At 39.0% G+C, this 143,235-nt stretch overlaps 5 protein-coding genes, 2 long non-coding RNA genes, 1 other non-coding gene and 2 pseudogenes across 9 annotated transcripts in view; 3 read left to right on the top strand and 7 right to left on the bottom strand.

The window, feature by feature from the left end:
• Positions 1–16,170: 16,170 nt before the first annotated feature.
• On the bottom strand, positions 16,171–18,321 carry LOC122645118 (annotated as a pseudogene).
• Positions 18,322–21,716: 3,395 nt separating this feature from the next.
• Positions 21,717–63,695, top strand: LOC122646031 (annotated as a pseudogene).
• LOC122646032 lies at positions 46,064–49,635 on the bottom strand. The gene is made up of 3 exons (XR_006330553.1): positions 49,491–49,635; positions 47,745–47,747; positions 46,064–46,074 (listed from the first exon to the last, which is right to left on the bottom strand). It is a non-coding gene; the product is annotated as an uncharacterized LOC122646032 (long non-coding RNA).
• An 11,800-nt stretch (positions 63,696–75,495) lies between the features above and the next one.
• On the top strand, positions 75,496–77,557 carry LOC122646472 (BTB/POZ domain-containing protein At3g19850). Its single transcript, XM_043840034.1, has 3 exons — positions 75,496–75,601; positions 75,688–76,824; positions 77,019–77,557. The coding sequence occupies exons 1-3, from the start codon at positions 75,539–75,541 to the stop codon at positions 77,424–77,426; spliced, it is 1,608 nt and encodes a 535-aa protein (XP_043695969.1). The 5' UTR covers positions 75,496–75,538; the 3' UTR covers positions 77,427–77,557.
• A 3,738-nt stretch (positions 77,558–81,295) lies between these two features.
• Positions 81,296–82,396, bottom strand: LOC122645117 (UPF0496 protein 4-like). Its single transcript, XM_043838463.1, has one exon. The coding sequence runs from the start codon at positions 82,349–82,351 to the stop codon at positions 81,296–81,298; it is 1,056 nt and encodes a 351-aa protein (XP_043694398.1). The 5' UTR covers positions 82,352–82,396.
• Positions 82,397–88,453: 6,057 nt separating this feature from the next.
• On the bottom strand, positions 88,454–109,450 carry LOC122646139 (V-type proton ATPase subunit C-like). Of its 2 annotated transcripts, none has more exons than XM_043839631.1 (12): positions 109,397–109,450; positions 107,313–107,448; positions 107,081–107,149; positions 106,856–106,983; positions 106,658–106,757; positions 100,081–100,148; positions 99,758–99,899; positions 99,416–99,532; positions 99,085–99,210; positions 95,832–95,915; positions 95,667–95,746; positions 88,454–88,769 (listed from the first exon to the last, which is right to left on the bottom strand). In XM_043839631.1, the coding sequence occupies exons 2-12, from the start codon at positions 107,424–107,426 to the stop codon at positions 88,667–88,669; spliced, it is 1,131 nt and encodes a 376-aa protein (XP_043695566.1). In that variant the 5' UTR covers positions 107,427–107,448; positions 109,397–109,450; the 3' UTR covers positions 88,454–88,666. The 2 variants fall into 2 exon arrangements, with proteins under 2 accessions (XP_043695566.1, XP_043695565.1); XM_043839630.1 differs by having other exon boundaries at positions 95,667–95,752; positions 107,313–107,432; positions 109,396–109,447.
• A 5,767-nt stretch (positions 109,451–115,217) lies between these two features.
• LOC122644637 (protein FAR1-RELATED SEQUENCE 3-like) lies at positions 115,218–135,263 on the bottom strand. Its single transcript, XM_043838017.1, has 6 exons — positions 135,031–135,263; positions 131,608–131,778; positions 129,487–129,717; positions 126,435–126,524; positions 118,424–118,570; positions 115,218–115,383 (listed from the first exon to the last, which is right to left on the bottom strand). Exons 1-6 carry the CDS (start codon positions 135,202–135,204, stop codon positions 115,339–115,341), a joined length of 858 nt encoding a protein of 285 aa, XP_043693952.1. The 5' UTR covers positions 135,205–135,263; the 3' UTR covers positions 115,218–115,338.
• On the top strand, positions 129,936–130,766 carry LOC122644638. Its single transcript, XR_006330429.1, has 3 exons — positions 129,936–130,253; positions 130,443–130,450; positions 130,754–130,766. It is a non-coding gene; the product is annotated as an uncharacterized LOC122644638 (long non-coding RNA).
• Positions 135,264–137,054: 1,791 nt separating the features above from the next.
• TRNAN-GUU lies at positions 137,055–137,128 on the bottom strand. Its single transcript has one exon. It is a non-coding gene; the product is annotated as a tRNA-Asn (tRNA).
• A 3,342-nt stretch (positions 137,129–140,470) lies between these two features.
• Positions 140,471–143,235, bottom strand: part of LOC122645116 (uracil-DNA glycosylase, mitochondrial) — a 21,904-nt gene continuing 19,139 nt past the window's right edge. The window contains exon 9 of the mRNA XM_043838462.1: positions 140,471–140,688. Within this exon, the coding sequence (XP_043694397.1) occupies positions 140,622–140,688 (67 nt within the window). The 3' untranslated portion in view covers positions 140,471–140,621. The remainder of the gene's footprint in view (positions 140,689–143,235) is intronic.

Genomic DNA, 143,235 nt, shown 5'->3' with positions numbered 1-143,235 from the left:
CAGGCATCCCCAGACAAGGACAGATACAAAAAGCTAAGGCTCAAGGCCTACAGCCAAAAGAAAAGAGCCAAAACAACTAACGCTGAACACCCCAAGCCCCACAGGAAGCACTAATCAAATCTAAATCAGGACCTGCCTTTTGCATCATCAGATAAAATTCTCCAGACAGACGAAGCGAAATCTAAAACCCAAGGAGATGACACTCCACTCTTAGCCGCAAGCTTAGCGAGGAAATCCGCTGCCGGATTTGCTTCACGAAAACAATGGGATATCTTCCAAAGGATTGAACAAAGATAAGGCTGCAAGCCTAACCATTGTTGCCTAACGAACCAAGGGATCGAACTTGCATGGAGGGATCTCACGACTGACATGGAGTCACATTCCACCCATAACCGAGTCACCCCCATTTCCTTAGCTCTCAACAAACCATGCATCAAGGCCATGAACTCAGCCACATAGTTAGACTTTGTGCCAAGGAAGAAATTGTAAGCTGACACCAAAGTTGCTCGATCATCTCTAAGAATACCACCAGCCCCGGCCCTACCTGGGTTTCCAAACGAACAACCATCCGTGTTAAGCTTCACCCATCCTCTAGGGGGTTAAACCATCGCACTTCTGTAATGACTTGAGCAGGCTTTGAAATCACAGGAATGTCTAGACTTCTAGCACAAGATAGATCAAGTACAAACGAGACCGGGTAGGAAAATTCCCTTGAAATTTCCCTCAGAGACACAAGGAAAGTGGAGAAAATATCATCCAGACCTTTGGCCTTCCCCTCAAATTTTCTGCAGTTCCGTTCAGATCATAAGCAATACGGAATTAGAACCACACCGGACAACCAAGCATCTCTCATGGGAGCAGATCCGGCTTTCCTTTTCCACCACCCAAAGAACTCCAAAAGGGTCAAGGGACCCAACCATTGAACATGAAAGAGAAATAAAAACCTGTCCCAAAGACCATGAGCAAGTGGGCATACCAGAAAAATATGCACATCCGATTCCACTTGGGCCTTACAAAATTCACAACGAGTAGCCAGGGAAACCCCTTTGCTAGATAGCGCCATGTCCGTGGGCGTTTTACCCTGCAGCAACTGCCAAGCAAAGCATGAATGCCTTGGTAAAAGAAACTTATTCCACACCAAGCTGCACCAAGGGACTTGAGGCCCTTTCTTCGTAAGCATCTCCCAAGCAAATTTAACAGAGAACACCCCCGAGGGGGTAATACCCCAAGAACAGGAATCCGACAAACCCTAACTGGGCAGAATAATGCCATTTATCATGGCAAAGATATCATTCAGAAAAAATGATCGGATCTGAGGGAGGGACCATGAGCCATCAACAATGAAGTCCGAAACCTAGGCATTTTTGTCCAAAAAGAGATTCGCACCTAGACCAGAGGTAACGGCAATCGATTCACTTCCTAGCCAACAATCCTTCCAAAAGCTGACAGATTGCCATTACCAATAATCCACCTTTCCTGCTGAATTACAAAGTCCCATACTTTGCGGATACCAGGTAAAATCGAGGAGGACAGGGAGAGAGGCTTTAAGTAGCCATCGGAGGAGGGGAACCTTGATCGCATGAATTTACAAACCATGGAATCATCATGCCAAATCAACCAAGCTAACTTACAAAGCAAAGCCTTGTTAATGTACCGAAGACGACGGATGCCCAACCCTCCTTCCGCTTTAGGCATGCAAATAGCGTCCCACTTGACTGTCACAACTCTTCTAGCCTCGATGTCACCCGACCAAATAAAATTTTGGATCCACCCCTCCATAAGGGAAACAAGGGAGGAGGACCACCAATAAATGAAAAAGATGTGAACCGAAAGACTAAGCATCACAGACCTAACAAGCTCCACTCTACCTGCAAAAGATAGAAGCTTGCCTTTTCAACCTGATAGGCGCTGCTTAAACTTATCAACCAGCGGCATAATTTTCTCCCTAGTAACCCTTCCCTTAAAGATCTCTGCACCCAAGTATCTTGTAGGGAGGTTACACAAGGGGATCTTGAGCAAATCCGAGATCTGCCGTCTTCTAGAAGGGGTGATAGCACCACAGAAGAGTTTGCTTTTTTCAAGATTGAATTTTTGCCCTGAAAAATCTTGATATTTTTTCAGAAAGGAGTGTAGCTCCTTGATGTATCTGAGAGAATCATTCATAAAAATAAAAACATCGTCAGCAAATAATAGGTGCCCTGGAGTAGGGACACCCCTGGGGCCTCTCAAGGGGAGGACCTTGTTTTCCTCCACAAGCCGGTTCAACCCTAGCTCTGCAAAGGACTTCCTCCGCCAGAATGAATAATAAGGGGGAGAGTGGGTCACCTTGACGCAGCCCTTTTTCCACTCCAAAAAAAACAACTGGACCTCCATTTATAAGGACAGAGATCCTAGTAGACGACAACAAAGTGTGAAGCCACAGAATCCAGCGGTCACTGAAACCAAATTTACGCAAAACCAAGAAAAGGAACTTCCAAGCAAGAGAGTCATAGGCTTTCTATACATCCAACTTTAGACCAATACCACCACCCCTGACCGTCTTGTGCATGAGGTTACTTAGTTCAGATGCCAAGCAAATATTGGTGGAAATAACTTTGCCTGTCTGAAACGCACCCTGCTCCTCTGAAACCAGGCGAGGGAGAAACACCTCCAATCTGTTTGCCAAGATTTTAGTGATAATTTTGCAAAAAAAATTCCCCATGCAAATAGGACGAAATTTATCCAGGGATATAGCATTCTCCACCTTAGGAATAAGGGTAATAAAGCAATTATTGACCCCTTTAGGCATAACTCCCTCCCTGAAGAAATTAACCACCGCTTTCCCCACATCGCTACCCACCACATCCCAGCACCGTCTAAAGAAAGAGCCATGAAAACCATCCGGACCAAGCGAGCTGTCCGGGTCAAGGTCCCACACCGCTGTCTTCACTTCATCAAGGCCCGGAACTAGGTCCAAAACAGCCCTATCCTCCACACCCAACACCTGGGGGATGACATCTAAGATATCTAAGTGCTCAGTAAGAGGAACCTCCTTATGAAAATCTTCAAAGTACTTGCTCACAAAATCAGCCACAACTGAGGGATCTGACACAAGAGCACCATCTCTCATTTTAAGGCATTTAATCTGATTCTTAGCTCTCCTTATAATTGTCGAGAGGTGAAAGAATTTGGAGCTGCGATCACCCTCTTTAAGCCATTTATTTCTGGATTTTTCTTTCCAAATCCATAGTTATTCAAAGCTGACAGGTATCTAGTTTTGGCATCTGCTTCCCGCCCATATAAGAAATCATTTACACCATAGGTATCCATAGTATCTTGCACCTCCTCTAAATCAAATTTCGCTTCCTTCACAGCCAAAATGAGATTTGGGAAAGCTTCACGGGCCCATTCTCTCAAAACCGATTTGAGTCTCTTCAATTTCTGGCTTAAGATAAAAATAGGAGAACCTCTCACCGGCTGCCTCCAGGACTGTTTTACCACCTCTAGGAAATCAGGTTTATCCATCCAGAAAAACTCAAGAGACTTGAAAAACGATAAATTGCTTATAAAATCCTATCCAAATTCAGAAAACATCAACCCTCCACTCCAAGTCTTCCAATCACTGAAAAGCAAAGGTGAAGCACTTTAAAATTCTATCATAGTTAAAAGTTTGAGACAAAAGTTACATGTAAAATTCAGCACATTTATCGAACATTCCTTATAATAAAGGCATGTGTTATGACTAAGAATACCATAATGTTAACCAAGGCAAACCTTTTAACAAATAAGAAAAGTCTTCAGCAACTACAATTTTGGTTAACTACAGATAATTTAACACGAATATTTCTCTATCTTATTATTGGAGGGATTTCAATAGAGGAAACAGCTAAACCAAAAGTAAGTTAACCTATCTCAATGGCTTACACCTTCAACCCCATCATCATTTTACAATTAATTAATCCATTAGTCCAATCTCTCCATTTCTTTCTCACATTTGGGTCCCTAATCTTTGAATAAAACCCAACATAGAAAAAACAAGACCTAACAGAAGTGAAAGATATGCTCCTTGTCTCCCTTCTCTTCAGCTATTTTTCTTGATATTATGATTTTAAACGTATTCAAATTCTTTCATAGTTGGTATGATGACTCTAACATATGAAACAGACTTTTAGCCAATTCTATTTATGATCTACATCTTGAAAAAGATCAGAAATGTATCTAATTACTGTTCAAATAAATGATGTTGCTTTGATGTCCTCTTGAATTCTCAAATATTCTCATTTCTTAGTTTCCCAAATTAGTAATTAGGACTTTGTCTTACAATGATCTGCACCTCTTATTATTGATTTTGATTCATGAACCACCAAACAGAGAGTACATCTAAAAAGGATAACATTCATAGTTTTATTAAGACACCCACTGATGCATATGCTATTTGATCAACTATTCTCTAAAATACATTTAACAGAAAATGAATACAAGAAGTTCCACTTCAAAGGCTAGCAAGCAAAATAAACTTCTTGGTTTCAAAATCCAAATATGCAAAAAAAAACACTCATGAAATCATTCATTCTTTCACAATAGAGCACATCTGGGTATCTATCCAGGGGCAGATGCGTCATCTCATGGTGCCTTGTGAGAGGGTGTAGGAAACACCACCAAGTAGAGATCTTTTTCCCATATACCTATATCTATATATATTATCTTTTATCTTATAATGTATCGGTGGAATCGTTGTATTGTATCTTCTTGTTCTATTAATTAAGGTTTGATGTTTATCAATAATAATAATCATATGGCCACCTTGTAAAATATTTTTCTCATGTATTTATACTATTTAACGGTTTAATCCTATTTTTGTTCCTCTTTTAAGTTTTTAAATCAACTTTTGTTGGGTAATTGTATTACAATTCCTTACAAATAATTGAAACAACACGAATTGCAATACAATAGATTAAGCAGAAGAAATTAGGCTTGACCTTTGGCTGAAATGAGAAGATCAAAGTTTGGATTTGATGTAGAACCACACCCGCAATAACTTGAACAAGCTTGAGGTTGAATCACACTTGTGGTGCTACCTTTAAGGTAATTGATGCCTCCTACTGCCAAGGAGTGTTCTGCACCATTATCCCAAGATAAAACAACTTCCAACTAAAAGATGAAGCAGTCCTTCTAGTCCCTTGAAGGAGCCAAGAGCTTCAATACAGCAACCCTCTAACACACTTAGAAGAAAAGAGAGAGAGAAAATAATATTCTTAGTGATTGCTAAGTATGGGTATGAACATGTATACAAAGATATCTCTTACAAAGCAATTGGTTGGGTTTATATAGACCCAAGACCAATCCTTGCACTCCCTTGGAATTCCCAAAAATAATCATTCACTTATGACCAAATTGAAGAATAAGATTTATGGACATGAATATAGACATGAATTGGAGGTTAATTCCAAATTCATGGTCATTCCCCACTAAGGGTCATGAATGACCTTAAAATTCATTCATTCTCCACTAAGACCATAAAGGCCTTAAAACCCCATAAGGGGTCATTTTCCACTAAGGACCATAAAAGCCTTAATACCCCATAAAGGGAGAGACATAACCTATGGCCATGAATTGAGAAATCAATCTCATTCAATAACCTTGACCCACCTTCCCACTCATGATAGTGACCATAAATAGACTTTAGGGTACCCATAGAATGTTACAACCTTTGGAATTACTTCTTTGATCACATGGGTCCCACACCATAACAAAGCAATCAAAACATTTTGAAACTTAAAATAAAATAAAATATATATTAAATATATTTAAATCTAACAACTTTAACAATGATTTTGTTACAATGTAAATCTCTATATATATGTTTGATTACATTGATGGATATAAATACACAAGAGTGTCATCTAACATGACAATATCTAAACAAGGAAACTCAATACAAAGAGAAAGAAATAAAAAATTTGTTACATGCATGGGTTGGTGGATGACCGGTTTGGTTGGGATTAAGGAGTGTTTTATTTAACTTTGTAATAAGTTATTGTATGTGAGTAGGAGTTATGGTAACTAGGTATGTTATGTCATTGCATGTGAGTAGGAAACGTGGTACGAGTGGTAGAAGATAAGTGTAAGGAGTTATAACTGCCACTATGTAACTCTATTTAATAGTTATATTTGAATGAGAAAGCACCGATATTATCACCCAACAATTTTTCTATTGAGAAAGAGGATATACACCTCCCAATTACGACAGGACGTCATTGCTTCATCAGTAAAGCAAAAACCTATCATATTCTCTCTCTCTCTCTCTCTCTCTCTCTCGTTTTGTTTTTTTTTTTTTTAAATTATCTTGCACGTAACAAAAATTTACTGAAAATTTACACAATGTTACAGCTAACATCACTTTCAAACTCAAAATGGTGAAAACCATTTGAAGTTTCGATTTTAAGAATCGATGACGTAAAAAAGTATGAACCTTGATGAAAATATCCGCTAGTTGATATTTGGAGGAGACATATGGCAAGAGAAGTATTCTTTAAGAAAAATGATGATGAACAAAGTGATGAGTGACGACAGACTGACGACGGGTGATAAGTTGATGATTGACAAGGAATTCCAGATGTAATTCAATGGAGCAGGGGATTTTGACGGTTTAGGCGTTGGGCTCACGTTTACATACGTGAATGTACGAGAACAGCTCACAACTGTTCAGATGGAATCCACTCCATGTGGGTTCCACAGGGTAAATTCCATCTGAATGACTATGAGCCGTTCTCGTACGTTCATTTACGTGAACATGAACCTTACTCACGGTTCAAGGGATTCCAACCAGTCAAGGGTGGTTTCCAAGTGTGAGTTAGGTTCAAGTGGGGTAATAGAACTAAGAAAGAGACTTTAGGTGGGTTCAAGTGGGTTTAAATGGGTTTAAGTGGGTTCAAGAGGGTGGGTAAGGTTGGCCCACATAGACCCGAGGCCAAAGTGTATCTTTGGTTATATCAAGAATATTTGAATGTTGATTCACCTAAAAGAATATTTGAATGTTCGGTGCAAGACCTTAGTTAGTAAATACGTGTATTATATGCATATCCAAATTTTTAAACGTATAATACTCCCGTCCCCATATTTTCCCTTATTTTTATAAAAAAATGCGTTTTTTCATCGATCGAGTATTATATTCGTATAATACGCATATTATATGTATTATAAATTTTTTTTTAAATTAAAAAAAAATATACCTAAAAGATTAGAATTTAGGGAAATGATTTCACTTTCCCTTTCGTCCCTTTCGATTTGCGTTGAACATCCAACCGTAGCAGGCAACAGTAGCCGCCCTCCATCTCCAATCATCCTCCCCATCTCCGTTCAACAAAGCGGCACTTAAGTCTTGTACTCTCCTCTTGTTTCTCTGGTCTTTGAACTTTGTTGGTGGTAGTGAAACAAATGAATCTGGTGTGATATTAGCGAGAACAGCTCAATCTCTATTCTATTTTATTCTTGTTTTTCTGTCTCTTGTAGCTAATGTGTACAGTGGAGATCCATATCTGGAACTCTCCCTCTTGTCTTGTGTTGGTTAATTAGTGGGAAGTGGGAACTCATCCCCCTTCACAAGAACACATCTGATTAAAAATATATGATTATCTCATTGTAGATAATAAGAAATGTAATGTTGGAAGAATGATTTAATGATAAGGTAATCAACTTGCTCATCTCATTTTCAGACAATCTACATTCATTTCTTGTAGATTATTGATATTTTGGTATGTTAAATGATAATCTTAGAGATGTTATATAGTATATTATATTATTGTGTTTATTTTAGTTCATAAAATCATGATATTATTTTGTTTATTAGGTGATGAATGCATGTTATATAATGAATATATGTCCGTTTTTTTAAAAGTATTATTGTCATCTATGTCGTATTATACCCATATTAAACGCGTATCATATTATTACCATATGCATTTTATGAAGCCGAATTTTTGAAAAATATTACTATCGTCTAATCCATTTAATTGCCGTACGTATCCATTCCCGTTCAATTGTCGTTCCCGAACTTTCTAACTAAGTGCAAGACTGCTAGTCTGTGTTTGCATTTCTTTGATTTCTAATTTTTTACGCTTTTTGGGGGTTCTTACTTTTCTATTTCTAAACAGCCGTCTTTATAATAACAAGAATATTTCCTCTGCAACGACTTATAGCCACCAGAGTTGATCTCCTCCACACACCCATAAAAATCACGTGTGTCTCTACAGTTTGGGAGATATTAGGGAGGGAGGGCCCTACCCTATATTTATAGGACTCTATGGTGAAGAGAGAGGCAAAGAGAGGGTAGGTAGGATTTGACTACCTCTGTCTGCCTAATTTGAATTAGTCTTTATTAATATCGAATGTTTGAATGTTTAACATATTAAGTTGAAAACTTGATATCTCATTAACCTGTACACTTACCGGGCAATAGGGTTAAGTCTTGCATTTCTTTGACATCTAATCGTTTATGTGTTGTATTCCACGGGCTATGAACAATATTGCAGATGCCCTAACTACAAAGGTATTGTCCATCATATGTAGGATAGAGTGGCTGCATTTCATGCCGTAGTTCTCTAGACTTTGTGAATTTAAAGCCATAGGTTGTACACATGATTATCATCATCAGTAAATTCTTTTTCTACCAAACATAAAAGAAATTCTTTTATGTCTTTTGGGGTTCTTACACTTCTTTTTCTTTAGGGTAATTAACAATGGAAAGCGATGTAATAAGAATCACATGCGCGTGCGACAGTGTAGGTATCATCTATTGTCATGTTTGTTACGTCAATTAAGATCAGTAAATTTTTTTTTTGTTAAGATCACAAAAATTTCAATAAAGTTGCTCATAGTTTTAAATTTTGAATACAAAGTATAAACACTTTTGAAACTAAAAAAATATTTTTTCTGATATTTGATTGGCCGACCTAAAGATTTGGTGTCATGGGGAGCATGAGATTAGCATTTCAATAGCATTAAATAAATATGTGCCAGTGTGGATATATAAGATATCGTTGTCTGGCCGCATAGCACCTGGACCAGCACGAGGGCCAATAAGAGTGTATGCAGGGGTATTAGAGCATGCATGCGATCGTAATGTACATGTCCTCTCAAAGACACTCATAGGAGAACTAATGATGTACAAAAGTATGAACTTTGGTGAAAATATAAGCTAGTTGATATTTGGAGGAGACATGTGGCAAGAGAAGTGTTCCTTGACAAAAATAGTTACGAGTGATGAATGACTATTTGACGGGTGAGAGTTGATGACCAACGGGTTTTTTTTTTTTTTAATTCTTATGGAACATGGGATTTTGACGATTTAGGGGATTCCGGACGTTTAGAGGATTCCGAGGGATTTCAGCCAATCATGGGTGGTTTCCAAGTGTGAGCTAGGTTCGAGTGGACGAAATTTTCCTACGACACTTGTAGCAAGAATGTTCAGAGGTGGCAGGCAAGGAAATGGAATAATTTACTTCTCCTATGGGTTCATAAATACCCTCCTAGGTTTTTGTATTTTCTAAAATACCCTTAAGTGGGGTCTTGGAAACAACCTCTCTGAAAACAAGGGTAAAGCTATGTACATTAGACCCTCCCCAGACCTTGCTAAATGCGGGAGCTTTGTGCAGTGGGTACGACCCTTAAGTGGGGTAATAAAACTAACAAAGAGAATTTGGGTGGGTTCAAGTGGGTTTAAGTGGGTTCAAGAGGGTGGGTGAGGTTGGCCCACATAGAACCAAAGCTCAAGTGTATCTTTGGTTTTATCGAAGATTTGACTGTTGATTACCTAACAAAAATATTTGAATGTTGATTCATTAAGAGGGTCTTTTTTTTTTCTTTTCTTTTTTTCTTTTTCTTTTTTTTTTCATTAAGTTGATAATACACGGACTGTGCAAATGGGGCGAGGGCGAAGCCTTTCTAAAGTCATTTAACACACCGGTGCTAGACTGCTAGACTTTTTTTAGTTTGCATTTTTTTTTAACCTCTAATCTTGTACGACTTTTAGTAGGTTCTTAGGTTCCTATATAATAACGAGAATGGTTCTTCTGCAATGATGTTTAACCACCAGAATCGATCTCCACACCCCATTGGTCTGGAGTCTGGACTCATAATAACAATCACATGTGCATGTATCGTTCATTGTCATGTTAGGTTACATTCATTTCTTGAGTTATGTAATTCATAGTCATGAGCTTTTACGTTTCTTCAATAAATGATTTTCTTGTTCCAAAAAAAGAATGTTAGGTTACATTGATTGGAATTAGTATTTGATTTGTTTATGTTAAGGTCACCACAACTTCGATAATGCCATTTGATACATACAAGATTAAACCTTCAATGATAGAGCGACATGTGTAATAAACTCGGACGACCAAAGGTTATACACGAACAACATGCAAGTCTAAGGCCAGGAGAAAACCGTTAACCCTCAACTCTTCACGCCAAACTCTTGAGTAAGAAGCTTTGCACGTGACCAGCCAATTGGAGATCACCCATTATGCCAGCTGCAAGTATGGACAAGTTCTGTTAACCTTTCACACTCAAATCGCCCACTAGGAAACACGAAGAATATGTGACCTAGAGGACAGGGGGCTTACGCGAACATGGGACATTCCTTCAAGACCATATAAATAGGACTACGATGATTAAGGTAAGGGGTTGAATCAAATCCGATTCACTTAAACTCAATCGCTCTTGAGAACTGATACTCATCTTCCATCCCTAACTCCACAACTATTGTTTTTCTAGGATATGACTTAGGCTTTCGGAGATTCCCCCCCCCCCCCCGACCCCCGAGTCCACTCTGGCCAACTCTTCCGTTTGGTCTCTTGGCTCTTGTGTGTGCATGCACTTTTCCGACGGATCTCAACAACAACAGATTGGCGCCCATGCATCACCGCTCATAATTTGAATACAAAGTTTAAAGTTCAACACGATTTTGGTAAATAAAAAAAAGGGAAAAGTTTTCATACACGACCATGTAAGCATGCACGATCATGTCCCCTTTCACAAAGAATTGGAAAAGTCATAAACCCCCACCCATTAATAATTTTCATCATAATTGATTGGCCAACCTAACCTCTGTCGTCAAGTTATCATGAGATTAGCATTTCGATTACGTCAAAAAGTATGGACGGTGGACCTTGAAGGGATCATGTGATTCTCTTTAGATTTCTTAAACAATGATTAATTAACAGATCTCGATCATTTACCAAAAAAAGATTAATTAACAGATCTTCTTTATTAGGAAATCAGCACCCAAGTTTGAGAACTCTATTTAATTACATTAGTTTTTGTACTTACTCTTTGAGGTTTGAGTGTTTGACCAACCCTTTGATTCATATGGAATTGATCTTGGTAGGTTGCATGAGCCTGTTATCTTAATGGTTTTGTTCTCTTTAATTCGTATAATTGGGGTAGTCCATTTTATTAGATTCGTTATTAATTTGCCCATTGTCTTATATAGTCTACGTAGGATGATGATATCTCAATGTAATCATACTTATTTATATTAAGATTAATCTTTTAGAGCTAGCTTTCAATGAATAAGGTCTCGTATCTTTTGTAGGGGGAGTCCCATTACAAGAAAAGCTCTTACCGGCGGTGGTAATTTGTTTAAAAACAACCGGCAAAAGCATACAACGATAGTTTTTTGTCCATTGGAAATCTTCTACCAAATGGACCCCGTCATATTTGAGTTATGGCAGTTTAAGAGTCTGACCATGATTCTATTGTATAGTCATAGCTAGGGAAACCTATTAATTACAACGGTAATATTACCACCGTAGTATATTTTATTTAGTGATGGTCATAGTAGACTGTCGCCATAGAATAACCTCTACAGAATATCTTTTTATTAAATTTTGTTTGTTATTAATATAATTTATGGCAATAGTTTTCATGCACAACCTGCATTGAGTATAGTTGGATGACCAAAGAACCCCTTCCCCCCCCCCCCCTATAAGACAAGCTCAATGGGGAATCACCCATGCACGAGTCTTGTCCCCTAATTTTATTTTTATTAATACATACAACTCTGCGACAGTTTTCTTTCACCGTCACGAATAGTAAATGTTTTATTAAAATAAAAACCCTATGTAACCCCTACCCTCTCCGGTGACCCCCACCGCAACCACCACCCCACCCGCCTCTTCAACCTCGCCCACCCTAGCTCCCTTGCCCCTATCAGGCAGCCCAACCCATTCTACCTTGCCATGCCCCTGCCCAACCCCTCCCCTCCCCACCGCACCCCACCCCACCCCACCCCTCCCCCGCCCTTGCTTCCCCTTGTGGGATTTTTTTTTTTCATTAGAATTTCATATTTAGCGGTGGTATAAGTGTACCACCGCTAAATATATAGTAAAAGTAACTTGTGTTATTGAGGACCGCAACAAACATTCAGCAGCGGTATACTAACATCGTCTTCATATATATATATATATATATATATATATATATATATATAAAGTTTCAAGGCAGTTGTTTTGGTTTTTTTGAACCCTCTAGAGGTATATGTCTAGGTTGGCTCCTCAGTTTGTTTGTTTTTTTTTTATCTTAGCATTGGAGGGTCTTCACCAAAAAAACAAAAAAAGCGTTGGAAGGTATATCTAGGTTATTGCAGGCTCATCGTGACCTTAATATGTTTTAAGGAATAAAGTTTTCTTCGTTTTTTTTTGGATGGTAACTTTCAAACAATTAAGTAGCGAAGTAAGACGTTGCAACCTTTTTTTTTGTTTGCTCTTTGAAGATGACACAATGATAAAAATTCCCTTATTTCACATAAAATGCATTAAATATTATATTAAATAATTTTTAACTATTTGAAATCTTCTTTTTACCCTTAAATTAAATACTATATTAAATAACTTTGAAAACAAGACAAGGGATACTTGAAAGAAGATTCACAACTTAATTCACCACTTTTGGGTGACATGAAGTTGCACCCATAACTATACAATATTATTTAGCAATGTCCAATTGCCCATATGTAATTAATACTCGTTTTTCTATGAAGATATATAGGATCTAGATCGTCTATGGTGCGCTGCCCGTAGCAGCCTGAATGGTGCATAAATAGGGCACACTACAATAACCACCTTACCCCCATTTGGGCAAGGCGCTCGGGCAGGGGTAAGGCGATCATTGCAGCGTATCCTGTTTGTGCGCCGCTCAGGCCGCTACAAGTAACGCACCGTAGAGGATCAAAATTCAGATATATTCGAACCTACGCTTCACGTAACAGTTAACACGTTACAAGCTTTCTATTAAAAAACACCTTACAAGCTTGACATGCGCCACAGACAAGCACCTCCTAATTGATCAATCCTTGTAAGCTAATTAAGTTATGTTCCTCGTTAGTTGGGCCCGGACTTTCATCAAAAAAGTCTGATCCATTAACAGCCCAATAATAGTTAAGATGAAAGAAAAAAAAAAGATGTACGCAGTGCACGAGGCTTCCGCCACTGTGGGGTCTAGGGAGTATCATAATGTAGTCTTACATTTGCTTTCCTAGAGAGACTGTTTCTAGATTCAAACCCGTGACCACTTGATCACAATGGAACAACCTTTACCGTTTGCACCAAGGCCCACTCTTCCAATAATAATAGCTAAGATGTTTAGCCTCAAATTTCTTCAACACAGAATGGAGGAGGTGTTGTTAAGGGTGTCAATTTTGGGTCGATCCCATATACTAAACGGTCCCAACACTAGGATCTGGTCCATTTAAAAAATGAGACAGTTCATTTGATTCCAATTTCTTAAATGTGCTGACACTCAAAGTCTCGAACACTAAAATATAAGCGTTAACTTGTAATTTTTCTCTACAATTACGAAGTAAATCATTACATAAAGTATAACTATTATCTGGTCACGTAAGGTGGAAATCCTTGGGGTTGACACAAGGTCACACACCGCATACTACCAGGTAGCATTCTCCTTCCCTTATTAAATATTTCTTTGATAGATAAGCCCCAATGAGAGTTGAACTCATGACTTCTTAACTGTGAGGTGTTGGTCTTTAGAGGTAGCTATTAAATATTAACTAACTCTAAATATGCATCTTAAAATGGGCCCTAGTGGTTCCAATTTCAGTCAATTCCTTATTGGTCTTTCACATCTAGACTCGTTGGAAAACTCATCACATAACTGTTTCGCCCCATTTAATAATCAATCCCAAAATTAGATCCCAGAACAGCCTCATTTCATTTAATAATGATATGATTCTTTTGAGGTTTTAGTGGGTTGATTCTAAGACGATTCTAAACCTTAGGTGGATCTCATAATTTTTTGCATACAATTTCATGACATGTGTTTTTCATATAAAACAAAAAAGGAGAAAGAATGTCATCTAGTCGTGCAAAACATGCTACCCCTGCACCCTAACATTGGGGCATGCAAAATGATCTTTATACCCCTAATTATTTTCAGAGTTCTAAAGGGGTGCGACAGTTATTTCGCACACCCCTGTGTGCCAGGGTATAGCGACAGCATGCGTTGTGCAATCAAGTGGCATTCTTTTTCCAATTTATAAGAAAAAAAAAACCCTCAAATACGATATAAAAGAATTTTTCATATGAGGAGGTGATCCGGGATCGGTGGATCTGAATTATAACCCCACCAAATGCCAATGTCATTGGGAGCTGGGAGGGCGCAAAGATCAAATAAATGATCCCTTATTCTAAGTGGCGACCACGTATCCCCTTGCAATTTCATTTATTAAGATCAAATAATGATCCCCAAATCTAATTGGTGGCCACATATCTCCATGTATTTCATTATTAATGATAGATATTGTCTTTAAGATATTTTTTTCCATGTACTCAGTCTAGGAGCGTGGCTTCTACACTTAGACACAAGAAGGATCGAAATAATTGTCCAACCCCATGAAATGTGAAAATCTCATTCCTGTTGATGCTTCTACACACATTCACATTGGTCGGAAGAATTTCAAGAAAAAAATTCATAAAAATGTAGGAGAGAGATTTTGTGCACGGTACAAGATTATGCATAGACCGTTGGATAAAAATAAAGAGAGCTAGCAACACTTTGTTTCATGCTAAGGATATTGTGAGTTGTGACCATTATTGATCTGTAAGGGCATATCGAAAAAAACGATATTTTGCTATATTGTCTTCAGTCGAATCGTTATATCATCAAATTGTCACATGACATCATATTGTCAAATCGCTACCATGACACCAATCGTCTTCTCCATGGAACCCATTGCCCAAAGAAGGCCCAGGGGAGCATCTAACGGCTGGGCTGTACCGCACACATCTGGACAGCTGTTCAAATGCGCACCAGGATGTGTGCGGCCTAGCCCAGCCATTGGATGCCTCCCTGGCACTCCTTGGGCAATGGGCTCCCCGGAGAGAAGCCAGATCCTTTTAAAATGCTCAAATTACCTCTCTATTTCACTTTGGTAACTGGTTACTCCTTTTTAAAATTGTGTGGTTCAAATATAATGGTTACCTTCTTCATGTTATCATCGTACATGTAAGACAGCTTATCGTACCATGTCACTTTGCTCTTATTCTTGTTGGACAGTGGAACTCCTGGCATGGTTCCTCTTGCGCCGATATGGAATTGTGGTAATGGTAGTTAAGGGTGTAATTTAGGACCGAAATCGAAACCAAAATCAAAATGGACCGTTTAAAACCAAACCAAAATAAATCGATTCGATCTTGGTTTCTGTTAAACTGAACTGAATTATCTATTTTCAAACTGAATAAGGAATCGTATAAAATTATATTATTATTTTTTACTTTTTTAATCAAACGTGGATGATAAATTCTATTTCATTTTAATGTTTTGGAAAAAGTTTGGTGGACTATTATTGTAATAAATAAGGACTTTTTATCGGTAAAAATGTGAAAAAATTGGCACAAACATTTAAAATAAGACCTAAATTGAATATGAAACCAAATTAAAACCCACTAAGAAGCTAAATACAAAACCGAAACCAAACTGAATCAATCCAGTTTTAGTTTTGAAAATGTATTCCTATTCTCAGTTCGATTTAGTTTTGGTTCTACATTTTTTTAATCGAACCGATTGACACCCTTATGGTAGTATTGGATCCAAATTGTTGGATCTTTGTCTCCATCTTGTGCAACGATTTACTGATTACGTTCTCTGACATGTGCACCCTCATGAATTTTTCTCCTCTCAAGTTCCCTGCCCGATCAAGTGCGCATTCTTCGCCTGTATCACATACTTCTTGTCTCTAATTCCCATTTGAGACTCCCAGAACAACAACTTCTCGAAACCCCATTGCCTGAAAATGTGTAGACAAAAGGGAGAATAAACATAACCCCAGAGATAATTGTAGACATCCCAAATCCAAAACAACATCACTAACAAACAAATTATCAAACATTGAGCTTATGTAACTCCCATTTGAATCTTTGACATTCACATCAAAAGACAAATTGTACCACCATTTTGCTCTGTTTCTCGCCACTGAAGAAATAGAGAAGGAAAATCACGGGAATTATATTATCGGCCCTCTACTCTTAGTAAGTCTTTTTTTTTTTTTGGGTTGAATATACTCTTAGTAAGTCCTAGTGAAACTTTAGTTATAGTAGGATGGTTAATGAGATGGTTTATATTGATGAGTGGGAGATTCTACAAAGTAATTATTTTGAATATGTAGGTTCAATTGTAAATAAAGAAGGTGATATAGAAGATGATGTTGCTCAGAGAATTAAAATAGGATGGATGAGTGGAGAGGTGCGTTCGAGATGCTGTGTGATCAACGTATTCCTTTAAAACTTAAAGGAAAATTTTATAGGACTGCTATACAATTGACTATTGGGCAACTAAGAAGTCTCATATAGATAAACTAAGTGTAATTGAGATGATGATATTGAGATGGATGTGTAGCAAAAGTAAGAAAGATAAAGTAATTAAGGAAATGCCATATTAGAGCTGAGTTGGGAGTAGCTCTGATACATGATAAGTCATGAGAAACTCGCTTGAGGTGGCATTGTCATATTCAATGGAGGCCTTGGGATGTTCCAGCACAAAGGAGTGATTTGATCCGGATTGAAGAATCTAAAAGAACTAGGTGAAGGCCTAAAATAACCCTAGAAGTGGTGAGGAAAGACATGCATAGCTTAGGCATTGTATCATGTATGACTTCGAATATAGTTTATTAGAGAGCAAGGATACATGTATCCATCAAACTCTAATTCGCCTTGCTAGCTTGCCCCCACAGCTCCAACAGTGCTCTCATTTGCCTGCATAACTGCCCCGATGTTGTGAAACACGAAAGACAAGCTTGGCCCAAGATCCAAGTATGTAGGCCATCTATATATTCCCTAATCCTCGCAACGCTCAAGTTCTTATACAAGGATGATCCACAATAGAGATATTCATACTTACATTGGGGACAATACTTGGACTTGTTATAGGACCCTGGTTCTTACTCCAAGGTCTTCGTTCTCTCGTACCTTTTGGTGACTCGTTGTAGTAAACATAGAGATAGAGCTTTCCAACCGAGTTGTCATCGTTAGAATATACAAAGAAGGTATAGTTCACGACGACTACTGTATAAACACGACCGTAACCCTAGTTGGGTACCATTTTATAGGTCTTGGCTTCAACGGAGGGGGAGGAGCGGTTTGTTAGAGATCCACTTGCATTTGAACCAAAGACGGCTAAAGACATGAAGGGGCTTAGAGGCGATGCCTACCATGAGACCAAAAGGATCCTGTCCAGTACCCTGCCCAGGCTGCATGTGCAGCACCGGACACAATAGGTGTGAAAAGACCGCCTCACCCCTGCTCGGGCAGGGGTGAGGCGGTCTTTTCATGCCTCACTGTGTCCGACGTTGCATGTGCAGCCTGAGCAGGGTGCTGGACAGGAGCCGACTCCACCATGAGAAACGTTCTGGGACCCCCATGATAGGCACCCATTTGAACAGTAGAGAGGAATCACTATCATATGCGTAGAAGAGATTGTTTGTGTCGAGCTGTCTTCGGGCCCACACATTTGTTTCTCAGGTTCGATCAAAGCAGTTTGTTTGATTCAAACAATTATATTTTAAGTAGAGGGGTAATCTGAAAAAAAAAATTTGAAAAAGCAATAACCAGTTATCAGATGAAATAGAGGGGTAATTTGGGTAATTACTAATACCAAGGGAGAAGTAGAGGTGAAAGTTTACTTTTTTGGGGGATTAAAAAAAAAAACTACAAGTAGGAAATTTTAGTAAATATATGCTCAGTGTAGGGAGGGATCCACATCCTCTACTTCCAAAGCTTGTACTTCCATCATACTTCCATGAACTCCCAGTGCACCACCTGGCCTGACATGCATCTAACGGTTGAAATTAAAAAAATTCAAAATTTTTTGAAAACCGCATGACATCATGTTTGAACCACCTTAGACCCCAAACCAAACCCACCCGATTGGTTCGACTCATCAACCCAAACCCATTTCACTCAAACTCATACTCAGCTAGGGTTTCAAATCGATTTGGGGCCATCATCGTCTTCTTCCTCCCTTCGTTGGATGCTAAAGACGGGAGCCCTCTTGATCTAGCTTAACGCAGCTCTCCTCCACTGAAGACTCGATTCTCTCCTACTTCTGAACTCTAAGCTATCTTCCTCCCTAAACATTGAACCCTAACTATCATTGATGCCCTCTTCTTTGCTTGTATTGTGAAGCTCTGTTCGTCATTGGTCTGGGAACCCTAACTAAGGAAGCTCTGTTCGTCATTGGGAGGATAAAAATCCTTTCTCAAGCTATTCCGGTTACTCTTCTTCTCCTTCCTCCTCTTCCTCCAACTACTCCATAACGTTTCAGGAGTGGCTGTGAATAATGTTAGAGATGGGTTCTTGATTTATCTTTCTATCGATGAAAATTGAAACAAACTAAGTAAGGGCGGGTTTTTGTTCTTTTTTCACTCACTAAAAATAGAGGAGTTGCAGTGAGAAGTAATATTAGAGACTTTTTCAACCTTTTTCAAGGACTCGGGTTTTGTGGGACTTGATTAATGTGGAATTCTATTATTTTCCTCTTCCTCCTGCAAATGACGATGATGTTGGATGATTATCCTTAAAGAGAATTTAACAAATGGAGTGGGGGAGGTTCTTTTTGCATCCTGTGCTATAGATGATTCGAGCTGAACCTTGAAGGCGTGGGCTTCTCTAGTTGATGGATTTGTAAATTCTAGTTGCAAGAATTGGTCATATCCGTGATGAATTGTTTGGTTGAAATGTAGGAGAGATGCAGAAAAAAATATGTACATTGTGATAGCTGAATCAATTTGTAATGGAAGATGATGAATATATGTATTTTACAGAAACTGATTTTGATTTTGAGCAATGAAGTCATATAATTTTAAACAAAATTATAAAACAAAAATATAAGAGAATCAAGATTTAAATTTTAGGTTCCCGTGGATGATTGTCAAGAGAGTTTGAAAGCCAAAACTTTTCAGAGTTCTCCAATTTCGATTTAAGAAAATTTCCTGTAACATTTGTACAATCTCAAGGGATTCGTTCGGATAGAGAATACTACTCCGATTACTCTTCTTCTCCTTCCTCCTTTTCCTGCAACTTCTCCGTAACGTTTCAGGAGCGGGTGTGAACTATGGTACCCTGGTTCATTGACCGTATCAACCCCTTAGTCTGTGGGTAAAGTAACCAAGTTAATATTAAGGGAAATTAGAGAGGGAGGAAGAAGACGATGATGGCTCCAAATCGATTTGAAACCCCTAGCTGAGTGTGAGTTTGACTGAAATGAAATGGGGCAATGGAGAGGTTCTCCCGGATGTGGAGCGGTAGAGGAGCTGTGCAACTCAATTTTAGGGTTTCTCGTTCGAAGTGAAATGGAGATGGGTTTAGTTTGAGTGAAAATGGTTCGGTTAGAAGTGGGTTAGGTTTGAGTGAGACTAAACTGGTTCGGTTGGGTTGTTTTGGGGTTTATGGTGGTTCAGACAGGTCCCATCATTAATTAAAAAAAGTTTGAATTAATTTAAGTACAGCCGTTGGATGATCATAAAAACAGGTGGCACGCTGAGAACTCGTGGAAGTAGGATAGAAGTATAGCCGATGGAAATAGAGGATGTGGATCCTGTAGGGAGAGTGAAATAATTGCCCTTCTATCTGTTCGCACTGATATATTCATCTTGTTTTTTGCCTAGATATATTACTTCTTGCTATGAAAATAGATGAATAGATCACAACACTGTCAGAAGGTTGTGTGGCCATGGATCAAGTGAAGAGTTGGTGTCTGATATTAAGGAAAATTATCTCATGCAATTCTCTGTCCAATCCATTTTCTATAATTCCTCTAGTAGGGGTGGTGGACCCCACTCCAGGCAGTGTTTTCGAACAATGGTAAGGTGGTCATTTCTACCCCTAGAGAGGAATTGCAAGAAATGGACGGGCAGAGAATTATAGGGGATTACGATTCATGGTATGAATAGGTTTATTGGTAAAGGAAATGCTACTAAAACCTTGTTAGGTCTCTTCTACAACTTTTCTAATCCTTTGGAGCGTCAATACCTTATTAGCTACCACATACTCTTCTAAACCAACATTTAAAATACACAATAATTGGGTAAAAAGATCTCCACCTTAATGTTTGCCTTCTCATAGAATCTTTTTTTTTTTATTTTCTCTCTCCACTCTGACCATTGTGGGCTCTATTGACAATAGCTTTTGATGCTCTGCCATTGGTGTGGCGTGAGAAATTTCTCCTACATTGTGGATAACCCTCTTCAATTAATCTAATTGACATGTTTTCATTTCATGTTCTTCTGTTTAGAGGATATGGATTGCAAGTTCATTGAGATTAGCCGATCTCATTTAGTTGGGATAAGACTGAGTTATTGCTGTAGTTATTGTCTTACTATTCCTTCACTTTCTCATTCTGTTAAAAAAATATCCTCTCTGTTTTTTGTATTACAATTTATTTTATTTTTGGATAGCCCATAATTAGCCTATCGTTAAACAGTGTAGCTCATAATTATCCTATCATGAGAAGACGTGGGAAAACATCCCCACACTTCCGAATTCGGATCAGCTACCCACATGGGGACGGGTGGGGACAGATCTGACCCCTCCATGGGGCATGGGTCCCACACCCCCATGGAGGGTTTAGATCTTCCCCCACCCGTCCCCATGTGGGTAGCAGATCTAAACTCCACATTGCCTGCATGAGAATCTTTTTTCAAATATTAAAGATTTTCATGAAAAATTATCTCCTTAAGTTCCTTGTCCGGCCCAGTTCCCCAATTCCTCTAATAGGGGTGGTGGATCTCATCTGAATAAAATGTTCAGGCAAGGGTAGAGTGATCATTCCAACCCCTCTTTGTGAGATGAACTGGGGACTTGGGCCGGACAGGGAATTGGAGGAGATAAGGATCCGATTTTCGCTGTTGGTTTATTTTGTCTAAAATGCTTTTGGTTCTCCATTTGTCATGTAGACATGTACCCGACAAAGGATCAGACTAAGTATCCAACAAAGCTGAATACGCGGGTGTAGGGTATACGCGTGCACTAAGATAGAGGGTGAGGCTACACCGAGGGTGATGCAACTTAGCTACACGAACCCAAAAAATCCCCGGGAAAGAAATAAAAGCAAATATCTTATTAGGGGCCGTGAATTGAAAGCTGCAAGTAGACATTTCCGTCCGTTAGCTTTCAATAAGCTTCGCCTGAGTCTCCGGAAGCTCTGTGTGTGTGTGTGTGTGTGTGTGTGTGTTCTTGTGTTTGTGAGTTTCAGGATTGGTTCTTCAGAGATCTTTAATGGATGAACGGATCGAGGAAGAAGGTGACCTCACAGAGACAGTGACCAGCACCACCCCACACCGGAAGACTCAATCATACAGTCAACAACTGGGCATTCCCCCAATACAGAAACGAAATACTGTGAGAAAACACAGCCTCGATGAAGGTGGGATTACCAAGAACATCGATCGATTCTATGATTCCTCCGATGACGAAATGTACCCGTATGGGAATCTCGGAGGTTTTCCAGCCTCCCTCATTGGCTCATTGGGCAGCCCCGGGGAACGGCCCGACTACATGAACCAATTCTTGGAAGGGCAGTCGTCGGATTCTTCAGGGGAGCTCCGGCGAACCTCATTACCGGAGTTTATCGCCAGCGGCGGCGGAAATGGGATCTTTAGATTGCCGGTTCGTGCTGTAATTCATCCGGGCCGGCCGCCGAACTTGGAATTGAGGCCTCATCCATTGAGGGAGACACAGGTGGGTGGGTTTCTGAGGACAATTGCTTGTACTGAGACACAATTATGGGCTGGGCAAGAATCTGGGGTGAGGTTTTGGAATTTTTCGGATGTTTATGGGTCCGGTTATGGTGTTGGGGGTAGGGTAAGAAGAGGGGATGAAGAGGCAGCACCGTTCTTTGAATCGGCTTCAACAGTGCCCACGGTCTGTTTGGTTGTGGATGCTGGGAATAGGTTGATCTGGACAGGGCATAAGGATGGAAAGATTAGGTCATGGAAGATGGATCAGCCATTGGATGGGAATCCTTTCAAGGAAGTTCTCACTTGGCAGGCTCATCGGGGTCCTGTTCTATCAATGGTTATGTCTTCTTACGGTCAGTGGTTCTCCATGGACTCGTAGTCTATTGTATTTTATCAATCTTCTATTGAAATATTGTTGGACTTCTTTATTCAATTTGCAGTGGAAAGTCTGGAACCCAGACCATACAAACAAATTTGATACTGGGAAAAAAGTTTAACCGTGAAGAATGGCAAAAAATCTGTATATGATTGTCAATAGTCTGATTTCAGTATGGCAATTGAATTAATCAGTACAGAAGACCAAAAAAATTCCTATCAAATTGAAACATTTAGGGGTTTTTGTTAGTTTACTTCATGGTATGGTGGTTTACATTGGCAGTATGCAATGGGTTGGCTACCTACCTTCAAAATTTGCATATCTCTGAACTAGCTAATTATTTCCATGGAAATGTTTCCTTAATGGCATTAATATGGTATGGAATTCCCTCAAGTCATTAGTGCATGCATATATCAATTTGGATGCATGGTCCAAACTTGTCTCCTTTGAAGCTGTAGAAAAAATCTGAAGAATAAACATTATATAAATCTTTCAATTGACTGAAATATATTAAATTTCAAGTAATGTCTCTTATGAGTGCCAAACAAAACACTTGAAAAGTTCAATACAGGTTCTAGCTGGGGAGTGCCCTTCAAACCTTAGACATAAACCATGTGATTTCTATTCTTCCATAAGAAACAGACTTGATTTGCTAGTTAAATTGTTTGAGTAAGGAATTCTGCATTATCTTCGAAGTAATTTGATGCTCCATCCCTTGCTAAGGGATGAACCGACCAACAATGTAAAATTCAGATTCAACAAAAAATGATGGGTCTCTGAAACGTGTGAGAAGCTTACAGTTTCTTTTGAAGGGCATATAGTTCTTTTTTGTCATTTGCTTAAGGATCTAATTTTAGTTAGATATTTATAGCTATGACTCTATGAGGTTGGGAAAATTTGGCAATAACTGTTTACAGAAAATGAACTTGGGTGTTGATTATGTGTTTGAGAGAGTCCACTAGTCCAGGGCATGAATTCATTAACTTTAACTCTTTAGAAGCCAAATTAACCAAGCTGTTGTTGACCACTGGCCGACACGGGGAGGGTGGGGGTGGTTGAATCAGTGTTTGAAACCTTTTCCCTTTTTAGCTTGGCTGACTTAGTGATTCTGCCCTGGCACTCACTCAACCACAGATCATCCTGCAAACACACACAGTCGCATGACACACCTTGCCTCTCAACCACTGCACACACAACCCTATGGCAAGATCTACCCGGTGTGCACATCCATCCTGTAGAAAAAGCTCTCCATGTATCCACACAAACAAATCACAAGCAACCAGTCACAACACAGAATTTTTACGTGGCTCGGCACATGCCTACATCCACGGAGAAATGTCTCAATTGGGCTTCGTATATGCTCAATACACTACTTTTAGTCAGCTACAACTGACTAGAAGCACCTACCCCTGTTTTCCCAGCATACAACTAGGAAAGCGCTACAACGCTAAGATTTAGGTAGCTATAACTACCAGGGAGCTACAACCCCCGTGTCCAACACCTACTGAACACCCCAATACAAAAATCATAATGGGCTTATAACTTTGCCTTACAATGCAAGCACAAGCTAGTCTAGTTATTCAACAATATACAACCTAGGTCTAGCACATAATGAGTACTTCAATACATATGAAACAAGCCATAGGTAGAAACCCTTACAACCCTTGCTCTGTTTTGAATCCTGGTACTCTGGGAAGCTTTGAGTCATCGACTGTTACTTTGATGGTCACTAGAATCTTCAACTAACCCTTTGGTATGAGAAACTTGAATCGTCAAGTGGACATTTGCTTGTGGGACCCCTTTCTTCTTCTCTTCTTTTTTTGCAAAACCCTCTCTAGGTTCTCAACTTCTCATAAAAGCTCAACTGCCTTTCTCCAAGCATTCAATGTGACAACGAGCCACTCAAGAATGGTAGGTGGAGTGAGTTAATGCAATAACCCTTCTCTCTCCTATTTCTCTTCTTCCTTTTGTTCTTGAAGAGATGTGAATGAAGTCCTAAAAACTTCATTAAGTAAGCCAACAATAGCCCCAATCCCGTGAATGGTCCAACCATCTGGTTCAGACCGGTTGCTGTTTGGTAGACTGACCTTGGCTCAGTCCAGAAGGCATAACACCCTATGTATAGCTCCAATTGTGGTGATTCTTTTTTGCATCTGAAAGTAGACTAAAAAATCGACAACTTTCATAGAAATAGCATGCCCTCTAATTCTGCTTGGAAGATGCTCAAGACTCCATCCAAGTAACATGAGCCAAACCAATCATGAGTTGACAACACTAGCGTGGAACAGTAAATGCTCCCCGCACGGAAGTCCGTTCAATCTCCATGGAAGTCTGTGGAACAAGGACTCCAAAAACATCAGTCTCTGTTGTCACGAAAGATACCTCACGGACGTCCGTCACTGACTCACAGAAGTCGATCAATGTCTGTACTGGGCAGATTGCACACTTCTACGGAAATGACCATGTCTTTCTTGTCCGAACTCTGATGGACCGATTCTTTTTCTGACGTAACGCTGACTCAAGGCTGCATTTGTAATGAAGACACCTCCAACTAAGGAGCAATGCACGGACGCCACAGCCGCGCTTGAACCTGACTGATGTGTAGACACTGCTACCTTTAGCTTACACGCGCCATGCTAGAATATCATGCCATAACTTCCCACTCTGATATTGGATTGATGTGAATCAAATTTTCTTGGAAAGCTGACTTAAAGATCCTTATTTCTCATGTTATGAGTTCCTTCAAATTCCAACTCAAGGACAGCCCAAAAATTTGTGAAGCTGCTGATCCCAGTCATAACTCCCTAGCTGCCACATCTGCCACTGCACTGCACTTCAACAGACAGTGTTGATAACAATGACAACCATAGCTCAACAGCTGTAACTTGGTCAAGGAGTTGCTCAAGTCTTTTGAATGGTCCAAGCCAGGAAAATAATATTTTAATGAAACTTGAATGGTGCAAAAGTTCTGTTGCAGAGAAAACTCAGAAACAGTATTTGGATTTAATTCTGTAATTTCAGATTTGAAAGCTAGAAATCGATCGTAGATTTCCAGAGGTATCAGTTGAAATAATATCAAAGCCTGAACAACCAGAGACAGGTAAGGAGAAGAGAAGAAGAAGATGGAGAAGATTGAGAGAGAGAGAGAGAGAGAAGAAGGCTGAACATGATAGAATAGAATATCTATCATGAGCAGCACACTTATTTATATTAATGAAAATCGACTCTTAGTAGGCTGTCTACTAAGAGTCAAAGACCTATTACAATTTACAATTACAACTAAAGATGTATTACAATTACAGTAAATTAGAAATAAAACACTTAACTAAGCCTAACAAGTCTAATTATAATAGGAAAGATCATAGAACTAGCTAAGCTACTTAGACATGATCCCATGGTACAAGGTCCATGGACATCCATGGACCACCAAACCCAGACACACTTCAACACTCACCCTCAAGCTGGAGTATATATATCTCCCATACCCAGCTTGGAACAACCACTAAGAAACGCAGGTCGGAACCCCAATTCTTATAGGTGGGACTTCAACCACATCAACTACATTGTATTATGAGTCATATCTCTATCCTCAGCCTCTGCACGACCGAGCCACATTAGTCTTCTTCTTACTCCTCCAAGACACAAGATTACCACCAACAAATGTAAAATATCCGGTGGTCGATGTACGATTGTTGGCAGCACCAGGCCAATCAGCATCAAAGTAACTCACAATATCAATGTAACCATGACGATTATAATATCAAAGCCTGAACAATCAGAGATAGAGGTAAGGAGAAGAAGATGGAGAAGATCGAGAGAGAGAGAAGAAGGCTGAACACGATAGAATAGAATTTCTATTGTGAGCAGCACATTTATATTAATGAAAATCGACTCTTAATAGACTGTCTATTTAGAGTCAAAAACCTATTACAATTACAACTGAAGTAAAGACCTATTACAACTACAACTAAAGTAAACTAGAAACAAAACACTTAACTAACCTAACAAGTCTAATTACAATTGGAAAGATAAAACATAACCTAGCTAAGCTACCTAGACATGATCCCATAGTACAAGGTCCATGGACATCCAGGACCCCCAAACAGAGACACACTTCAACATCAGTAACAGAGTCTTAAGTATCAAATCTGGAAAGAAACAGAACTAGGATGAACAGATCAAGCAAACTGAAGCTTGACTGTAAACAGAGGATCCACCCAACTTTAGAAGCAAGGAAGAAACAATGGAAAAATGAGAGAATCAGAGGAGAGATATCAATTGAAGATCTGACCTGAGATGGATTATGATTAAGAAGAAATCAGAGGGATGTATAATCCAAACTTGAATAGATGATTTCCTACAAGAAGCAACCCGCAGTCAAAACTCAGAAATCTCTATTCATTCAACTCTAATTGGAGGGGGGGTACATTTATCTATTTGCGAAACAAAAATCAACTCGGACTTGAACTCCCTATTACAATTTAAAACTGAAACAAATGTTTTGAACTCAATTTGGACTTCTACCACCAGTTCTCAACAGTCCTATTCTAACTCAAAACCTTAAATACTTGTCGACCACAAAAAGCTCTAACTTAGCTATTATTACACTATTAGCATCCAAACTTTACTAAAATTACCTGTCTATCCCTACTAGAACTAAGGTATCAAGTATCGGTATCGGTCAGCGTATCGAAAATCTTGCCTTAAGAGACGTTTTGGAGAGGTATCAGAGAGACACTAAGAGATGCTAGATACACTTGATACTTTGATATGCTTATGATACATGGAAATCTGGTGTTATTAAGCATTGTACTCCATAGACAAGCAATACATAATGATAAGCAACCAATGTCAGGTTATTTCTATCTTTGCGGCTAGGTTCAAGTTTTCGGTTTTAAGCCTGGTTTTGACCAGGCTCGAAACTGAAATATTTCATGAAACCACAAAATTTTGGTCGACGGTTATTGGTTTCGTGACCCAAATGGTCAAATTAGTTCCCAAAGCTTCTAGGAAACCCTATTTTGGGCCCTTTAAACATAGTGGAACCCTTAGATTGTAAAAAAACACATGCAAAATGGTAGTTTGGCTTTGGATCTAGGTTGCTAGTGTACCTGGTATGTTGTACGATGCTGTATACACAAAATTTAGTACTAGAATACACATGATTCAATTAAAACAACTAAAATATGTTTTAGGATTGAATAAACATAAACTTAGAAACCGTTTCATAATTATTAAATGTTATTCATGGTTCATTACAAAGATACGGGAGTGTAATTTGGCCTAAAATCACAAAAACTGGGTTTTCTAGGAAGTTTCGTTCTTTGGAGTCAAAACTAGTGAAATGATACCGAAACTCAAAACATGGTCAAAATTTTGCCGAACTGCGAAATTTCGGTCAAAACATTTCAATTCTTCATATTGCAGGCTGTTTCATTTTGAGAGCCTACAAAACCGAGACATTTGGGTTGGTTTCGTGAAATTTTGTCGAAACCTTGTTCTATGCTTTGCGGAAACCTTGTGATTCAAACATTCATTGGAAAGTGCAATATCAAACTTACTAATAATTTATCAGTAATAAGAAGCAATTAAGCAAAAGGATTAGAAAAATCTATGTGATTCAAATCTTCATTGGCAAGTGCAAATTTTTTTCTTGTATAGTCACTCTTCCTATAATCCTAGGTTGTTTTTAGTTTAGATAGGATCCACTTAGGTTTTGGGGAAAAAAAAAAAATCAGAATAGGATGAATTTTACCTTTAAAAAACTGGGTTTTTTTTTGGGTTTGGCAGCCTGTGTATAGAGTGCATCGGTCTGATACTGTTCTGTACATGAAAAGTTTTATGTATCAACAGTTCTGTAGATGAAAAGTTTTATATATCGGTTCTATATTGTATAGACTTGGCCAATCTTGATATGTATTGGACTGGATTACTCTTTGCATATCAAGACTTTACACCATGATTGAAGAGACGGTCAACTTTTTCAGCTTAGTTCTTCTTGGCCTGGGCTCCCAAACTGGATCTTGTTTGTCCAGCCAGACTGGTGCATCTGCATCAATAAGTGGAACCACAACCTTGCTGAAAGCAAAGCTATATATAGAAATGTAAATGGAACCAAAAAACCCGAGTCTGATCTGATTTGGATTCTGTTTAATTGGATTTAGATTAATAATTTTATTTATTTACTGATCTATTTTCTTTTGGAAAAAGAGAGAGATATGAGATATAATTTGGATTTTAATGGATAATGGAATTTATTGAGAGCAAAACAAACTACATACGACAGTATAAAACCAACAACAAAAGATTCCATGTTTTTCCTATTTTAATTCATTTTAGACAAAACAATTGAAATCCAGCATTGAGTATTATTTTTTGTTGTTGTTGAGACGTTTATGCTTTTTTGTGGCTTCTAAAGCATGCTCTCCTTATAAAAAATCCTGGCTCCTTCCCTGTTTGTCTGTGGGTGTTTGGATGTTATGTGTATAAACACCAGTTTATTCATCTTTAAGCTGTGTAATATGTTTGTTACTGAAGATCGTTTGAATATTTAGTGTTAATGCTATGTATCAATTCATTTGTTACTGAAGATCATGTGAATATTCAATGTTAATGCTGTGCATCAATTCATTTGGTGCACATCAGAACAGATCAGGGTTTTTATTATTATTATTTTTATAAATTACCCACTACATTCCAGCTGTTTTGTAATTGGAGCCATGCTAGTTTGTACATCATAATTTGCATTGTTACACCTTGTTTTCTCAAGATATGATCTTGTTAAGAAAGAAAAAAATTGACCATGTCAAAGCAAAGGTTTAAATTATTGTTATCAGGTAGCATATCCAAAAGCTGATTTTAAGAGACATCCTGGTGACATATTGAAGAGATGCTGGATATGCTTATGGTACATGCAAAACTAGTATTTTTAAGCATAATGCATCATAAATAAGAACTAAATAATGAGATTCAATCGATGTCAGGTTCTCTCTATCTTAGCGACATCTTTTTTATTCAAATCTTCACTGGCAAGTGCAATATCAAACCTACTAATAAGTTGTAAGAAATACGAAGCAGTTAAGTAAGAAGGTTTGAAAAAAAAAAAAAATCTATTTATGTCTGAGGATACTAGCCTAAAGTAAACCTTAAAGGTCCAAACTATTCAAGCAATATGCAAAACTAGTGTTTTTAAGCATACTGCATCATAAATAAGAACTAAATAATGAGATTCAATCGATGTCAGGTTGTCTCTATCTTAGCGGCATCTTTTTTATTCAAATCTTCACTGGCAAGTGCAATTTCAAACCTACTAATAAGTTTTAAGAAATACGAAACAATTAAGTAAGAAGATTTGAAAAAAAAAAATTTATTTATGTCTGAGGATACTAGCATAAAGTAAACCTTAAGGTCCAAACTATTCAAGCAATATCTAAGTTTTTATATATTGGACATACTACTAAATATTAACTAGCATACATATTAACCATTCTACCACTCTACTAGTAACATATTAAACAAACCTGAAGTAATAATCACCGTTAACAAGAAGTACTTAGCAGTAAACATATTGATGCATTACTCATGAATGATAGGTACTCTCATGCGTAGGGTACCATTGTTGAGATGTAATTGACCAGCTTGACATCCATCCCTCAATGGCACGGTTGAGAAGTTGACCAAGTCTCTGGATATAGTGGTTAAATGTACGTTATCGGCTAATAAAATGCTTTGAGCGTCCCACTTCCTGGTGTATCGAAGTCGGTCTTCTCATTCACCCAGGAGGATAAGACGGTTGAGGCGCGTTTGCGTGCTTCCATCAAGTGAAGTACTCGGCTCTCACTTTGTTAACATAAGGAAATTCTTTCAAACGGCTTCGCACCTTTATAAATCACAAATAATTCAAGACGGTCCAAATCTCCCTAATTATGCAATTTTATCATTTTTTTATTATTTGTAGAGGGAAAAAAAAGAAGGAAAAAAATCCCTACTTATGCACTTTTTTAATTTGACCACAATCCCTAATTATGCACTTTTTTCTATTGTGTTTCATAAATAAATGCATAGATCTATGTACCAACAGCTGCCTAGTGCAGTTGGTGAGCTGTGGTGCGCTTCATGCCCATGCTCACCAGGAGGTCTCGAGTTTGAGTCTCCTGGCTGGTACCTTCCCCCCTCCCTATTCCCCCCCCCCCCCCCCCCAAAAAAAAAAAGAAGCCATAGATCTATGTTAGCTTTTTTATTATTTTTTATTGCTGTGATACTTAGGCAAAAACAAGCAAGAATAGCCAGGATTTGAGCCAAAAAAAATCAAAATTTTGTACATACTTCAACCTGTGGCGGATGTTTGATCTCCACTTTGATGAGTTTTAATGTAAAATTCTTCTTGTTTAATCACTCCCCTAAGGTTGTTTTTGATGTGAGATGAGATTCCCACTTATATTTTGGCAAAAAATCAGAGTAGGAAGATGTTTTCTTTCAAAAACTAGGATCTTTGGGTTTTGGCAGCCTATGTATTGAGTATATCAGTCCGTATCAAACTGTATTGGCCTATATTAGTTCGATACAGTTTTGTGCATAAATATTTTATATATCAGTTCTGTAATGTATCAATAAGGGCCAAAACAGATACGTATCGAAGGTCCGATATGGCTTGATTTATAACTATTTGTCCCATTGGCTTTTGCATCAATTATTATCCATGTCATTTCTTGTTCTCATGACTGAAGTATAACACAGAACTACTGTGAAAGTTATTGTTTGTATCGACTAATTTATATTCACCTCATGAACTTTCTTGACTTTTTTGTTCCTTTGGAATCAGGCGATCTATGGACAGGTGGAGAGGGTGGTGTTATCAAGATATGGCCTTGGGAATCCATAGAAAAATCTCTTTTCTTGTCAATGGAGGAAAGAACAATGGCTACTTTACAAGTAGAAAGGTCTTATAAGAGTCATGTCACTGCTACTTTACTAGTAGAAAGGTCTTTTATTGACTTAAAGAGTCAAGTCACTGTTAATGGTGTTTGCTCCATATCTAGTTCAGATGTGAAGTATCTGTTATCTGATAATGTTAAAGCAAAAGTTTGGAGTGCTGGGCACCTGTCCTTTGCATTGTGGTATGTCTTCACCTTAAAAATTTTCCAAGTTACATCTATTTTTGTGTTATAAAATAGACTCAAAAACTACTTCTCAGTTTTGTATGTTTTCATTTTTCTCTGGAACAATCTTGCAAAAATAAAAAATAAAAATCTTTAAGTTTCATATTTTCATCATATTATTTCTGGAACAGTTGTACATTCATTTTTGTAACATTTGTATCTTGGATGTGAAAGAAAATGAAGTTCTATGTTGTTTCTCAAGATTACATGATGCATCTTTTGATTCTGAGCTTTGTCAGTCTGACTTATTTGTGATAGTTTGCAGAAAAAAAAAAAGCAAAAGGTTAATACTGGATCAATTAATTTGTTACTGTCTTATCTATATCTCAGACATGATTAAAATGGAATCTTGATAAGCTACATAAAAAACCTCTGGCATTATTTATACATTCCATTTTTTTTTGGGGGTAAAGCATTATTCATACATTCACTACTACAAATATCATTAGGGTTCTACGGCCTGTGTTTCAGTGTTAAATTCTTGAGTAGATATGTAATTCTTGTATATATCTTGGCTGTATTGTAAATTTGCTCATCATATCTTCCTAATAAATGCACCCCCTAGACCTCATATCTTAAAAATACTCAGTATATGGGAGGGTTGATTTCATCTACATATTTGGTAGGTATTGAATTAAGTAGTACGACAATGACAACCTCGAAGTATAAGCAATTTCACCTGCATGGTGAAGGTTAGATAGTCCGTCATTGTTTTTACTACCCCTCCCCTCAAGCAAAGATTTAACTAACCTGTTATTTTTCTTTTGTTCTCCACTAACATCTTTCTGATTCTAAGTTATGCGGGAAAAAAATTGATGCATCATCTTTCTCACCAGGGATGCTCGTACAAGAGAACTGCTGAAAGTATTTAATGTAGATGGACAAATTGAGAACCGTGTTGACTTGTCGTCATCGCTGGATTCATCTGTTGAAGATGAGGTGAAGACAAAGTTTGTTACCACGTCCAAGAAAGAGAAATCACAAAGTACCTTTGGTTTCTTGCAACGCTCACGTAATGCTTTGATGGGAGCAGCTGATGCTGTTCGTCGAGTTGCAGCGAAAGGGGCATTTGGAGAAGAGAAAAAAACTGAAGCACTAATCCACACAATAGATGGAATGATCTGGACTGGATGTTCAAGTGGCTTAATTGTGCAGTGGGATGGAAATGGAAATAGGTTACATGATTTCCAACACCACTCTTCTTCTGTTCATTGCTTTTGTACTTTTGGGTCACGGGTATGGGTAGGCTATGCGAGTGGCACTATTCAACTGCTGGATCTCGAGGGCAAGCTACTTGGAGGATGGGTTGCTCACAATGGTCCTGTTATAAAAATAGCTGTTGGGATTGGTTATGCCTTTACATTAGCTAACCATGGTGGTATTCGTGGCTGGAGCATTAAATCTCCTAGTCCACTTGACAATATATTGCGATCAGAATTGGCAAGCAAAGAACTGCAATATAGAAAGCTAGAAAATGTGAAAATACTGACCGGTACTTGGAATGTTGGGCAAGGAAGAGCCTCTCCTGACTCACTTATATCTTGGTTAGGTTCTGCAGCAACATACATTGGCATTGTAGTTGTTGGGTTGCAGGAAGTTGAAATGGGCGCTGGTTTCCTTGCGATGTCTGCTGCAAAAGAAACTGTGAGGTTCCTTAGGCTTTCTTTAATAACTAATTTTCAGGGACCAGTTTTATGCTATTATTTTCAAGGACACCGATTACAGTTCTGTTGTTCAAGAGCAGAATTGTAGAAGTAGCCCAGCTGGCAATGTCATGCATTTGCATGTCTGATTGTTTTTACAGTGCTGTTAGCTGCTTGTCTCCAGAAACAAAGCTGCTGAAGCCACAGAGTTGCAAGTCTGATAGTTTGTAAAACTATGTTAAATGTTAGCTCAACATTAGACTCTGTTTGAATGATCTGTTTTGTTAACATCTGACCTTTATGTTGCATGCTTGCTCATCTTGGATTATGATGATGCTGTTATTGTTTTTGGTAGTTTTGTGTTGTCTATTGCTTTCTGATAGAAAAATTGGTTATTGCTAATAGTACCTCAACTGTATAAAAAAGAAAGAAAAGCCACTAAAATTTTCAAATTTTTTGTCAATGGCATTGTTGTTTGCATGATATCCCTTTACTGTTCTCTCTCTGATATGTAAAGATGACTTTATTGCTATTGTAACTTATAAGTCCTAAAACAAAAAAGATTGTACACAAAGAGTATGTAATGTTATAACTAATTGTACATACATTGTGTCATTGCTTTTGGAAAACATGCCAAAATACACTAGTAACCTAAAGGGAGAAGTGTCATGGCTGGTTACTGTTTTAGAATTGCCCCTGGAAAATGCTATCCTACTGAACAACTCTGAGCATAGTTATCAAGGCGGGAAAGTGACAATGGCGTTTTCGAGGGGCAAAATTCAAGGCGACACTGCCATGGTGGCAAGGCGCCCGCCATGGCGCCCAAGGCATCCAAGGCGACCAAGGAGCCTGGACGCCATGGTGACGCCTTGATAACTATGACTCTGAGAGCACTTGTATACATTAAGGGAGTATAAAAAACAATACAAATAAAAATGGCAAAAATAAATTTGGACAAATTTGGTGGCCAAAAGGCACTAAATATGGCTGGAACAGCACTCACAGAGTTTAGAGAGATGCAGAGAAAGTGGAAGAAATCTCTCAAATCGGAACTAATCAGGTCGAGACCTGAAAAAGTGATCAGAAGACCTTTCTGATCTTGCTCTCCATAAAATTGAAGTTGAATAGGCCTGGACCAGATTCTGATCAGTTTTGGGCATGCACAATAACTGTACCGACCAGAGGCTTAATCCAGCAAAACTCTATATTAAAGTGAGTGGATATCGGTTAGAATGCTTCTCACCTAATGGCAAATCCACTTATTTTTTTGGCCTTTTTTTTTTCCTTCCAAAAGAATAAAACCAAGAGATAATATTTTGTAACTTGTCCTTGGTTAACCCTTATGAAAACTAAGAAAACATATCCTAACCCAAATCCTGTCATCTAATCCGTTTCCTTCTTTTACTCTGTCCTCTCTTAAATATCTCATCCTGACTTATCCTTCTCATTCACTTGTACACGTGAAGCTATTTATTTCCTTAGGAGATTAACGGAAAGATTAGAGAATGTAAGAAGAAAATAGGTTGAGTAAATCTGTGGACATGATTAAAGATATGCATAATGATGTAGTGGCTAGTGTAAGAACTGTGGTAGGACAGGGTAGTGAATTTCCAATTACAATTGGTTTACATCAAGGACCAGCTCTAAGCCCGTATATATTTGTGCTAATCTGTGAAGCAGGGGTAACGCTGCGTACATTATGACCCTCCCCAGACCCCGCAGTGGTGGGAGTCTTGTGCATTGCGTACGCCCTTTTTTATGGATGAGCTGACTAGAGACATTCAAGATCAGATCCCTTGGTGCTTGCTTTTTGCTAATGATATTGTCTTGGTGGATGAAACAAAAGCAAGGATAAATGCGAAGTTGGAGTTATGGAGATCAACCCTGGAATTAAAAGGTTTTGAGGTAAAAGAACAAAAACAAAGATATGGTGTGTAATTTTAGTAACAATAAGACTGAAAATGAGGTGGTGAAAATTGATGATAACAAGATAGCGAAAAGTGAGAATTTTAGGTATTTAGGTTCGATCATTAATAAAGGAGAAATGGAAGATGGTCACACAGAATTATAATAGGGTAGATAAAGTGGAGGGGTGTGTCCGTGTGATCGACATATTCCTTTAGAAAGGAAAATTTTATGGGACAGTTATATGACCAGAAATGATGTATGGAGCTGAATGTTGGGCAATAAAGAAACAACATACAAATAAACTGTGTAGCTGAAAAGAGGATGTTGAGAGGGATTGGTGGTAAAACTAGAAACGATAAAATAAGGAATGAACAAATTAGATCTAATTTAGGAGTAGCTCCAATACATGATAAGTTGCGAGAAATTCATTTGAGGTGGCATGGACATGTACAACAGAGGCCTTTGAATGCTCCAGTAAAGAGGGTTGATTTGATTTGATTTGATTTAGATTGAAGGAGCTAAAAGAGCTAGGGGTAGGTCTAAAATGACTCTAGGAGAAGAAGTGAGGAAAGACAAGCATAGCTTAAGACAAGTAACAAATATGGCTTTGAATAGAGCTGATTGGATAAAAAGGATCCTATGTAGTCGACCCCATTTAGTTGGGATAAGGCTGAGTTGAGTAGTATTCACTCATACACGTCTCTCTCTCTCTCTCTAATAACGATGCATTGCATGGTGTATTCACTAGTTCACTGATGGTGATCCAAAGCCTAAAAAAAATGAGAAGAATAATAGCTGAACTAACTAGATGGGCATCCCTAACTAGATGGGCATCCCCGTAATTAGGGTTCTAGATAAAGGTATTATCTTATTTTTTGGGGCATACTATAATTAAGGATTATATATGAGGGGTATTATTGTAATTTCCACTTGGGAGAAGTGGGGCTTCAAATTCTAGCAAAAGAATTGAGAAGAATAAGAGCTGATCTAACTAGATGGCCATACCTGTAATTATGGTTTCTAGATAAGGATATTATTGTAATTTTGGGGGCATACTTGTAATTAAGGATTCTATGTAAGTGTATTATCGTAATTCACGCGGGGGGGAGTTTCTAGTCCCTCGTGGATAAGTATTAACAATGGATAAGTATCAACAAAGGATGATGTTGAGAATGAGAGAATGGCTTGTGACATTATGATCACAGCCCCACTTTATTTATAATGAGATTAGGAATATTCTAGAATAAGTACAAGGACTGAAATACCCCTTCGACAAAAATACACTTGAACCCATATTACAACACTCCCCCTCAAGTTGGTGCATAAATATCAACCATGCCCAACTTGCTAACTATGGAACAAAAACTTTTATTACTAATTCCCTTAGTGAGAATATCAGCTAACTACTCACTAGATTGGATAAACGGAACATAAATGACTCCTTGTTCTAGCTTCTCCTTGATGAAGTGACGATCAATCTCAACATGCTTGGTCTGATTATCTGCAATACTTGTTGCTGATTTACTATCACAATAAAGGCGCATAGGCAGATCAACCGCAACACATAAGTCTTGAAGAAGCCCTTGGAGCCAGAGGAGTTCACATATCCCATGGGCCATATCCCGAAACTCGGTTTCAACACTGGATCGAGTAATAACAGTTTGCTTCTTGCTTCGCCAAGTAACCAAGTTACCTCATACAAAAGGGCAATAACCTGATGTAGACCTTCTGTCATCCGAACACCTTGCGCAATCAGCATCAGTGAAGACCTCAACTTGAAGATGATTGTGAGGATAGAAAAGTATGCTCTTACCAAGAGAAGACTTTAAATGCCTCAAAATCCTATACCCTGCCTCCAGATGAGTAGAATAAGGATCATGCATATATTGGCTAGCTACACTCACTACAAAAGCTATATCTGGCCATGTATGGGATAGGTATATTAGACGCCCAACCAATCTTTGATAGATGCCCTTATCCATTGGCTCTCCATCCTTACTCTTTAAATGAGTATTTGGTTCCAATGGTGTATCAACAGGTTTACACCCCAACATGCCAGTGTTAGATAAAAGATCAAGTGTATACTTTCTCTGAGAGAGAGAGAGATACCTTCCACAGAATGAGCAAATTCTATTCCCAGAAAATATTAAAGCTTCCCTAGGTCTTTTACTTCAAATTTGGTCCCCAAAAGACCTTTAGTTCCCCTATTTCAACACTATCACTCCCAGTGATGACTATGTCATCCACATAAACAATCAAGACTGTAATGTGTTGGCCCGTCTTCTTGATAAACAGAGTATGGTTAGCATTGCTCTGTTTATATCCAATGGACACCATAGCTTTATGAAACTGACCGAACCATGCTCTAGGGGAGTATTTCAGACCATATAAGGCTTTCTTCAAACATCATACCTTTCCTTGTGTTTTTGGGGCAACAAAGCCAGGACGAATTTCCGTGTAGACTTCTTCTTCTAGCTCCCCATGAAGAAATGCATTCTTTACATCGAGTTGTTGAAGATACCATCCTTGGTTAATAGCATAGGAAATGATTACCTTGACAGTGTTCATCTTGGCAATTGGGGCAAACGTTTCCTGATAATCAATCCCATAGGTTTAGGTAAAGCCTCTAGCCACTAGTCGTGCCTTGTATCTTTCCACAGATCCATCAGCCTTTTGTTTTACAACAAAGACCCATTTGCAGCCAACGGGTTTCTTTCCTAGAGGAAGAGGCACTAAATCCCAGGTGTCATTCTTTTGTAGGGCACTCATCTCTTCATTCATTGCTTCTTTCCACCTTAAGTTAGCTAATGCCTCCTGCTAGGTGTTAGGAATAGAAACAGAGGACAAAGAGGAAACAAAGGCATGGAAAGAAAGAGAAAGAGAACTATATGAAACAAAGTTAGAAAAAGGATGTTTAGTATAGGTTCTTTGGGCTTATTAATAGCAATTGGTAAGTCGAGTAGGATTAGGATTAGACTTACTAGTAGGAGAACTTGGAACAGGTTGTGCCGATTGAGTGGGAGCAGTGGTGGTGGCTCTTTTATGCCATGTTTCTCGAGAAAAGGTCTTCAAGGTAGTAGGCTCCCCCTGAAGTAAAGGCTGCTCCTGCTCCCCTTGAATCTGTTCTGCTCCAGCCATACCATCTTCAAGTTCTATGGATGTGTCTTCAACTGTGGGCACAAAAACATCCACCAATCACTCAATGAGAGACACCTCTTCACTTATAGACTCCCCCTGAAGAGGTTCATGGGTGGAAAAATAGGCCTCAGATTCCCGAAAAACTACATCCATGGTTACTAGTAATTTTTGGGTAGGTGGATGATAGCACTTATACCCCTTCTGAGTAGCAGAATAACCCAAAAAAAATGCAGCAAAGTCACTTGGGAACTAATTTCCCACTAACATCATGATTTTTGGCAAAAACAACGCATCCAAACACCTTCGGTGGCACTACAAAGGAAGAAGATCCCAATAATACCTCAAGAGTAGCCCTGCAAGTACTCGAGAAGGCAGCCGGTTAATAAGGTAAGCAGCAGAAAGAACTGCATCACCCCAAAACCGAGGAGGAACTGCCATGGTGAACATAAGCGATCTGGCTACTTCCAAGAGATGCCGATTATTTCATTCCACAACACCATTCTAGGCTGGTATATCCATACAAGATGTCTGGTGTATTATCCCATGAGTGGACAGATAATTCTGAAATGATCCCCTTCCATGTGCTCTTTCCCATTATCTCTCCTCAATTGTCACTTTGGCATCAAACTGTGACTGAACCATTTTATGAAATAACTGAAAGCAGGATAAAACATCATTCTTCTGATGCATGAGATAAACCCACATAGTACAATTAAAGCAATCGATAAAAGTAACAAACCACCGGAAAGTAGGAAACCAGAAGTAGAAACACAACGGGCGGGGCCCCACACATCAGAATGAATCAAACCAAGTGGTATTAAACTTCTACTATCTGAAACCGGATAAATAGCTCGAGTCTACTTTATGCAAGCATCACACGTGAAATCATTTTGGTCACATGAACCGAGATGACCAAAACCACCGAGATCTCTGTGGTCTCGGTCAAGACAATGCAGTTCTCCTATCTCGCCTATCATCTCGTTTCAGTATTTCAAAATACCGAGATATTACCAAGATCTCGGCGAGTTCTTATTCCATGGTCCTACATCATTTGCTTAATAAAATTTAGAATTTGCATCAAACAGTGGAGCAATATCTTGTGCAATGAAAGATATTGTTACACTGACCAAAAAGTGAAATTGGAACACAAAATGAGACCAACTGAAAGGTCTATTTGAACTGTGGCCTTGTTGCAGGATATTACAACAGCAACTAAATTATGAAATTAAACTATGGAGTTGATCAAACCTGCAGCCATAGATGAAGTTCCAACAACAGACCTATCAGAAGCTTCAGCTGATGATAGAATGGAGAAGAGTAGGAGTAGCAATAAGGTACGCTAGTTAGAAAGAAAAACAGCATTACAGCATCACTGACTCACCTTGCTGTGACCCTGGGAGCTTCACAAGCACCCTCATACCTTTAGCAAGGGCCCTAATTATCCATTCCATAAACCATTACATTTTTATAATACTGCCACCAGCAATATATTTATAAGAACAAACTCTTACTTCTATAGAAATTCTGATAAAACTCAGAACTTTGTTAAGGCCCAAGCTATGACTCAAATATTTATCCTACCACATCTAGGACTTCTTTGAGAGTTTGAATGGCAAAGAGATTGATTCAGATAAAACACAGAATTGGGCTTATTTTAGTGGAAATAATCCTTGGGTTGGGTTATATATGTGTTGGGCTTTTAGTCCAATGAGTTTTCTTTGTAATAGGCCACTTTAATGGGCATAAATTGAGTAGGAGGTAGGAATACGGGATTTACTGAAATAGTTTAATTAATCTTTATTTCGGTCAGTTTCCTAATTAGTTTATATTACGTTATCAGTTCAGGATTGGTTTAGGCCTCTCCTTTTTTGAGTTTGAGTTTGTTTTGAGTCTTTTATATAAGTTGGAAAGTGCTACAGCCCTACCCACGAATTTGATGAATAGAGTATTGTATTTTGCCTCTTATTGCTGTGAGAATAAGAAACTGTTGTGAGATGCAACAAACTATTGGTGGGATGGCAATGATGGCTGGTGGGATTCTACCAGTGGGATGCGTAGTTCTTATCCTCCTCCTCTTCTCTAATTCTTCCATCGATTCCAAGTAACATCACTTTTCTCTCATTCATATACATAGTTGTCAAGGCATCCACTAGGCGTCCAGGCAGCTTTGTCTGGATTGGCTCCTTGGTCATGTAGGTGTCGCCTTAATTTTTTACCACCACTATGTTCATATATTTTAGTTTCTGAATCGACTTCTAGTTAATGGTCTGAAATTGCTATCCTCTTGTTTAAACTAACAATAATGTTTCGGTTCTGATCTATACATAAAACCCAGTTTTCCTTCAAGTTTCTTGAATTCCTATTCCAACAAGAAATTCGTTGAAACTCAACTTATAATCACTGGAATTCAAATCGGATTTCACATTAAGCTTTCGGTTTTTGTTCCAAAGTACCCTGCGGTTTCAATATCTCATATTTGGACTGAGTTCTTAGAATCCTATTTCAAGTCTGATTTCACTCTTCTATATTCTGTTTTCAAGCTCTGGTTTCTGTTTGCTGTTAGAGTTTCTAATCATTGTTCATATACCAAATCAGTTTGCTGTTATTGCTGCCTGAAATATCCTGAGGCCCCGTTCGATAACACTCTTGATTCTTGATTCTGCTGATTTCTATTCCGCGGGAATAAAAGGGAGTGTAATTATGTTTGGCAAATCCGGTCTGATTTCATGCTCCCAGAGAACAGATCGGCCCCAAATGCCCTCCAAAATCAAGAATTACAGAACGTCAACGTCGTTCCGGAACAAGCCAAAGCAAAATGGAAGCCCTATGAATAACAACTATTCCTGATATATTTTTGCAATCCCAACCATAATTGTCAAGGTGGCAAGGCAACCCAAGGTGGTGAAGGGGTGCCCAAGCGCTTAGGCGACAAGGTGCCTGCCTAGGTGTCGTCTAGGCTACCAAGGCGCCCAATTGTTATTTTTTTTTAATTTCCCCTCTTTTGTAGCATTATTATTATGCTCAAGGTTTAAAGTATCGGTATCGAGTGTCGTATCGGAAGGGTGATTTTAAGAGACGTATCGTATTGTATTGGAGATACGTATCATTCACTACAGATACACATAAAAATGGTCTAGATACACATGGAAATATACTTTTGGAGCAAAAAAAATATAAATAAGCAATATATAACATGTATCATGTATAAACGCTGAAATGGAGAACAACGTATAATGAGACAAGAGACTTTCATCGATTTGAGCACAAATCCTTGCAAATGATCAAGTTTGATGCATCAACTAACTTAGTTTTACCTAAATTTATTGATTTATAGCAAAAAAAAAAAAGGATTAAAAACCATGATATAAACACAAAGATCAAGTTTTTCTAAAACCTACATTTTCTGTGAAATCTATTTGTTTGAAAACAAAATCATAGTCTGATCACATGGGCCTTCAATGGCTGTATCGACATGTATTGGTTGGTATTTGACCGTATTGGTATGTATCGAGTTGTATCAGTCTGTATCGAGCCGTATCGGCCGATACATACCGATATGTAGCGATACTCTCATAGAACCCTTTAATGTGCGTATCAGAAGTATCGGTATGTATCGTATCAGGCTGTATCGGCCGATACAATACGATACCAATCGACACATACAATTTTCTATAAAAAAAAAAAAGATATGTATCGGTGTGTATTGTATCAGTACCTACTGATACCGATATGTATAGGTACCTACCGATACGTACCGTATCGGCCGATACTTTAAACCATGATTATGCTAGAATATATACCTTATATTATCTAAAATCAACATTAAGAGGAGAGCCACAATCTTCACTAAGCTTGTGGTTTCGATCAATTAGGGAGTTTGCTAGTTTACACCCCAACATTCATGTTTCTTTCAATAGATCCAATACAAACTTTCTCTAGCAAATGTTGATTCCCTTCTTTGATCTTGATACTTCAATGCCCAAGAAGTATTTCAAAAGTCCAAGATCTTTAATCTCAAACTGTTGGGCCAGGTAAGATTTCAATCTACTTATCACGGCATTGTCATTCCCAATCACTACAATGTCATCAACATAAACAATGACAGCTATGACTATACCTTTTCCTCGCCGGATAAACAAAGTGTGATCAACCTAACTTTGGGAATACCCATTTCCTAGAATGGCTTGTCTAAATCGCTCAAACCAAGCCTTAGGTGACTGCTTGAGACCATAAAGAGCCTTTTTGAGGAGGCAAACTTTCCCTTCTGCTGAGGGAATTTTAAAGCCAGGAGGAGGCTGAATATACACTTCTTCTTCTTGGTCATCATGGAGAAAGGCATTATTTACATCTAATTGATACAACGGCCAGTCTCTATTGGCTGCCACTGATAGGAGAACTCTGATTGAGTTGTGCTTGGCCACAGGAGCAAATGTTTCTTGATAGTCAATGTCATACACTTTTTCTTCTAGGTCACCATGGAGAAGGCAAACTTTCCCTTCTGCTGAGGAAAATTTAAAGCCAGGAGGAGGCTGCATATACACTTCTTCTTCTAGGTCACCATGGAGAAAAGCATTCTTTACATCTAATTGATACAACGGCCAATCTCTATTGGCTGCCACTGATAGGAGAACTCTGATTGAGTTGTACTTGGCCACAGGAGCAAATGTCTCTTGATAGTCAATGTCGTACACCTGACTGTACCCTTTGGCCGCCAACCGAGCCTTATACCTTTCCACAGTACCATTTGACTGATACTTAATTGTATAGACCCATCTGCAATCAACTGGAACTCTCTCCCTGGGAAGATCTACAAGAGTCCAAGTACCTCTCTTCTCAAGGGCCACCATTTCCTCAGACATAGCCCCCTTCTACTTTGGGTCAGCCATAGCGTCAGTGACAGTTTTGGGAATGGAAGAAGAAACAAGAGCAGTAGAAAAGGCAATACTTGTAGGAGAAATAGCATCATAGGAAACAAACTTGACTATGGGATTAGTACAAGTTCTGTTCCCCTTTCGAACAACAATGGGAAGATCTAACTCAAATGTAGGAGGAAAAGAGTTACTTGACTGAGGAAGGTGGAGCTCAGGATGTGGATCCAAAGAGGACTCTTGGCAGGTCTTCTTTCCCTTTCCCTTCAAGCATTCACCTCTTTTGTACACAACAAGCTCTGTTTCATTACTAGCATTGACACCTAAATGAGCATCCACTTCTTTGTATTTCCCAATGTCAAGCAAGAATGGGGAGGTGGAGGTAGGCAACGGAGACAGAAAAGGGACATCAGCAGCCTGTTCACTTCCATTAGTCTCCCCCTGAAGAGGATGTTGATGAGGAGAAAAGAAAGGAATGGTCTCAAAGAAGGTGACATCTTTGGAGAGAAGTCACCTTCGAGAGGAAGGGTGGTAGCATTTATACCCTTTAGTAGAGGAGGAATAGCCAAGGAAAAGACATTTGAGTCCTTTGGGCTCAAGCTTTGTCCAGGCTGATTTATTGACATGGACATAGCAAACACACCTAAACACTTTAGGAGGAAGGGAAAAAACAGAGGCCTAAGGTGAAAGGGTTTCCAGTAGAGATTTGGAGCCAAGGAGTTGAGTTGGCATCCAATTGATTAGAAAGGCAGCAACAAGAAATGCATCCAACCAAAAAGTCTTAGGAACATGCATGCCAAAGAGGAGACTCCTAGTGACCTCCAACAAATGGCGATTTCCTCTCAGCCAGCCCATTCTGTTGAGGGGTATCAACACAAGCAACTTGATGAATGATGTCACTGTCAATAAAAAAGTGTTGGAGCCCCCTATACATATACTCTCCCCCCTTATCAAAACGAACTGTTTGAATGCGAGTATCAAATTGAGTAAGAATCAATTGGTAGAATTTTTTGAAAGCATCATAGACATTACTCTTTTGTTTCATCAAAAAAGTCGGCAAATGGACCAGGAATAGTGATCAACAAAAGAAACAAAATAACGATATCTAGACAAGGAGGCAGTGGGAGCAGGTCCCCAAACATCATAATAAACAATATTAAGAGGAATAGTGGATCTATTACTGTTGTAATATGGGTTCAGGGGTAGAATAGTCATAAGGGAATTTCTGTCCTTGTACTCATTCCAGAGTGTTCTTCTCTTTATTATAAATAAAGATGGTTGTAATCTCTCTGACTCAAGCCAGTATTTACAGAATTCTACATGGCATCAGAGCCAAAAATATTCCGGGGATATGGGAATTGATTTTTTTCCTTTTTTTCTTTTTTTCTCTCTTTCTTCTCCATTGTGATTCTGCCCTAAGGACAGCCACCACCGCAAGCAGCAGACCCTCTTCCACCTTCTGCCACCCTCCTCCAGCTCTCAGGCCTCTGGCCTTCTCTTTTTCCTCTCGAGAGGTTTTTTCCCCCTTGCCGCGATTTATTCCCCCCCCCCCTTGGTGGTGAGTTGACTCCCACCGAAGGTTTTCCACCTTCTCTCCTTATGTTATAAATTTTTTAGGGGGATTTATTTCTGTTTTTTTTACCAGTCATCATGCCTAACAACTCTAAGATCACTTCTGCCTCATCTGGTTCTGATGGTTCGTCGCAACGTGACTTCATTCCGTTCTCAGTAATCCCATCAAGTTGAATGGTAGTAATTATTTGTTATGGTCTCGCTCCTGTTTATTTGCGATTGGATCCCGTGGTCTCTCTGGCTACATCACGAGCACTCAAGTCAGGCCTGAAGAGACTAGTTCTGCACAGGATCAATGGATGAACTTCAATTTCTTGGTTATGTCATATCTGGTTAATTCCATGGACCAAGATATTGTCGGGCACTATCTCCTCCTTGATTTGGCTACGAAGATTTGGAAAACAGCCATGGACACCTATTCTCAGGTTGGGAATGTTGCCCAATGTTATGAGCTTCGTCAGAAAATTCACTCTACCAAGCAGTTGGAGTTATCTTTGTCTCAGTATTACAATACCATGTGTAATATGTGGCAGCAGTTGGACTTTCTGGGCACATTCACAGCCACTTGGGATGTTGATGCCATGGCTTTCCGTAAGTGGGAGGATGGCTTACGTGTTTTTTATTTTTTGGCCGGCCTCAATATTGAGTTTGATCAGATCCGTGCCAATATTTTGAATCGCGACCCACTTCCATCTCTGGAGCAGGCCTATGCGATTCTCTCGGCTGAGGACAGTAGGCGTACAGCCATGGTTCATCCTGTTACTCAGGAATGATCGACTCTTATCTCTGGTTCACAGGCTTCCTGAGGAAATTCTTCCCAATCTGCTAGTATTGATCGGCCATCTGATGATCGCCCTGCCATTGAATGCGATCACTGTGGGAAGGAGTGGCATAACAAAGACCGTTGTTGGAAGCTTCTTGGTCGCCCTGCAGAGACTCGCGGGCGTGGGAAGGATGGTTCCAATCGGCCTAGTAACACCCGTGCTCATCAGGCAACTTCTGACGAACAGCCTGATCAATCTCTTTCCCAAGTTGTGGCTGAATTGCAAAATCTTCGGGATATGGTGAATCGATTGGGCGCATCTTCTTCGGCATCAGTATCTCCTTCCATAGCTGCCTCGGCTTTGTCTCTGCCTACCAACCCAAATTCCTCTTCATCCACAGGTATTTTATTTGGTGGGAACTGCACCTCGGTCATGCCTGATTCTTGGGTGATTTACTCAGGGGCAACCGACCATATGACAGGTTCTTCCTCGGTTTTTTCCAAATATTTTCCTCTTTCTGGTCATAACAAGGTTTGTGTTGCTGATGGGTCCCTTTCTCTTATCTGGGGGAAAGGATCTGTCAAGTATGCTTCCTCTCTTAGCCTTTCCTCTGTCTTACATGTTCCAAAGTTTACTAATAATTTGCTTTCCATTAGTAGCCTAACCAAGGATTTAAACTACAAAGTAGCCTTTTTTCCAACCTATTGTTTGTTTTAGGACTTGGCAACGGACAGTACGATTGCATGTGGTAAAGTGGTTGGTGGTCTGTACGTGCTTGACAGTTCGGGCAGCTTTGACATCTCAGCCGGCATCTTCAGATTTTGATTCTGCACTATTTGAGTTGAATAATTGGCATCATCATTTGGGCCATCCTCCTATAGGAGTTTTATCTGCTTTATTTCCTAGTCTAGTGAAACGGTGTAATAGACATAATTTTTCTTGTGATGATTGCACTTTGGCAAAACAAACTAGAAGTATTTTTCCTATTTCCGATAATAGAAGCAATGTGCCTTTTGGTTTGATACATTATGATGTGTGGGGCCCTGCCCGATGTATTTCTACTTTTGGATTTAGATGGTTTGCCACTTTCATTGATTGTTTTAACCGGACAACTTGGGTGTATTTGATGCATAGTAAAAGTGATGTCTTCACGTGTTTCACTCTATTCCATAAAATGGTCCAAACCCAGTTCGATGCCAAGGTGAAAATTCTTCGCTCTGATAATGGAAGAGTATATGGATGGTGCTTTTCGCTCCTATTTGGACAGCCATGGAATCATACACCAGACTTCTTGTGTTGACACTCCTGCTCATAATGGAGTGGCTGAACGCAAGAACAGACATCTCTTGGAGGTTGCTCGTTCTCTTATGTTTTCTATGGCTGTTCCTCCACGTTTCTGGGGTGATGCTGCCCTTACAGCAACCTATCTTATCAATTGGCTTCCATCATGAGTCTTAGGTGGCCACTGTCCCTTGGACATATTGGTTGGAAAATCCACTTTTGTTGTGCCTCCAAAGGTCTTTGGCTGTGTCGTGTTTGCCAGGAATCACCATGTACACGGCAAGTTTGATCTCAAAGGATTGCGGTGTGTTTTTTTGGGTTACTCAGCTACCCAGAAAGGGTATAGATGCTATCATCCTCCTACACAAAAGGTGTTTGTCACTATGGATGTCGTCTTCCGGGAGTTTGAGGCTTACTTTAAACAGTCGGTACCTCTGTAGGGGAAGATTCTAAGTGGTGAAGAGGTCCCGCTGATTCCTCCTCTGGACATAGAGATACCTACCATAGAGGATGTCTCTGTTACACTAGAAGATGGGAGTTACAAGTCAGGAACAAGAAGTGGGGTAGATTGAACAACAACAATAGGTTCAGGGGGAGAATAATGGAAGGACTAATGTGCAGACTTATACTTGGGGAACTGATTTTCCTTTGGACGGTCCTCAGTACAAAGAGACCACCACCACCAACCCCTCACAATCGGCATCTGTTCCTGCTCCAAGTCTTGCTCCGAGTCATGTTTCTGGTAAGCCACCTCCTGATCCCAGTCTTGATTTACTTAGTGCTATTCGGAAACCAAAAAGGAGTTGTACACAACATCCTATTTCCAACTTTGTGTCATACAACTCTCTAACTCCTGCTTTCGTAACTTCTTTATCCTCTGTTTCCATCCCTAACAATTGGTAGGAAGCAATAGCCGAACAGAAATGGAAGGATGCGATGAATGAAGAAATGTTTGCCCTTGAGAAGAATCAGACCTGGGATTTGGTAAGTCCTCCACTAGGAAAGAAACCGATTGGTTGTAAATGGGTCTTTGTTGTGAAGCACAAGGTTGATGGCTCAGTGGAAAGATACAAAGCAAGACTCATAGCCAAAGGGTTTACCCAAACCCAAGGAATTGACTATCAAGAGACCTTTGCTCCTGTAGCAAAGATGAATACTGTGCGGGTTATCATCTCATGTATTGTAAACCAAGGATGGGAACTCCAACAACTTGATGTGAAGAATGCATTCCTACATGGAGATTTGGAAGAAGATGTTTACATAGAGATACCTCCTGGCTTTACCTCCTCTGAGACTCAGGGAAAGGTGTGCAAGTTAAAGAAGGCTCTTTACGGTCTGAAGCAGTTACCAAGGGCTTGGTTTGGCCGATTCCATAAGGCTATGGTTGGTTATGGGTATAAGCTAAGCAATGCTGACCATACATTATTTGTTAAAAGGATGGGACAGCAAGTGACCATTTTGATTGTCTATGTTGATGACATAGTGATCACGGGTAGTGATGCACATGAAATCCATAAGTTGAAGACATAGTTGGGCACTAAATTTGAAGTCAAAGATTTGGGGAGATTAAGATATTTTCTAGGGATTAAGGTTGCCTATTCAGCTAAGGGCATATCTCTTTCCCAAAGAAAGTATACTTTAGATCTATTGAGTGGAACAGGGATGCTTGGGTGTAAACCAACAGACATCCCTCTTGAGCCCAACACACATTTGAAGAGTAAGGAGGGTGACCCAATGGACAAGGGTAGCTATCAAAGGTTAGTTGGCCGATTGATATACCTCGCACATACTCGACTAGACATCACATTTTATGTGAGTGTTGTCAGTCAATACATGCATGTTCCTAACTCTTCTCATTTAGAAGTAGCATACAGAATACTCCGTTACCTCAAGTCCTCTCCTGGAAAGGGAGTCTTGTATTCTTCACATAACCATCTCCGGATAGAAGCATACACTGATGCAGATTGAGCTAGCAGTCCCGATGATAGGAAGTCCACATCCGGATATTGCACATTTGTTGGAGGGAACCTAACTACTTGGAGAAGCAAAAGAAAGCTGTTGTAGCTCGATCTAGTGCTGAAGCTGAATTTCGAGCTATGGCACAGGGTATTTGTGAACTTCTCTGGCTCAAGGGGCTTCAAGACTTGGGGATGAATGCTGATCTTCCAATGCGGCTCTACTGTAACAAGAAGTCAGCAATCAACATTGCTCACAACCCGGTCCAACATGATCGTACCAAACATGTTGAGATTGACCAGCACTTCATCAAAGAGAAATTGGAATAGGGAATAGTTTGTATTCCATTTATCCAGTCTAGTGAACAGCTGGCTGATATCCTTACCAAAGGGATCAGCAATAAGTTATTTTTTCCCATTGTTAACAAGTTGGGCATGTTTGATATATATGCACCAACTTGGGGGGAGTTGTAATATGGGTTCAGGGGTAGAATAGTCATAAGGGTATTTCTATCCTTGTACTCATTCCAGAATGTTCTTCTCTTTATTATAAATAAAGTTGGTTGTAGTCTCTCTGACTCAAGCCAGTATTCACGGAATTCTACAATTACCATGATAGGGATAAGAGGAACGACAATGTTTAGCAAAAATACATGGTTCACATTGAAAAACATGAGAAGAAAATGAAGTAAACAAATGTAGTAATTGTTTTCTCATAACAACAAAAGATGGGTGGCCTAAACGTTGATGCCAAAGCATCACAAAATCCATAGTGCTATTGTCGTCCCGGCCACAAATATAAGACTGAGCAGTAGGCAAAATAGGTGTCAAAGCAAGTATCCGAGACTCAAGAAGATAGAGTCCTTTCTCCTCACGTCCACTGCCAATGATCTTCTTCGTCACCAAATCCTGAAAAAGCAATAGGAAGGGAAGAAGGTGACAACAATTTAAGGATTTGGTTAAATGACTTATAGATAATAGATTGGTGGCAAAATTAGGGACATGAAGAACAGAGTCAAGAGAAATAGAAGAAGTGACTCGAACATTACCCTTACCAGAGAAGAACGGGAACCATCAGCAATTCTAACCTTTTCTCTACCAGAGCATATAAAATAGAAATCATAAAATTTAAACCAGTCATGTGATCGGTGGCAGTAGAGTCAATGACCCAAGAAGGAGAAGTGAAGGGTGTGGAAGTAGAGGCTGAAGCTGAAGAATCTGACTCTACAAGTGTAGTAGAAGAGCGGCCTAGACGAGACATCATCCTACGTATTGCTGCAATATCCTCTCTGGAAAGAGAATCAGGGCCAGTCTGTAGTCCAGGTGACTTAGTCTCAGCTATCACAGTGTGGGCTCTAGCACCCCCTTTCCTACCACCTCATATACCAGGAGAGATTGATGCTAGCTTGCTTTTAAAATGGAATCCCTAATAAGCTGAAGGGGTCTTGAAGCAAAGGACCATTTCCTGATGTTGCATTCCATCCAAATCTGGTTGATGGTGGCAGCAAAGGCGAGCTTTCCCACAATGTCACAGATGGAAGAGCCGACAAATGTCATGTCTACCCAGATCCATTCTCTTTGGAATGGTAAGATACTTCTGGAACGAGGTCAACATTTAGCTAATACCCCTTTCCAAATTGAAGAGGAGAGGGGGCAATCAAAAAAGAGGTGGTCAATGTTTTCCATGGCATTCGGGCAGTGGCAACATGAGGTAGAGACAACATTTTGGCGATGGATGAGAAATGACTGTGTTGGGACTTGGGAGGCAGTTAGAGTATGCACGCCAAACTTTGAAACTGTGCCGAGGATATGGTGTTTAAACCATGTCAGCTTGTGCCAAGGAACAACAGAACCATGTTGGTGGACGAGGTTCCAAGCCGCTTTGATACTGAAGAGGATGGAGTCCAAGTAGTCCTGTCTCCCTTACCAGAAGAGTGACCAGTAATGGGCGGCAGAGCATTCCAGACTGAAGTAAGTAATGGAGAAGAGGAAGCTGGGGGGGGGGTCAAATTTCCAAGAGTGATGATGTCGGCAACCTTGGAGTGCTTAGCAAGGCCAGAGCTATATATGGTCCGTGGGGGATCAAGTGCAGTAGAATGCCCATAGGATGCCAGTGGTCAAGCCAAAGAGAGATGGAAGTGCCGTCTACAATCTGGGTGGAAAATCTGGGCATGTTATTGAAACTGTAGAGTTCATTGACAAATTACCCATGGAGCCCACGGCTGCAGTTTGGAGGCATTGTGAATTATGCTCAAATCCATGGAGATAGTGAAATTGAAGACCGTGCTGAGTTGTTGGTTGGCCTCAACCCTTCTAAGGCTGTTGTATACCCACACCACCACCAAAGAAACACATAGCAATCGACATGTTCGATGGGAAGAACAAGGTCATTGAGTATTGCAGTACTAATCCCTACAAGGGTGAGGCATATGAGAATTGAAGGGCTTTAGTGGACAGATGAAGGAAGCTGGTTATGTCCCTGATACAAGATATGTGCTTCATGACCTTGATCAGGATGATGAGTGTTTGGCTATAGCTTATGGTCTTATCAGTACTCCAGCAAGGAGACCTCTTGGATTATAACGAACCTATGTATCTGTGGTGACTGTCACAATGCAATCAAGATCATGTCTAAGATTGTTGGAAGGGAGCTTTTTGTTAGGGATAATGATCGATTTCATCATTTCAAGGACGGCTAATGCTCGTGGGGATTACTGGTGACGGTGTTTTTTTTGTTGAAATTTTTGGTTCATCTATTGCTAGTAAACAGATTTCTTCCCACTGCATTTTGTATTGTATAAAAGTGGGACTAAAATGGTCGACTTTGGGAGGAAAACAAAGATTGCTGCTAGTGGAAGATTAAGTGGTGCTTGTAATGATATTCCATTACCTTTTTAATAGAAAGGTTAGATGACTGTTCAATTAAGTGCTTAAATAATGCATGAGAATGGTATTTGTACAATGGCATTTTCATAATTATATGGTGTAGAAACAGAACTGATTATGTCAGGTTGATACGAAACGCTGATTCTGATATTTTTCTGTTCCGAATCGATACCAGAATACTGTTACCAAATGCCAATCCTACTCCCAAAAATCATGGAATCAAGAAAAATCAATTCCACCTGGAATCAGCGAAATGAGAGCGGGATGGTTATCAAACGGGGCCTGAATATACTGGTTTGGTTTCGGTTACTGTTCTGAACCTTGATTCTAGAATCATCCCCCCAGTAGGATTAACCTATAACTTCTGATCTGTCCAGATTTGAACCAGATTTTGGTAACTATTCTTCTCCGTATAATTGACCTTCAACCATCTTTTGGATTAAGTCAGAACATGAATTATCTATCATTATAAATCTCTTGAGTTCTGGTTTTAAACCTTTCACTGCGATTCTGGTTCAATTGAGTTTCTGATAGCCTAGTCATCTAGGCTATTAGAAACCCAACAGAGATAGAGGAACTGAATGAAAATCCATATCTCGTAAAGATTTTTTGATTAAAATTGGCTCAATCTTATTTGGGAGAATTGGATTCGATGAATATGTCCTGTAAAAGTGCCAATCAAATTCTCTTGCTAGGTTTCTTGCCCCTATGTAAAGGATCTATGGTTTTCTTGTTTGACTACAATTAGGGCCTCTTTGGTATCATTTTTCATTTTGTCATGTGTTTGGTATCACTTTTGAAACTTGTTTTTATTTAAAATAAATGAAAACAGCCCCAAAATGATAATAGACTCTTGAGTCTATTATGGATTAGGCCAAAATCTGTTTTTCCTTCATTTTTTCGCTCTTTAATGAGCATGTGCTCATATGACCCAAATATGAGGGGTAAAATAAATATTTGGTCGTTATAATAGAAAGGCACCGATCCTTCTCTCTCTCCTCTCTCTCTCTCTCTCCGTGGGCGATCCCTTCCCCTGAAATTGGTGCTGCGTCACTCACACTGCCCTGCACTGGACTTCAACTCTTCTCTAACACCTCCAACATTATAGGATTTCTGGGTTATGGGTGACATGATACTGAACATCCCAACAGGTTGAATCAAAGTAAGGATCTTCATACAAGTGATAATCCATTTCTCTGATAATGAGTTTTACTTCTAGAACTATTTTCTGAGTATAAGATAAAAGACAAGGTGAGGAGGAAAGGGAAATGTTAAGCATTTACTGTAAGAAGGGAAGCAAATGTCGTTAAAGAGAGGTGTTGTGGATTATTAATTTGGTTGTCACAGTATTTAATGCTAGAACCTGCTAGTTTAGTAGGACCTTCTGGAGAGAAGTATTTTGACTTTTATGTCTTCCCTAGGGTTAGAGATGACTTAGATCAATCCTCCTTCCTCTGTTCTTCTCACTCTCTCGCCAAAGAGAAATCTTTTATGAACGTTGTTGGTGGGCTGAAGCTGAACGGTTGCTGAATATCATGGTTGTTGGGTTTCCTGGTTTCCTATCAACGCGGATTTGCAGCGGTGAGTCGGAAAATTTAACGGTGGTGGTCAATTAGGAGGTAAAGGTGACGATTGCAAAGAGATGGAAGAAGAAAGTGAGGGTAAAAATGTCACCAACCACAGTGAAGTGAGAGAGGGAGATGGGTGTCGGTGTCCTGCAAAAAAGCGTCTCATATTCTCCAGAAGCTCTTCATTTTACTGTTTAGAGTTGATTTGGGAAAGAAGATAGGTGATGAGAGAATTTCTTCATCCATTTGTTTACAAATGTGATAAAAATGATTTACACATAGGTAGTTACCAAGCTTATTTTTCATTCTACAATCTATTATGTTTAGTAATTACCAACCATATTTTATTTTTGATCAAAATGGTTTTTAGTAATGATTTTTTTTTAAATAGGCCAAAATGAAGATGAAAAATGATACCAAAAAGAGCCTTAGTGAATTATCTTTCACCATTTTCTTGTGCAGCCATTCTTGATCATTATATCAATCAATCTTTTGTTTCTGATTCCCCCACCATCTAAAAAAAAAGGTACAAAGCTCTTTAAAGAGACCTAATAAGCAAACAAACTCTCCCTTGTGTGGACAGAAGTTCAACTTAACAAAAGAAAACCTACTTTTAAGACTCCTAAAGATTGAGTGGACAGAAGTTCAACTTATCTTTAAAGACAACAGCATTTATTCATCTTTAGGCTAGCTGCTGGTAGTCACGTCTTAAAGTTAACTAAATGAAAGTGAAAAAAAATTACAGCTATACTCCCCCTTGCATTACAACTTTCCTATACTACTAGTCCCACCATATTACCATGTCTGCATTGGGAAAAATTTGAGTTAATGGCCTGGACCATAAAATCATGCCTTAGATCTTTTGCTGGGATGCTCCTGCATCAAGGAGTAAGAAGAGGAGAGGAAAGGGATTAGTTTGAGAATGGTGTATCTGAAACTCTTACGTTTGATCAAACCAAATAACAGAAGAAGAGGAGGGAGAAGAACAGATGACAAACAAGAATATATACCTGGTTTTGAGGCTGCTGCATTTAGAAAGTAATACCTGGTCTTGACCCTACTGCAAGTCAGACAGTTGAAAGTTCATGACTCTGTGTCTCTTGCCTTGCAGTGGTGTCTTTTGTCTCTTGTCCAAAGCAGAAACAAAATGAATTCCTAAGTTTGTGCTCCTTTACATATTGTTTATTATATTTTAGCATTTCGCATTTGTTCTTTTAGTTTTATAATACTATTTATTGCCTGTTGCAATAGATATAAAGTATACACCCCCTACATTATGAATATATTCAAATGTATACACACATGGCTTAATATTTATAACTGTCCAATTATAAATGATAAAAATGCTGTCATAGACAGTGGTTGCTGTTTCTTTCTACATCCATGTCCACAGATCTTAGTACCATAAACCAACACATGCAAAATGGCAATATCACCCTCAATTTTTGTATTGTCACTCGGTACACTCAAGTTTGTGCATGTAAATAACACATTCCAAGTTACCCAAAGTATATCATGGAAACGCGAACTACTAACTCCTGCTAAAATGTAAGCTGGCTGATCTCTTGTCTTTACAGATGACCTGCAAACTTTTCCCTTAGTTCAATTATGTTGCAACATAGGTTATGCACAGTCCTAATGGCAACCTTCTTGTCACAGTATAATTCCAATGCCACGGTATTGAGAAAGTTACCTTCGCAAAGAGAATCTATAACCACAATGACCATCGCTCTCACACACATAAATGCCCATGAATGATAGCTCTAAATTCAACTTCAGTGCTAGACCTTTCAACCCCTTCACTTACTTTTTATTCTTCTAGATTAAAGCTTTCCGCTTAATAATGTTGAATACTGTGAGGAAGATCTCCGGTCACTCCCAGAACCAGCCCAATTTGAGAATCTTGTCAGCTGCCTCCAAATGAGAAATTTTTGGGGCATGCATGAACTAACTCACTACACTGATTTGCATATGCAGAGTCTGGTGGAGTGAGAGATAGATACAATGCTCCTAGAAAACCTAGATGGGAGGCCCTCCAAATGGTTCTTTTCAAACATCCATTTTAATCGACTTGGCCATACAAGCAGACAGCTACTAACATCAGGTGTGCAGCCAGATGACATCATCCATCTCCTCCTTTTTTTTGGTAAATGAATATATTACCGAACCCCAAGAGGGGGAAAGGAAAGGGGAACCAATGTACAAGAAAATAATAGAAAAGAAGCAGAGGGGAGAAGAAAAAAAGGGGGGGGGGGGGGAGGCGGCCAGCCAGCCTACGCAGAGGAGGGAGGCCACAGAAGGGCAATATCAATGCCCCAAAAAATCAAAATGTGCCTGTTTCTGAAGTTGTCCTTGCATTTCTTCAAAATTGAAAAAGTCAAGGTCTGCCAAATCCTATGCCTGATATTAAGTTAGATTTGAGATCAGTCAATCCCCAATGTAAAACAAGAAGAAAGATGAGGAGACAGTGGAGGAGGAGGAGGAGGAGAGCAGTAGATGTGAACCTTTGATGCCATTTAGAAGATAGTGCCCTCAATAAGTGAAATGAATGTGCAGAAAATACAAATTCATATTATATGACAGTTACATCCCTCAAACGTGATAGTATTTTCTCATAAATCAAGTAATCAACACCAACAAACCAAATTCTCATGAAATTGAAAGAGTCTGTTGTTACCTATAAAAAAAAAAGAAAGAAAAGGAGGGGGGGAATCAATCTTACCTTCATCTTTCAAAAGGAGGAAGAGCAGTCCCTTGTCGCCCAACAGTACCAACTGGACCCGTCTTTCTATCACATAAAGACCTTGTAATCTTGCAATTTCCTATGATGAGTTGGTTAATATATTCTTTCAGTTCTTTAGAAAGGAAGCATTTGTTTGTTATAATTGTGCTATCAACTTTTCGTCGATTAGATAGATACCTTTTAAATAATGAAATGTATATCAAGCATCATTATATTGTTAGGGCTAAGCACTTGTATTTTTTGCAGTTTCATTCTCATTACCATTGTTGCAGTCTAATTCTAGCTAAGGGTGTCAAATTGGAACCAGAACTGAAAACCGAAACCAGAGGGACCCGAACTGAACTGAACAAAATTTGGTTACAATCCGGATCTGAAAGTAGGAACCGAATTCAGTTCAGTTCCGGTTCCAACATACGAACTGAAATGAATTTAGGTACTAATATATTATAGTATTTTAATACATTGTAATACTAATTTATTATAGTATCAACTATCAACAACAACAAAGGTCGTGCTTGGCGCGTTGGTCAAGTGCTCACTTGCTGAACGCTTGGTCATGGGTTCAAGCCCTGGAAACAGCCTCTCTGGAAACAGGGGTAAGGCTGCGTACATTTGACCCTCCCCAGACCCTGCTAAACGAGGGAGCCTTGTGCACTGGGTACGGCCTTTTTTTGTCAACAACAACAAAATCATCCTTAATCCAACTGAATGAGATAATATTAGTATCATAGTACATATTACTAATATTAGTATTGGATTTTATAATACTACTATATTATATTATAGTATAATATAATACATTATACTATATAATATAGTTTATTATTATTTTATAATATTACTATATTATAGTATATGAACCAAGTAAAGGAACCGGAACCGAACCGTGTAAGAAACAAATTCCGAAACCATATAAGAACAAAACCGAACCGAGCAGGTCGGTTTGTTTATCGATATTCAGAACCGATTCGGTTCCGGATCACGCTAAACAGAAAAAGAAGCATGGTTATCAGTTCCATGGATATGGTTTTCTTAAACTACACCTTTTGTGAAATTATGCTGTTTATATAGGACACAAGTGTCACAATTACAGAAAAAAAAATATTGACTTCTTAAATATTCTTATTTTCTTTTCCTCTACTGATATTGGGGCCTTCTTTGTTTTTTCTATATTTTTCCATTTACCAATGTTATGGTGATTGTAGGTAGGACTTGAGGGGAGTTCGATTGGGCACTGGTGGCTTGATACAATAGGAAAGACGTTAGATGAGGGATCAACTTTTGTACGTGTTGGTTCAAGGCAGTTGGCAGGCTTGCTCATAGCTGTGTGGTAATAATTGGAAGCACACAATAAATCTTTCCCTTTTTGTTTCTTCTTATTAATAGGAATTTGTTTGTGGTTGATCTAATTTTTTTATTTATTTTTTTTAATTTTATTTTAACCTGCTAATGGATATAAAGGAACTTAGTTGTTTCCTTTCTCCCTGTAGTAAATCTATTAGTCTTCATAGGGTTGCGATTCTTGTTAGTGGTTTGTCTGTTAATTTGCAAGATTTTTTTTTCAGGGTCAGAAAAAGACTTAGACCACATGTCGGGGATGTTGATGCTGCTGCAGTTCCTTGTGGTTTTGGACGTGCTATTGGTAATAAGGTATGTCTTTCTTTAGAATTCTAATGGCTTTGGATATTTGTAGCCAAACTCATATCGCTGGGACAAGGCATAGTAACGGTGATTTGAATTGTTAATACTCAAAAGTTTAAATGGGGATAATGACTCTCTCTCTCTCTCTCATGGTAAAATATAGCACATAAACACTCTTCAGTGATTCATAGCATAAGTTTTCTGTTATATTAATAATGCAGTCTCAGTTCAAAAATTGGATTGGATTTAGTGATAGTTTGGGGTGGCCTTGGTTTTTGGCATTTTTTATTGTAATAGGCTGAAACATATGCCAAGGGTCGATGTTTAAGAATATTAGCTTACTATGGTTTCCATGTTAGAGTTCCTTTTCTTGTTAGTAAAGTTAGTATGTATAGCTGTTGAAAAATCCTATTGCCAATCATGTTAGGCTAGAACAGTTCTAGATCTACTATTAATTTGTTTTGCATTTATTTTTTTTTTCTTATAACTAGATAACCACACCAGCCCAAATGATGGATTGAGTTGAATGGATTTTAATTTGAGGTTGTTTTGGTGGCCTAGTTACCTTTCTATAGCCTAATATGGATGAAAACAGGATTCTTGTACAGATAGACATACTAACTTTACTAACAAGACAAGGATTCTAACATGGAAACCATCTTAGGCTAATATTCTTACATTTGGTCCCTTGACATGGAACTGGGACGCACAACTAACTAATAAAATTCCTGATTTTCGTGCTCCCCCTTTCCACCTAGTTAACCAAGCTCTTTTGAGCTGAGACTGCATTAGTTTATGCCTCAAATTTTTATTGGCATGATTTACATGGTAAAAGGTTGTTTGAGCAGGGGGCTGTAAGTTTGAGGATGAGAGTTTATGATCGGATAATGTGCTTTGTGAACTGTCACTTCGCGGCACATTTGGATGCAGTTAATCGCCGCAATGCTGACTTTGATCATGTATATCGAACAATGATGTTCAGTCGGCCAAATACTGCAGCTGGTATGGTGATGTTCCTATTTTTGTGACTCTCTCTTGCCTTCTCCATGTATTTAATTTGTTAGCTTTATTCTTCTGGCTTGCCACTGGTCCTCTCTGTTGCAGCTGTTACCTCGTCTGCCACTCAGTTGCTTCGTGCTACAAATGTAAGTACTGTTTTCTAATTGCTATTATGGAAATATGAATATTCAAGTATACTCTGTTGATCATAAAGAATTGCTTATTTTCCAGTCTGTGGGTGCCAACTCTGAAGATGGTAGACCTGAGTTATCTGAAGCAGACATGGTTGTATTTCTTGGTGATTTCAATTATCGCCTCCATGGCATTTCTTATGATGAGGCAAGAGACTTTGTTTCACAAAGATGCTTTGATTGGCTCAGAGAAAGGGACCAGCTTCGAGCAGAAATGAAAGCTGGGAAAGTCTTTCAAGGAATGCGTGAAGGGATCATTAGATTTCCTCCCACATACAAGTTTGAACGGCACCAAGCTGGTTTAGGGGGTATTTGTTAACATACATGAGCTTTTGTTACATTTCTTGTTACACTAATTTAAAATTAGGGTTAGAGTCCTGTGGTGATTCTCTCATGTATGCATTTTATGAACTGTATGAGCCAAGGACCCTTCTGTAGATCGCATACAAATATGCTGATGTGCATGCCCGTCACTTGCTTATGTTTATTGTGTTGTTCTTGAGAGTGTTGAATTGTGCAACTTTTTCTAGGGTATGATTCTGGTGAGAAGAAGCGCATACCAGCCTGGTGTGACAGAATTTTGTACCGCGACTCCCGTTCAGCTTCAGTATTTGAATGCAATTTAGAGTGTCCTGTGGTCTCTTCAATTTCACAGTGTGTTTCTTTTTTTTCTTGTTCTCTTTTTATTTATTTTTTTTTTTTTGGCTAAACTCTTGTAACCTTTGTATGACTTTGGATCTCTTTCTTTAATCAGGTATGAGGCTTGCATGGATGTCACTGACAGTGACCACAAGCCCGTACGGTGCATATTTAGTGTTGATATTACTTGTGTAGATGAGTCAATAAAGAGACGGGAGTTTGGGGAAATCATGGAATCTAATGAGAGAATAAGGTCCATGCTTGAAGAATTATATGATGTTCCAGGGACTATTGTTAGCACCAACAACATAATTCTACAAAACCAGGAGACATCCATTCTGCGAATCACCAACAAATGCACGAAAGACAAAGCTATGTTCGAAATCATTTGTGAAGGGCAGTCAACAGTCAAGGACGATGGGCAAGCATCTGAACTTCATCCTAGAGGTTCCTTAGGCTTTCCCCACTGGTTGGAGGTAACTTTCATTTCTTTCGATATAAATACTGATGCATTTTGTGTTCACTTCTTGTGCACTTTGTTCTTCCCGTGGCATGCATTTATTTAAGTTGTCTAGCTGTTTTGTTCAGTTTCATGTAGATCTTGGATTTAGAGGATGAGTCTTATGTCAGTTGCAAAGCCTGACGTATTGTTTTCATATCTATCTTTTTTGTGTTTATTGTTAAAGTGAGGTTTTTTCTGACTTTGTTATTGAGTTTACTAAGGATAAAAGTAGTATCAATTTCAGAGCGATAGGATGAACACGACAAAGCTTCCCGAGTATTGCAAATTTACTTCACAGATACAACTAGTGTCCTTTTAAAGATGTAATTGTAATGATTTGAATGCATTGTGCACCATCACACAGTTGTAATAAACCATTGACCAATTCACCAAATCAACTTAGTCTTGCTCTTTTCATTGTGTTTTCCTTGGACAAAGTAAGAGTAACTGCAGTAGAATAATGATCCATGGACAACAAACTCACCTAGGTAGATCTTTGGGAATAAAGAAAAGCTTTGAACTAGTTGAATGGTCCCACTTTGGCATTGTAGTTCTCGAATTAATGGAATTACGGTGGAGGATGTATTCTTGACAGAGAACGCTTAGCATGTCTTACTGAACATGTTTGTCCCCCCCCCCCCCCTTTTCCTCTCCTTTGGTAATGAAATTATTTATGCATCCGAAAAACAAGTGCTTCTACAGCAATAACTGTCCTCTAATAACTACTTCTACAGCAATAACTGAAATAAAAACTAAATGCAGGGCTGGTAGGGCTTGGGCTTGGGCCTGAGATGGTATCCCTTGGAGTATCTAATTGGGCCTGGGCTAGGGCTAGTAGGAGCAGCCCCCAAATGTCCTGCATCAACTCTCCCTTGCTTTAAAAAAACTCGACCTCGAGATTGGATAAACCCGGGAAACCAGTCCATCTGCTGCACATCCATGCCATTCAAAAGCTCCGGTAATTCACGAGAAAAGGAGATGAAATTTTGAAACAGCATGTCCTCTCAATATTGTTGAGTGGAATGTCGAAGTCATACGCCATTACTGTTGCAGCATCTCTGGTGTTGTTCGTCATTCCAACCTAGCTTTGATACCAAATATGATGTAGGGGTTCCTAAAGTCTAAGTATTCCACAAGATTGAGTCCCTAATTTATAAGCAGCAAACATACATCTCTTACAGTCAGATATTAGGCAGTAAATCACAATAAAATAATGAACAGAACATACCAAGGCTGATGCATTCTTAATGTTTTAGTTCCCAATTAGGCAGCATAAGATGGTGTTAATGATAAATTGCCTTATGTAGGACTTATGCAGGAGCTTTCAAAGTTCTAAAAGAGAATAAGAGATGCTTTAACAAGTCCCATTTACCAACTAATATGCAGAGGCAGTGATAAATATAGTGTAGGTTAATCTAGTCTAAATGAACTGCTAACAGGTTTGCATAATGAACTGACTTATTAAAACAAGAAAACTGTAGCAACAGAAAACGTGGGCAGGGAGATAGATGGTTTGAGGTTTAAGCATGATAGTGAAGGGGAGGAAAAGAAATAGTAAATGGAAAGAAGGGAAGGCGAGATAATACCAAGACAGAAGAAGAGGAAGAAGAAAAGGAAAAGAGAGAGAGATAGAGACTTACTCAAGATAGAAGGAGAATCCAATGCTTCTGCACTGTATTTATTACTTTTTTTTTGTTTTTTTTTTGATAATGGGGGAAGGGGTAAGGAAGAAATAGAATTTAGGAAGGAAATCAGAATTGCAGGGGGAAAAGAGAAGAAACCGTGAGAAGAAGAAGAGGGGGGATCAGAGTTGCAGGGAGAAAAGAGAAGAAGGAGGGTGCACACGCACACAGCCAGAAATTCAATTCATTCTTTGGTTATTCAATTCTGTTCCACATTCCTTCTCAGTATAAAGTCTTCAAAAACTCAAAATCAAAAAATTTGCAGAAAATGACTCCCTAACAACTACTTCTACAGCAATAACTGTCCTCTAATAACTACTTCTACAGTGATAACTAAATTAAAAACCAAATGCAGGGCTGGTAGGGCTTGGGCTTGGGCCTGAGATTGTATCCCTTGGAGTATCTAATTGGGCCTGGGCTAGGGCTAGTAGGAGCAGCTCCCAAATGTCCTGCATCAAAAATAGGAAGAAACAACCTCTTACTTGAGGCTCCAATCTCCATGAATGAAGCAGTCCACAATATAGTTCTTTGTGTTTTTATTCCATGGTTTTATCCCATATAAGAAGACTGAAGACGGCACAAATGAGTGATTCAAATGTAATGGGCGAGGAAAAAGCTAGATTGGATTCCAACTGAAGTAGTGAACAAAGTGTGAAGAACAGGAAAGCATATTATGTAGAGTGAAAATGCAGTGCAGGTTTTATGTAGCTAACGTTCTCCCCACTATACCATGTTTTCCAATTAAAAAAAAAAATTAGTAGTAAAACTGAATTATGTGGTGTAATCCTCACTCTAAAGGTCTCATGCAGGTTATATTTTCCCAAAAAAAAAGTCAAACCAGTAGACCTGGATTTGTGGTGTACTCAGCATGTCAAAGGCTCCTTTGTATTAAACAACAGAAAGTGGTTAAAACAATACACGTAATGAATTAATTAATGGTCATCTTAGGACTTGCTACATATTTAGGCGTCGTAAACTTCTGCATATTTCTAGTATCATCTTTGATAATGGTTCTCTCATTGTATCAACTTATTGTTTTTAGCTCTGTTTTTTTAACATTACAGTGTAGCATCTCTCCCTTTCTCACTCCCTCCCAAACTTCTGCTATTTACAGGTAACTCCAGCAGCTGGCATAATAAAACCTGGCCAAATTGCCGAAGTATCAGTGCATCATGAGGAGTTCTTTACCCTTGGAGAGTTTGTTGATGGTGTTCCACAGAACTGGTGGTGTGAAGACACAAAAGAGAAGGAAGTGATACTAGTTGTGAATGTACGAGGCAGTTGCACCACTGACAGAAGATGCCACCGGATTCGTGTGCGCCATTGCTTCTCATCTCAGAATTTACGTATTCATTCAAAATCGAACGACTCTGGGAGATTTCAAGGAAATGTTCTTCATAGAGCTGACTTTCGACACCTCAACAGTTCCTCTGATGTGGCTGATGACATTTAGTATATGTATAGTCCATGATGTAGCCAAAGATTAAAACTGGGAAAGAAACCCACTCATCAGTTAGGGAGTGACCAAGGCAACCATCCACCCGAAGGCATCCTTCTCGAGACTGCATCTATGGTGCATCTCAATGTAAATACCTGAGGCCTGTTCATGATTTTTATGCATCATGGAGCAGGTTCAATTTGTCTGCAAGCAATTTTATGCAATACTCCCAATTAATTTCATTATGCAGAATCAATTCTTTGACCCAAACTGGTTTTTTTTTTTTTCTTTCCTTTTTTCTTTTTTTTTTTGAGCCCAATAGATTGTATTCGTAGACTGACCAATCATTCAGATATTTGTAAAAAAAACAGCAGGCTGCAGGAGTGGTTGATTTTAGTGTATTCTTAGCAGAGGTTTTCTGAATAATTGTTGTGTCCATCAGCAGCTATTAGAAGGGAAAACATGGAGAGTTGTATTACATTAGCAATTGGCTTTAAGAAATATTGTTTTGGTTCTAATTTGTGTTTGTTTTGGTTCTTCTCTACTTTTTTCGCCATCCTTGCTTCTTAATCCTCTGCTGTAACCCCTGCAAAACTCCTATTGCCTCTGGATCCTGTGGATTCCTTAAAACACCATAGTCCCTATAGGCACTAATAAATTAGGAATTAAACAATATCACATAAGCCCACCCAGCTGCCCCTGAGTATTAATCAAAACTGTCGGCATTAATAAGGATAGGGTATTCCACAGATGATAATCTTTATGGTCATCAAGACATAACCCTTTTTTTTTTTTTTTTTTTGGGGGGGGGGGGGGGTTGGGTGAATGGCACATATATTAAAGAAGAAAAAAAAGAGTAAAATACAATGCAGAAGGCAACGAGGCAAACCACAAGGGGATCCACAACTAACTAAAACAAAACAGCCAAAAAGATTATACATCAAAAACCAGGAGAGGGAAAAACATATATCAAAAGGATGATACATAAAAAAAGAGAGTAAATTACACGTCACCCTTTGGTTTTCAAACGAAACTCAAATCAGCCTCTGTATTAGACCCCAATATGGCAAATTAGTCCCTATCGTTAGTTTAATGTTGTTAAGTGATGATGCCAGCCAGCTAACTAAATTTAAATCCCTAAAACTACCCTTGACATCCAAACATAGATTTTGAAGGGTAGTATTCTAAATTTAACTCTAATGTTTTCGTACAATGGGTAAAATAGTATTTTCACACCAATAACTAACAGCAGACTAACACCGTTATTGTAGAGGGGGACGGATGAGTATTTTCAAAAAACCAAGGGTGATTTGAGTTTTGTTTGAAAATCAGGAGGTGACGTGTAATTTACCATAAAAAAACATGGTGAGGAAGAAAACAATTATCAAAAGGATGATACATCTCTTACTGAGGAAAAAAAAAATGATGGTACATCAAAAGCCGGGGATGGGAGAAACAACTATCGAAATGGTGATACATCAAAAACCCGGGGTGGGGGAGAAATGAAGGGGAGATCCCAAGAAGAGGCAAGATGCCTGTTTATAGGAGTGTTTGGACTAGCAGTACGAATAAGAAGTCTATTTCGAACCTCAAACGAAATGTCTTCCTAGATCTACTCAATAGTACCCGTCAAGGAGATCCAACTTCGTTTATTTGTTTCCCATCAAATATGATGAATCACAGCATCAAAGGCAAACTTTCTAATGAAATTACAGATTGATTTGCCACTGAAAATTTTCACGATCCACTTCCATTCTCTCTAAAAGGGAAGGATTTTATGAAGCGACCAACACTTATTGAGGACACCTTTCCATATTGATCTTGAGAGTTCTAGCAAAGGCAACAATTAAAATTGACAGATTTCTTTTGAAAACAATATCTTGGAGAGGTAGGTAAGAAGTCAATGCTCTCTAAACAGTGAAACTATGCCTAGGAATATTTGAGCTAAACAAAGACTAACTTGCACCAAAGTACATTTCGACGATTTATATCTAATCAAATTCCAGGAAGAAGCATAGGTAAATTTCATAGAAGAGTTGGGAAGCCATTGGACAAAAGCACCTCTACCAGTTGGTAACATTGAAGTGCATTGTGACCTTACGATTGTAAACTTGGCAGGTAACATGCGGACTAGAACAAGAGTCAGAGGCATCACCATGACCATGGCCATAGCCAGATGAAGCGGTTGAGGCGGACGTATTGGAGCGAATGGCAGTGTTGGCAACAACGGAGGCATCAGTGCCAAGGTCAGATTGACAGCTTTGAATGAGCAGTTCTTGGTTGGATAAGAGACTAAGTCATTGAGAGTGATACACTCAAGTCGAGAAGTGATCGACGTGACAAATGCGTCGTATTTTGGTCCAAAACAATGTAAATGAATAGCCAAAATCCATTTTCATATCTGTGTCCGTATTTGTTTAGCACTATCTGAATCCGTCCGAAAAATAAACGAATGCAGATACGGATAGGCTATAGCTATCCGAAAAGCTATATTTACATGTAAACGAATAAAATATCTGGTCCGTATCGATGTCCGTATTCATTTAGCACTATTCGAATCCATCTGAAAACTAATCGGATGCGGATATAGTACTATCCGAGCCTAATCCGATCCATTTATATCCCTAATGGATACTGAGAATGAGTTGGGAGTCTAATGGGAATCTCCCACTTGGAAAAACTAATTGAGAAAAAATAAAAATAAATAAATATTTTAACTAAAAAAGGAATCACCCTCTTTGAGAGATGTTGGTTGGCTACTTGGTAACTACTCTTATTTATAGGGGTTGTCTCTCTTGGAAAATTATTGTCTCCAATTATCTGCCCCTCCATTCCCTTCAATTCCTCTAATAGGAGGTAGTGGACCCCACCCAGGCAGTGTGTTCAGACAAGGGATAGGGTGGTCATTTCCGTCCCCCCATTATGAGATGAATTGAAAGAAATGGAGGGACAGATAATTGGAGACGATAAAGATCCTGCCTCCCTTCTATTATTTTCATGTTTATCCGATGTGAGACTAAACTACTATGTTGGAAAATTACACATCCTCCGATCCTTTTTAGTAATGGCTGCCACAAAAGACTAGTCAAATAGCATTGTTTTGGCGATCCTACTTATAAGGATATTCATAGATTTTGATATCATTTTGTTCTTTTCTTGTACGTTATGTTATATGATTGTTGTAGAATTTGGTTTCATAAAATTAATTGAGAAGATTATGTGAAGGAGATTCTGTAATTTGTTCCACATTAGAGTTGCATAAGGTCTGTCTTGGCCCACACCCTAAGTAGCGTTCCTTGGATAGGCTATTAGTGATTGAATGTTATGATTTTGAATTTTTCCAATTTTTATATCACTTATATTATGCACATATGGTAATTGATTGATAATATGAAGGGAAAAAGAATGTCACCCGGTCGCATAGCACGATGTGTACCTGTGCCTAGACACAGCTGCAAGCGAAATGATCGGTGCACCCTCCTAAAAAGACAGAAAGGACCAAGGGTGCACCGATCATTTCGTGCATAACTGTGTCTAGGCGCATGTACACGTCACGCTGCCCGACCGGGTGGCATTCCTTTTCCTTAATGTGAAACCTGTACTGTCAATATTAAAAATAACATCCGCATCTTTTATCCGGATTTTTTTTTTTTTTGCAAACAACTAATTCCCAAATCCAAATTTTATTTTGCCTGCTTTTTGACAAATTCTTAAATTAAAAGAAAAAAAAAAATGGTTCCAAATAATTCTCCGTCTAATTAATTCCCGAATCCAAATTTGCTAACTATGATTTTGAAACCTCCTGCAACAAGAAGACATATATTAGTGTTGGTATTTGGTTTGGGTTCCTGTTTGTCTTTTAGATAAACAACAACCCCATAGATTCCAAGTTGTGTGCCTCTCCATAAATCTTGCTTCTAAATTTTTTATCAAAAGTAAGAGAATCTTCATTGTAAAAGAAGAAAGGATTCAGTTTCTTTCCACCCATGGTGAAGAGAGAAACTCTTCATCCACCACATCTTTTCTTATGATTCAATCAGAGAAAGATGTTTTGGACCATGAACACTGCGGGTAGGAAGAGTTAACAATGAACCCAAAGTCCAATCATAGGTGAAGGAAAACTTAATCCAAGAAAGATACTCAAGGTTATGCCGTTAGAAAGAAATTCATGTTGGAAATTTAGTTCCTTATATGCCCTAATGGTCAATAAATTATTGGCCAAGTATATCTCTATTATAGTACTTGAATTTATAATGGTGTATCAGAGACTTTATAAATAAGACTCTAAATCTCGCTTGTCTCAACGGTTTCACATCGGCACTATTACTAAGAAACATTGACGGAGCAGAAAAGGCCATGGGAGAAACCTTGAGATCCATTGCTCGTTGTAGAGAGACGAACAAGGACAAACAATAAGACCTAGCTAATACAACTTAAGGGGTGATTTCTTCTCGAACGTCGGTGGACGATATCCTCCTCTCTTATGTTTGTGATTCAAGAACACAATAAGCATGATCTTATTAATGTTTTTGTGTGTATGAGGATTTACATCCCACAATTCAAGGATACACCATTAGAAGCTTTTGAAAAAATAATTTTTATTTGTAGAGACCAAAAAAAAGATGTAAGAGATGCTTGCCTTTGTTTCTAGTCCCTTTTACAAGAGGTTCCTTTCAGTTCTAACTAACAATATCCCAAGAGAGGAGATTCTATTACGTGCAGCAGATGGGTATGATTCTCCAAAAATGATCATGGTTCAAGAACTGATCAATCGGCTGATTCGGATTGAAATCGATCATGATCGATATCGATTTTAGTCAAGTAGATTCATGTCAAGGAATGTAGAATCGTTGAGTTTTCAGATCTAAAGGTCAATTCTAAAATTCTTAGGATCGATTCCAACTGATTTCAATTCAATGAATTGGCAAGGACGGATTCATCCCTGATACCGTGTTCTAAAACGTTGTGAATTACTTGTCCAAAACAATACAAATGAAGGGTAAAATAGTCAAAAAACCATTTCTAGCTCGATGGATCTAATATGATCAATCCATGTCAATACCATATCGATGTCGGTTTTGAAGGTGACCGGTACCGTATACTAAAACCATGTCCTACCCTGCGTGGGTCTCATATTCTAGCTCCCATAGATTCAAGAATTTCCAGCCCACATGGTTTATGGGTTAGGATTTTAGAAAAGAGCCAAAATGTTCACCAAAAAAAACAGAAAGTTCACGTGAAAAGCTAGATAAGGAACAAACAAGCCATTGGACACCACAGTTTTAGGAACCGGTTTCGGATATGGGATAAGTCTCGATCAATACTAATTCAAATTGACCCGTATTGGATAGGTTTACCTTGATTTTTAATAAAAATTGCTTTATTTTTTACATTTTACCCCTGATTTGTACTGATCCATCGATACGGGATCGTCCTAAAATCAATATCACTGACCACTGATACTGATATGGATCGGGTGATTCCGGTGATCCAATACCCATTCCTTGATCCGTTCCATGAGGTAACATTCCACCTCTTTTTTCATGCCAAACACAAGTTGAGTTGCTTTCAATGAGCTGCGAAGGTGTCGTTATTGAAGAATAGAATTAACATGACATCTCCTTTCTCCCAAAACGCCAAATTGTGGATGATTTCCAAAATTGATATTTTTTAAAATTTGGAAGATCCCAAGCCCGTGAAGCTGATCCATATCGTTGACTCTGTTTGACTTTTCCTGCTCTCCAAGTACTGATGAAGAACATGATAAGATAAGGATTCTAATTAAAGGGATTTGATACAAGGTAATTAATCTTCGGATTGGACCTTCAGGTTTCTTCCTTCACGGGTTTGGAATCATTCTTTTGAGAATCATTTCTCTAATAATATTCATAAGGCTCCAATGGTTTGGACTCAAAATAAGATCCTAATAATTGTAACTGAAAAATACCCAATTCTGATGCTAATTTTGTGTTTAAAATCTTGTAAATCAGGTAATTAATTGGCTAAATCAAACCAATTTTGTACCTTTTTTTTTTTTTTTTTAAATAAAAATTTTGCACTAAACTTTAGTATATGGTTTAAAATGACAAAACAAATTGAAATGAAAAATTTTGGGATCAATCAGAGAAGATTTGGGAGTCATTGGAGTACTTGTGGGATTCGACATTTTTTGCAATCGTAAAAAGGTAATTCACATGAAATAATGTGAAACATCCTTGCCTTTGAGCCAACTTTGGATTTAGGTTTGGAATGAGCAAAAAAAATTTTACTCTAGAAATTTTGGACCAATTCTGAGTAGATTTGGTGGTCAAGTCAACGCATGGGTATTTTGGGGGGTTAAGATTTTTGATGAAATTCCAAGAGACTCCTTCCCTCATTGTTTCTCAATGTGACAAATTTGGTGTCTATAGAATGTCTCTCTATAAAACGAGCAAAACAAAAACTTCTCACACCTTACTTAGGATATGGGAGTTTGAAATTTTTTACAAAAGAAAATCTTTTCGTCAAACCAAATCCAAGAATTCGGAAGGGTGAGGCCCACCCCAGCTTGAAAACGTGATTATGCGGCGAAATCAAGGAAAAGTTATCTTGAAAAAAACAGGATTACATGTTGAAATCAAGAAAAACTTAAAATGAAATTTTCCCTCCAACAAGTCAGATTTAATAGGTTGACATTCTATCGATTATCATGTGGGGTTAACACCCCTATGAATCAGATTGACAAGTCAACACTTTATCCAATCAAATTTGTAATGCCCCGAACACTCCAATGGGTAAAGGTCGACACTTTATTGAGTCTTGGAAGGGGTGATACTCTAAACGGATCAGGTTTGTAAGGTTAACACAGTTATGGGTCAGTTTTTTGTTTTTTACAAGGTTGAGGCTCTAACAAGATAGGTTATTGAGGTAACACTCTACAAGCTCAAGTTTTGAGGTTGACATTTTAACAGGTCGGGTTATCAAGGTAACACTCTACTGGGTCAAGTTATGAGGTTAATCTCGAACATGCGGTTATACGGTAAAATCGAGAAATAACAAATATTTACAAAAGTATAGAGAATTATGAGAATTCCATCTCTAAGAACCTACACATGAACACAATATCGAGCAGTGTTAGTAATCTTTTGAATATGAAAACGTGTAAATTAAAGGCTGCTTGCTTAATCAAATGATCAAGATTAATAACCATAAATCCATTAATGAATGATGACTAATAATGCAACATTTTATGTGAACGGAACGGGAATTTGAATAAAAAGGGGTTCATTCTAAACGTCAGAATTGGTCGAGAGAGAGGATTCGAAGAGAAAACTCAAGAATTAGAAGTCCCGAGATCTCGATGAGAGTTCGGTTCCCCTACACGTACCAATAGATGAACGTACATGTGAGAGCCAATCACATTCTAACTTTGTTTCCATAAAAACCTCTCCTCCCCTTGTAAATGGCAAAAATAAGATAGGTGGTTGGCTCTCACATGTACGTTCACCTCTTGATACGTGCAGATGATCCATTCTCAATCCCGAGATTTCGTACGTGTAAGATTTAGAGCCCGAATCAGGTCCACGTATGTGATCGGTCCTTGGGACTTGATCCGAGCTCAAATGGAATCATTGGGACCCACTGATCGGTCCTTGGATTCTATTGGAGCTCGGATCAGGTTCCAAGGACCGACCACGTACGTGGACCTGATCCGACCTCATAGTTATATTGTAAATTTAAAGCCCTATACATGTCACGGGTACTTACATGAAGGAATTAGGTGGAATAGTAATTTTTATGTGGATCAGGTTTAGATATTAGTGAAACTCGTCATGACCCGTTTTATTGTCTTCTGGACCCTATCTATGCCACAACCCCCATAATCGAAATCCTCAACTTCTGCCTGTCCGGTGCTATCGTGTGAACCTCATACACAAGCAAGGCAAAAAATACCGCCTTACCCCTGTCCAAGTGTCTTGCCCAAGCGGGGCGTAAGGCGGTATTTTTTGCCTTGCTTGTGTGTGGGGTGCACGGCAGTACCAGACAGTCGGAAATAGAAGATCAAGACTCCAACCCCCATCTCACTTCAAGTCCCGATCAACTCCCCACATGGGGAGAGGAGTTACCCTCTTTACATAGGATCCCACCGTCTATGGGGTATCCAGACCACAAATCAGACTTGTGGTCCATATGATACCCCATGGACAGTGGGATCCCAAGTGGGGAGGTCACCACATGGGAAGAGGAAGTTTGGGGTGATTGATGTGGATGTTGGTTTTGCTTAAAGGTTTGGAGATCAAGAACGATTTAGATTATGTTGTTTTTTAATAAGATTTGGGATTATAGTTATCCTACTAAAGAACTAGCTAAGATGAAAATCATAAATCATACCAATACAATCAAATTTCAGAACCATCTCGATTACCTCTAATCTTCTTCATTGATTGACTTGTTTGATTCTTTGATTTCTGATCAAATTCGTTTGCTATCTATTTATGCTATTACTATGTATTATATTTGGTTGTTTCGTAATGTGCTTTTCAAAATGCTACATGTTCCGTCCTTGATTGTTCAGATCATGAACAAGTGGGTTTTTTTTTTTTGTTTTTTTAACTGAATGTTTTGTTATACCTTCAGTTACTAATGAATCTATTGCCTTGAATTTTATGTTTCTTCATGAGTATCAAGCAGTGCTTTCTCAGGGCAGAAAATCAACCTGGCTAAGAGCAAGATCTTTTTGGGTCGGATCACTGCAGCTCGCAAGGAACGCCTGTCGACAACGCTCCAAATCCCAACCTACAGTTTCCCTACTAGGTACCTAGGGGTGGAGTTGATCAAAGGACGGTTAACAAGGGCTTCAGTTCTTCCTCTTTTAGACCACTTCAAGAAAAAACTTTCAGCCTGGAAGGGCCACCTCCTCAGCTTGGCAGGTCGAGTTGAATTGATGAGATCGGTAATGGGAAGCATCCCAATCCACAATTTCTCTGTTTATTATTGGCCCTGATCAGCTATTTCTAGCATGGAGAGATGGATTCGCAATTTTATTTGGTCAAGAGATTCTGAGACTTCCAAAGCCATTACGGTCCGATGGGATGCCCTTTGCAAGCCTAAGAATGAAGGACGTCTTGGAGTCAGGCGCCTTAGGGAGGTAAACCTTGCCCTTTTAGCAAAGTTTGCTTGGTCTATTTGAACTGGAAAAATCTAGTTTAACAGCTTTCATGCAGAGTCGATTGGTTAATAAAAATGGGTCCTTGAAAAATTATGTGGGATCTTCAACTGTGCTTATCGGGCTTAAGAAGGTGTGGGGATTCATACAAGCGACAGAACGTTGGGTGGTGGGGAATGGAGACTCCATTCGGTTTTGGTATGACGCCTGGATGGGCAACCAAAGCATAGAAGAACAGCTGATGCCTGCAACTATCCCTAATAACCTTAATGCCACGGTCTCGGACTTCTTTGAGGAGGGTAATTGGGTGTTTCCCCAGGTGGAAAATCAGGCGCTACAAAGGGTCTTCACAAGGATCCAAAACTTGGACATGGTTCTCTTCGATAGAGAGGATGGTCGATTTTGGGCTCACTCTAAATCCGGGTCCTTCTCGGTAAGTACAGCTTGGGATGTGTTGAGACAAAAGGCTGCAAATCCACCCACTGTTATAGAGAAGGTAATGTACCTGTGCTTGCTCTAAAATCTCTGAGGTTTGGAATGGAACCCCTCCCTTCATTTCTCACTCGATTACATGGGAAGCCTTGGGTAGACCATATTAGCGTTTTGGTTAAAATTCTATGAGGTTGGAGGCAATTTACTTTGTTGTCTTTGTAGCTGGTTGAGCTCTTATGCTGCAACAGCTGTTCAAGTTCTTCTTGCTGTATTTTCTCTTTGTACATCCTATTTTTATTAATACATACTTGCTGACCTTTAGCAAAAAAAAAAAGCAGTGCTTTCTGTGTATCATCTGATTATAATATGTGATAATTGTTTTGACCCGATTACCTCTTTAATTAGATGGGATGTTCGTACTCACTAAATTCATTTTATGTCATCATTATAATTTCTTCATCTATAACTAATGGTCTAATATATCTTTTAAACGATTTTTTGGGGTTACTTCTGATTGTTTTGAACTTTGTGTTTTGGGCCCACTTGCTCAGTTTTCTTTTAGAATATGTACGTGACCAGCTCTTTGCTTAGTTTGCTCCCTATGTTTTTTAGGATATGAAATTTAACAGAAATGGTATTGATGCTATGACCATGTTACTCAAAAGTTACGTATTTCTTGTCACTTTTTTGTTTTTTTTTTTTTGAAAGAGAAATATTATATATTTTAGCCAAATGGAAAGATGATTTGAATTGTTGATTACATTGATTTTTCAATTGTTATTATCGAAGTTCTTTCACTTCAAGTTCCTACATATACATCCATGCATATTCTATACCTCCAAATTGATACATGAGGTAAATTAAGTTGATCTGCAATTTTGATCATGGATATATGATGATTTCGACAACATGTCCAAAATTGGGTGTCAACTAAATTGTCATACGGATAATATTAATGGCATGTCTACAAGCTTCGTGACAAAATTGTAAAACTATTTTTTGCTCTTCTTCATATAAAAAAATTTTGAAAAACTAATTTTTACATTTCTAGTAATACACGCCCTCTCATAAAAGTCATGAGAACCTCTTGGCGCTCTCTTTCCTTCTTGATCATGTGAACCTCTTGTATACAAGTCATGAGGCATTCTCTCCCATACACCATTGGCATGGTGTGGGGTATGCTAACACACATGCGTAGCTCAGATCCCTCCCCCTAAAAAAGGCATATTTGTATGTATTGTTTGCCTTGTGTTGCTTTAAGGAAAAGAAACAATACAAATATCTGAAAAAAGTTTCCCACGAAAGTAATGTATCATTCATATTCTCACATGGTTTTTTTTATATAATTTTCTCTCCTTTTCTAACCATTTAGATGCATCTAGATGACACCGTTTTTCGTATCATCATTAGTTTGGTGTGAGAAGATTCTCACATTGGAGGCATGGAAAACCCTCTCCTAAAATATTATTTAAAAATAAATTAATTAAAAAAATACAGATTTGATCACATCACTGGTGGTGAGGGGAATCTTCATTCATCCTCAAAGATGAAGGAAAATTTTTTGCTTTTGGGTTTTATTCGTTCTTATATTTAGGTTGTCAATATGTGATGTCTTGTTTCAAATGCCCAAAAAGATTCTAAGCTGCCCAGTAAGTTGATATAAATCCGCTTTAAAGAAATAATTGTCTATATAAAGCCAAAGGAATGCAGAGAACCGGAAGTGCCAGAGCTCCATATGCGACGACAGTTTACAAACAATAAAAACAGGTTTCTTGACTTTCAGAGCCTATCAACCGCAATCAACGACAAAATTTCTATTGTGAATTTGTGATATTTCTTACATCTCTGATGGGATTCTTTATTTTTTTGAGAGTATCAATTTCTAAGATATGGGAAGTAGTTTTTTGTCCAAGAATGTGGTCTACGCGGTTACGCTAAGTCTCTCATGTGTTATCTCTCTCTTCCTCAAAACAAGGGGTAGATATGTCTTTTCATTTGAAGAGGAGAGAGATAGACTCGTGGATAGAATTCTTTTTCCTGTTATTTATAGGGAAAAGAACGCTACTTGATCACGTGACTCCCATGGCCAGATGTAGGAGCATGTGAAATTACCATTCAGCCCCTCTTGAAATAAAAAATCTCATCCATCTTAATGCTTCTGTGCACAATCTCATTGGCTCCCGCACTGATGATGTAGAGGCTAGGTGACAAAGTAGCAATCTCTTGCACTAAAACATAGGGAAAAAGAACGTTGTTTGGCCGCGTGGTTCGTGCACCAAAACACAGGAGCACATGAATTTACCACCTTGCCCACTGTGAAATCAAAAAAATTCATCCATATCGATGCCCTTGCACCCGTGTTCTCATTGGCCATCGCACTGGTGCAAGGTCTACATGACCAAGCAACAATCGGTTGATCTCTAGACCATAAACAATATGGGAAAATGCATGGTTTCTGCTAGGGAACGTGGAGCTTGCGCAAGATACATGGGGTAAAATGACCACCTCGCCCCTTATGAAATGATGCTTCTTTGTGCACTCTCATTGACCCGTTCGCACAAGGATCACGGTCCCCCACTGGAAACACTTCCCCAAACAAAGTTTTGTAATTACATATGGGAAAAAGATTACTACAGTATACACCAGATCCCTTTACGCCCTTTTCACATACTAAACAGTGTATCATATAGTGTGGTGTAGTCTATATAAACAAAATTTTCTCTACTTGTCTTTTGCAAACTCTCTCTCTCTCTCTCTCTCTTTTTGTGGATTCAATTAGAACCGGAGATGCACGAGCTGTGTGATCTCAAAATCCATGTTAATGGACAGTGCACTTATTTTCTAGATGAGGTAATCATCAATTACAGTTCTCCTCTCTCAATATTTCTTATTTAATGGTAACATCACCTCTTACTGTGTCTTGAATTCTTCTGCAGAGAGTGGTTTCAAAATTCTCAGCAAGGTTGAAGAAGATGATAAAGCAAGAAAAGAGGAAAACCCAGATCAGAATCTCAGAAATTGAGGTTGACGATTTCCCAGGAGGCCCAAATGGATTTGAACTGGTCTCAAGATTCTGCTACAATAATGGAAGAATTAGAATAACCCCATCAAATGTCTCTCTCCTTCATTGTTCTTCAATCTTTCTTGAAATGACTGAGAAGGTCTCAACCTGCAATCTTCTGCAACAAACAGAGATATTTCTTGAAGGGCTATTCTACTGGTCATGGAATGATTTATTGATTTGCCTAAAGAGCTGTGAGTCATTCTTCTCCTATTCAGATTCATCTGGTCTTCTTGAAAAGCTTATATGTTCACTTCTAGCAAAGATTACACAGAACTCAGATTTAAACCTCATTGCTTCGTCATCTTCTTCTTCATCATCTCCTGAAACAACATCTGGGTTTAGATTCTCTTCATCAGTAAAAACTACCCCAGAATCAATTAAGCCATGTTCGTCAAGCAAGGCTTGGTGGTTCGATGATCTAACAATTTTACCCCCAAATATGATAGAAAAGGTAATCAGGACCATGGATGCCTATGGAACAGAAAACGACAGCTTAATCCTCACTAAATTCCTCCTGCACTACCTCAAAACCGCTATTCAGATTAAAGGTAGTATATGGTCCAAGTCTGATTATGGTGGGCTTGCAAATACTGCTGTGTATGGTGTGGTCTTAATGGGGAAAACCAGTTTTTCCTGTAGAGGTCTGTTTTGGGTATTGAGAGTGGTTTCTGCTTTTGGTCTGAGTAGAGAATACAGAGATCAGCTTGAGGGATTAATTGGTGGGATGCTTGATCAAGCAACACTAGATGATTTGCTGGTCTCTGGTCATGGTGGAGGTGTTTATGATGTTAATCTGGTCTTAAGATTAGTTAGGGTTTTTGTCAGTGATGAAGCTGTGACAATACAGAGGATGAAGAAAGTGGGGAAATTAATTGATAAGTACATGAGAGAAATCTCTCCTGATCATAACTTGAAGATCACAAAGTTTCTTGCAATTGCAGAGAGCTTGCCAGATTCAGCCAGAGACTGCTTTGATGGGGTCTACAGAGCAATTGACATCTATCTTGAGGTAAATATCACAAACCCACTTTCTTTCTTCATCTCCTCCTATCCACAAATAGTTTTAACATTCAAAAAAACAAAGTCTGAACTCAAACTTACTGATACTTTGAGAAGTCTCTGCTTCTCATTTTATGTTATATTGTCTCTGATTTTGTCTGGAAACCTTTCTGATTAAATTGTAACAATGGATGATTTCTGCAGTCTCACCCAACACTATCTTTTGAAGAGAGGTCAAGATTATGTAGATGCCTAAATTATGAAAAGCTCACACTAGGAACCAGTAAAGATCTGGCAAAGAACCCTAGAATACCCCCAAGGATCACCATTGAAGCACTCATTGCTCAACAATCCAAGATCCAAAGTAATGTGACTGACATTAATATTCCAAGCCCAAGCAAAACCCAATTGGATTTAGATCATGGGTCTGATGAAGATGAAAGATTTTCAGAAGAAAGTGAAGGGATGAGGTTGAATTTACAGAAGATGCAGTTTAGAGTGGTGAAGTTAGAGAAAGTATGTGAGGAGATGAAGAATCAAATGTCAAAAATGGTGAAGCATAAATTTATGGGAACTCCCACTCATAATAAATCAGTGCCAAGACTATGTTGAGATACACTTATTTGATCAATTGTAAAAATATTGTAATTTTTTTGTGAGTTTTGAAATAAAGATGTAATTTGAAGGGTTTGATTGGAGGAAACAGAAGTGTTGGAAAACAAGTTCAGGTAAAGTGTAAAGTTTATTACTAGCTAAACTTCTTTTAGAGTTCCTTTTGTATTTATTAAGAAAAGCCTATTCATGAGAGTAATGGATTTCCTAGATTCCCTGGAAATAATGTGTGGTGGACTGATAGGTAGGGAAAACATGAGGGACCGGATAACAATGGAATGATACAGAAGAATTGAAAATGACTCCAATGTCTTGGAAAAGTAGTTTTGGACACTAGGGCCCTATTTAGATTCTGTGGCAATTCTTAACCCGGCCCTCCAGCCGGTCCGAGCCATTGTTTTAAGAACCGGACCAGCAGGGCAATATGGAACATTACCCTTTAGTTGTTAAAATATACCCTTTATTTTGTTTGGGAGAGGGTTTCCCACACTGCTAATGTGGAGAAGAATCTGCACGCCACACCAATTGGTGTTCACAAAAAAAAAATATCATTCATGTGGGACCTACGTTTTCAAAATAAATGAAACAAAAAATGATAATATTTGGTCACCTTCAGTTTGTAACTTGGAAGGAATTTGGGCAGTTCTAATAAACATATCAGAATGACCCATTGTTGGGGAAGAAAATTGTGCATTTTTTTATCAGGTGTTAGGTGAAGACAATTGCTTGCTCAGTTGGTTGGTATCTTCTCAGTAGGGTGTAGACTCTCAGAATGACTCTCCTATCTTCACATTGTACCTTAACGTACTCGTTTTCCTCCTTTCCTTCCCCCCCCCCCCTTCCCCCCAAAACTTCCTCGATCTCCCTCTTGCTCAGCCCCTCTTGTAGTAGTAATCAAAATCTCATGTGGCAAGGTAGATAGGTAGATCACAAATAAAAAAAAATTAAGTGTTGCTAAGAATTAACAACGATTGCAAAAGAAAAACGAAAGACAATCACACACTCACATCAAATATAATGTTTTATGTGGTTCACCCAAGATCGTCCATAGTCAAACGATAAATCAGAACTTCCACTATTTTGTCAAAGAAATTACAAAACCCTCACATGCACACCTTGCCTATATATAGCTTCTGTATTATAATATAGAAAAACCTTAATTCCCGAAAATACAAAACTCTCAGTTGTTTGGTAAACAACTTACAAGTCCATGGAATAAATAGATAAATTAATTGTCATGGATTCAAAAAATTTGATGGATCAGTTTACCAGTTGACAAAGTAAACCCAAGGAGTGGAGGTCCCCTTGCCGAACATGGCCGGCCTGCCCACCCAGAAACTGACCCAATAACAACAGCCCGGACCAATCCAACCGAAAAATGTCTCGGTTGGTCCAGAAGTTTTTGGCCTCATCAGCCAACCCAATTATTTGTTGGGGGCATTGCTACCAATTTTATAAATTGCTTCTACCAGAAAGGGCGGGAAAAGAAGGAAAAAAAATAAAACATTTAAAAGTGGTGATTGCTGTGACTCTTGTGAGTCCTACCCTGTAGTTAATGGAACACTACTTGCAATTTGCAAACGGCTTTCTAGGAACTGTGACAGATACACAGCATTAATAAATTCCTTTTGAGAGCCCACAAGGAGATATGGGGATCAGTTTTCGGCCTACTTGGTTAACACCATATTTTTGGTATCTGTTCCCTTTTTTCAAGTTTATATACTTGGAGAAAGTTCACTGAGGGAAGACAAGGAATGAAATGATCGCCCGGCCCTATTAAAGGGATAATAATTGTCTTGTTGATGCTGTCACTTGTGCTTCCATTGGTCCTCGTGTGCGCACAGAGGCCACTCTGCTATAGAGAACTCTTACCCATATATATTATAGGGGAGAGGGTTATCTGTGCAAACGGGTGGATGAGTATGGAACATATTTTGTTAGTGGGACGAAGAAGAAAGAGAATATCAGGCATGATTTGATATCAAATTGACCAGATCTGTCGATTAGTATCGGTAACAGTAGAGATCGTTATCGGTTTCTAGTTGATCCCGTATCGATGGATCGGTACAGATTAAGGGTACAAATATAAGGAAAAAAATCCAATATTTTGGAAGAAAACCAAGGGTAAATTTGTTGGATACAGTTGATTCGGAACAAGTACGGGGATCAATGAGAGTACGCACAGGGGGATCTACATGGATGAGATTTCTTATTTTATTGTGAGTGAATGGTAAATTCATGTGGTCCTGTATCTAGGGTGCAAGAACCATACATACGACTAGTTAATGTTCTTTTCCCCTTAAATTAATGAAGATTTTTTTGGGGAGGGGTGAAGGAAGACTATCCTAAGTCAGGTTAGGTCGAATTTGATGATGTGGATTAGCCAAAGCATGCACAGGAGGATATGCATGAATGAGATTTTTATTTTATTGGAGCTGACTGGTAAATTCACGTGATCTTATATCTGGATGCAGAAATCACGCGATCAGTTAACGTTCTTTTTCCCTTAAATTAATGAAGATTCTTTTGGGGAGGAGTGAAGGAAGACTGGCCTAAGTCAGGCAAGGTCCAATTTGATGCTGTGGATTAGCCCGATGCAATAAGTGATAAGTTTTTTTTTTTTTTTTTTGGATAGAAATAAGTGATTAGTATTTAATTAGTTCATATGATAATAAGGACAAATTCAAAAATTGTTTTTTTGTGCAAGGACAAATTCAATTTCGTTCCCGTGATTACTTGCACTCAAGCCCAAGTGAATTAGTGAAACAGGACAAATTTCGTTTGCTTCTTGACAAAATTTTAGGGAGAAAGAACGCTAGCTGGTCTTGTGGCCAAGGTGGCTCTACTCCTAGATACAGTACCGCCTTGTTCCCATGGAAAAACAAAAATTCCTTCCAAATTGATACTTGGATGCATTCCCATTGACAGTCCGTGTGTGCAGCCTCTAGAAGCCCAAGCAGTGTTCTCTCGCTTTAGCATAGGGTTGTTAGATCCAACTGGCCCAATGGATTCATCCGCTCTGTTGGGAGGCTTGATGTGTGGTTGTAATTCTGTGAATGTTAGAGAAAAAATGTTTGCTTAAGCTTCAGATAAAGCTCCTTATGCTCGTCGTGTTTTATATCCATCACAATTTCTCATATTAATAATCTTGGGGTAGTCTATTTGGAACCCTTCTCGTTGGTCAAGGCTCTCTAATTTGATATGATTTCAAAAATTGTTTTATGGGTTGATTTCAATTTCGAAAGGTGTTTGGTATGATTCTGCACTTAATTTCTATTAAGTTAAAATTGTTTTCAATAGAAACTCTGAAATAGCTGAGGAGATATTTCTCCAAAATGTGCTTTCATTAACCCCTTCATTGGTGCAATGGCCATGCAGCAAGGCAGTGATCTCCCACCTAAGGGTGTCAATGTGCACTGAGTACCGAATATCGAAACCGCTTCCATACAGAATTATCTATATTGAACCGCATTGAATAAATTCAGTATTAGATCCTTGTACCGACTACCGAGTCAATATTCAGTACTATATCGATATGGACATAGAACTGAAAATACATCATACCATACTTGTATACCATACCTATATTGAATCGATATTCGATACAATATTGGTATGGGATTTTTGTGCAGTGTACCATACCGGTATCCCAAAATCATACTGATTGACATCCTTACCCCTACCCATAAATTAATTTTGTTATTTCACATTTCCTTTTCATTTCGAACATAAAACCTTCGGTAACCAAAAAACATTTTCTTTCCAACCGTGTATTTTCCTTCTTACAATTATTATTACAACAGTTTCCACCACAACTGGTGTTCGATCCCCTTTTACCACTATCTTTTCCTCTTAAAAGTAAAAACACCCTATACCCTTTTCTCATTCTTTAGTTTCACTTTCATATCCGAACCAATCCCAACATTTCCCAAAAGACTGTTTCTCGTACTCAAAACACTGCGAAAGAATCTATTAACCCCATCTAACGAACGGTCCAAACCCTCCGTTAACGTTACCGTCACCGTCTCCAACTCTTCAACTGCCTTCTCCAACTTCTCCTTGTTTCCTTCACCAACTTTACCACCTACTCTCCCTTCAACCACGTCATCAATGACGTCACACACGCCTCGGATGCGCGCGTCCACGTCATCCACTTCTTCCACGAACCGCAATCGATCTTCACCAAACCCGAACCGCCTCTCGATCTCGCCAGAAACAGCCGAAGCCAATCCATTAAACGCGTCAGCCCATAAAAACTCGGCAGGGATTCGGATTTGAATCGTCTCCGGCGACTGAGTCAATACCAAAACCATGACTGCCCCGACAAGAACAGTCACCGCTCCGACGGCGTAGATTGTCCGATCAATGACCTTGCCAACGGTTTTGATCTTGCCAATTGGCGGATTCCTGAGCCCACGCGCCAGATCTCGGAACAACGCTCCTGGGCTCTGAGATATACGATTCGTGAGAATCTGCGAGCGAATCCCCCAATTGGACAGTGAATTCCTCACCCGGCACAGCTCCTCCGATGCCGGAACCTGATCTCGTCGCAACCGTTGGATCTCTAAAACGATCAGAAGCCGACCTTGTCGCAGCCGTTCGATCTCCAAAACGATTGAGTTACAAAGATCCAAGAGCTTGATGCTATCATCCAAGTACAAAGCGATATAGTTCTCAGAACTCGATAGTTTTAGATCGGAGACCAGGGCTTCCGCTTCGGCGTGGATGGAAGAGAGGAAATCGAAGGCCAGGGAGAGCCAGGAGAGATTGATCGACGGTGGATTTAGGGTTTTGAGACGATGGAGGAGTTTCTCCTCGAAGGATTGAGAGATGAAGTCGAGATTCTTGGTGGACGGTGGAAATCGTTTGCCGGCACGGCAGCGGGGAGAAATCGAAGGGATACGAACGTATTCTGTCAGAAACATTTTCCGGCGGAATTTACAGTCTCAGGGAAATGGTTGGGAAAAAAAAAGATAATCTTTCGAATGGAGAAAAGAAAAACGAGCAACTCAAGCGACTTGTTTTTGCCTGTTTTATTAGAGAGAGAGAGGGTTTCCAAGGAAGCTGCGACTTGGCGCGTGCAACTTTCCAAAGGGCCATTTCATGGAAGGACCACTGATGGAGTGATGGGTATACTTTTTATTTTTTTATTTTTTTATTTTTTTTTTTGTGTAAAGACGAGAATATTTTTTCAGGTTAGAAAGTAACGGTGTCAGCGTAGATGTGAAATTACTGAAATGTTCTAGAACTAGATGTATTTTGAATTCTAAAAGTTTACCCTTCTATGATAAATGTGCCCATAGTTACTCAATAGGACATTTCAGAATCGATGATAAGGGAAAAGGCTGGGTACACTTAGGGGTATACCATAAGCTAGCACTCTATTTGTCTATCTCTCTCTTCCTCCCTTTGAGGAGTAAGGGAGTCATTTCAAAAGAGGGAGGGTGGAACAAGAGAGAGAGAGAGAGAGTGCTAGTTTACACTATAGCGCTAGCATACTTATACATTTCCCATTAAGATAAATATGGTCATAGTTAGTAAATATGTATAGGGAAAAAGAATGTTAACTGGTCGTATGATTCTTACACCCAAACACAGGACCTTGTGAATTTGCCATTTAGCCCTTAGTGAAATAAAAAAATCCCCTTCGATTAGATCCTCCATTGTTGAATTTTTCAATTCAAAAGATTCAAAATCTACTTGTGTACTTTTTGTTTTCCTCACTTTTGTTTCCCTCCTATTCATTATTTTGAATTTATACTTGTTGGGTTGGAGATAAAAGCAAACAATAAATATGGGAATCTACTTCTTTTTAGGCTATGTTTGGTAAGGACGCGTTTGGTAACGTTTAGAACGGCGTTCAGAACAGTTCTTTTGTTCAAAAAGAACAAAAAAAACATCAAAAAGTGTTTGGTTGTGCGGTTCGTTTTTTCGTTCTTTTAGAACGAACCGGAGGTCTTGAGCACCAAAAAAACGTTCTTTGCAGACCGACGCACGACAGACAAAAGTCACAAAACCCGTGATTTTGAGGTAAGAAATCACGAAACTCTCTCGCTCTGCTAGCACCAATTTTGGAGACGACGAAGGAAGGACTCCTCGCTCTGCAACCCTAGGTGAGATCTCTCACTCTCTCTTGCTCTCTCTCCCTCTCTATCTCTCGCATGCTCTGCCTCCCTCGCTTGCTGTTTCCCCCTCTCTGTTTCTCTCTCTCCCTCTCTATTTCTCGCACTCTCTGCACCTCTCTCTCGCTCTTTCCCTTTCTCTGTCTCTCTCTCTCCTTCTCATACTCTCTGTGTCGTTTTTGGCTCTTTTCCTCTCTCTATCTCTCTCTCTCCCTCTCATACTCTCCCTCTCACCGTCTCTGTGTGGAGATTATGGAAGATTGATCCAATTTTTTTCCCGTTTTGTCTCAGGAAGTGAATCAGCACCCTACAACCGAAAAAGTATGGATCAACACCCCTTTGTTTCCCTTTTTGTCTCAAGCAATATATTACCATCTCAGATCTAAAACTCAAAACGGACTAGATCTTCTGTATGCAATTTGGTTCCTTGCTTGAAGGTGTTTCCTTTTTTTTTTTTTAATGAACTCATGGATTAGGGCCTATTGAACGGCATACCAATTTGTTTTCTGTTTTCACCATGTCAAGAAGATAGATAAATGACCTGAATTTTTTTTAATTCCTACTTTCTTATTTAATTAGAAGGGAACAGTATCAACTATTGAGCCAGAAAAGTATGATTTGTGAATATATATGAGGCTTGCTTTTCTGCAAATTAAACTTTTGAAAAGGTACATGAAGAACAATATTAAAATTAAAAAAAAAAAAAAAGCTTTGCTGTAAAATTAGACTGTGAATCACCATATCTGAAATCCGTAGCTTCCATCTCCCCCGTACCCATTTGTTAATTACCATGTAGAATTATCAGAAACTTCCTGCTGCATTTAAGGTGAACCGAAGGTTGTTTGATCAAAACAAATTGAAGTGAACTGAAGGTTGTTTGATGCCCCATTTGCTTCACTGTGCATGGTGTAGTTTAAATTTCATTTCGCTGGTCATAATTTTTGGGTATTTTACACCATTATGTTCGAATCTTTTTGATCCTGTACAAATAAAGGTATATGCATGTATGTGTATCTTCTTTTGATCAAGGCATGTATGTGTATTCATTTAGGTATATGTGAGCATGAATCATATTGTTTAAGCAGGGAGCCTATGATGGCTCCTTTGCCTTTGCAGTTAGTGGACAGGTTCAGTGAGAATTGGAGCACCCAAGTCCTACAACAGGCCCCATACGGGTTGGCTCTCAGTTTCTCTCACTGTGCCTATCCAGTGATGAGATTATGGACTTCTTTTTTTTCATGGCAAAACATCTTGAGATCATGAACTGCCATATGCAGATCAACATAAGTGGATCCATAATACCATATCAAAGGGTTCTATATGCATTTGTCCATTGCATTTTCATTAAAGCTACTTGGTTTCTTTCCCCTATTGGATTAAAGAACAGAGGGAGAAGAAAAGATTTCTACTAACCAACTAAAGTGGTTGAGATGCTTGCACTTTGAGGGAATGAATACAAAAGGTATTATACTCTTGTATTGTAAAAGAATTTTAGAAGTCATCAGCTATATGGATGAGTGAAAAGTGGACTGGGACTTGAGACTTTTAACTTTGGATTGCTGTAGTCTTTCCTTCTTCTATCTTTTCCAATATTGATTTAAAATGTGCTTCTAGGAATGTTGTTAGACCAGCTCACCTTGTTGCAGATTTCACTTTTAGAAGGGGAATGGGTATCCATTTGTCTTTGGTTCTTACCCCTCTGTTAATTGATGTATTAGATCCTTCTTCTTGTAGTAGGTTCAACTGCAAAAGCATTTTACTGGTGTAAAGTAAAACCATGGATACAGAAAATGAAGAATTAATGCATAATAGAGCATGCTAATTAGGTATTTGTTGCCTCATGTTCTTCCCTGTCGTTGGGTCAGAGTGGTAGGGTTTGCTTCTCTGTGACCTTTGGCAACCTTCAGTTCACCTTAAATGCAGCAGGAAGTTTAGTTAAATAGAATCAAGCTTGAGGTAAATAGAATTCAAATGACTACTGCATGAATAATACCAAAAGAAAGGGAAAAAATTGAGATAATATTAGAATGTCATTTATTTGTTAGTTACATGATCTATATGCATTTGTGTTCATAGTTATATTTTCATGTGTGATCTAGATGTATGATTTGTTTGCATATAATCATGTGTGTGTGTGTTAATTTAATTATAAAAGTATGGATGCTGCCATACTGGCAGGCCAGCCCGATTGGGCTTGGTTAGAGCTTATTTTGAGCTTTTTGCTGGGATATATGGGCCTGGGGCTGATAAATTTGGGTTTATTATTGTACTGGGCTTTAACTATAAGCCCAAATACATGGGGTATAAGCCATGCTCGAAATTGGTATTTAGTTAGTGCCTAAGTTATCTTTATATTTCTTTATTTAGTTAGTTTGTTAAAGATGCAGATCAGTTTCAATTTTGTTAATGTCTATAGAAGTTCTAGAGGAGTTTTATTTCCTCTTTTCCTTGTTCCAAGTTATTAAGAATTGGAAAGTTTTTAACTTTAACTCATGCTAAGATAGGAAGTTATAGGTTTAGTCTATAAAAATTAAAAAGGGTCGAGTCCACTTATGTAAACCTAGGCCTAGGGTTTGAGTGATCCATGGAATTTTGTGATGCAGATAACACATAATTGGGCTTGTTTGTTCACACTCCATTTCTAATAGAGGAGAATGGTTCAAACTTGAACTTTTGATTTCTGATCTGGGTACCCTAGGAGGGACTATCATATGATTGCCCTTTAAAGTATAAGTTGATTCAACTTTCATATCCATACCTTTTATTCCTTTATTTTTTTTCCACTCACATAAGAGAAAGGGGATTGGGGAAGACAAAGAAATTACTGAGAAAGGAAGCAATGAAAGGCAGGTAAGAGCAGGGGTCATCTATATCTCTTAGGACCAATTTCAAAAGGTTCTAGCATTGGCACCACCATTTTTCTGTTTATACTAATTGCCTTTTCTTTGAAAAACAAAAAATTTCTTTACTTCTCATGTCCAAAATAGCCAAGTGCTTCAGTTAGTTAAGATCATTCAGTCTATGAAATCTCTTGGCTTTCTAGAATCCAAAAGAATGGAGAATATAATTTGGTTTAATCTGTTGTGTTAATTCATTGACAACTTGATGGGTCTTTAGCTCAAATTGGTAGAGCACTTGGAACATGAGCATGTTCCAGGAAGATGATGGTTCGAGTCCACTAAGGCCCTCTTTATTCAACTGTTCATAACATAGTTAGTTATGCCATTAATCCATACAAGAACCCAATTTTAATGGCATCTTTGAAATTTGACTTTTTTTTATACTTACTTTGGTTATGTTAATGAGATATTTAATTTTATGCTAAGGTCGGTAAGAGAAAAGGATTTTACAAGTCTTTTTTTGGTATAATTGACAAAGAAATGACATTATTGTAATTAATATCAAATAGGGAAGAACAGATTTTACCAAACACCATTTTCGTTCTGAACAGCGTTTTTGAGAACGTTACCAAACGGTCATTTTCGGTCTCAGAACGCCGTTCTAGACCAAGAACGCAAAAAAACGTTTCTAGTCAAGAACGGACGTTCTTTGTTCAGACCGTTACCAAACGCAGCCTAAGACTAGTTTGAACACTAGTGATAGTCTGGACTAATCCGGAGTCCTGATTTCAGTGATGAAATTTTCAGTTGTACAATATTCTTCATGTGGTTCTCAGGGAATCTTTTAGTTAGAATTTGTAGGAGCCCAAAACATGAAAAGTGGAGGTACTTGAATTATCTTTATAACGGAAAAAGAATCGGGTTAATCAGAATCCGATTGAAAGAGATATTGTCAGTTGAGTAGGCAAGGATTAGTAGATCACATCCTTTCAGGAGGCCTCCTGGATCATGGTGACAGTTGAACAGATGACCATCAGATAAAACTCACAGTAAACAACCAGTAGACAAAAAGACAGCCATCAAGTCGACTCTCCACACAAGGCACACCTTTATTTAACTATATGACATGATCAGATCGCACAAATGCCATGAACAGGTGGACAACAAAGTCCCCTCCTCACATGCCAAGTTTCAAGAAACTTGGAGAGATAACAAAAACTTATAACCATGTAACTTCTCAGCTCATATTTGGAGATTTTCAGTACATGAGATACACAAATGCAATCAGGAATAAAAATCTCATAAGAGTTTTCCTAGGACACCATTGAAAATATAAATATGCCAGTTAAGAAAGCTGGTCTGAGTTTCCTAGGTGTAGCCACAATGATCTTGCATCACAAATGAACTTCCAAAAATAATCTCATTCATAAACAGGTCAAACCTGATCCATACCAATTAATGACCTCAATCAACAAACTTGCATAGCACAATGATGAAAGAATAACACACAGGAGAGTGTCAAACAATATCCAGCTAGCTACTTGAAAGCCAGAGCTAATGTCAGCTTGAACTCAATTTTAAGGCACTTTTGCCTGCTTGATTTCAGCTGAAATTTAAAGAGTCGGGATTTTGATTATCTAGCACATGAACCCACCCAAGTAAAAAGAGAATGTATCAGACTCTGTGGTGCTGTACTGCCACTGTTAAAAAGGAATATACATGCCAACGAGAATTTCCGAATTCTTGAGGATTTATATCATATTAAAATAGTCATTGTGATAGACACATGTAACCTCTACGTAGGGGTGTAAATGAATAGCCAAAATCCGTTTCCGTATCCGTGCCCGTAACTGTTTAACACTATCCAAATCCGTCCGAAAACTAAACAGATACGGATATGGATAGGCTATGGCTATCCGAAAAGCTATATTTACATGTAAACGGATAAAATATCCGATCCGTATCCGTGTCCGTATCCGTTTAGCACTATCCGAATCCGTCCGATAGCTAATCGAATGCGGATGCGGACATAGCACTATCCGAACCGAATCCGATCCGTTTACAGCCCTACCTCTAGGTATTTGAAATAGTTGAAATAGTACAAATTTCCCAGGATAGATAAAAATACACCTCTTCAATATATTTTTAAATTAACCAAAGAATTGGAGTGAATATGATAATATACATGATCTCAGTTCCCATTCAATATTATTGCAGAATTAGAAATGATTCTCTAACATAGGGATTCAAAAGGGTAGGTGTTTGGACTTTAACCAAATCAAATGAGATTGATTGTGAAGGAAACATATGGATGACTGTCAACATCGCCTCCCAAACCAGTCATCCCACCTCCAGAATCATCTTCAGATTTCCAGTAGGTGCTGCAACAATACAAAAAAAAAATCATCATGGGGGGTTTAAAACCAACAAAGACATGCATAAAAATACATGCTAGTATATCAGTAAGTAAACATGTTACATGGAGAATTTGGATCCTCCATTGTGGTCTCCACTCAATAAATGTCTAATAATGCAACGATAGGGCATAAAAAATAAGGATCTGTTCTGCAAGCAATTCCCTTAAGAATTAGTATAATTTTTTCTTAATCTAATTGATAACTTAGTTGGATAAAGTCTGCAGCTTGTGAAATATGAGTTATGGGCCAGATTTGGGTTTTTTGAATCACTGTCCTCTGCTAAGTAGAAGCTTTGAGCAGCTTCAGAATCATGAAAGGAGGATTCAGATGACCCGGATTTATGTCAAATCTGATTGGATTGAATCTATAACTAAGGAAGGTGGTTTTGTTGATGTTGATGAAAGATTGAAGCCCAAGAGAGGAGGCAACAATCAGAGAGATCAGAGGATTCAAAAGGAAGAAGCAGGTAGCAGAGAAAATCAGGCACATAAAACAAAGCACCAAAGACTACGCTTAGGCTCCATCTGGTTGCAAGGGAAATAAAGTGAATGGAAGTGAAATTAAATCAAAACTATAAAAGGAAATGTTTGCCTTTTTGTGAACATTACTCAACATGTTGTGTAACGGATTCCAAATTTAATTATTCAATTTTACTCTACTTCCCAGCCAAAGCCATAATATAGATTACAACTGAAAAGTACAACTTCCACATATGGCAAAGGTTTTAAGTAGGTGACACAATCATGATTACAACAGGTCCCTTTTTCTTTTTAAAACCAATTTCCCTTCCCTTCCTTTTAGTTGCAACCAGAGGAAGTCTTAGTTCTCAGCTCCAGTTCCCTACTGCAGCAAGATTTCTGCATGAATCGTGTTGTTTTGGACCCTCCTACTAATCCAGGTCCAAATGAAACTCCAGATTTTTATTCTATTTAAACTCCAGTTAACAAATCCTAGCAGAACTTAGAGATCCGCCACTTTTGAAAGTGAATTACTTTCAGGTCTTTCCTAGTAAATTTAGGACTATTTGGTGTGTCATGGAGTGTTTTCCATACCAATTAGGCCTATGAGGTTTGAATTTAAAGAGTAACAATTTACATATTTCAGGTCTATAAATAAGGCCAACAGAGGGCATTGTGGAAGAACAGGAATTCTTCAACAATAAGTAATCTCAGTTTTAGCTTTCTTTTCAACTCCTTAAATAGAGTTGAATGGTGGAACAGAATTCATGTGGCCAACGAAAAAACTTAGTTGAGTTAAGCTTTCTTCAACTCTAATCTGAGTTTTCAGTTTAGAAAACTCTTTTGCAAGTTGCTTCCATGGTAATTTCTGTTTCTTCTATTCCGCAACAATGTGCATCTTGCCTAAAGTGCAAGGCACATTCCATAGAACGCATTTTTGGTGATATGGATGCCTTGGGCTTCTCTTTTGGCAGATTGTAGTTTGCTTTGGTATCTTTATACTTGTCTTTTCTGGTTTTGGGTCCTGTTGCTGTTTTGACAAGTACTTGCTATCCACAGCAAATTTGGACCTCTCGATTGTTTCCTACTTTCCTCCGTTCTGACTAATTGTTATCATAGCATAAAAAGGTATTCCATAGCATGTGTGCATTTCTGAAGTTAGGTAGACAGGTGGAAGAAACCCACTACATCACAAGAACAAAAATAAGACTGCAGGTGCATTTTAGCATCCAAGAAAACCAAAGCATGTAATATCTCTTCCGCAGATCTCACTGCTCTTTCTCCCCCCCCCCCCCAAGTCTAGCTTTCACCTTGTCCTGAGTGTTCCCCGGCATGGCTGGCCTCCCTCAGGAGGTCTCGCCGGCCTGCTCTACCCCCCGCCACCCATCCTCTAACCCTTCCCCCCGCCCCCACAATCTCCTCCCCTCCCCACCTCCCACCTCGCCTACTGCCCCTCCCCCCCCCCCCCCCTGTTTGGTGCAAAGGCTTGGAACTCCTCCTTCAGTCAAGCACCAGCGTCTGCTAGAGAAGGGCTCTCCCTTCATTTTGTCTTGCCTTCCCTTGTTGGGAACACCAAAGTTGCTCTCTGCCCTACTGGGTTGCTAGATTCTGAAACCTCAAAATGTAAAAATTGCTTGGTAGGTCACTTCATTGGCAATAGAGCTCCTTTTAACATGACCAGATGAAAAAAATTGGATCACTTCTTATGGATTCGTTGAGAATGATTCTGATCTAGTTCATGGCCTGTTAAAAGTAGAAGGCGTTCTGGTGGGATCCTCATGGACAGAAAGAGATTGCAGTCAGTTTGGTAATGATCGAGTGACATTGCTTCTTCGGTCCTAACAATGGAGGACTAAAGGGACTTAGGCTACTAACCTGTTGGACAATGGATTCTTCTTCAAATTTTCGCATGAAGATGACAAGATGAGAGCTCTTAAAGGTGGTCCCTGGCTAGTAGACCAAAAAAAAATCTTCCTTCGTCAATGGGACCAATATCTGCAACTCAATTGGGTGACCTCAGAACCATTTTGTTGTGGATAGCTCTACCAGGCCTTCCGCTCCACTTCTGGTGTGAAGCAGGTCTTAGTATCATTGGGTTGGTTCTTGGAAAACCTTGGTATTCTGATGACCGTACGAAGAAGATAGATAGATTAGCTTTTGTGAGGATCTGTGTCAAGGTCTCAGTAGATAGCATTCCTCCCTCCTCCATCACAGTTGCAGACGATGAGAGCTTCTCCTTCATTCAAGAGGTGCACTATGAATGGCTCCCTCTGCAGTGTTAGGTCTGCAATCTGTTTGGCCATAACACAGGCCTGCAGTCTCAAGCACTCTGGCCCTTCCGCTCCTCTTGAGGACCCCTCCCTGGCACCAGTCTCAGCTGTTCCAGTCAATCACCCTTTCAGTAGCTCCATTTACCTGCCTCCTCCTACCCTCCATGAAGCTTTGTCAGCCTCTAGTCTCTGACTAGTTGACTGTTATGTGTGGTGAGATATACACCAACCCAATAAAGATTTGACAATGACAAACTTTCCACTCCTTCAGAGCCTGACTTGAACAGCTTTCCTTTTCTACAAAATCGTCACTTTTCCAGAACAGAAGCTTTCTTTTGATACGAAAAAGAGAGTTTTTTTTTGGGGAGGGGGGGGGCGAAGTTGACGTCAAAGCTCTGTCTTGATCCGACTCTTACCCATTAGTACACCTTCATCACTTTACTTGTCACACACAGCTTTTTTTTTATTTAACCTATGTGCCTGCTCTTAGGGGACCTGAAATGAATCTCCGACCGAAACGTAGCCTTCATTACCCTTTAGCTAATGATGTTTAGGACCGGTCAAACTCTTTTAGAGCCTAGTCTCCGATCAATTTCGTACTGTCACTGTATAGGGAATTCTCTCTTTCCGCTGCTAGCTGCAAAGGCGGCACTCCCCAGCCGTGGTTGGAGAAGGAATACGGTGCGTAGGCCATGTTGGCATGAAAACCTGCCACGGGTTCCTCTCCTGGTCACGATGTCAGCGGCTCTCTATATCCTCCGGTCCGTCAGGTTGTAACCAATGGTCCTAACAGATTTTGCTCTGTGTGAAACCCTGATCACTTTGATGATGGCGAATTTAGCTGTGTCCTTAGTTTTGAGCTGGCTACCAGAGTTTGTGGTTGTCAGTCACTTCCCATCTAGTCGGTTGTATGGTCGTTCTCACTAGACGATACGTCCTGCTACCTCTCTTCCTCCTCCAATCTCCTCGATTCCTCCACTGCTCCTCTGCTTTCTGCGCCTGCCTTTTTGTGCTTCAACGAAACCCTTGACTTAGTTCAAACTCAACTTTCTCCTTCTACCCTACCCCCCTGATGTAGATCAAAACATGAAGAAGAGGAGGGCAAAACACTGGTCAAGTAAACAGTGTCGCAGCCCCTTATTTTACCTTGGTGTGAGTGCTACTAGAAGATCTTGTGGGGTCCAATACCAGATTGCATGAAGACTTTTTAGAAGAGTCAATTTTGTCCATGTGTGGGGACTTAGAAGTTTAGTTTAGTTTCTAATTTCAGATTTAGAACGTAGGCTTAAATTTCTATTTTTAATTATACTTAGTTTCTAATTTTGTTCCTTGCATGTTGGCTGAACTATAAAGCCTAGTTTCTATTTTCATTAGGTTTCTATTTTTAGAAGTTATTTCTTTTAGAAGTTGCTATTTCTTAAGTTTCTAATTTTGTAAGCTAACCGATTCCACTAAATAGGTAGCCCCTCTTGTAATAGAAACAGAATTTGATAATACAATTTTCTGGTTAACTTAGCCATCGAATTATGGGAGATCCTCCTTGTTTCAACAGCTGAGATAGATGAGGGTGAGAGACCCAGGCTGAGAGCCATTCCCCTACCCCCCTTCTTCTTCTATCTTCTTCTCTTTATCTTCCTATTCTCCCTACCCTGTTTGATCCCCTTTATTGCTGCTGCCATTCGAAGGTTATATACACTGCAGTGCTGTTTCTGTGACTGTAATAAACTATTGTGAAGATACCCTTTGAAAACCAAATTCAATTCCCAATCATCTTCAAGGTTTGCTGTTGTTGCACATCATTAATAGATTCCTATCGTGTTGATCCTGGCAGCAATCGATCTCTCACTGGTTTCTCCCTAGTTCGAGGTCGACTCTTGCATTACCCCCTCTATTACCTCTCCCATCTGCTGCGTAGGGCCCCACCCTAAACCCCCACATTATGTATCCCTATCAACCCCCCTCTGGTGGGTTCGACCATTGAGCTGGTTGCTCTCTCCGGCCCAACAGACCATCCAATCTAACTCTCTATTTTGCTCTCCTCTCTGGCCCTCATATCCCAACCCGACATCTCGCACCTTGTTACATTATCAAACCCTCTAAGTGGGGTCGCCAGACCCACCTTCAGCTCCATCTATCCATTCGCCTTACCCTCCTCCACCCGACCATCAAACCTCTGGCTGCCATGACACCTACGACTCTTTTGTTTATATCTTTGACTACTACCTTTCTCTGGGTCATCCCCTACCATCCCTCCACTGTAGCTAACCCTTCTCCTCCCCTTCAGAATACCAGCAAAGGCATAAGATGATGCAGGGAGAAATTGGCTCATAAGGTTCTTTTCTAGAACCTGGGCCAAATGCTGGTCCAAAGGCCAGCAACAGCACAAGCCGCAGGCAGGTCCTTGCTATCCCAACCTGGCCCTGCTGAGTTTATTTCATGTATTTCTTTTTGGGTCCACTTAGGTCCATTATTTTGGAACAGATGCTGGAGAAGACTCTTTGCATTAGTTTGTCTTTTCATGTTCCTAGGTCAATTAATGTAGTGGGTTTTACTTTCCTAGGTAGTATTAAATAGTCTTTTAGTTTTCCTAGCTTAGTAGTTATTATATCTTGTTTGTAGTTCCTATGTCTTGAGAACAGCTTTCTAGGTCTTGGAGATAGTTTCAATGTCTAGGAATTGTTCTCTATGAATGGGGAATTCCAAAAGGGTTTTGGAATTCTAAAACTAAGAGTCTCTTAATGTTATTGTGTTGAAATCAAGATTTCCATCTCTATATAATGCAAGTCTTGGCTGCTCTCAAAAGGCAATCATGAATTGAAAACAAAAAACTCTCTTTGAGAACTTTTCTTGTGAGACTCAATTGGGATCAAGGTGGGACTCCTCTGATCGTGACCTTGGTGGGACTCCGAAGGTTGGGCAACTAGTGGGACTCTAGGCTGCCACCCATATATCTTTATCTTCAACTATCATCATCCTCATCATCTCCAACATCCATTCTCTGCAGCCACCCTCCATCAACCTCCATCATACCTATCCATTACCCACTCAAACCAGATTCAGATCAGAACCCTCTTCCAGATTCGATCTTGGCTTGCTTACCCATTCGGGTTTGCATCATAAGAGCCCATCCATCTTCCTCCCGTCTTGCCTCTCTTCACCTCAGCCCCCCTCGGCTCTTGCGGTACTCTCCCCCTCCTGCCCAAGGGTTCCTCTGGAATGACTGAGGTCTCAGTTCCTTGGCCAAACATGCAGAAGTTCGTTCCTGCATCAAATCTCTCCATGTTGCATTTTGTTGCCTATAAGAAACCAGAGGTCTTGAGCAGAATGCTTCTTGCATTGCCTCCACCACTGCTCCCTCTTGGTCTCTTCTCTTTAATTATTCCCAGAATCCCAATGGATGGCTATGGCTCCTCTGTCCTCTGAGACCCCTCCAAAATTCATATTTCTGTGTCTGTTTCCTCCTACCAGTTTCTTTATCTCAAATTCTCAGATTCCCATGGCACTAATAGTTTCTTCTTTACAGCAGTTTATGCCTTTAACTGCTCTTCTAAGAGAGTTCCCCTCTGGGAGGATCATCGCAATATTGCCTCAGGTTGAGCCCCTCCCTTGGGGGTTGGGGGGCGACTTCAACGTTGTCAGCTTTTGGCATGAAAAGCAGGGTGGCAATATGATTGACTTCACCTCAGTTGAAGCATTCAGTGATTGCTTAGATGACATTGGCATGAATGATCTGAGATGATCTGGTCTTAAATTTACTTAGCACAATAAAAGGAGTGGCGTTTCAAGGATTGCTTGTAAGCTTTACAGGATCCTGGTTAATGAAGCTTGGTTGTCATCTTTTCCCTCCTGGCATCTCTGACCATAGCCCTTTCTCCATCCTTGTCCAGCCTTACCTCTCCTTTGGTCCCAAACCATTCAAACTTTTTGACATGTGGTCCTCTCACCTAGATTTCCTCTCCATTGTTAAAGATGTCTGGGACAAACCTATCCATGTCACTCTCCCCCCCCCCCCCCCTTATTGCTTTTGCCAGAAAGCTTTGGAATGTTAAAAGCGTCCACAAAAGTTGGAACTCTAAAAGGTACAGAATAATTACATGTAATAGAAATAAACCTAGCATAGCACATAGACAGACCTGTTCGTGCTGTCACACAACCCTTCAAGTATAGAACGTACTTTCTTCTCACTTTTCACTGATGGAGCTAAAACTGCAGCCTGAAATCAATACAACAATCAATTGCTTGGTCAAAAAGGCAATCCATGATTTAAGATCAAACAACTTAAAGAAAAGCTGGGCTACCAGGAAAGATGGTGGCAAGCCATATCGCAGAATGCTCTCTGTATAGACACGGACAGCACAGAAATGCATCCAGGAGCTGAAAACCTACATGCCAAGCAGAAGGATGAAATATATGTACTTCAACTATCAGAAAACCCCAAAAATGATGTTTGCAATTAATGATTCCAATAGTAGCAAGGCAACAGTTAACAGAAATGGTAAAATAGGCAGATAAATATCTACGTAGGGTTCTAGAGAAGGAAGCTAAATTAATATATGGGAGCAAAATCAGGTTGGGGGCTGTTAAGTACTGTAACATTAATGGACATATTAAGAAACACAATTTGAATCAGTAAGTTAAGAATATTGACAATGGTAGATTTTGTTATTTTGTTTATTTATTTATTGGTAATCCCTAATCATAAATTACGAGTGAGACAAATGCGGGGGCATATCCTCCACAGTTGTAATCACCATTCAAAGGATCCAAACTAGAAGAACTCCTAAAAGCAACCAGATAGTCCCACTCATACTATCTGCTAATTCTTTCATCTTGTCAGTGAAAGGCTGAAAGCACTGAAGATGGAAGAGTAATATGGATGGAATTACTAGAATCACCAATTCAAGCATTCACAATCTTAATCACCGAATCAAAAGAAAAAAATAATTCCATGATATCCAAGTTTTACAAACTCAATGTTGGTTTCAACCCTGATACAACCAATTGATCTACTCAAACAAATATTTAGAAGCAAGTTTCTGGATGAAGACCAATAACCTGTGGGACATTACTAGGCAACTAGCCACACAGAACAGAATCACAGTGGGACAGAATATTAAAACTATGATATCTCAGAATCTACTGGTCAGACGAAGGTGAAATTAGAATCGAATGGTCCTCTAAACAGGTTGTTTAAGCCCTCCAAATATCAGGTTGGTCCACTGGTCGGATCTGCTGGAACAGTAGGTAATATAAATTAGAAATTTAAGAAGACTGAATTTAGAAACAGAAAAGAAACACAGATAACTCACAAACCAGAAGTCAGAAGACCCCCAATTCTGGTCGAAGGAAGAACTCATAGGGGAGAATATTTGGTTAAAGTTTGAGCCCTATCCGATGGCTGGATTGGGGGAAACATTATGACAAAGCCACACTTAGAATTGGGGTAAGAACAGAAACTGCAGGGGAGGGTGTAAACGGAATAGAATCCTGCAGAAGACTAACAAATAGCCATATTAAAGATATCATAAGAAAATACAAAGAGTGATAGAGATTACCTACTGATGACCACGATAGAAACAAAGATGGTTGCTGGAATATGATAGAGTAATATGGAAGAAGAAGAAAGAGAGGGAAATAGATGAGAAAATAGAAAGGGATATAGCCAATAGGTTTCACCACCTATGGCATGCGGCTGGGCTTCACCACCTTGGTTGCCACTTGCTTCACCACAAGGGCTGTGACTGATTCACTGAGTGTGTTTTCTCAAACATCAAATCTGTGGGATAGTGTGCCCTCTGCTCTTAATTTATAATAATCAATGAACTGATTACAAGAATAGAAAATTTCCTTGCTACTTGGCTGCCAAGTGAACACCAAAAAGGAATCCTTCTAGAAAGGATCCTTAGCTATTACAAGGAAAATAGAAACTATGATGGAATCCTTCTGAAGGACCCATTGCTACTGCATGCAAAATAGAAAGTAACAATATTAGAAACTTCTCCTTAATATCTATCTTAACCACTAAGTAACTCATTACATGGAATTAGAAACTAAGAAAATAGAAACTAACTACTTATTCCCGTCTACTTAATCCCGTATAAGCCTTAAACCTCTAATATTAGGGCTTATAGAATAAGTCCAATACAATAGAAAACTCCAAATTACTTGGCCCATGACCCATATAACCCATCGGGGACTTAAATTTGGGCCTAATTTATTAAACCCCAGGTTCAACTTGATCCAAAAAAGTGAGCCAAACCGAAATCTGAAACTTCTTCTTCCAAGGGATGTGATCTGCATTCTGCATCATATCCTCTACGAGTGGCTCTCAAACTTTGTGAAAATCTCTCCCCATCACTTTCTATTAGGGTGTTTTTGGATCAGCAGAATGGAATGGATGACCTTTTTAAGTGCAGAAATGGAATTGAAGCCATTTCATTGGAACCACTTAGTACAGAACCCAGAACATATTTTTCCCCCTTTTTTGAATGTTTATGTTGTCTTTTGGTAGGTTTTCAGTTGATAGATTGATTCCCTTTCTTAACTTTCAAAATCATGATAACAAATTCTATATGTTATTTGATATCCACCAAACAGTAGAATGGAACTAGCCATTCAATTCTTCCATGAAATTTAAAATTTTAACCATATAGTAAAAATTAGCAACTCCTTTGATTTCAAATCTATTAGATTCCAAATCAGAAATCAGGAAATTCCATATCCATGGATTCCAGATCAATTCTGCTGATAATATGTCAGGTTGTGAGTTGTGACTAATATAGATCACACCATGTGCCAACTAAAAGTTTTGAAAGATGATGAGAACTTCACCTTTTCAAACAAAGACGCTTAAAAAATACAGAGCGAATACCAACAAATAATGGGGCATGCGATACCGATGGACCAGAAAACTAGATATGTGGCCCATCCAAAGAATAACCTATCCATCCAATGGCCAGAATAACCCCAGTCCATGTGAGAGAAATAACAACCCCCAACAAAAAGGAAACTTTTTTCCTTAATATTTTCTCCAAACTGTCAATTTCAACATGGTTCATAGAAATTTCTGTATCAAAGGAAAGGGGAGCTAATTAGTTATCATAAACAGCAGCGATTCTTCTGCCAATCAATGGGCTGTATGAAGACTCTGAATATGCCATCATCATATCTTCAAATTGTTATATCATATCCAGCAAACTATCTTTTGTTCTTACAAATCCTTATAGAATTCACCCATTATGAGGCATATCCTTCACGAGTTACATATCTAGCTGTTCCATTCATTACAGAAACAGTGATGGATCAGTTCACACGAACACATTCACAAGAAACATTGTTAGGTTATTGAATTCCTGTTCATTGTACTAATGTCGAAAGCTTAAGACAATGATTTCCAGAAGAAGCTTTTTCCATGTATCTTCTCTTTAAAGGAACTGGCTTCAGCACATATCAATCAATTTTTCAGTACCTCTAGAAAGAAATTACCATGAGTTTTAGAAACTATAAAAGATACTGAAGAGTCAAACAACAAACAGTGAAACAGGAATTTACCTCTCCATAACTGGTATAACACCACTGCAAAAGAGAGCTTCTCAAAGTTTCCTGATCTCGCATCAATTTTTCCAACTCTTTCTTTCGACCTTCTTGTGTCTCTGGACTATACTCAAAATCACGAATCTGAATCACAAGAAAGATCACACAAACTCATTTAGAAGAGACTTTTCATCAAAACATTGATTGTATAACTATATAGTTCCCCATTACCCACAGACTTGCACATATTTCTGTCCAAAAATATGAGTTAACAGTCTCCATACTATAATCAATGAGGTAAAATTGTTCTTTCATGACATTAGGTACATCCTAAGACCTAATAACATACCTGAAATCCTTTTTCACGTGCACTTTTTGTGAAATTATCAGCAACGCGTCTAAATAGGGTTACAGTGTAAAGGGCATATTCATTGTCCTCATGCAACTTCTTAGAAGACCTGGGAACCTAGAAAAGTCATAGAAGAAAGCACAACAAAAAAATAATAACAATCAAAAACTATAAAACCAAATAGCCAGTAAACTCTCAACATATGCACACAAATACCCTCCCAAGTCTCTCCCCCCCTCCCCAAAAAAAAAAACAAAATAGAACATCCAAAAACCAGAAACCTACTGTTGGGGAGATTCACCAAAATATCACTCAACAAAAGCAAGTATAACCAAATCTTACCACATAATCAGTAAGAGTTTCATAGCTAGACAACCAGTCCTTCTGTGAAAACTTGGGAACAATTGCAAGGAGTGTCACCAAATGCTCTGATGTAATAATATCTTCAGGCTTCACCAAATTGGAAAGATCACGAACAGCTAAGCTGCCGAGAGAAGCGATATATATCAATTAAAAAAACTTCACTAGAATTATACATGCAAAATTTTCAATTAAGAACCCAAATGAGACAACTGTATTTACAGAAAACACATTTCCAAGTACTGTCATAAATAGAAAAAGCTCTATTCAGAATGGCTTTATTTGGAGAACTCAAGCACTCATACCTCCCACTCTGCTTCCTATTTATTGCGTTAAGCTGACTGCGCACATTGTTATACTCAGCAACACGAACCTGTGATGAATCATGTAGAAACAAAAATTCCCAAGATAAGGGTTCATCTGAAGAAGCAACTCATTATTGTTGGTCAATCCAAGGGCACAGAACCCCTAGGTCATATAAAACTAGTTGCAATGCTTCTGACTAAAATTTATGTCAAACACCAATGGGGCACTCCACAACCCATTAAGAGTTACATGTGATTATGTGAATCCGTGACTGAAATGTATTATAATGCAAAAGACTTGAATATGGATGCCAAATCCATAACTTGATCATAAGAATCAGCACAACACTATTCAAAACTCATGATGAAATACAGCAAATTGGTAAAATAATAACAGCTTTAAGATACAAATAAGGATATGAATCAAACCAAAAGAAGAACAAATTAAAAACATTAGATCAAACTCAAAACAACCATGAGTCCAGTCTATGGGCTCGTACACATCTGTCAAGGGTCACCAACTTTCCACCAAAAAAGGCCAAGTTCTACTTGGAGAAGGGGAGGGCCTACGTTCCTTTGTGGGATTTATCCATCAGCTACCAGAAAGCCTAAGAAAAAAAGCTGAAAGACTAGCTTAACAATCGGCAATGCATCTAAATAGGTATACCGTCTAAGAGGCTTATTGTCCTCGTGCAACTACTTGGAACACATGGGAAACCAAAGCAAGTCTAGCCGGAAAATAGGGGGATAAAATATAAAGCAATAGATAAAATTTTACCTGAAGTAGTCAGATCACAGAAGCTATCAGATTATAATTTAAATTCCAGAAATCACCAAGCTCATCAGGCTAGAGCCAATATAATTACAACATATGGTCCAAAAGAACTCATAACAAGTGCATTAAGTAATGCAGGCCCAGTCCAAAAAATGATCCTATTTTGACATGCAATGTCATATAAGCATTTAATTCTTTAGTTTTTATTTGTAATGGGCTGAATTATAAAGCCAAAAAGTGGAGGTCTAAAGGGACGTATGAAAAATAGATATTTTATTAGTAGTGGGGTCCATTAAGTAGTATAGTTGCCTTTAATTTAGTCACTAAAGAATCCTCTTTTGGGCAGCAGGGGTAAGGCTGCATACATTACGACTCTCCCCAGACCCTGCAGTGAAGGGAGCCTCGTGCACTGGGTACGCCCTTAGTCTAAAGAATCTCTTTTGATTAGTTGTGTGGAGCCCAAGTTATCTAGACATTATCTAAAAGATGTTAGGCTTTAACAATATTAATTAATTAAGTATATTAGAGCCCTTGTTAGTTAAGTTAGTCTAGCTGCCTAAGAGTTTTAAATTTAGGAGATTTTCTTTTCGTTTTCTTATAAATATGTAACCAACAACCTTATAGATTCGAGTTGAATTTTAAAAAAATATATATTTGAAGCGGGTGCCAACGGAAGGCCCCTCCCTGCCCTCTCTTCTCTCTCTTTTCCCCCCAACAGATCGATCTCTTTTCTCTCTCGTATCGAACTAGTATCTTTCTCCTTTTTTTTTTTTCTCCCCTCTTTTCTTTTTTCTCTTTTCACTTTTATTTTTCTTCCAAGTTACTGTTCACAGTTACTATTCGTGGGCACTGTTCACAGTCCCAAAACAGAAGATTTCCCTTACTCTTCCCCTCTTTCCTGTCCATTCCTTGCAACCCTAATCCATCCCACCTTGCTATTGTAGTTCAGCTTCAGATTTTGAAACACTAGGCTGTCCTAGATCAACTTGTATTTTAGAGTCCATGTTAATTAAGTTAGTTGAGCTGCCTAATAGTTTTAGATTTAGGAGATTTTCTTTTGGTTTTCTCATAAATATGTAACCAACTCCCTAATTTAATCCGGGGTTCCAAAACCCAGCTTGGATTACTTATGAGCCCATCCAACCAACAAGACTCAAAGTTGTTTTAAAAGGCAATGGCAGTTTGGCAAATAACCAGAAATCTTAAGGGGCAACTTGGTGGTTAAATAAGAGAATGGGTAAGAAGGGAATTAACAATTTAAGAGTGAGGGCAGTCTTGGCATTAACACAAAATAAAGGATAGAATAGAATTAGAATAAAGGGGAGGGGTATTTTGAGGAAAGGAAGAGATACGGTGACCTTTAGAAAAGTTGACCATCTTCTTCGACCTCACGATATTGGGAAAAAAAAAAAAAGCAGAAGAGGGACTCGCTACGACTGAGAGAACTTGCTCCTCGCAACTCCAAATCCCCAAAAATTAGGCTGAAGTTAGTGATCCCCAACGCTATGGATTCCAGGTCATAAAAGCCCCATCACTGGACTATTAATTGAGATACTTTTCTGAAAACAGATCTGGCAGAAGGGAAAAACCAGAGCAGAGGTTATGTTTGAAACCTGCTATACAGGTAAGCTTTTGGATTAAGGATTTGCAGGGAGGGACGCCCAGAGGTGATGATTGATCTCCCAAAATCTGAGAAGAGGGAAAGGTTTAACAGAGTTCGAGCAAACCACGTGGGTGGCTGTGATGCAGAAGCCAAGTTGTTTGGCAAGAAATACTTTAAAGACTCATGGGAAAAGGGCTGGTTCACTTCACCAACTGGTGGACCAACCAACTGGCGATAGGGCCAACCAACTTTAAGTTGGGCCAGCCCAACTGGGCTGGAAGTTGCTGGGTCTCTCAAACCCAGAATCGTGGGGGTATACTTGTCATTTTTTTTTGGCAAAGTTTTGTAATACAAGTGAGGGCCGATTGTCACTTATAGTGGTCCCTACTTGTGTAGTTAGTTAGTAACTTATATTCCTAAGTTAGTCAGTTGAGTTATTAAGGCAGTTTCTAGTTTTTAAAGATTAAGTTAATAAGTTAGTTTCTATTTCTGTCTTTTCTTGGGAAGCAAGTATTGTTTCTATTTAATTGCTGTTATAGCCATCTCCACGATTTATCAGATTAATGAAGATTGCTTTTGCTGCAAATTGGGTTTCCTTTGTCAAGTATGAACAAGACTTGAAGGGCTGTTAGGAGCCTGGCTAGGAGAGCCGAATCCCATTATCCTTTTCCCTTTTTTGTTCTCATCTTCTCCTCTATCTGCTCGAGTCCTCTGCTGTGCTGTGAGTGTTGCTGCTACTGGAGAAGACCTATCGTGGGTTGAAGACACTCATCCATTCAACTGTTGCTGCTGCTGATTGCTTCTTTGACTGAAGCTGCTGCTGTGCTGTTTCTCCTAATCGAGTGCAGGCTGCTGTGTTCTTGTACTTGGATATCTGCTGCAATTTCTGAGTGTGATATCTCCATATCCCTCCACCAAACCCTGCTGGGTTTTTGAGCCCCAGACCATCCCATCATCCACTCCACTCGATCCCACTTTCATTCCATTCCACTGGCTGGATCTGGCCTGCACCAAACCTTCTATTTTGGTGAAATCTCTAGATCTCTCAATCACACCATCAGAATTGGCTAGAACTTTCTGCAGAGCTTCTCCTCTATACAAACACCACTCGACCTGAATTTGGTCCTATTCTATTGGTTGATTTGGCTTCTATAGATAAGTCCCTTTTACCTTCTAATTTGGTGACCTGCTGGTAACTTGTGATCTAGCCACCCTATTTTATTCCTGTTTGGAGGGTTTGCTGATTACCCTAAGACCCACACTCCACCTTGATATCAGCCCTATTGAGTGACTGGGTTTGGACATATAATCTAGGCCTTATTTCAGAATTTCAGCCTTTGTTCTCACCCTGCTGTTGGGGGTTATCTTAAGTTGACTGCTGAGGATTACTGTTGGTTAATTGGGACTAAATCTGACCTAGATTAGTCTTAAATCAGGCTGTCAATATTGCTAATAGCAGGGACAGTGTAGAATAACAGTAGCAAGAAAAGAATAATAAAGAGGACATAGAAGAATAGAGAAGAAGAAAGAACAAACCTGAGAAGGATATCCCAGACCTGAATCAAGAGAGAGAGGAAGAAGACGTCACATGACCTTGCAGACGCACCACACAGGTAACATCAAACAAAACCCGATCTCATTCATTCAAATCTGTATCTTACGTTGGCTATAAGCTACTATTTAAAGAGGAAAATAAAATACTCCTAATGTAATCTAAAACTGAAATTAAACTTAACTCTAACTTGACTCATAAACTGAAATAAAATCCTAAATCAACTCTACCACTAAAAGAGCGTCCCAGTGCCCAAGGTTCCCGCTACTGCAGGGTCTGGGAGGGGCAAATGTACGTAGCATTAACCCCACTTCGCGGAGAGGCTGTTTCCATGTTTTAAACCCGCAACCTGATGGTTGCAATAGTGTAATTTAACCGTTGAACCGCAAACCGATCATCCTCAGGCACTGGGATCGCCATCTGCAACTTCGCAAGGCCAACCTCGCATCCATTCCCCTTTGGATCGCATTACCAAGGATACCCTTGCACTTCTGGTGCTCTGAAGGCCTCAGCCATGTTGGATCGATTCTGGGCACCCCACTCTATTCAAACAGTAGAACAAAAAATAAAGAATGCCTCGCCTTGGCACATATCTGTGTGGACATTCCAGCTGAAGAGCCCCCCTACCTTCCTCGATTATTATCTCTGATGATGAGGGTTTCAGGTTCAAGCAAGATGTCTTCTACAACTGGAAACCACCGCAATGTGTTGTGTGCAAAGCCTTTGTGCACGATTCCACCCGATGCCTCCCCAAACCCCCCCGCCCTCGATGAACACCCTTCAGCATCTCCTATGGCTAATTCAACCCCTGATGTTCATTCTATGTCTGTTCCGACTGATGGAACCATCATCCCCATTTCCTACGCCTCTAACCCCCGTATTCAACCTCACACTCTTTACCCTGCTCCTCCCACCCCGCTCCTATGGTTGGCTCCTCCCATTGTCATATGCATGGCCGTTGTAAGAGCGGATGTCGGCGTCCTCTTTGCCGAAGGGACCAGCCTGCCTCAGATTCTCCCAATTGTCATCCCGACAGTTGCCAACATCCTCCATCGGTCCTCTCTTTTGAAAGGATCAACGGTCCATCCACCTGCCCCTCTCTACAAATTGAGGGCTCTTGTCCCAAGGTTGCAGGTGTCTGCAAGCTTACCATCCCTCCTCCCCTTGGTCCCCAAACAAGTCGTTTTCAGTCAGATCTTTTTGTAGCCAAGGTATCAACAATGCACTCATCGCCTCGAGCTGCTAGTTCCCCATCTCTCTCCTCTACTCCCATGTCGTGCTCTGCTCCTCATTAGACGAACCCTAGCAAGCCTAACCCCCCCTCTCCTCCCGAGGATTTGACTCTCCCTGCAGTTTAGCCGCCTATTCCCTGTCAGTCGACCGATCGCCATCGTCTGCAGCTCTCCCTTCCTCCCTTTGCGCCCCTTTCTCCTCTAATCGGCTCTTTGATTGCGGGGATTAACTCCCTTCCGTGCCCTCAATCCACCCTCCCACCCCTCTTGCCTCTTCTTATCGCAAATCCAAGGGTGCCCCCCCTCCTATCTTATTTCCTTCTTTGCCCATCCCCTCTCCGACTCCTGATCTTGCTACTCTTAATGGGCCAACCCCTTTGCTCGGCCCACAAATCTCTTCTTTTATCCCTTTTGGCCCATCGACCTCTTGCTCTGACCCATCCTCTTGCCCCGCCCAAAATTTTGCCCCTATCTCTTCCCCTGGGTTAATCCCCCCCGCGGCCCATCTCTCTCCCGCTAATCCACTCCAGGCTCCTATTGTCCCTTACCCCCCCTTTTGTTTTATCAATGGCATGACACAAGCTTGCCTCCTTATCCAAAGAAGTGGCCCTACATGGACTATTCCTTGCCAAGCAATGAGAAGATTTTACCTCTAAGCATGGATATCAGAGGTCATGCCCTCTGTCGTGGCACTTCGGGTCTTTCTACTCCTGATAATGCGCTTTCATCGAGGTTGGATCTAGTTGCCATGTTGTTGTCAAGTTTTTCCTCTTTTTAGTGTGTTGTGGTGAGTTGGGGCTCTCCCCCTTTCCCTTTGTAGGCCCTTGCCTTCCCCTCTGTAACAGCAGGGCCTTGTAATCGGCTTGTGCTTGTGTGTTCGCTCCCCCCCCCCTCTATTCTTTCCTCGTGCTTATGTTAAAAATATACAACAACAACTCAGCCTTATCCCAACTAAATGGGGTAGGCTACATGGATCCTTGCCCTCCAATCAGCTCTATTCGAGGTCATACTTGATACAAGGCCTAATCCATGCAAGGCATGCATGTCTTTCCTCACCACTTCTCCTAAGGTCATTTTAGATCTGCCCCTGGCTCTTTTAGTTCCTTCAATCTGAATCAAATCACTCCTCCGCACTGGAGCATCCAAAGGCCTCTGTTGAACCCATGCCACCTCAAACGACTTTCTAGTAGCTTATCATGTATCGGAGCTACTCCCAAACCAGCTCTAATATGACACTTCCTTACTTATCCTTCCTAGTTTTGCCACTCATCCATCTCAACATCCTCATCTCTGCTACACTGAGTTTATCTATATGATGCTTCTTAACTGCCCAACTATGTAAAAAATATATTGACCGAAAATAATGAATTAATGGAGAGACCAATCAAAATCACAAAGCACAAAAGAACAAGCACCTTGAGGTCATCCTCGATCTTGGCTACTTGATGGTGAATGCTATCCACGATTTCCTTGAGAGGAGACATTGTAGGGTACTTTGCTTCATCCCACACAAATCTGCCATTACAAAACCAAATTCAGTTTCAACAACAGGAAGTCCATAAAATGTCAGTCACTAATCCAAGGTGAAATCATACTCACTCAAAAGCCATTACCTTGTTAGGTAAGAATCAACAGGAACTCCATCAACCGTTAAAGAACCACTTTCTGTACCCGAAATTCTCTCCAATTCCTCAATCTGACGCCTTATTTTATGAGATACTCCTTCAACAAAGCTATTAGACTGAATGTTCCACACATCACAAGACAAAAACCTCAACGTCTTAGGGAAGAAAATAAATTTAATCACATAAAAGACATGGAAATCTAGAAAGTGCTACCTTCAAAAGATCATCACTGAGTGATAAAAGAGAATCTAGAGTTCCAACACGCAGATTAGGTATATTGAACTGCAGTGCAGATGACAGACAAGAATTAACCCCGTTTCTTCAGTTGGTACTTATTTAAACTAATGAAAAAGGAGAAAAACTAGCTGAAACATCATGAATATTAGAAGTTCAGTACATTTGTTTAAAAATAAATAAAACTACATAGATGCTCTGTTTTGTTTACCCTGTATAGTGGAGTATCAAAAGAGTGCTTGGAGATTGCTTCTTGCAAACGGTTCCATAAAGATGAAGCAGATGTCTGAACAGGAAGAGAAACCACCCAATACCTCGATGCCATTGCCTGAGATATCAAGAACTGTTTTTATAATTTTAAAAAAAAAAAAAAAAAAAAGAAAGAAAACACAGCAGAAAGAGAAGGTAACATGCTGCCAGAGGCAGGAATAAAAAAAAATTCATTTTTAGCACTTCAACAAAAACAATAAAGAAAAGAAATCATAAATCATACAGCATACAGCAGAAGAAAAAAACCAATGTAAGACGAATATTGTATAAACTAACAGTTTCGTAATGAGGAAAAAATTCAACCTAGAATCTAAATATAGATTCATATTATACACATTTCTTTAACTGACTCGCTTTATTGTTTTAATGTCAGTAGAGATAGATTGTAACACGACAGGAAGATGTAACTAAAGATGCAGGGTTCTGAGCTAAAGTAAGGAAACTTTCAATAACTTAAATTCTTTAAATCACCAAAGCAAAGAAAAAAGGCTAATCAAATATTATAATTACTCTTAAAATTCGTCCCAAAAAAATTCCCTATACATTGTTGAAAGAAAAATACAAATAATGCTTACAGACAATACCAAAACCCCGCACCCATGCAAAGGGTGAAAGCGAAAAAATAAAAGGAAACAAGTGGGGGGGGGGGGGGAAGAAAGAAAACCCACACAGCAGCATCCTAACCTAGCCTGAGATAGAAGATGTTGTTAGGATTTCCAAGATTGGACCAAATTGGCCTCAATAAAAATTTCAACTTAATTGTGCTTCTAATATATGAGAGAATCAATTTTGAAATAACTAAAATCATAAGGATTGTTTTTCAATAATGTGCATTTCATAGTTGTCATGGCATCCAGGCGACCCAAGGCGTTGGAGGGGACCTGGATGTCAAAGTGACACCAACAAGGCGCCCAAGCGATGCCTTCAAAATTATGGTAAATTATAGTATTCTATTATGAACAAACTCCAGATATAGACTAAATGAGGAGAAATCTCATGATGTGGTGCACCAGTTTCAACCATCGTGCCCAAACTAAGTCAGGTATTGTCGCTTAAGTTCACAACCCAATTGAAGTCAAATTGTTTTGGCTTAGATTTTCAAATTTCAACACATAGAGATGGCCTTCAATGAAAAGAACTCCTACAAATAACAGACTAGTAAAAAGTAAGACTGCCGAGACACAGAGTGGAATAGAGTGATGCCAACAAGTTGGTATGGTCTTCCTCGTATAGATCATGGATATGCTATAGATGGTATAATATTTACCAGCTAATAAACTCCAAAAATAAAACTCAATTTCACCTTGCTTCATCAATACAATTTATATTAGTAGTAAATCTCTTTATTACAGAGAATAGGAAGAGCTATACAAATATATGTAATTTAAGGGTAAGAATTAAGTTAATAGGATAATAATCTTGATAAACTAAGAGGCTGATAGTCAAATGCTCAATATTTAGCATCAGAAAGGAATCGCCCCAGTACCAACTTTTGACTGAAAACAAACATTTGAAACTTGATCGGTACCATGGGCAAGTATGAAAGAACACTAAAAGGATTCAAGCATCTCAATTTCCTACATGAACACCTAAAGATTGCTCCCAGAATAACAAATAAGCAACTTCAATTACTCTGGTAAAGATTCCAATTATGAACACCAACCCAGGTTTCGAAAAACGTGCATAAAACAACCAGAAAATAGAAACAGAAATAGCCATAGCAGTAAAAATAATATTTTAATGTGAGTATTCAAAGTATGGAAATAAAATCAGTACACACACACACACAAACAGGGAGAGAGAGAGAGAGAGAGATTACGATCAGTAAGACTTGGAGAAGACGACAGTAAAATGTCTATCGCCGGATATGCAGAAATTATCTATTGAGATTGGTTCCAGGGCCTGACGGATTTTTTGTTTGTTGACCGTTGAAATGTGTGTGGGTTAGCGACGGTTTAAGCAAAAAATAGGGTTTCCAAAATCGATTGGTGAAAGGATAACGAGAAGGTGGATCTTACCTGCTACCGGAGAAAGAAATTCCGATCGTTAGGTCGGTTTCCAGACGGATCTGAGGATTGAGTGATCGATCATCATCTATGGAAATCTAATCTCAATAAAGCTTCTATACAACCAGCCATCTGAATAAGACATTCCGACCGGAAATTGCTAAGTGGAGGGATTTCATTGTAATAAATCTACTATTTTGGGAGCATATGCTTTAATACTTATTATTAATGTCTTTATATGAAAATATCTAGAGAATTGGAGATATTGTACTTAGGGAAAATTACATGATTAGCTATTTTTGGGGTTTCATTTACAAAATTATCCACCTTATGTTTGAGCTAACAAAAATAGACAAAAACAAGTTTAGTTTTACAAAACTAGACAAAATAGTGACTCTCCTTCCTTCCTCGACAGTTCCCTTCTGAAAAAATCTCTTTTTTTTCCCTCTATTACTTGGGATAGCAGAGAATGGCGGTGCCTGGGACAAGGGTAGGGTTGTAAGGAACAATGGATGCCTGGGCGAGAAGGCAATGACAGGGGTAAAAATGTCTAAAAAAGTGAGTGTGGGAGGGAGAGACACTATTTTGTCCAGTTTTGTAAACCTTAACTTGTTTTTGTCTATTTTTGTTAACTCAAACATAGGGTGGATAGTTTTGTAAATGAAAACCCAAAAGTATTTTTTCAAATACTTAAGTGGATTACTTAATGCGATCTCACCATTTCCTAGTGAAAATATAAAGCAAGAGTTATGTGTTCATGTATCAACGTGGGGGCCAATGAGAGCGCATGTCAAGGCATCAACTTGAATTAGAGTTTTTATTTCATGTGTTCATGTGTCTAGGCCTAGGTTCCATGCAACCAACTAGGAATATTTTTTCCCAAAGTAAATTAAAGTTACAATAGTAGCTTATCTGTATAAATAGGGAAATTTACGTCTATCACCTTTAGGGTTTCAAACAATTATGTCTACCACCTTTAAAATTTCAAAAATTACTTCTGTACTCCTAAGTACTTCTCTTAATTTTGAAAGGAAATGATAATTTTGCCCCTTTTTATTGTTGCACCCAGCAGAGAGTCAGCACCATTGTCTCAAAAGTTCCGCCATCTCCCACCCATCCTCTACAAACCCCCTTTATCCCAATCCACCGCCCCACCTCCTCCCTTGCAACCCAGTCCCACCCCACGCTATCACCATTTGATAGAAGAAGAAAACAAAGATGATAACCATTTTCAGAGCCCACAAAACCTGGGGCTAGTGGTGGCCGTCAGGGAACAGGGAATTAGATCTCAGCAACGTAGGAGTCCTTTGGAGTAGCATTGGTTTAGAGGCCAAATTGAGTTGAAACTCGGTGACACGAGGGCGAATGATGAGCCAGATGATTAAGGAGATAGCACCCATGATGACAATCGCCGTGATGATTGTGATTGTCAAGTTGCAGAGGAAGGTGCCGCCGCTAGGACGGACCTAGGTGTGGGTTGTAGTATGAGCTTGGGACTGGCGGTGGAGCTGTGTATTGGTTGTGGTATGAGCCTGGGACTGGCGGTGGAGCTGCATATAGGTAGGCTCTGCCACCAGTGGTGTTGGGGTAGATCGGGTGCTCTTCTTGCTTGGTATTATTGTACTATCATTGTTTCAGAGATGCGACCACAAAGCTATTGCTTTGATCGGTGGTGCAATAGGTAGGATTGGAGACCCATCTTAGAAAAGCTTAGAAAGACCAAAATTAGATATTGAAACATTAGAGAATAACACAGTAGGGATTATGGAGATGGTACAACAATGGTGGTTTCCCGGAAAAGAAAAGTGAGCTTTTGAGGGTATTATGGGCATTTAATTAATATTTGAGCTATGACATCATCACTTAAGTGTTTTCATCTACGGTAAGGGTACGTTTGTAAGAATCTTTCAAAATACAGGGAAAGTTTATGAAATAGATGAAATCCCAAGGGTGGTGGACTTAATTATTTGAAACCCCAGGTATGATAGACGTAAATTTAGAAGAGAGGAGTGGAGAGATGACGATACATATCTTATGCATGTAGCCCTCTCCCTACTTGCGATTCTTTCTCCTTGGTGTAATAGAATATGAATTGCAAATGAAACTTAACTAAAGGGTGTCAAATGGTTCAGTTTCGATTTTTCATTTGGTTTCAGTTCGGTTCAAGATATAACATGTGGAAACTGAAACTGAAACCAAAGTCGAAACCGAATAAGAACACGTGTTCCAAACAATAACCGAACCTACATGGTTCGATTTTTATTTGGTTTGGACCCTATTTTAGGTGTTTGGGCAAATTTTTTACATCTTTACAATCAAAAAAAAAAAAAAAAACCCTTTTTTGTTAAAGTCATAATCCACTACACATTTTTCAAACATTAAAATGGAATAAAATTTATCATCCAAATTAATTAAAATATTAAAAAAGAATACGATTTATAGAGAAAGAACCCTTGCTACAAAATGGAGAACGATCAATTCACAGTTCATTTTACCCGACAGTCTTGTTTGTTTCCTTGTTTTCATGCAAATGATATCTTACATGAAAAGTTTACTTCATGTAAAAAAATTCTATTTTGTCAATATCTTTTCTTCCATATTACGTTTAAAATAAATAGTTAACTCCCCTGTTTTGTATATGAAAACTTTCCTTTTCCATATTATTAGATGGAAAAAAAAAAACAATCGGCAAAATAAAAATAAAAAAACATATGAGACCTGCCAAAAATTTACATCACAACCAACACATTGAAAGTTAGTTTTTGATGTAAGAATTTGATCATTTTACTCCTCTTCACATCTAACCAAATGACTCATATGTTATACGCTATTCACAAGTTATCTATGGTTGAATTTGATTGGCTAATATTTGATCTCAAACTTGACATATAGAAAAGGGACCCTGGAGTTTACTTGATCCACCAAATTTAGGCCCCATTCGAGCTACTATAGTATGGACATTTGGTTGCCAAGAAAGGTAAAATATTTTACTCTTGTACTTATATTCTGTCAATTCCAATACACTTTTCTCTTTCTATTGTAACATATGATTTTTAAAAATCCGAAAAATATACACTCTATGTCAGATGGTAAGGAATTTATTACTGTCATAGTCTATATCTGATCCATGTAGCCAAACCCATTTAGTTGGGATAAGGTTATGGTGGTTGTTGTCATTTGTTGTCGGATAGTAAGAAATTATTAACACCTCCCTAACAAATTAGAAAACAAAAAAATATTTCTTATTTTTCTGGATCATCCACATTGTCACAGGATAGCGTAATGCCCTATTTGGTTGAAAGGAAGTGAAAATTTTCAAGCTTAAAAAAGAAACTTCATCATTACCCAACACGATTATATAAACTACTTAACTTTCTTACCATATTTAGTAATTATACCTTTTAGATGTGATTTTTATTTCACTTTTCAAATCCAAGGAATTTGGATGCAAAGTAAAATGAAATCTAATAACCAAATATGAAAGGAAAATTACATCCCCTCCCTGTATTTTGACCTAATTACCGTTCCTCCTTGATTTTCCCACCTTACATACCCTCCCTCTATTTTGAATAAAATTACTATTACACCCTGTCGTTAGCGTCCGTCTGTTAAGTGCTGATGTGGCGTAGTAAAATTTTTATAATCCCCAAACTAACCTTGGATCCTTGTGAGATGACCCATTTACCCTTATGATTTAATCCCCAAACTAACCTGGGTTCATATAAATAGACCCTTTTACCCTTCTTCTTCTTCCTCCTCCTCGTCCAACCCCTTCTCCGGCAACTCCGGCGAGAACAAAAATGGAGTTCCTCCATCTCTTCCTCTCCGCTTCACTAAACCCTAACCACAGGCAACCCTTTTACCCTCCTTCCTCCTCCTCCTACAACCCCTTTTCTTGCAACCTCCTAACCTAAAATCGTCGATGATCAGAAGGTACTCACTCTCTGCCCTCTGCAACTCCCCACCCCCGCCCCTTATCCTTGTCCCTCCCACACGGCCTCACCCCCACCTTTGTTGTTGTTCATTTAATACCACAGCTGGCCAAAAAATAACCCATGAAAGAACCCATCTAAGACCCCTGTTGTGCATATGAAAGACTAAAACAAGGGGTTTCTTTTGTTTTTTAAACAAATATCATCATTGACAAGAGAGGAGTTCTCGTCTTCTTCAAGCTCTGTTCAATCAAACACCCATAACGCATCTGAAACAGCTTTATTTTTTTTAGTTCCCGAATTTGCAGGTCACCATGGACCCGCAAGGTCAGGTGGGATGCGAGCACAGAGTTTTAGGGAGGTGGATTGGCAAGTATGGGTTCAGGGAGAGGAGCTATTTCGGTGAAGTGCACTGCCGATACCCTTTAGGGTTTCAGGAATCAGCAGCGCAGTAATGGGGGTTTCAAGGAGATGTTTCAGGTGGGGTTTGAAGCTAGTAACAGGGTTTCAGAAATCGACAGGGGGTGTCAAGGAGGTGTTTCAGGTAGGGGTTTAAGCTAGTAATGAGTGTTTTAGGAAGGGGTTTCAGGTGAGGGGTTTTTATAGATGGTTTTCTGTAGCAGTTCGGTAACTTAGAAGTACTTGTCATTTGGTCTTGAATCAAGACTTATACAATTGGTTCAACTATGCACCTGTGAATTTCTGAAATGTATTTTTGTTCTTAAGAGAAATAGGCCAAAAAACAGGATACCACCAGACTGAGATGGAGATTTCTTATTGCCAACAGACCACAGCCCAGATGGGCCACAAAACTGGATCGAAGTAGGTGTCCTTGGAGGGCAATAATCACACACAGTACGAAGAAAAAATTGCTGGACAGATAATTAATAATTTCATAAATCAATCTGAAACCATGGAATGAGCTTGATCTGTAGAAGGTGTTTCCGGTTTCTGGTGCAAGCTCTCATGAAACCATCTTTTGGGATCCTTAAATATGAGCTTTCTGTTTGGCCATTAATTGGTTAATATCAAATTTGAGTTTCATTGGTAGGTGGTTAGACCCTCGTATATCACCATGTATATCACCATCGACGGTGACGGTGACGGTGGTGGTGGTGCTGGCGGTGGAGGAGGAAGAGGAGACGGCGGCAGTAGTGGTGGTGGTGGTGGTGGTGGTGCTGCTGGCGATGGAGAAGGAAAGAAAAAAGTATTTTAGGTTGAAGATGATGAAAAGGGTAGAATTGGAAATGCAGTTTTAATTTGTTAGTAAAGGATAACATTGTCTTTTCAAACCATTAACTAACAGCACCCTAACCCCGTCAGCCATAAGGGGTCAAAACGTAAGGTGGGAAAACCAAGGGGAGGAACGTGTAATTAGGGCAACGTACAGGGGAGGGTGACGTAATTTACCCAATATGAAATGATTTGAAATGACCAATATAATCTTTTTGGGGGTAATTATTTAAGTTTCTTTGTTAGGTTTGAAAATTTTCACTTTCCTTCCCTTAATTTCCCTTGCAACCAAATGGAGTCTAAGTGACTCATTTTTCCTAAACTATGTTTTCTTAGTTTTCTTATAGTATTCCTTTTATATGAATTTCTTAAGAACAAAGTGGACCCTAAACTAAATTCCATCTTTTAGTATTCAAATTGCTTTATAAACATTTGGAAGGATCCTTGTATCCTAGAGCTTGAATACTTCAGGATTTCAAGTCACATACCCAAAGACAGACATGTATCCATGAGGGCATATGCGAGTGCAAGTACATGTATTTTATGTGTGCATATGTCATTAAATTTCTATAAACCATATTAGCATTTTCCATGATTTTTGTTGACAAGGTCTACAGGTGATCTAGGGTAATTAGAAACATATGATGACATGTCCAAATTTGGCTAGGAACAATTTAGCCCATTATATGTACAAAGATAAACCAAAAGCTTACATGGAAACTATTCAAACATGTCCAATATTCATTTCTGACCCTAACATAGAAAGGTATCCTATTAAAAGAGAGCGAAGATGTTATTATTGCCTCTGCTTCTTCTGCAATGGTTCTGAAGAACACTCAACCTGCCAAAGAATTACTCAAATAAGTCAAATAAGCTGTTTGCTCTTATGGAGCAGAGGAACAAAGCCTCCATGCTGATTTAAATCAGTATAACATGTATTTATAGCTTAAGAACACTCTCAGAATAAAGCTCAAAGAATATAGGACTTAGCTAAAATACTTCATCATAGGCATGCTCTAAAGCTTTTAGCAAATGGTCCTTAGTCTCCCAAGTGTTATTACAAATGACTTTCTAATGAAAGGGGGAAAAAAAATAAAACTTGATTGTTTAGAAAATAATCCCTCAAGAGACATCTCATTTTATGGTTTTCAGTGACCCCAAAAAGCCCACGAAATTACTTAAAAAAAGCTATAGGACTAACTATTCTTCTTGCACTACAACCACCATGACCAGATCGCCATCAGCAATGCCCGACAACCAGTTAGGGAAGTAGGTCACTCAGAGATGTATCTTTTAAGTGGGTGGGGAATCTGCAATCTGCAATATGGAAACTTAGCTGGTGGTCAAATTTTGTAGAGACTGACACTAACTAGCTCTTGGTAAGTTTCAGATCAAATAGAGGTCACCACAAGGCACGACAAAGTGGGTGGGGAATCTGCAATCTGCAATATGGCAACTTAGCTGGTGGTCAAATTTTGTAGAGACTGACACTAACTAGCTCTTGGTAAGTTCCAGATCAAATAGAGGTCACCACAAGGCACGACAAAGCCTCAAGGAATGGTTAAGACTTTGGCAGTGGAATATTCAAGGGAAAAAATCTAATACATGGACAACTAAGTGTGATATATCTAATGCTTCCCCATTCGCCCAATGATTTGACTGGTCAAATCAGTCCTTAAATGGCTCAAACTAGTTGATCCATGAAGAAAAAAATAATTTGGAACCGATTTTCCATTTGCAATGAACATAGATGCTCAAACAAACCAGAATCTTAGCATTTACAGAACCATAGAAAAATCTTTCAGTAAGTTGAGAAAGAAATAAAGAGAGAAACCTAAAAAGCATACCACAATTGGGAGGATCAGTGGAGACAACTTAATTGTTGTTGTTGTAGTGGAGAAAACTTAATTACCCAATTAACAAGAAAGTAAAAGATGCAAACTTGCAAAGTGGGTGAATGAAAGAATATATCACTACCGGGTAAATAGTGCATGTGGTAGAGCACTTCAAAATAGACTTGTATGCCCCAGATATCCCCACCCCCTTTTTCTCTCAGAAACACACACTGAAGAAACTTAAGAGTGGTACCATTAGGTGACAAGCAGCCAGTCATTGGGACCTTTCATACATGTGAAACAAAGACTAATAAATGCACCAGAGAAGAATTAAATGGTGCAAATTAGAAGTGATATAAGGACAGAGAGGATGCCACAGATGACCTGGGTTGAAGTGGTGATCAAAGGCACAAAGGGTTGTGAATTCAGTAGATCTGGCCTTGAATGGCGGAAAGCAGCATGGAATGGTGGAATAGGATTAGTGCAGCCAACCAAAAATAGTTGGGAGAAAGCTTATTGAGTTGAGTTGATTGCGGGATAGCATACTGAGTTAGAATCGATAGTTATCCTTTCCCTCATCATAATACCTTTTATACTTTCTATATAAACATTACACTATAACATTACAATTTACAAACGCAATCAGTAGTTTAAATTCTATAATTTGTTTACTTCTCATCCATAGTTGTCCGGGCGGGTTTCCAAGGACTGGGTGGTTGCCTGCCTTATTCTAACTTAACAGGGGAGAGCGCCTTGGGATGCCTTGGCATGCAAGGTCCCTGGGTGGTCGGGTTTTTTTTTTTACTTATGTTTTTTCTTTTCCTCTAAATGATGTTGTTCTAACATTTTTATTGGCTTGTGTACAAGTTTGTGTATAGGTGAGATGCATGGGATCATTTAGTACCCAAAATAAATAAATAAATCGAACTTTACTAGTTCACTTCTCTTGTTTACTTAAGTTTTTTTTTCCTAAATAATGTTGTTGCTGTAATATTGTAATTGCCAGATATAATGGCAAATTAGTGCTTAGATATTGTCATTGCTGTAAGCAAATTATTGCTATACTAGATATAATGGATACCTTAAAAAAAATTTATTAGGGCGCCTTGTTGCCTAAGCGCTTAGGCGGCTCTCCAACGCCTTGGGTTGCCTAGGTGCCTTGACAACTATGTTCTCATCCAAATTGTACTTTGACAAGTGGTGATTTCCTACTGCCCCTGTACACCCTACTGCAGGTGTTAGAATTCCAGCAATATGAAAGTTTCATTTTGAAAAAATGAAAGTCACCTATTGGTCAATGCTTTGACTTCACTCACCATCACAATTTGCAACATACCTGTCATTATTTGTTGCCACCCTCTGCAGTTTTAGATATAGGCGTTTTCCGTAGTGGTTTTTGTTGCTTTTGTCCCTTAGGCATTAAGTAATACATTTTAGAAGAGGCAGTAGCACTAGACTTTAATTTCATTTGTAAGTAGAAGTTGTCTACCCATTTTTGCCTTTTTTTATGGTAAGTAAAAGGCATCTATGAAGTACCAAATCCTATGATTTCTAGTTGTTCTTTTATAAACATTTTGTGCAGCAAGTCCTGAGGCAGATATACCATCAAAAGAGGCTTATTTTAATGGGAATAGGTCTAGGGTTGGGTTGAATACATGTTGGGCCTTTGATCCCATGGGTTTTCAATGTAATAAGCCACTTGGTAGAGCCCGGTAAGACCATTCGGTCTGGTACAGTTTTTACAACTTTGTTTCAACCTTTCATATGGGGTAATCACCAACCTTTTAGGATGTCCATGGCACATAAGATGGCTGACAGAAAAATTAGCAATTTTAAAGGAAGTAACTAGTTCAACAGTTCCTCACATATTCAAGAGTAGTAGATGGGAAATGGAATAGGAGTTTCTCCATCTTTCGGTTGAAATTTAGTGTGGAGCTACATTTCAAACCCAAGGAGATCTACTTATTTCAACTATGGCAAGGGTTTGGTAATCAATCAACTTATGGAAGTCTAGAAGTCCAAAAAGAATATGAAGAGAGTCCTTACAATGTTAGTGAGATGTTCGCTGACATAGGCCATCGAGAGCTGCTCACTGATATAGGCCATTGACCTCAACAAAGCTTCCAGTGTATCTCTGGTAAGCTGAAACCGTACTTCAGTTTCTCCTAAGGGGGACTTGGTATAATCTTGCAGCTGCAAAGAAGAACCACACCCAACACACACAAACAACAAAAAGAACAAGACTAAAGAATGAAAACGGTTCAGAAAGTAGAATTTCAAATGAAATGATTCTTCTATATTGTTTCCACATCTTAAGAAAGTAGAATTCTATATGCAAAAGAAAAGGTACTAATTTAGAATGAAGAGGTCTGTAAAAAATTGTTATATGTGAATCCACAGCCACAAATTAGACCATAAGAGCACTTATGTAGTGGCTATAGCTCCAAATAGGAAAAAAAAAAGTCATTATTAAAACTATCCAATCAATTGATGCAGGCAGATTAAACAGAACTGTTGATATGTGTGCAAATAGTAGAATAGTAGTTGCAGCACCTTAAAATATCTGATTTCTTTAATCAGGACAGAGGGAATGACCAACAACAACAAATGGGGTCGGCTACGTGGATCCTTGCAAGACAAAGTAAGGAAAACTGAGGTCCACACAAAAGGAAAATGAAAGTAAGAAGAATGATGAGTAAACATGAAGAAATGAGAGAAGAGAAGTAAGAAATGGGAAATGAAAGTAAGAGGAAAGAGGTACAGCCCAGGAAGTCAGGAAAATCTCAGCTAAATGACCATCAAAAGATGTATAATCTATTGTTCTAAACTGTCATGAAGATTCAGAGCTCATAATAACTCTGAAAGAAGAGTTAAAACAAAGAGATCTGAGCCTCTGAGGTCTAGATACAAAGTCCAGATTTGAGCTAAGAAATCAGAGCTAAATCTCAGCCAAGGACCAATTAACAAAATCACTGAAGAACTAAATAGGAATAACAGAAATAAGACTATCCAACCAATGTACATACGAGGGAGAGAGAGGGGCATGGACAGAGGCAGAGACAGAGTCAATTTACCATAAACAGATGCACAATGTAACCCCAGGTCACAAAACCCTTCTTTGGGATCGCTATGGATCCACAAGAATGATAAATAACTCAAGCTAAGATTACAGTGGCTAACTCGTAATTTCTGGCACAATTTAGGATCCTTTTGGGAGGAGCAAAACAGGAATGTTACCACACGATGAACAACTTTGGAGATTTTTAAATAAGAATGGGGCAAAACAGTAACATAATACGGCTAAGAGGACTTTTATGTAATATTAACAAGAGAGAATTGATTGTAATTATGAAAACAGGTTTTCAACCTTTCAATAGAAGCCAACACAGTAGAGAGGTTTCTATTGAAATCATTTCAGCCTCTCACCAACGATTTCAAATCAAGCAAGGATTTAGGACTGAGATCACAACTCCAAAACCTAGTGCATACATTCAGTAACAAACCAGCCAATCGATTACAAAAATAATAAAAAATTCTCTGCAACTTGACCTGGCGATGAGGAATGAACCAGGTTTGGCAACTCACAAATCCAGGACTAAGGGCTAGTATTCTACAGAGTTTGTCACCCTTAAGTGGACAACTCTCCAAATCTCGACCCAAACAGATGGAATTCCAAGGAGTCCTAGACTCCTAGTCATGGTTTCCCAACCCACGCCCCCCACAGTACCACCAACAACAGGGAAACAGAGGAAGGAAGAGGAAGAAGTAACAAGTGAGGCTCTCTAAGATAGAAAATCCTAGTCTGATTGGAAGAATGAAAGAGAGAAGAGAAGGTAACAACACACGCACATCATCAGTAAGCAGTCTCAACTTTCCAATGTTCAACTCTGCACACACACACAAGTAGTTTTATATTGTTAAAACAAGTAGCTTTACCAAATAGGGGTAATTTTGTCATGTAGTTTTGTCCTTTTTTCCTGTAATTTTCCCCTTGGCCAATCTCTATTAGGAATTCCTAATAGGAATAGGCAAGGGTAGCATTCCTTCTTTGATTATGACTAGCTGTAATTCTTTTACTATAAATAAAAGGGCTGGGTGATCAAGCTAGATCACTCAAGCATTCAATTCAAGGCTGTTTACATGGTATTAGAGCCACCTCTGATCTAGAAAAGACAGCTATCTCGATTTTTTTTTGGTTTTCTGCTGCTTCTACTACATCAACACCTGCCAATTCTTCCACTCCTCCAGGTTCACATTTAGCCCACTCAGGTATTTCTTTTGCTGGTCATTGTGCATCGGTAGTCTCCTCTCCCTGGATCATAGACTCCGGTGCCACTGATCATATGATTGGATCCTCCAACCTCTTTACTCGTTACTCTCCTACATCTGGTAAAGATAAAGTACGGGTGGCTGATGGATCTCTCTCTTCTATCTCTAGGAAGGGTTCTATCAGTTGCTCTCCTTCCCTAAATTTACCACTAATCTTCTTTCCATCAGTAGTCTTACCCGTGATTTAAATTGCAAAGTAACTTTTTTTCCTTCTCACTGTGTGTTTTAGGATCTGGCAACGGGGGCGACGACTGGATGTGGTAAGATGCATGGTGGATTGTACCTGCTTGATAATGGGAGTCCTACTTCACCACCACCTTTGGCTTCTCTTATTCATCAAAGCTCGTGAGTTACTTCTGAACTTCAACAATGGCATAACAGACTAGGTCACCCCCCTTTAGGAACATTATCCCTTTTATTTCCAGCATTAGCTAAAGAATGTCATAGGAACGATTTTTTTTGTGAAGCATGTGTTTTGGCTAAACAACATCGTTCTACTTATTCTATTTCTAATAAAAGAAGTTCTTCTCCTTTTAATCTTATTCATTCTGATGTTTGGGGTCCTAACCGAAAACCATTCCTCAAAGGCCATCGTTGGTTTGTTTCTTTTATTGATTGTTATTCTAGGAGTACGTGGGTCTATTTAATGCATAACAAAAGTGATGTTTTTTCTTGTTTTCAAAATTTTCATAAGATGATTCAAACCCAATACAATGCCACTCTCAAGATATTGAGGAATGACAATGGTAAAGAATACATGGATGGTCAGTTCCAACACTACCTTGCTACCCATGGCATACTCCATCAGACCAGTTGTGTCGATACCCCAGCCCAAAATGGTGTGGCTGAAAGGAAAAATCGCCACCTCCTTGAGGTGACTCAGGCTATTATGTTTGCCCATTCTGTCCCTTCCCAATATTGGGGAGATGCAATCCTGACTGCTGCCTATCTAATCAATAGGCTCCCTACCCGAGTCCTTGACTCTAACACCCCTGCTACTTTACTACAGAGTTCTTCCTCCTTTGTCGTCCCACCTAAGGTTTTTGGTTGTGTCTGTTATGTTCGGGATACCAGATCTCCTGGCAAACTCGAACCCCGTGGAATCCGTTGTATTTTCTTGGGATATTCTCCATCCCAAAAGGGATATAAGTGTTACCATCCTCCTACCCGCCGTACCTTCACCAGTATGGATGTTGTCTTTCATGAAACTCTCTCCTATTATCAATCCACACCTCTTCAAGGGGAGACTTTCAGTGAAGATGTGATGGTTGACCTTCCGGTACAGACCCAGACCCAGGCCCAACCGACTATTGATCCCACCCCTCAACCAACTATTGATTCCATCCCTCTTCCCTCTATTGGTGCCCGACAGGATTTTTCCTAGGGGGAGAACTTAGATGATGCTGAAAATCCTATTGGTGACAATTCCCTTCAGGGGGACATGACTCCAGTCCAACAAACCATTAGGGAATTTCAGAAGAAAATTAATGACTCTAATCTCCAAACCTATCACAGGGGACACTCCAAACACAAGCAGCTCCCATCCACTGCAGCACCAGCACCAATCCAGTTGCCGGCCCTGGAACCAGATCAATCTCCAAATAACATATCTTCTCCTTCTTCTCCTGATTTACCTATTGCTCATCGTAAAGGTATTCGGGCTTGTACCCAGCATCCTATTTCCCATGTAGTCTCTTATGATTCCCTTTCTCCATCCTTTCGTACATTTGTCTCTTCTCTTTCTTCTGTTAGTATTCCCCAAAATTGGTAGGAAGCTTTTACAGATGGAAAGTGGAAGGCAGCAATGATGGAAGAAATGAAAGCCTTACAAAATAATGATACATGGGAGTTTGTGGTTCTTCCTCCAGGAAAGAAACCAGTTGCATGTAAGTGGGTGTTTATGGTGAAACAGAAGATAGATGGCACTATGGATCAATACAAAGCACGTTTGGTTGCAAAGGGATTTACTCAGACTTATGGGATCGATTATCAGGAGACCTTTGCACCAGTTGCAAAACTAAACACTGTCAGAGTGCCACTTTCTTGTGCAGTGAATCTGGGCTGGGAATTACAGCAATTAGATGTGAAGAATGCCTTCCTCCATGGAGAACTTGACGAAGAAGTGTATATGGACATTCCACCAGGTTTCTCTTGTGATAAAACCAGCGGGAAAGTCTGTAAACTAAAACGTGCTTTATACGGGCTGAAACAGTCCCCCCGTGCTTGGTTTGGACGATTTCACAAGGCAATGGTCTCTGCGGGTTATAAGCAGAGTAATGCTGATCATACCCTGTTTATAAAGAAGAATGGTGAAAAGGTAACGTTTATGTGGATGATATTGTGGTGACTGGGAATGACAATCATGAGATCACCCAGTTGAAGACTTATCTTGGCCAAGAATTTGAAATAAAGGATCTGGGAAACCTAAAGTACTTTCTAGGGATAGAAGTTGCTCGATCTTCTAAAGGCATATTTCTTTCTCAAAGGAAGAACATCCTAGATTTATTGACCGAGACTAGGATGCTAGGGTGTCATCTTTCTGATACACCTATGGATGCTACTACCAGACTTAAAGAAAAGGAGGGTACACCGGTCGACAAAGGTCGCTATCAGAGATTGGTTGGTAAACTCATTTATCTGTCTCATACAAGACCTGGTATAGCAGTATCTGTGAGTATGGTCAGTCAGTTCATGCATGATCCTCATTCCTCTCACATGGATGTTGTTATCCGGATCCTTCGGTATTTAAAGTCAGCACCGGGAAAAGGAATTCTTTTGTCTCCGAATGGCCATCTTCATGTTGAAGCATATACTGATGTAGATTGGGCTGGTTCCTCTGATAGAAAGTCCATTTCTAGCTATTGCTCATTTGTTGGTGGCAACCTTGTTACATGGCGTAGTAAAAAGCAGAACGTCGTGGCAAGGTCTAGTGCTGAAGCAGAGTTTCGTGGGTATTTGTGAGTTGTTATGGCTCAAAGGTTTATTACAAGATCTTGGTACTCCTATGCATCTTCCCATAATGTTGTATTGTGACAACAAAGCTGCCATTAGCATTGCTCACAATCCTGTTCAGCATGATCGTACGAAGCATGTGGAGGTTGACAGGCATTTTATTAAAGAGAAGTTGGAAGGAGGGCTGGTCTGTGTTCCTTTTTTTGTGAAGTCTGCTGACCAACTCGCCGATGTGTTTACTAAAGGCTTAAGTGGGAAGGTTTGTCATCCTATTCTTGTCAAGTTGGGCATGGTTGATATTCATGCTCCAACTTGAGGGGGAGTGTTAAAACAAGTAGCTTTACCCGATAGGGGTAATTTTGTCATGTAGTTTTGTCCTTTTTTCCTGTAATTTTCCCCTTAGCCGATCTCTATTAGGAATTCCTAATAGGAATAGGCAAGGGTAGCATTCCTTCTTTGATTATGACTAGCTGTAATTCTTTTACTATAAATAAAAGGGCTGGGTGATCAAGCTAGATCACTCAAGCATTCAATTCAAGGCCATTTACATATATATATATATATAACTCCTAATCTCCTACTTAATTTGATAATAGAAACTGAAGCAAACTAGGAAACTACTACCAAAACAGGAACTCCTACATATCTAAACTCATTTACATAATGAATCCCCTACCAACCCCTATTGGACCAGAATCCTGGCTTGGGGTTCGTCTCGGTCTGGGTTTCAGATCGAGTCATGCTGCTCCAGCCACGTTAATGCTACTGCATCAATTCTCCCCCTCTGAAAAGAACTTGACTCCATCGAGTTTGGATGAGGACCAAGGATGATGTCTGAGTCAACTCGTTGAAGGAGAAACGACCCCACTGTCCACTTGAGCTTAATGGCTGGGAGATCCTTAGCAGGAAGAATCTTAATCTTGAGTCCATTGTGCTTGAAAGAGACTATTTTCATATCCACAATGTTAAGCCCCTTTGTCGATGAATCACAGTCGCTCATAGAGGATGTGACAAATCTTCAGAGTTACGTCACATTGTACCATATCGATCAACCCGCCAATCGAATATGTGAGCAAACACCTATCGTTGATTTTGAGATTAGTGCTGTTCACCCAAGAAACCATGTAGGGTTTGGGATGTGACCCTGTCTTCAACTCGAGCTTGCGAACGGAGTTATCAGAAATGGCTGTGGTACAACAGCACTGGGTTTTTTGAAAACCCAAGCCCAGACCAGGGTCCCCATGGCTCAGCCCAGGCCCGGACCAAGGTCGGGCTGGGCTTGGCCCTGTTCCAATTGGTTAGCCCAATAATAATCAGATTTAAAATGTCCACCATCTCTCCCTCTCATTTACAGACTCTCATTCCCTTTTTAAATCTTTGCGATGTGGGTGAGCGAGGATGAACTGGTGTTGGTGGAAGTGCTTGTGGTCAAGCTGGGTAGCCCAGGGTGAGGGAGAAGGCAGAAACAACATGGTGGTGATTGCGGTGAGGGTTCAGCAATTGCAGAAGAACAGTGATGATGCTTGCAGCGAGTGTCCAGAGATGGAATATGGGAGGGAGATGGCGAAAATGGGTAGCATACAGATGGGCAAGGTTGGCAATGGCAGCGATGGGTAGCAGGCAGATGGGATGGGGGCTGTCCTAAACTAGAATAATTTGCATACGGGAAAACTACAAAAACTACCCTAATGTTTCACAAAATATACAAAAAAAACCCTACTGTTCAGAGTTAGTTAAATCTACCCCAAACCCTATCTATTCAATCCTTGCTAACCAACATCGTAAAGTGGGAACTGTCCATGTAGGGACATATTTTTTCTTTTTTTGTTAGCAACTGGTGAATAAATGTTGAAAATGAAGGGGGCAGAAATAAGTATGACATTGAATTCATGTATACATGGGACAGTAGAGGAAAAGCAAACATCTTTTTCACCTTACTTTGATTGTCAATGTGTAGTTGGTGCACCATTAAGTACAAAGGAAGAAAGGAATTTTTTGTCCAATGAAATTGCAATAAGATGAGGTAAGGTAGACTTGGGTTTCTACTAGACAAGGTGGGTCATATGCTTTGACCAACATTGTCAACTAAGTTTCAGGTGTGAAAAGCCAACAGCCAAGGGGTCAGATGCAACATTTTCAGAAGTAAGCAGGGACATTGTTACTTCAGAACCTTTAGTGCACAATCTGTGAATATTCTGAAACTTTATAATTCACATTAAAAAGCTTTACTAAGCTTTAGGAGCTTCCAAGCCAAAAATAGAGCTAAAATGCTGTATAAATAATGGATTACTCATACAAGAAGATGCAGCCGAGACTGCATACAGACGGTTCCTACACATATTGTTCATTATCCTAAAAGAAAGAAAGCCATTACATCTAAATGAAGTTCTATCAAGCACTTTGGCTTCAGAACAAGTGACTATTCCATCGCAAAGGATTCTATATTGACTGTGTCTAGACAAGTATTACTTCAAGAAACAGATTTACTTAAGAGCCATGACTCAAGAGAAGAAAAACACAAGAATAAGTAACCTTCAATTCACATTTGTTTCACTGTGTGTGCACATTTGCACAAGCTTAACATGTTTGTGTGTGCAAATATGCATGCAATAAAGTTTAATCTACAAGATGAAAAAAATTAATCTACAAGACATACAATTTTTGCCAGAACTAAGCGAAAGCATATTACACGTTCAATGCCTAGCAAGTTAAAGCCTAATATGACCATCACACATCTTGTTTGATTCTAATTTCAAGGGACAGAGAACTTGCATACCTTCAAACTAATGACAGCCACTCTATTAGCTGGCCTTGAGTTCCGATTCTCCATGGTCCAAGTCATTGACTTGAGTCGAGGTAGCATTCCCTATATAGGTAGTAAAGCAACACCATCAAACTTTTCCATCTTCCAGAGTCTGTGTGTGTGTGTGTATGCGCGAGTGCACTTTTTTCTTTTTTTTTGTGGGGGGGGGGGGGGGAGAGAAAAAAATATCAAGGCAAAATGGAGAATGAATAGGTAACAGATCTGAAACTAACAGATGCATTTCGTTTTCCTAATTGACCGTTTAAAGTTCCATTAATGTCTCAATTTATAGTGAAGCACATGTCTAAAGTTAAGGACATACCAACATAAAAGAATATATACATATATTGTCGTTATTATACTATATCATAACACTCCAGTAAATACAAACAGGCACGTTAAAATATACATAATATACCTCAAATACTACACCTTATCAAGGCTGGAACCCTAAACTATTCTCCTCTATTTCCCCCCTCTATAAGGCTGGAATACTAAACTATTCTCCTCTATTTCCCCCCCTCCATAAGGCTGGAATACTAAACTATTCTTCTCCATTTTTCCCCCTCTATATTTGCTACTTCTTTTAACCATTCCAACTCCAAACCCCATTTCCTGTAACCTCAAACCACTAGAATTTTCAGTCTGGTAAATGCTAGCTCAACATGCATTTGATACAGATGAAATACACTTCCAACTGTGCATTGCATCCTACTCCAATACAAGAGAAGTTCTCACAGCAAAGAGGTATCCCAGAAGCACACTCAAGCCAAGCTCAATCAATGCACATGTTGTGGAGGGCCAGTTAGGAGAAGGGAAAAGCAAGTTGCAGGGAAGAGGAAAGAGATTGCACAATCACACTCTCAAAGAGTAAAACTCTAACTCTAACTCTATCTAACTCCTACGTAGTCAACCCAAAACAAATAAAAGACTTAAATAAATAACCTACTAAATAAGTAACTGATTCCAACCCTTGTTGGACCGGTTCTATTTGGGTTTGGGTCTTCTCCAATCATGCTGGTCCAACCAGCCAAGTGATACTGCATCAACACGCTTTAGGCATTTCTTCCTTACTCTCTGTTTCTGGAACACAAATCATCATTCTATAAGAAGATTGACTACTTTCTCATTTCACGCATTCTTTTTGAGGATACCGACTTTGCAAATTTGTTTTATTTATGTCACATTTGAATAAAGGGCCTTTTTTTTCCTTTTCTTTTTCTATGTGAGCACCCCGACTTTCATCTGCCATGTGGCAGCTTAGATGCAGCTCAAATTTTGTGGATAACACATAATTTGATGCAGTTGCATGTGCATTGCTGGACCGGCATGACCTTATCTAGAAACCCACACCAAGACGATCCAGAGCCAAACCAAACTTTTGATCTAATAAATGTTGGTAGGGAATTTGGGTTATTATTGTAATTTGTATTTTATTCTGGGGGATTAGTTTCATAGGAGATTTGGTTTCCTAGTTTGAATTGTTTTCTGTTTCTATTCTAGCTTTGGACTAGGAGTATTTTTCTTTACCATCATATTGGGCAGATCAGAGATTTAAATGAAAATTTGTGAGTTGGTTTACTTGGGTGTGCCTCTCGGTTGTCGAAGAAAACTACAGGGTGCGCACTAGCGTGCATCCATTTTTCAGGGAGTCTAACCTTCCTGACCTAAGATCTAAACAATAGGAAACTAGGAACTAATTACAATAGAGAAAGGAAACAATAGAAACTAAGCTAATCTACAACAACAACAAACTCAGCCTTATCCCAACTTAATGTAGTCGGCTACATGGATCCAAACAAAACAAAGTAGGGAAAACTGAGGTCTAAACAAAAAAGGGGAATGAAGAGATGGGGAAAAGAGGGATGGGAATGAAATGAGAATTGAAAAATGGAAAATGACAAATGAAAGATAGAAGTAAGAGTGACGAAGCACAACCCAGTTAGTCAAGAGAATCTCAGCTAAATGGGGTCTGCTACATGGATCCTTGCCCTCCAATAGGCTCTATCCAAGGTCATACTTGGTACAAGACCTAAACTATGCATGTCCTTCCTCACAACTTCTCCTATGGTATACTTTAACAGACTCTTATACAGATCTAATTCAGATTGGCCAATCCAAACGAATCTGGCTGATCTAGAGTGGATCAGCCATAATATCAGGCACTATTATTGGATCAGCTGGATCGCCGCCATTCACGCTATGGTCCAACCAATCTCAATCCAATACCAATACTTAAAACCATAAAAGCTCATAAAAGACTAAGGATAGTAAACACTTTGTTCTTTGACCTATATACCTCAACAATGTTAAGGAAAATTGATTACCCATGTAGTTAGTGTAAGGTGATCCACTATACCAAAAGGCTCAGGTTGCAAAGGTGCCAAAAATTATAATAGCATTCGTTGTTGTGTTGAGACACATTTTGTTTTGTGTTGTTGTGTTGAGATACATTGTATCAGAGCCAAGAGTTCAGGTGTTCGATCCTTGGTAAGTGCAAGGGGTTTGTGTCATGAGTTTTTGTGCCCCTATGATATATGCCCTCGGCGCCACATAATGGCGCCACCACATGATGGTGTCACGCACAGAGTCATGTGTGTGTGGGGGGGGCGGGTTGCTAAGCATTGTTGTAGCCCTTACTTTATCTATCAGAAAAAAAGGATAGAATGGGACTAAATAAGTGCAGTTTGATATTAGAGTTTCATGGTTGTAAAGACATAATATAGGGGGCAGTGAAACTCCAGTCCCCTCAAATTTCCGTCTACTTGTTCAGGAGCTTGAAAAAGCATTAGCATAGATGATTTTGGCAGTTCAACACTGAGGGATCTTGATAGCCCCCACCACCAACTGTCCCCATATAAAGAGGAAGAAAAGAGAAATTTCACAATGTTGTTGAAGATTACGAGAATTAACATCTATCCACTACTCCAAGAATTTCTGTTTCCTTGACAAGCAACTGACTATTTCAAGACTTTGAAGGTATTATAGAAAAGAGATGAAATTCAACATAAGGATTCCTTCGTACCAGATTGTCAGGCAGACCATCATCTCGTTGAAGAGACACTGGAGCAACATGTGATGCATTAATATCATCAACTGGTGTTGTACTAGCATCATCATTTCGATTAAAGTGAACAATAGGGTCATCTTGCCGAGGCCACATTGATGTTGACATATCTGAAGCTGGGAAAGGTGTGAAAGAAGGTTGTGTACTAGCTTTAACTTGATAAGTGGCATTGGTCCTTGGCCATGGAGTCTGGAAACAGAGAGCAGCAAAAGTATCGCATCAGTGAAAAGAAGATAAAACAAAGAATCTTCAATAGAAATCACCAAAAGATACTGACTTGTATAACTCAGATACTCCCAGATGAACAAAAGTGATGGATTCAACCTATCCCAAAACAGAATCGTACGGCTCACAACCAGCATGGTAAACACCACACATAATCCCCAATATAGGTTCAGAACTTCAGATTAACCCAAACTTAGGTCAGGTTTAGGTAACTAATAGTACTTCAATCCCTAAAAGTAGGATGAAGATCTAATGGTTGGATTCCAAGTATTGATAAGGAATGAAAATAGAAAACGAAACTCAAAATTTAGAAACGGCAGTATAATTTCAAATCCACAAGGCAGAATAACAACAGAACAAGGGCAGATTCATCACTCCATGAACTAATCATCATATGTAAAAACCCGTTTATTCTAATGGCTAGATGCTTCAGAACAACAATTCGCAAAATAGCAACTTAGGATCAGAATTAGTAACTAGCAGGAACAATCAATCCGCAAGTCCAAACATTCCCATATTGTAGTTGATGGAAGACCATGTCTGATGGAACAACACTTCAAGATTTCACCATGTTCTGATGGGTGGATTAATCAAAGCAATACCTTCACTACCACAGGTCAGAAATCTCAGGAGTAGAAACTGTAGGCTTTTGTCAGTCAATACAGGGGTAACAGCAGCATATAAGATAGCATCAACAGTTCTCCATCAACATCAGAACAGTACTACAGTAGTATTCAATTTAAAACAGAGCTGACATGCAAACCTCAGTTTCAGAACCAGAAACAGATGAGAAAGGAAGAAGAGAAAGATAAAACCTGGATTCTCACCCAAGGCTTCAACCAGTTTCTCACCAGTCAATCCAGCCTCCCACTATATAACCTACTGCCTCTCACAGTACCTGTTTCACACAGATAATTGCAGCAAAGCAACATAGTTTTAGGGCTCAAAAATTGTGGGCTACTACTGCTTCTCTCTCCTCTTATTAATAGATGTAGTTTAGAACTCAAACTAATTAGTAACTAATATGTAGTATCATATTAGCGCTACCTACTATTAAACAAGTAGTAATAAGAAATAGAAACAAATAACTAAAAAGATCTCCTAGTAGCCTCCTTCGCAAGGCATAAGAAGGAATCCTTAATGGGCCCAATCCTGGCCCAGGAAGTGGGCCTAAACTTGAACCACAAGTGGGCTTAAGGGCTGGACTCAATGGCTCTTGCCGCTTGCTGGGCTTGTTTGATGGCTGGGTTTTCTCTTCTTCTTGCGCATATATTGTTGCTTGAACCTTGGATCTAAATCAAAAAATCTTTAAAATTTTTATGAAGACTGTAATGGGTATATTAGGGCCATTGGGATTTTGCTATGACATAAAAAAAGTATGAAATCAAAAACATGTGAGAACATCTTATTATAGCATTCAAATGATCCTTCAGCAACAATTATAATTTCACAGTTTCAACAAATGACTTCATTTCTAATTCATAGTCTAGCAAGCTACAAGAAATCAATACAACCAACAATTTATTAGCACTGCCAACATCCACAAAAAAACCTATATACTTAAAAAAGTCAAACCCAACTTATACTTTTCATAGGTAATCAGGATTAGATCCACAACTTTATCTGTCAAACAAAACACCAATCAACTTATGCTCCGTGCACAACAGGAAATTTAACCAATGAAGGCTTACATCATTCAATCACCTGTTTTATTCAATTGACAAAGAATAAATCCATTTGGTTACACAGCCTTTAATAACGTTCATTGAATAAATCCTCTGGTTACATAGCCTGTAATAATTTATAACATAACAAGTTATGGCAGTAAGACATGTTTGAGGAAACACACATCACCTGATCTTTGGATGCATCCTCTTTCCATTGGTTCTGATATTTTTGGAGTAATGCTAAAAGAATACTTTGCAGCTCAAGAGCGAGGTCATCTGGAAAAAGCTTCAAAATGCTATCTCCATTGAAGTTTTCATTCACACTCTTTCTGATAAGCGAGCGGAGGCATGCCAATACCTATAGTTAGGTCTGAGAATGTTGTCATATCTAGGGGAGGAAGTATAAAATAAATGGCTAACAGAAATTTGTTTCTCGATACAAATCAGAAGTGCATAACTGGTAATTATAAATTCCTCAGAAATAAGTATAAGCACAGTTTTATCATTTTTGAGATTTGGTAAAAATAATAACCACATGCAATTCTCATAAATTCTGCTGCTATTTGTCCACATAAGTTTGTTGTCCTTCTCTTTTCACACAAAAGGAAGAGTCTTGAACAAAGGGAACAATAAATAAATAAAAAAAAGGGTACAGACATATCTACAGTTTATAGGAATCAAACACCCAACTAGCAAAAAATTTTGGAATAAATTCACTATTCACCCAGTTTCAACTCATAGCCTCTCTTGTCAAAGCCTTCAAATGGTCCATGCATTACCCACTGCCTTTATCCACTATCATCTGGTCTGATCAGGGTTCAGGATATCAGAATCAGCACCGGAATCAGTCGCCACCAATTCCAATCCGAATCAGCAGGAATCAGACATAAGAGGACCTAGAATCACTGGAGCGATCGACAGGAATCGGGATCGGCCACGGCTGATCTGATCCCAATTCCTTGAACCGGTGATCTGATGAGTATCTAATAAATAGATTATATTCCTCCAAACATGACCTAGCTTCCATATACAAATGCTAAAGTAGCAAAAGATAATAATGCACATGTCTAACTGGTCTCCCTCCCTTCATCTCTAATATCCATCAATATTAGAATCCCTAGGACTGCACCACCATAAAGTTTAACTTTATAACTCCTTGCTAAAGCCACCTTGTAGCTCCATAAAAAATTCTTGCCTCCCACCAACATTCCCCTAGTTCCTCTGTCCAAGCAGAAGAAGAGTTCCACCCCCCCCCAGGTGCAAAGGAGGGGGAAAGAAGAAGACTTAAAGAGCATGGTTATAATAATCAGAATCAGGATACAGTCGAATTAGATCCCGATTCCGATATGGATCGGTTTAATCGTGTTGAATCGGCCACTTCACCCCCAAAATGTCACTTTCTCAAATCATTCGATGATTCAAAAGCTTCACTGAAAACAAAAAAAAAATACTCCCCCCCACCAACCCTTGCTACCTTGTAACCTCACAGAGATGCCGGATTCTCCCTCTCCGACGTTGCCTCCCATCCCCCTCTCGGCCTACCCCCTCCATCTCCCCCTCCCTCAGTGGCCCCTGCAACCCCAATCTGCAGCCCCTCCCGCATCCCCTGACACCCTTCAAAAAACCCTTTGAAAGGCATTGTTAGAGCCACCAGATCTGAGTCGCAGCGGTGGTTGAACGCTCGGCGGCGACATGGGACAAGGCAGCAACCAACGGCTGCGATAAGAATCCGACTGCATGACATCTCTCTCTCTCTCTCCCCTCCCCCTCCCTCCCTCCTCTCTCTCCCTACCCCCTCTCCCTCTGCGTCTCAAGATCCCTTTGCTCCTCCATCTCCCTCTCCCAGGTGTCTTCGGCTCCCCCTGCTCATCCATCAACCAAGAACAGCTTCCATTGAGACCCCTCTGGACTTCTTCGTAGAGCTCATCGTCTTCAGTGATGAGTCTGTAATCTTCATCGCAAAGAAAGCTTGAGAGGCAGTCCACAGGCTACTGATATGTCAACCCTTTTCATCTCAGAACAATTGCTTTACATTTCAAAAATCCGCCAGTGAAGCACTGAAGAAGCAGCCGACAAAGCAGTAGAAAAGCAACAGATTCCTCAAACAATCCTCCTTCGGCTCCGGTTTTCCTTCCCTCTCCCTCTCCCTCTCCCTCTCCCCCCCCCCTCCACTGCCTCTTCAGCTACCCTTGCCACTCCATCTCCTGGTTCTACCAGAAGTTTCCGATTTTCTTTTAATTACCTGGGAAGTTGCATGTTGCAATCATGCATCTGATGGAATCTGGTCAGATCGACCAATTATTGGTCTAATCCGATTCCCTACCCAATCCGCTGCACCGCTCCAGAATCGGGAAGTAATCAGAGTCGAAGTCAGCTGATTCCCTCGACCTGCTTCCGATTCCTCAAACCATGTTGGAGATAGACAATAAATAACCAAAATATGAAATCAAGATTGAAGAATGCACAAGCTACAATTTCAACTGTGACCAGCTATTGCAATGAGATAGTACAAAACCTGTTTGACTAACTCATCCACCTTATCTTTGGCCAACATTTGCCAACACTACATGCAGTCCAACTAGTGTGGATATCAAGTTGTGGGTTAAGCTATAGTAGGTTAGAAGAAGGTAATGAGGGTGAATTGATACTACAAAAACGATTGTAACGTTAATCTTGGAGCAGAAAGAACTCCCACAAACAGCAAACAAATTTGTAACATCATTGTTCTCCCACATTGCAAGCCCAGAAGATACACATTAAGAATCACAACACTTCCACTACTTTGACAATTCCACAACTCCACAGCCCTAAGCCAACTCCCATAAGGGATATCTTTAAAAGGGTTTATTAAAGCTCGAGAAATAAGCATCTATATCCAACTTCTATTTCCTTCAAATATGTCGCCCTTAATTTCTTCCCCCAAAAGACAAATCCAACTTCTTGTTTTTACAATTCAATCATCAATTTAACCAAAGTAGCCACACAATTCCGATTGTCATGCAACTATGCAAGTGGGCTTCCACATAAAGTGAAAAGAACCTAGAAATAACAATGCCAATAGGAATTCAGGTTTAATTAAAAAAAAAAAAACCACGATTGCAACCTTAATACTTGGAGCAGAAAGAACTCCCACAAACAGCAAACAAATTTGTAACATCATTGTTCTCCCAGGTTGCAAGCCCAGAAGATACACGTTAAGAATCACAACATCTACACTACCTCGACAATTCCACAACTCCACAGCCCTAAGCCAACTCCAATAAGGGATGTCTTCAAAAGGGTTTATTAAAGCTCGAGAAATAAGCATCTATATCCAACTTCTATTTCCTTCAAATATGTCGCCCAAATGAAACCCAAATTCAAGGTTAATTTCTTCCCCTAAAAGACAAATCCAACTTCTTGTTTTTTACAATTCAATCAACAATTTAACCAAAGTAGCCACACAAATCCGCTTGTCATGCAAAGTGGGCTCGCATGTAAAGCGAAAAGAACCTAGAAATCAAAATGCCAATAGGAGTTCAGGTTTATTCAAACAATGGCAGCTCAAAACCTATCAGAGATAATCCTAAATAAAAGGGGCGGAATAATGAGCATGAGGCTCTGTTATTACCGGATCGATGTCTTCTAGAGATGAAAGATTGAGAAGAGACTTCATGTAAGCTTTCTCTGGAGCTTTCAAGCCAGTTCGTCTAGATTTCCACAGACTGTTGAATATCTGTTCTAGGGTTTCCTCGGATGTTACAGGTGAAAGCTTGTGCAGTTGGAGGAAGAGAGTGTCCTCCATTTCTGTTTTCTCTAGTTTTGCGCATGCCCCTGTTTTAGTTTGAAGTGTTTCTGTGCGCCATCTTTCTTCAGATGCTAATTTTGCGTCACAAGTCCCTCAGGTATGGCGAAATTACGCCCAGTACCAACCCACTCCCCCCCCCCCCCCAAGCTCCCCGGCCCACCAAAAAAAATACGAAAAATATGGATACTGGGATAAAAGATTATGCCTAATGAAGTAAAACATTTCATTATTTGTCCCCTCACTATAGTCCATGTGATAAAAAAAAATAAAAGAAAAAAACTTACATCCCAATGGCCAAATTTTAATCCCCAAAGTAAATAAGGAAAACTGTTCAAACTCTATTTAAAAATTGAAGAAAAGTTATCTGTGAGGGAGTGTACCTCCTACGCACAGATACAGGGGTGAAATAATCGCCTCACCTCCATGATACCAACATGTGTGCTTTCATTGGCCCCCCGCGCGCATAGGGGGTCATGCTCCCTCATTGAGAATGTAGACTTGTTAAAGTTTTAGTAAAATTATCAAAATGGTATCAAATGGATATGAATATATATATATTTTTTTGATAATAGGATATGAATATAAAAAACATGGGCAAGAGATTGTTGTCTGGTCATGTAGCGCATTAGCGCTTGCATTAGCATGAGGCCCAATGAGAGAACGCACAAGAGAGGTTGTTGTCTGGTCATGTAGCGCATTAGCGCTTGCACTAGCACAAGGGCCAATGAGAGAGTGCACAAGGGGGAGATGCCTGAATGGAATATTTTTTATTTCACTAAGAGTTGAATGGTAAATTCATGCAGCCCTATTGTCTAGACGCAAGAACCACGCGACTGGTTAGCATTCTTTTTCCCAAAAATCAAATAACATCTTTTTTAATTTTTGCTACTTCATCTACTCATTTTAAGCAGAAATTGTACCAATGAGATGCTTACCTAACATTCTATCACATAGGCTAACCAACATATGGTCATGTGGTCTACCAAAAAAAAAAAAAAAAAAACATATGGTCATGTGGCAAATAGTGAAACATGTATTGATCCTTGATCCAGTGGTATAGCTAGAAAAATGAAGGAAAAGTTCAATAAATAAAGGGTATACATTTAGAATATGATTTTTTTTCAAGTGATCGTTGTGGTTTTGGATCCTTGTTATAAGTTGGGGTATGCAACAATATAGAATTATAAGATCAATGGCATTAAGTAGATGAAATTGTGGAAAAAGTTTTGAAGGTACTTTGGAATGACTTTTTCATCACTACAACACCATTGTGCTGACTTTTCGTACAACAGATTCTTTAGGAAAATTATCACATCAATTTGTCTGCCTATCAATTTTCTCAATTCCTTCTAATAGAGGGATGTGGACCCCATTCGAGCAGTGTGTTCGGGCAGGGGGTAGGGTGGTCATCTCCACCCCCTATTAGATGTAATTGAGGAAACTGAGGGGCAGGTAAATTGAGGGGATAAAGCTCCGAACTTCACTAGAAAATGATGTAAAACTAAAGAAGGCTACAATATCTTAGGCTCATAATGAGATAAAAATCATGATGATACAATGATTGATTTATGTGGTTCTCTCTCTTCTCAAGTTCAAAAATTTTCTTTTCTTGACATATAAACATAGGTTAATTCCTTTAAAAATAGAAGTGACACCCAATATATTAATTCCTTAAAAACTAGAAACGACATCTATTGTGGATAGCACAGAAAAAGAGCCAGTCAATTATCAAAACCAAAATCAATGTCTTCATGATTTCAGATGATTGAAAATTTGGAATGTTGTATCATATTAATCCTTTATTGATTTGGCTACTAAAAATACAAAGGAAAAAATCCACCAATAATCGCTAGAAGGAGGGCTTGAACCTCCGACCTTGTGGTTAACAGCCACACGCTCTAACCAACTGAGCTATTCCAGCTTAGACATCATACATAATGTGCTTAAAAAAAATAATTTGTGATTAATTCAGTTGACTCAATTACCTAAAAAAATATTTTTCAGTCAAACTCCAAAGATTTATCCTAATTTCTTAAATATAAACAATTAAAGCTTGAAATAATGTGAATTTAATTTTTAGCAATAACTCAGTAGACTACCGGTAATATAAATAACATAAGGGCTGCAATCTTGAATAAGGCATGTGCCACCTATAAACATGCTCTGCGTAAAAGCACACTAACACACAACAATGCTCTATGATTAGCTCGACCACCAGAGAGAGAAAACAAATAAAGATTTTTTTTTTTCCTGATTCATCCATGGAGTTGAATACTTCATTCAATAATTTTTTTTTGTGATCCAATTTGTAGGAATCAATAGAAAAGGTAAACCCGCTTGTGATACACTAGATCCAACTCGATTATTAATAGTGTGAATAACCGTACAATTTTTCCCATATTTTGACATAATTTCAAATTGAAAAAATAAATTAAACCCAATTATTATCGTTCTAGATTATTCCTTGATCCAACTTTGTGATTATGGTCAACACTTTATCTAGCTCAAGTTCTGTTTTTTTTTTCCCTCCTGAACTACTACTTGGTACTATATCTACAAAGCTAGGAGATTTTTAATAAAAAAAATAAAAAATAAAGCTAGGCGATCTGATGCTTATCGTATCAACAAACCATTCAACTTCTCAACGAAAATAAATAAATAGAAGCTATCAAACAAAGCATTTGGATGCAAAACATTATGGCTTGTCAAAAAAAAAATATTTTAGCTGTGTGGTTTGCCCTTATTTTTGGCTCTGTGTGACTGCAAGTAAAAGAAAGGGAAGGCAAGTGAAGTTGGTTTAAAAAGAAAATTAAACTTTTATAATCATGATTGTGTAAACTACTTCAAATCCTTATCATATTTGGTAATTATACTTTTTAGATATGATCTTTATTTTTCTTTTTAAAACCCAGGGATTTAGTTGAAATAAAGTAAAAATTTAACAACCCAATTGGAAATGATTTGAAGTTAGTTACATATCGTATTAGGTAATGACTACAAAAAAATATTTTTAATTTTAATTTAATTTCACTTACCTGTCCTTTTTATTTTTCCCTTTGTATAAGTAAGTAATTTGGTTGCATGAAATGTTTTAAAACCACTAAACACGACTACACATGACTCAACTGTAAAAATTTATCCAAGAAAAAAACCTGCAAAATAAATAAATTAAACATGTATTTATTTATGAGACGGTCTAAATGACACTTGTAGAAGTGTATATAGAACTTGGTACTTTCTTTCAATTGCACTTTGTCGTATTCTCAAAAGACTTTTAAGTTACTGGTATTTAAAAATAATTTGAGTTACTCGTCCTTGTGTCATTGTCATGCACATTTTTTTAATACATATCTGAAATAACAATATTTATCCTTGTTGAAACAGTTGTGTTATACTAAAAAGACAAAAAATAAAGATTACGAATTATTTGACTCCAAAAAGAGTGTCAATAAGAAAAACCCTTTTATAAAATATTATCATGTGGTATATGAGATATAAATGCCACACATCAATGTAAAAATTTGTTTTGTTATGGTAGGTTGAGACCCCTTCTATAGAATTTTTTGACTGGAGCCATATAACAAGATGTGGGTTTTGTCTCATTAAAAACCACAATTCTTCCTGTTCTGCCGTACAACCAGGTTGGCAGGTGTATTGTATATAATTAGGCCTTTCCTCCTATCCTCCCCTTAAAAAGGGGCAAGTAACTTTTATCAGAATAAACTCAACACAACACCTATGAACAAGAAATTCTGGATTCCAATTTTTTTTTTAAAATCGTAAAAAATATTTATTTTATAATTTGTCAAGTATTCTAGTAGACAATATAGGTTCTTCAGTCAAGTGGCTTGTATTATAATCATATGATCTGCCCAAGTAAACAACTCTAGAAAGAAACCAAGTTTATGTCAAAATCATATTAATTTGTTTAAATTCCAAGATTATTCCACCATTGCCTAAACACAATCCTATTAAGAAAAGGTTATCTTGAAATTTAACTTAATTGTATTATATTGTAGGATGTTGTGACAATTCTAACCATTGGATAGAAACGATATGATCTAGCTTAGCCACATGAGAAATTTCAAATACTGGATCAATTACATTCATCACCATGTACAACAATCTTACTATGTCGCTTTATTGGCAATGCACCCTCACTGTAGTTTGTCTTGAAATGCATTCTTCTTTGTAGTCCTAGTTAAACCTTTATTTTGATCAATTTCAACTACTGAAACTTAACATGTGAGCAGGAGACATTGAGATCATCTGTCCCCGAAGTTAGGCCCCCATCTAATTTGCCACATGACAGATATCAAGTTTCATATGAAAATCAAGAATTTTCTTAAAAGAAACAAAGAATACATTATGTTGCTCCAACAATTTGTTTTTCTTCTATTTTTGGGTGGGGAGTACTTCCAAGTTTAGAGATCGACCGACATTGATCTTGGGTCACGAATGGAACCTCAAGAATGGATCCTAATATGAATATATAACATTATTGTTATAGCAAACACCAACAAAATCACGAATAGAAACAAGAACAAGGCAAAAGAACACAGAGATATAACGTGATTCACACATCCGTATGGTGTGCTACATCCACGGGCGAAGACGAAGATGATTCACTATGCAAATCGGAGAAAAGATTACAATGGAGACTCTCAAGAACACCCAAATCGGTGCTACTGCTCTCTCTCAGAAACCCTAGAACGAAAACCCCAAATCTTACTCTCCTTTTACAATAAAGCGGGTAAAGAATATAAATACTCCTCCATCGGATCAGGGCCGATCCATTGGGTCGGGTCATTCTTTGAAATGGGTCCAAGAATTCGGGTCGCTACCATCACAGATCTCAGAAAAAGTTCCATTCGGGTCACCACCAAAAATGTTGGAGCGGGTCATTCTTTGAAACGGGTCCAAGAATTCAAGACATACAAAACATTATAATTTGTAAATTTGGATCCAGATCTGACCTGCTTCATGCTGTAAGCATTGTTCGTCTTACATCCTGTTACTCGGAGATATAATTCAGAATCCAGAGAAGTTTTGTAATAGAACAATTTTATCTTATATTGCAAGTGAGTAACTAGAATATTAAAACAAAAGAGCCATTGGCATCACAATTGCACTTCTCGTTTCATTGGTGAGGGGGAAGGATTCAGCACTGGCAAGATAAATGAACAAAGCAAAATTCTGGCCAAGTAAATGATAGATATCGTTGTGTAAGATGTATGCAGGAAAGGTCAAAAAGATTCTGTCCTCAAGTAATATTATAAAGACAAGTTTACATACCAGCCAGGGAATTCCGAAAATCTACCAACCTTCATTATCCAGAAGAGCTAAGAATAATTTAGATGAACCATTTACAAAAAAACAAGAAGTCAAAAAGCAAGAGTCAGCACCCTGCATAGCTATAGTTGCCAATTGATGGGGAGAACACCCATTTTCTCCAAAATCTGATTTGTTTTAGAAAAATGCCTGCAGCCAAATCATCATAATTAAATTCAGAAAAAGAAATCACATAATACAACACATAAAATAAGAATTCACCCAGGGAGCAGGGACAGAGAAAAGGAAAAAAAACCAAAAAAAGCCTCAAATAAGAAATTTCCCATTCTTTGCACCACTTAATAATACTTCCATAATGCTTCAGGAAGTACCATCCGTATTTCTACACAATTTTTACATTTTCTTGACTGCTAAAAGAGGGGGGGGGGGGGATGAAAGAATAAAAAGAGTAGATAGATTTAAGTCCACCAGTTTATTGCATTTCACATTGGGCTACATATTGAACCATGTCTGCCCAAGCCAGCCAGCCTGGCCCAGTAAAAAATTTGGACTTCCAAGCCCGAGGTTTTGAGACTTTAATACCAGTAAAAACGAGATAAAGAGAGAAGGTAATGAATAAAGAACAAGGAAAGGAATTATCGAATAGAGAAATAGAGAATGGATGATGAACCTGGTTGCAGTGAACAAGGAAAAAAGATGAATCCAACTGTCATAGCAATTGCTCTAAAATCATATGAGAGCGAAAAAGACTGGTTGAGTGGTCTTTGATAGCCCCTAAAAGGGTTACCAACATTTTATCGTAAGGGAGTAAAAACTGCAATAAAGTACATGAAATACAACAAACAACGAGATCCTAGGTGTCATTTAGACTTGTTTTAAGGCCCAAAGTAAAGTTTGGGATTGGCTAAACTAGGCTTGGCTGATCTTCGCCCAGCCTACTGAGCCGGAAAAACACACTTGTATATTACCATACATGTAGGTTATTTTTATATAAAGTTAACATAGTGTACATTAAGTACCTAGAAAAAAGGGGGGGGGACACAAGTCAGTTACATAATCGGTCCTAATATTTTTTATTTTATTCTATTTTTATAAATTATTACCCACAATAGTCTACAATAAAAATTTACAATTAAATTGGATATGTGAAGTTCAGACTGGCCCAAGACCAGCCCAGCCAGACTCTAGCATAGTCAAGGCTAATCTTGAACTGGCCCATGTGCAGGTCTAATTTTACATCATTAATAGCCATTAGTTCTTCGTCTCATCTGACAATAATTTGGATAAATCTACTGCAATCCAAAGTTAATCTATATGAAACAGTTCCATGCAAGTTCCCTGTAATCAATTAGACGGAATCACATTCTAACCTATGAATATGGAGAACACACCTCTCGTCTACCAGGTGATCCTCAGCTCCTTACAGAATTATTTAAACAAGAGGGCAGCGATAAGACTTCGTTTAGGGTTGCAGTGATTCTGAATGAAGACTGGTACTGCCTGGTATAGGGGACTGAGTCTCTATGGTGTTGTTCTAATCCATACATAAAATTCATACATCAAACCTTACACAGAAACCGCAAATGAACAAATAATGCCTAATCTAACACCATATTTGTTAATTGCAAGATTTATTCAAGGACAAAATTCGGCTTACAAATAAAAGATGGATTATATAGATTAGTTCTTGAATTTGTACTGTATGGCTAACAGGCTAAGTGATCCAATCATCAATTTGGATGGAAATTTCCAGGCCCAAGACCCACAAGTATCTGATATCAAGCATCTCATCTCGAAATGCAGTCATGCAAGGATGGAAGTCATACAGTTTGGTACAACATAATAGATTTCAGATTGGATTCACAAGCAATGAATGACAACATCCTGTAGGGATCAGATTGAAACAACTGTTTTACCTTGTAAAAGGTTTGAATATTTAAAGGCTTAATTCTCTCTAAGTTTCTTACTTTAAACTCCAAGCCACATTTTCACAGATCATCGGGTGGGCATAGCTAATGTTACAAATTGTCAACCCAAAATTCAATAGAATGTCAATGCACCAAAAAGCAAATCCTGTTATATAAAATGGTCAAATGTGTGTTAATGGTATGTTATGAAACAGAGCAAATAGCATTAGCAACACCATGTGGAAAAGCAGCAAATATATCCACAAGTTCCTGTAGAATTGTTTGCCCTAGATTATGTCTTAGGACTAGTTCTCCCCTACTGTTGTTGTTGTATTAGTAGAGGGTGTCCGCCCCGTCAGGACGTAGTATCCTTTCCTTGCTATGTATAAAGTGGCTGGTCAAATGGGTAGACTACCTACCCAATGGTCAGTTTGACTAGAGCAGCCCCAACATGGCTCAACATGGTGGAACATGGCCATGCAAATAAAATTTACCACACCATAATATTAGCTTTCCATCATTGCTAGGAATTTGCCAAGATTCTAATCATTGAAAACCAGAGAGAAATGATTCTTCCACCATCCTGCTTTTACGAACATAGCTCTGCCACTATCCCATGGGCCGATTTGGTCAAGTTCATGACGACCAAAACCTGCACCTACCAACGAGATGTCATCCCTAATGGTGACCTTCGCTTTAATATGAAAACTGCAAGAATGGTCTCCAACCTGACGTAGATCGAAATATAAAGAAAAAAAGACCAAAACACTGGTCACATGAACAGTGTCACAGCCCATATTTGCCTTGTGTGGGGATGCTTTCTAGAAGA

The sequence above is a fragment of the Telopea speciosissima genome, chromosome 11 (genome assembly GCF_018873765.1).
Source record: "Telopea speciosissima isolate NSW1024214 ecotype Mountain lineage chromosome 11, Tspe_v1, whole genome shotgun sequence".
Classification (NCBI taxonomy): Eukaryota; Viridiplantae; Streptophyta; class Magnoliopsida; order Proteales; family Proteaceae; genus Telopea; species Telopea speciosissima.
Note: the sequence above shows the minus strand (reverse complement) of the source record. Positions and strands in the feature narration are given on the sequence as shown.

Bases quoted from the DNA above. Each gene is read 5' to 3' on its own strand.
- LOC122646472 (XM_043840034.1), top strand. From the start codon at position 75,539: ATGCACGAGCTGTGTGATCTCAAAATCCATGTTAATGGACAGTGCACT. The intron at 75,602-75,687 runs GTAATCATCAAT...ATTCTTCTGCAG, and splicing joins GCACTTATTTTCTAGATGAG to AGAGTGGTTTCAAAATTCTC. The intron at 76,825-77,018 runs GTAAATATCACA...TGATTTCTGCAG, and splicing joins CAATTGACATCTATCTTGAG to TCTCACCCAACACTATCTTT.
- LOC122645117 (XM_043838463.1), bottom strand. From the start codon at position 82,351: ATGTTTCTGACAGAATACGTTCGTATCCCTTCGATTTCTCCCCGCTGC.
- LOC122646139 (XM_043839630.1), bottom strand. From the start codon at position 107,426: ATGGCATCGAGGTATTGGGTGGTTTCTCTTCCTGTTCAGACATCTGCT. The intron at 99,900-100,080 runs GTATGAGTGCTT...TTCTCTCGGCAG, and splicing joins AATAGGAAGCAGAGTGGGAG to CTTAGCTGTTCGTGATCTTT. The intron at 88,770-95,666 runs GTCTGTCTATGT...GTATTGTTGCAG, and splicing joins TTGTGTGACAGCACGAACAG to CACCTACTGGAAATCTGAAG.
- LOC122644637 (XM_043838017.1), bottom strand. From the start codon at position 135,204: ATGGAGGACACTCTCTTCCTCCAACTGCACAAGCTTTCACCTGTAACA. The intron at 131,779-135,030 runs GTAATAACAGAG...ACCTAACTATAG, and splicing joins CTCTAGAAGACATCGATCCG to GTATTGGCATGCCTCCGCTC. The intron at 129,718-131,607 runs GTGATGTGTGTT...CTCTGTTTCCAG, and splicing joins AGGATGCATCCAAAGATCAG to ACTCCATGGCCAAGGACCAA.